The 144,179-nt window shown below is 48.9% G+C and overlaps 1 protein-coding gene and 1 pseudogene across 1 annotated transcript; one reads left to right on the top strand and one right to left on the bottom strand.

The window, feature by feature from the left end:
• Nucleotides 1-613, bottom strand: part of LOC116466546 (FYVE, RhoGEF and PH domain-containing protein 5-like) — a 5,172-nt pseudogene extending 4,559 nt beyond the window's left edge.
• A 51,269-nt stretch (nucleotides 614-51,882) lies between these two features.
• WNT7A (Wnt family member 7A) lies at nucleotides 51,883-113,428 on the top strand. Its single transcript, XM_032149783.2, has 4 exons — nucleotides 51,883-52,113; nucleotides 56,642-56,868; nucleotides 76,689-76,960; nucleotides 112,061-113,428. The coding sequence occupies exons 1-4, from the start codon at nucleotides 52,043-52,045 to the stop codon at nucleotides 112,538-112,540; spliced, it is 1,050 nt and encodes a 349-aa protein (XP_032005674.1). The 5' UTR covers nucleotides 51,883-52,042; the 3' UTR covers nucleotides 112,541-113,428.
• Nucleotides 113,429-144,179: the final 30,751 nt, after the last annotated feature.

The raw sequence follows: 144,179 nt of genomic DNA, 5'->3' as shown, positions 1-144,179 counted from the left end.
TTCCTCCGCTCCCCAAGAGGAAGAATTTTGTTTTTGTTTTCCTTCTGGGTCAGGGATCCAGGGAGGCGAGGGTCGGGGCGTCCCTGCGCACATTTAAAGGGGCCGTGGCCATGGGCACCGCAGGAGGCTCGTGAGGTTTGAGGGACCAGAACTCAGCGAGTTGGGCTTCTGGGATGTTCCTGGCTCCTTCGCCCAGCGGACCATCTATCCCTTTAACTCTGGACATTCGTTCAGTGCCGCGCCAGCCTCTGCGCGGAGCACAGAACAAGACAGCCCCAAATTCTTGCCCTCATGGAGCTTAGACGGGAGGAAGTCGCCGGAGACACCATTTCAAAGCGAGGGAGGGAAACCAGGGCAATGGAGCTGAGCGGTGGCTCTCAGAGGGCGCCACGCATTCTTGGGGCCCTCCCCAGCCTCACTGAATCAGAAACCCCGTGTTTTTATCAAACCTTCCGGTTTGAGAACCACTGGAGTAGAGAATGGGTGGTCAAGGAAGGCCTCCCTGAGGAGGTGACATTGGTAAGGGAGACCCAGTTAATGAGGAGCCTTTCCTTATCCACTCAGCACACACCGCGTAGCCCCTCACAGGTACCTGCCTGGCGCTCGGCGACATAGATGACTCAGACCAAGCCTCCACCTCCCAGGAATTCCCAGTCTGCTTGTCCACACAGACACAGGCAGATAGTTCTGCTACCCCGAGGCTCGTGCTGGGATGGGAACGCACAGGCGCCTGTGGGAACTCAGAGGAGGACCCCAGTGCGGAGGGTTCAACCAGAGGAGAGGCCTTCCCAGTAGGAGGAATTGCTGGGGCAAAGACTTCACCGAGGTGGGAGAAGGTCTGGCCTGCTGGAGGAGTGTCCAGGGCTTTGGCTTGGTAGAGGTGGTGCCTGAGGCAGATCTGATTTCTCCAGCTGTAAAATTAGGCACTGAATTTGATCCTTTCAAAGTCCTTTCCATTTCTAAGCCACCACAGATTCCTTAATCCTCCAGCCTTTTGTGGAGAAATACTTGTGACTCGAGTAGAAAATCTGTGGCTGAATTTGGTGTTACTTAGGCTCTTGATACATTTTATGGGTCCATGCATGGAGGTGTGGCAGGGATGGAGATGGAGGTGATGGTGGAGGTGGCAGAGGTGGCGAAGGTGGCAGTAGCAGAAACAGAGATGGTGGAGGTGGTGTTGGAGGTAAAGGAGGCAGAGGTGGTAGTAGAAACTAGTGATGGTGGAGAGGAGGTCGAGGTGGTGGTGGTGGTGGAGGTCGAAAGGGTAATTGATGTAGTTGTGAAAATTGTGGTGCAGCTGGAGGACATAATATATTTGGTGGAAGAATTGGAAGTGGTGGAATTGATAGATGATGTAGACATGGTGGAACTGGAAGAGGTGAAGGAGATGGTGGACATGGAACAGGTGATGGAGTGGATTGAGTTTATGGAGGTGGTATAGATGACAGAGCCAAGGGAGATGATGGAGGTGGTGGAGATGGTGGAGTTGAGGGAGGTGATGGAGTTGAGGGAGGTGGTGGAGGTGATAGAGGCAGTCGAGTGATGGAGGTGGGACAAGTGATGGAGTGGATTAAGTTGATGGAGGTAGTAGAGGTGATGGAGTCAAGGGAAGTGGTGGAAAGGATTGAGTTGATGGAGGTAGTGTAGGTAATGGAGTCAAGGGAAGTGATGGAGGTCATGGAGCAGGTATATCTGTGTTTAAATGTGGGTACAGATGAATGAGTAGATAAATTGCTTCAATGTTTGATGGAAAAAGAAAAGTATGTTTGTAAAATTTGAGCTTGTTTCTGAGATTAGCAATAAAAGCAAAAAACCCTAGAACCCCCAGGGTGGGAGCAGATGAGGGAGGCTCAGATAATTCAATTCACCACCAGTGTTACTCTGCTGTCGACCCATGCAAAGGAGAAGGGAGGACATGAGGGACAAGGCTTTGCTAAGTCCTTTCCACTACTGTTGAATTTGGGCTTTGATGCTAAGCAAAGTCTACTTAAAAAGATCATAGCACCCAAGGCCAGTTGGGAAAATCACAGGTCTGAGCTTGTGTAGCTGAAGCCATACAATAGTGTGGAGTGATGGGCTATGAAGTTGAAATGCTTATTCCTTTGTTTGCTGTTCCTAATGAGAAAATGGATAGGAAAGATTTTTGGCTTTACAAACACCCACTGCCAATACTGGTGGTTGTATTTATGGGACTGAGCCACAGCCACTCACTGAATTCAGGGGGAGTAACTGTAAATACCCACAAAAGACATGATGTGTGGGGGTGATGACCATCATCGCTACTTTCTTGAGCCTTTAACATATGTATTCATCCCAAGAATTCTATAAAGGAGTTATTATATACCCATTTCACAGATGGAAAAACCTGAGGCCCAGAGAGGGGAAGTGACTTGCCCTTACAGCCCAGCCAGGACTCGCATCCCATTTACCCATTTACTACTCTGTGAATGCTTGCAGTCCATGGCTTTGCCTTTTGGGGGCAAGAGCCTCTCTACACTTTTCTGAAGGAGCCTGGAAGGTGGAGGACAGGAACCTCTAAGGCAGACGCCAGCAGTGTTGACATCTGAGCAGGCTTTCCCTCTCTCCCCCTTTCTTTCTGCTCTTTCCATCCTGCCCTCTATCTACTTTGGACGATCAGAAGGCCAGCAGCTGCCAGCAACCTTGCGGTGAAAACCCAGCAGGAGTGCTGGAAGTGGGTGGGGGTCAAGGGACCATCGCCATCCAAGGACCAGCCAGGTGTCCACCTCAGAGCCTGCTGGGTATGTGACAGAGCTGTGCCCATGCCCAGCTTTGATCCCAGAGGTTAGGATCAAAGGAACCTGGACATCCAGTGCATCAGCCAGGTGAGGAGGCAGGTAGTGGTGCTAATAACAGGCAGTCATAGCAATGACAGTAATAAATGCTGACAGTGGATGCCTGCAGAGCACCTGTTCTGTGCTCCATCCTTTCCATACATCTCATGACATATGGAGGCTGGGCAGGGCCAGCTCAGAGTTTTTATCACTGGGTGGGATTTTTATCACTGGGTGGGATTCAAGGTCTGTGGAGGAAGTGGCCACTGTCTTCTTCCAGGCAGCCATTTTTTTCCTTGCCCTGGCTTGTTTGGCTTTTTCCCAAGGCTGCATTTCAAAACAGCCCCTCCTGGCTGGTGGGGTGTGGGTACAGCCGTCACACACCCAGCAGCAGAGGCAGCTGGCCCTAGGCTTCCTGCCCCTCTCTGGGCACATGGATTAGAGGAAAACCCCTCAAGTCTTCTTCAAAATAGGGAACTGCTCTCCCTGCTTCCTGAAGGACAAGAACTGTTCCCATGGCAACCATGGGATGAAGAGGCCACATTAACCCTTCTGAGGGCAGGCCTGTTTGAGAGCCTCTTCACCAACCCCTCCTGGGTGTGGCACTATACAGGCAACAAGGGAAGTCACATCTCCCAAAGGACATCCCCCAGTCTCACCACCATTCCAAGAGAAAGGCAAGGCTGAGATGTTATACGCATTGGATGAAGGGCAACGTTGAGGTGAACTCAGAGGGGTGGACAGTACAAGGACTTTGGATTTTAGGATTTTATTCTCATAACAATGCAGAGCTGTAGAGGAGATAAAGCAGGTGAGGGACAGATTCTTTTTTAAAAAAATTAATTTATTTTTAAATTACACTTTAAGTTCTGGGGTACATGTGCAGAATGTGCAGGTTTATTACATAGGTACACATGTGCCATACTGGTTTGCTGCACCCATGAACCCATCACCTACATTAGGTATTTCTCCTACTATCCCTCCCCTAACCCCCAACCCCACAACAGGCTCTGGTGTATGATGTTCCTCTTCCTGTGTCCATGCGTTCTCATTGTTCAACTCCCACTTGTAAGTGAGAACCTGCAGTGTTTGGTTTTCTGTTCTTGTGTTAGTTTGCTGAGAATGATGCACTTTTATCCATATCCCTGCAAAGGACATGAACTCATCCTTTTTTATGGCTGCATAGTATTCCATATGTGCCACATTTTCTTTATCCATTCTATCATTGATGAGCATCTGGGTTGGTTCCAAGTCTTTGCTATTGTGAATAGTGCTGAAATAAACATGTGTGCGTTGTCTTTATAGTAGAATGATTTATAATCCTTTGGGTATGTACCCAGTAATGGGTCAAATGGCATTTCTGGTTCTAGATCCTTGAGGAATCGCCACACTGTCTTTCACAATGGTTGAACTAATTTACACTCCCATTAACAGTGTAAAAGCATTCCTATTTCTCCACATCATCCCCAGCATCTGTTATTTTCTGACTTTTTAATGATATTCTCACATTTTAAAAGTTTTCCTTCTGGCTGTGGGCACTGGTGGGATTTAGTGCAGAGTGACAGGGACTTGGGACTCTGAAAGGTGTTTTTTTCTGGGAGACTTTGCCCTGTGAACCCTGGAGAGATCTGAGTCATGGGGAGAGGTAGTCATTTGTTGCTGTGGAGGGCGGAGGAGGATGGAGACTCTGTGAAGCATTGGTGTTAATTCTTCATTAAACATTTCATACAATTTATCAGTGATGAATCCTTCTGGTTTGGGGTTTTCTTTGTGGGAAGTTTTTTGATTACCAAATGCATCTCTTTATTTGTTGTATTTCTGTTCAGACTTTCTATTTTATTAACAGCTTTGCTGGTTTATAAGTGACAAAATGTACATACTTAAAGCACACACATTGTAAATATCAGCATGTGGACCACATGTGAGGCAGAAGCCACAGCCACCCCACAGCCTCCCTGTGCCTTTTTATTATCCCAGCTTGCTGCATCTTCATGGCTCCAAGGTCCATCTTCGGACACTCATTCATCTCTGTTTTATCTTTGGAGTTTGAAACTCAAAGCTCCAGTTTTATGTGTCTGGTTTGAATTAGATCCTTGTGTTATCTCAGTAGTTATAGGGTTAAACTGTCTACTGTATACTTCTTAGTAACATGTTTCAAAGTAAATAGACTTAACAGAAAAAGCATAACCCCATATGATTAAATGAACCTAGAAAGCTTATCCCCTATGATGGGATTAATCATTTTAAAAAGGATATGCTTATCTTAAGAGACATTATGCATTACTGAATAATTAGGGATTTATTGTCCTTCTCCCACATGGATGTTCAGACCTTGATCATTCATTTTTCAGTACTGACTAGCACTGAAGGACTGATGGTGGCGTAGCCATTGTCCACCAGCATCTGGACTCAATGACGGACTGGATCACTGTTCCACACCAGTCCTGAGCAGGAGGCGACAACACAGTCCGAATCATACACAATCACAAAGCAACTCACGAGCAGAAGAATGGTCTGCATGGCCATTTTTTCTGGGGGTGCTTTTGGAGAAAGGTTGGTGCTGTGAAAATGCTGGGACTGCCTGTTCTGCCTGGACAAGAGAATCACCATGTATCCACTGGAGGGGCCCCTGAGCCCTGCAAGGGAGACATCCTGAAGTGTCATCAGTGTGAAAACTGTCTGCCCAAGGAAGCAACTCAGGGTCCCAGCAGAGCAGGATTGAGTGACAAATGTAAGGCTATTTGAGGCAACATTTTTGATGGGAAGAGTGGAGACTAAGAAGCTTTCACTAATGGATATGTGGAAGACCCACAGGAAGAGAAAGCAAAGTGGTTCATGATGTGAGAATCTTTGAATACTGCCAAACAGGAGCTTCTGGGGCTGCAGGTGATGGCCGGGAGGATACTCAGCAGGCAGATGGTGGAAATGGAGAGGCCTCTCATCAACCTGTACCTGTAGATAACTGACTTATGTTTGATGCCATCCCCTGAATCCTGAGACCCGAAAATATCTGTAGCTATGAACCGTGTGGGTAGCAGCAATATGATATGGATTAGAGCCACATGACCAATGATCAAGTCAGTGGGCTTGGTCCTGTGCTTGAGAAGGCACATGAGGACATGGAAGAGAAGGAGCATGGCATTGGCAGAGATCCCAATGCCGACTTCAGAGAAAGCAACATTTCTTTTGGCTACGAAACTGTAAAGTTTGTTGTTTTTATTCATCTTATGGGGAAAATAAGCACATAGTGAATGTCTAAGAAGAAAAGCAAGAAAAATTATTTCTTACAAATATTACCACTTCCTTCAATCTCAGCCAACATTATTGCCATCATCAAAATACATGAATTAATCCTGATCCATCTTTTCCCCCTTCAGTACTGAATCCCCTCTTCACACCCTCCTGGAAGCCATCCCCACCCTCTCTCTTCTCCCATGACTATGCCTTCATGGCTGGACTATGATTCCCATTGCTGGGCTTCACATTACTTGCATAGTACAACTCCCTATTATTGGGAAGGCATTTTCTTATTTTTATCATAGTTCTACTTCTTCGTAGGCAGGAGCAATGAATTGTTTCCATTTGTATTTGCAGAAACCTGGTAAAGTTCCAGGTACAGTACACAGGAAGAGCTCTACTATTTTTGGTGAATTCAATTCAGGAGAATTTCACAGACATGGAAATGAGACCCCCTCATACAATGAGTATCAATGGTATAGCCATGTATACAATTACGTTATCTCAGTGCTATCTTTATTTTGGTTTCTTTATTGCCAGGCAAATACTTTTTTTTTTTTTTTTTGAGACAGGGTCTCACTCACTCTGTTGCCCAGGCTGGAGTGCAGTGCTGTATGTGATCAAGGCTCATTGCAACCTGCAACCTTCTCCTCCTGGGCTCAGGTAATCATTCCACATCAGCCTCCTTAGTATCTAAGTATGATTAAATACTCTTAATCATAAGAGATTAGATGTTGGTAAGTGTGGACTCTGAAGTCAAATGCCTTGAACTAAAACCCCAAACTGACATTTACTAAATGTGTGATCTACAATTTTCACCTATATATCTAAACCCTGATTATCTCACCTATAAATACAAAGGACCATATTACTTGCTTCTAGAGATGTTATGTATTAGTCTGTTCTCATACTGCTATACAGAACTGCCTGAGACTGGGTAATTTATAAAAGAAAGAGGTTCATTTGACTCACAGTTCTGCAGGGCTAGGGATGCCTCAGAAAACTTAGTCATGTCAGAAAGAGAAGCAAACACTTCCTTTCTCATATGGCAGCAGCAAGGAGAAGTGCTGAGCAAAAGGGTGAAAAGCCCCTATAAAACCATCAGATCTCATAAGGATTCACTCACTATCTCAAGAAGAGCATGTGGGTAACTACCCCCATGATTAAATTACCTTCAACTGGGTCCCTTCCATGACATGTGGGGATTATGGGAACTACAATTCAAGGTGAGATTTGGGTGGGGACACAGAGCCAACTCATATCATTCTGCCCCTGGCCCCTCCAAAATCTCATGTGCTCACATTTCAAAACACAATCATGCCCTTCCAACAGTCCCAGCAAGTCTTAACTCATTCCAGCATTAACCCAAAAGTCCAAGTCCAAAGTCACATCTGAGATGAGGCAAGTCCCTTCACCTATGAGCCTGTAAAATCAAAAGCAAGTTAGTCACTTTCTAGATACAATGCAGATACAGGAATTGGGTAAATACACCCATTCCAAATGGGAGAAATTGGCCAAAACAAAAGGGCCAAGGCCCCAAGTAAGTCTGAAATCCAGCAGGGCAGCCAAATCTTAAAGCTCTGAAATGACCTCCTTTGACTCCATGTCTCATATCCAGGGCATGCTGATGTAAGAGATAGGCTCCCATGGTCTTGGGCAGCTCCACTCCTGCAGCTTTGCAGGGTAAAGCCCCCCTCTCAGCTGCTTTCATGGGCTGATGTTGAGTGTCTGCAGCTTTTCCAGGTGCACAGCACAAGCTGTTAGTGGATCTACCATTCTGGGGTCTGGAGGATGGTGGCCCTCTTCTTACAGCTCCACGAGGCAGTGCCCCAGTGGGGCTCCGTATGGGGGCTCCAACCCCACATTTTCCTTTCCCATTGCCCTAGCAGAGGTTCTTCATGTGGGCTCCACCCCTGCAGCAAACTTCTGACTCGACATCCAGGCGTTTCCATACATCCTCTGAAATCTACATGGAGGTTCTGAAACCTCAATTCTAGACTTATGTGCACCTGCAGTCCCAACATCATGTGTAAGCCACCAAAGCTTGGGGCTTGCACCCTCTGAAGCAATAGCCTGAGCTGTATGTTGGCCCCTTTTAGCCATGGCTGGGATGCAGGGCACCAACTCCTGAGACTGCACAAAGCAGCAAGCCCTGGGCTTGGCCCATGAAACCATTATTTCCTGCTAGGCTTCTGGGTCTGTGATGGGAGGGGCTGCTGTGAAGACCTCTGACATGCACTGGAGACATTTCTCCCATTGTCTTGGCAATTAACATTTCACTCCTCATTACTTATGAGGATTTTTGCAGCTGGCTTGAATTTCTCCCCAGAAAATGGGGTTTTCTTTTCTATCATATAATCTGGCTACAAATTTTCCAAACTTTTATGCTCCGCTTCCCTTTTAAATATAAGTTCCAATTCCAAACCATATCTTTGTGAATACATAAAAGTGAATGCTTTTAATAGCACCAAGTCACCTCTCAAACACTTTGCTGCTTTGAAAATTCTTCCACCAGATGTCCTAAATCATCTCTCTCACTTTCAAACTTCCACAGATCTCTAGAACGGGCAAAATGCTGCCAGTCTCTTTGCTAAAATGTAGCAAGAGTCACCTTTACCCCAGTTCCCAACAAGTTCCTCATCTCCATCTGAGACCACTTCAGCCTGGACTTCATTGTCTATGTCACTATCAACATTTTGATCAAAGCCATTCAGTAAATCTCTAGGAAGTTCCAAACTTTCCCACATCTTCCTGTCTTCTTCTGAGCCCTCCAAACTGTTCCAGCCTCTGCCTGTTATCCATTTCCAAAGTTGCTTCTACATTTTTGGGTATCTTTACAGCAGCACCCCACTACCTGGTACCAATTTACTGTGTTAGTGCATTCTCACACTGCTATAAAGAATTGCCCAAGACTGGGTAATTTATAAAGGAAAGAGGTTAATTGACTCACAGTTCCACAGGGCTGGGGAAGCCTCAGGAAACTTACAATCATGGCAGAAGAGGAAGTAAACATGTCCTTCTTCACATGGTGGCAGCAAAGAGAAGTGCTGAGCAAAAGGGCTAAAAGCCCCTTATAAAACCATCAGATCTCATGATGACTCACTCACTATCTTGAGAACAGCATTAGGTAACTGCCCCATGATTAAATTACCTCCCACCAGGTCATTCCCATGACACGTAGGGATTATGGCAACTACAATTCAAGCTGAGATTTGGGTGGGGACACAGAGCCAAACCATATCATGGTATGCGTGCAAAAAAATTAAGTAAATGTATCAAATATAGATAGTTCCTGACAAATAATAATCTCCACTGAAATTGCAACTATTATTTTTATTATTATATAATTCCTCATACATGTGATTGAGAGAATGCAGTTATTTTAATAAATTTTCAGATTTGTTCATGCCTACAAGACCAAGGAGAAATGAATGCCAAAATAGTAAGACTTTCAACAATCTCTGTTCTTAGGACATTGATGGAATTTAAAACTTTTTATCTGAATCCCTGAAGATATTTATATAGTTGGAACTCATGCCAGAAAAACCTAGTCTAAGTGAGTAGAGTCATCAATTATTAGCAGGACCACATTCCAAAATTTCTTCTCTCTTCATTCTTAGGCACATGAAAATAGTGGTAAATATATTCATAATTTAAATAGATTAGAATAATTTTTCCACAGATATAATTGGAAGACATCTCTCCATTTCTACCATAAAAGGTGGTTCTCCATAGGAGTTCAACCTTTCATATCTTCTTTAAGTCAGCAAGGATGTTTTCCCAGTCATGGGGTCCAAGTGTTAAAATTCTACTAAGAAATTTGTTAAGAGCTAGTTGTGGAATATTTCACATGATTAATACAGCTATCTACTTATTTATAAATGTGAGGTACATAACATTGCATAATTGGTTCAGTCACATATTTTCACAGATTTGTCATCAGAAAATCAATAGTGTCAGTCTAAATTAGGGCATGTGGTTCTTTTTTTTGTTTGTTTGTTTTCTGAGACAGAGTCTTGCTCTGTCACCCAGGCTGGAATGCAGTGGTGCGATCTCTGCTCACTGCAACTTCTGCCTCCCAGGTTCAGGCAATTCCCTTGCCTCGGCCTCCCAAGTAGCTGGGATTACAAGCGGGTGCCACCATGCCCAGCTAATTTTTGTATTTTTAGTAGAGACAGGGTTTCACCGTGTTGGCAAGGCTGGTCTTGAACTCCTGACCTCAAATGATCCACCCACTTCAGCTTCCCAAAGTGCTGGGACTACAGGTGTTAGCCACCATGCCTGGGTATATCTTTTTATAGTTGAGTTTAAGAGGTTCTTTTTACAATGTAGATACGAGTCTAAAGCAGGTGAATCCTTTCTGAATATTTTCTCTCAGCATATGCCTCTTATTAATACTTTTAATTGTGACTTTTGATGATTAAATGTGGTTTTTATAAAACCTAATTTATCTTTTTTTTTTTTCCTGTTATGGCTATTGCTTTTGTGTCTTAAGACAGGGGTTCCCAACCCCTGGGCCATGGTTTGTGGCCCGTTAGGAACCAGGCCACACAGCCAGAGGTGAGTGGCAGGCGAGCCAGCAAAGCTGAGCTCTGCCTCCTGTCAGATCAGCAGTGGCATTAGATTCTCAGAAGAACGCGAACACTATTGTGAACTACACACGAAAGGAATGTAGGCTGCGTGCTCCTTATGAGAATCTAATGCCTGATAATCCATCATTGTCTCCCACCACCCCTAGATGGGACCATTGCAGGAAAACAAGCTCAGGGTTCCCAATGATTCTACATTATGGTGAATATGTGTATTAGTCAGAGTTCTCTAAAAGGACAGAACTAATAGATGAATATATGAAGGGGAGTTTATTAGGAGAATTGACTGACATGATCATAAGCTGAAGTCCCACAATAGGCTATCTGCAAGCTGAGGAGCCAGGAAGCCAGTCCGAGTCCCAAAACCTCAAAAGTAGGGAAGCCAATAACGCAGCCTTCGGTCTGTGGCTGAAGGCCCGAGAGCCTGTGGCAAACCACTGGTGTAAGTCCAAGAGTCCAAAAGCTGAAGAACTTGGAGTCTGATATTTGAGGGCAGAAAGCATCCAGTACAGGAGAAAGATGAAGGCCAGAAGACTTAACCAGTCTAATCCCTCCATGTTCCTCTGCCTGCTTTTATCCTAGCCGCACTAGAAACTGATTAATGGTGCTCACCCAGATTGAGTTAGTACCTTTGTCAGAAGTCAATTGACTGTACACACATGGGTATATTTCTTTGGTATCTATTTGATTCCATGAATATATGCGTCTGTCCTGACAATACCACACTGTTGCAATTAGAGCCACTGTGTAACAAGACTGGACGTAAGGTGGTTTAAGTCCTCCAGCTTGATTCTTCTTCAAGATTGTTTGTATAATGAAATCATTTGCATTTCCAATACATTTTATATTAAGCTTATCAAATTCTATAGAAAATTCTGCTGAGATTATGATTGGATTTGCAATGAATGTTTAAACTGATATGGGAGAAATGCAATTCCAGAAATGTGATGCCTTTCTATATATGAACATAGGATACTTCACTATTTATTTAGGTCTTTAAAAAGATCTCTCAGAAGAACTGGAACCAATTTTACTAAAACTATTCCAAAAAATCACAGAGAAGGGGCCTCTTACCTCATTCTACAAAGCCAGCATCATCCTGACACCAAAATCTAGCACAGACAGAAAGAAAAAAGAAAACTTCAGGTCAATATCCCTGATGAACACAGATACAAAAATCTTCAACAAAATATTAGCAAACTGGATCCAAGACCACATCACAAAGTTGATTCACCATGATGGAGGCTTTATTCGTGGAATGCAAGGTTGGTTCAACATATGCAAATCAATAAATGTGATTTACCACATATACAAAATTATAAACAAAAATCATATGGTCATCTCAATAGACACAGAAAAAGCTTTTGGTAAAATCCAACATCCCTTCATGATAAAAACCGTCAACAAACTAAACATCAATGGAAAAACACCTCAAAATAATAAGACCCATCTGTGACAAACCCACAGCCAATATACAGAATGGGCAGAAGCTGAAACTTTTTTCCTTGAGACCTGCAATAAGACAAGTATACCTACTCTCACTTCTATTTAACCATAGGTCTGGAAGTACTATGTCAGAGCAATCAGGCAAGAGAAAGAAATAAAAGGCATCCACGCAAGAACAGCATCAAACTATCTCTCTTTGCTGATGATGTGATTCCATACCCAGAAAACCCCAAAGACTCCACCAAAAGGCCCCCTAGAACCAATAAACTACTTCAGTAAAGTTTTGGGATACAAAATCAATGTACAAAAATCAGTAGCATTTCCATATACCAGTAACATTCTAGCTGCGAGCCAAATCAAGAAAACAATCCTATTTTCAATAGCCACAAAAAAATACGTAGGAGCACAGCTAACCAAGGAGGTGAAAGGTCTCTACAAGGAGAACTACGAAACACTGCTGAACGAAATCAGAGATGACATAAATAGATGGAAAAATATTCTATGCTCATGGATTGGAAGAATCCACATTGTTAAAATGGCCATACTGCCCAAAGCAATCTACAGACTCAACAGTATTTCTATCAAGCTACCAATGTTATTCTTGACAGAACTAGAAAAAACTATTTTAAAATTCATATGGAACCAAAATATAGCCTGAATAGCCAAAGAAATCTTAAGCAAAAAGAGCAAAGTTGGAGACCTCACATTATCTGACTTCAAACTATACTATAAGGCTACAGTAACCAAAAGAGCATCACACTAGTATGAAAACAGATACATAGACCAATGGAACAGAATAAAGAACCCAGAAATAAAGCTGCACCCCTACAACCATCTGATCCTTGACAAACTCGACAAAAATAAGCAACGGTGAAAGGACTCCTTATTCAATAAATGGTGCTGGGATAACTGGCTATTCATATGTAGAAGAATGAAACTGGACCCCTACATATTACATAGAAAAATCAACTCAAGATGGATTAAACACTTACATTTATGACCTCGAACTATAAAAATCCTAGAAGAAAACCTAGGAAGTACCCTAAATATCCCTGTTAATATCAGCTTTAGCAAAGGATGTACAGCTAAATCCTCAAAAGCAATTGCAACAAAAACAAAAATTGACAAATAGAACCTAATTAAAATAAAGCACTTCTGTGGAAAAATAAAAGATCCATTAACAGAGTAAACAGGCAACATACTGAATGGGAGAAAATATTCAAAGCAAGCTGTGCATCTGACAAAATCCTAATATCCAGAATCTGTAAGGAACTTTAACAAATCAACAAGCAAAAAAGCAAATAACCCCATTAAAAATTGGGCAAAGGACATGAACAGACACTTTTCAAAAGAAGTCATAGAAATGGCCCCCAAACATATGAAAAATGCTCATCATCTCTAATCAGAGAAAAGCAAATCAAAACCACAATGAGATATCATCTCACACCAGAATGGTTTTATTAGAAAGTAAAAAAAATAATAATAACAGATGTTGGCAAGGCTGCAGAGAAAAAGGGACATTTATACCCTGTTGGTGGGAGTGTAATTTTAAGACCAGCCACTGGGGAGAGTAATTTGGAGATTTCTCAAAGAAATAAGAGCTGAACTACCATTTGACAAAAACATGGAATCAACCCAGGTGACCATCAATGGTGGACTGGAAAAAGAAAATATGGGACAAATACACCATGGAATATTACACAGCCACAACAAGAAAGAAATCATATCCTTTGCATCAACATGGGTGCAGCTGGAGGCCATTACTCTAAGCAAACTAATGCAGAAACAGAAAACCAAATACCACATACTCTCACGTATAGGTGGGAGATAAACATTGAATACATATGGACATAAAGATGGGAACAATAGACACTGGGGCTACTAGAGGAGGGAGTGAGGGAGAAGGCAAGGGCTGATAAACTACCTTTTGGGTACTATGCTTTCTACCTGGGTTACAGGTTCAGTCATACCCCAAACCTCAGCATCACACAATATACCTTTGTAGTAAACTTGCACATGTACCCTCTGATTCTAAAATAAAAGTTGAAAATAAAATATCTCTCAGTAAACTTGGCAGTTTTCAATCTAAATATCTTACAAGTTTTGTTAAATTGCCCCTAAGTAGTACATGTTTCTTTGATGCCATTTTAAGAGGGTGTGATGTATATTTTTATATATTGGTGGGTTCAGTATCCTAAAATATTCACAGAGTTGTACAACCATCACCACAATCAATTTTAGAACATTTTGATAACCTTAAAAAGAAACCACATATCATTCAGCAACCATTCCCAATTTCCCCTCAACCCTCTAGGCCTCCAAATACTAATCTATTTTACATGTTTATAGATTTTCTTATATGGGACATTTCATATAAATGATATTATACAATAAATGGACTTTTGGGGCTGGCTTCTTTCTCATAACGTTATGTTTGCAGGTCTATCTATGTTGTAGCATGTACTTCACTCATTTTTATTACTGAAAAATAATGATTCAGATAGATATGCCACATTTTATTTCCCTATTCATCAATTATTACTTATTTGGGTTGGTTTCACTTTTTGACTACTATAAATAATGCCACTGTGAATATTCATGTATGCTTTTTTTGAACAAATATTTTCAATTTTCATGAGTATATGCTAGGTGTGAAATTGGTGGAACATCTAGTAACTATTTAATATTTTTGGGGAAATCTCAAGAATATTTTCCACAGCAGTTGCATTGTACATCCTCATATACGAAAGTTCCAATTTGTTCATATCCTTGCCAACACTTGTTATCTTCCATTTATTTTTATTATAGTCATCCTAGTGGTTATGAAGTGGTATCTCATGGTTTTGACTTGAAATTTTCTAATGGCTAATGATATTAAGCATCTCTTTTTGGGCCATTTGTATATATTTTTTGGACAAATGTCTACTCAGATACATTATAGACTGAATGTTTGTGTCCCGCCAAATTTTATATGTTGATATCCTAACCCCTCCTGTGATTGTATTAGGAAGTGGCACCTTTAGTAGGTGGTTAGGTCGTGAGAGTGGAGCCCTCATGAATGGGATTAGTGTCCTTAGTAAAGAGTTCCTAGACAGCTTCCTCACCCCTTCCACTATGTGAAGACACAGTGAGAAGAAAGGGACCAAGAAGTAGACCTTCACCTTTCCCTGAATCTACTGGTGCCTTGATCTTGAACTTCACAGCCTCCAGATCTATGAGAAGTAGATTTCTGTTGTTTATAAGCCACCTAGTTTATTGCATTCTGCTATAGCATCCCAAACAGATTAAGATGAGATCCTTTGCCTATTTTTAAAAAGTAGGTTATTTGTCTTTTTATTATTGACTTGTAAGAGCTCTTTGTATATCTTGGATACAAGTCCCTTATCAGATATATGGTGTGCACATATTTTCAGTTATATCTTTGGTTGTCTTTTCACTTTTTAAAATAATATTCTTTAAAGCACAAAGCTTTTGATTTTTATGAAGTTCAATTTATTTTTCTTTTGTTGTTTATATATTTTATATTGTATTAGAAGGCTTTTTCTAGCCCAAAGCCATGAAGGTTTACTTCAATAGTTTCCGCTACAAGGTTTGTGCTTTTAGATTTAACATATCAATTAACGATCCATTTTGAATTCATTTTGCTTATGGTATGATGAAAGAGTTCAACTTTATTCTGTTGCATGTGAATATCCTATTGTTTCAGAACTATTTATTAAAAATATTTTTTTCCAAATTAACTATGTGGTACACATATTGGATATCCTTAATCATCTCTTAATGATTACAGGATGTCTCCTCTTTTGTTACTGAATGGTGATCTGTGCTTTTCCTTTTTTTCCCTAATCAGTCTAATTAGAGTTTTATGTATTAATTTATTTATTTCAATAGTTTTTGGGGAACAGGTGGTTTTTTGCTTACTTTAGTGGTGATTTCTGAGATTTTGGTCCACCTGCCACCCTAGCAGTGAATATTGTACCCAATGTGTAGTCTTTTATCCCTTACCCACCTTCCACCCTTCCCCCAGTCTCCAAAGTCCATTATATCATTCTTATGCCTTTACATCCTCATAGCTTAGCTCCCACTTATAGGTGAGAACATGATATTTGGTTTCCCATTCCTGAGTTACTTCACTCAGAATAATGTTCTCCAACTCCATCCGGTTTTCTGCAAATGCCGTTACTTCATTCCTTTTTACAGCTGAGTAGTATTCCATGGTGTATATATACCATACTTATTTATCTACTCATTGGTTGATGTGCACTCAGGCTGGTTCCATTTTGTTTGCAGTTGTGAATTGTGCTGCTATAAATATGTGTGGGCAAGTGTCTTTTTCATATAATGACTGCTTTTCCTCTGGTAGATACCCAGCAGTGGGATTGCTGGATCAAATGATAATTCTACTTTTAGTTCTTTAAAGAATCTTTATACTGTTTCCTATAGTGGTTGTACTACCTTACATTTCCACTAGCAATGTAAAAGTGTTCCCTTGGCCAGGTGTGGTGGCTCACACCTGTAATCCCAGTACTTTGGGAGGCTGAGGTGGGCAGATCACGAGGTCGAGAGATCAAGACCATCCTGGCCAACACAGTGAAACCGCATCTGTACCAAAAATACAAAAATTAGCTGGGTGTGGTGGTGCATGCCTGTAGTCCCAGCCACTGGGGAGGCTGAGGCAGAAGAATCATTTGAACCTGGGGGGTGGAGGTTGCAGTGAGCCAAAATTGTGCCACTGCACTCCAGCCTGGTGAGACAGTGAGACTCTGTCTCAAAAAAAAAAAAAAAAAAGTGTTCCTTTTCACCACATCCACACAAACAACTTTTTTTTTTTTAATTTTTAAATTATGGCCATTCTTGCAGGAGTAAGGTGGTATCTCACTGTGATTTTCATTTGCATTTCCCTGATAATTAGTGATGTTGACAGCATTTTTTTCATATGTCTGTTGGCCATTTGTATATCTTCTTTTGAGAATTGTCTATTCATGTACTTTGCCCACTTTTTGATGGGATTATTTCTTTTTCTTGCTGATTTTTTTTGAGTTCCTTGTGGATTCTGAATATTTGTCAGATTTTGTGGATTCTGAATCTTTGTCAGATGCATCGTTTGTGAATATTTTCTCCCACTCTGGGTTGTCTGTTTGCTGATTATTTCTTTTGTTGTGCAGAAGCTTTTTAGTTTAATTGGGTCCCATCTATTTGTCTTTGTTACATTTGCTTTTGGGTTCTTGGTCATGAACTCTGCCTAACCCAATGTCCAGAAGAGTTTTTCCAATATTATCTTCTAGAATTTTTATGATTTCAGGTCTTAGATTGAAGTCCTTCATTAATCTCGAGTAGATTTTTGTGTAAGGTGAGAGATGAGAATCCAGTTTCATTATTCTATGTGTCGCGTGCCAATTATCCAAGCATCATTTGTGGTATAGGGTGTCCTTTCCCCACTTTATGTTTTGTTTGCTTTGTAGAAGATCAGTTGGTTGCAAGTATTTCACTTTATTTCTGGGTTCTCTATTCTGTTCCATTGGTTTACATGCCTATTTTTATACCAGGACCATGCTGTTTTGGAAACTATAGACTTGTAGTATAGTTTGAAATCAGGTAATGTGATTCCCTCAGATTTGTTCTTTTGCTTAGGATTGCTTTGAGTATTTGGGCTCTTTTTTGGTTTCATATGAATTTGTGGATTTTTTTTCTAATTCTGTGAAAAATAATGCTGGTATTTTGATGGGAATTGCATTGAATTTGTAGATTGCTTTGGATAGTATGGCCATTTTCACAATATTGATTCTTCCAATCCATGAGCATGGGATGTGTTTCCATTTGTTTGTGTCATCAATGACTTCTTTCAGCAGTTTTTTGTAGTTTTCCTTGTAGAAATCTTTCACATCATTGGTTAGGTATATTCCTAAATTTGTTTTGTAAAAGGGATTGAGTTCTTGATTTGTTTCTCAGCTTGGTCACGGTTGGTGAATAGCAGTGCTACTGATTTGTGTACATTTATTTTGTATCCTGAAGCTTTACTGAATTCATTTGTCAGATCTAGGGGGTTTTTGGATGAGTCTTTAGGGTTTTCTAGGTATAGGATCACTTTATCTACAGAGATAGTTTGAGTTCCTCTTTACCGATTTGGATGCCCTTTATTTCTTTCTCTTGTCTGATTGCTCTGGCTAGGACTTCCTGTACTATGTTGAATAGAAGTGGTGAAAGTGGGCATCCTTATCTTGTTTCAGTTCTGAAGGGGAATGCTTTCAACTTTTCCCCATTCAGTATAATGTTGGCTGTGAGTCTGAGACAGATAGCTCTTATTACCTTGAGGTATGTCCCTTCTATGCCAATTTTGCTGAGAGTGTTAATCATAAAGTGATGCTGGATTTTGACAAATACTTTTTCTTCATCTATTGAGATGATCATATAATTTTTGTTTTTACTTCTGTTTTTGTGATGTATCACATTTATTTACTTGCATATGTTAAACCATCCCTGCATCCCTGGTATGGAACCCACTTGATCATGGTGTATTATCTTTTTTATATGCTGTTGGATTTGGTTAGCTAGTATTTTGTTAAGGATTTTTGGCATCTATGCTCATCAGGGATATTATCTTTAGTTTTCTTTTCTTGTTATGTCCTTTCCTGGTTTTGGAATTAGGGTGATATTGACTTCACAGAATGATTTAAGGAGGATTCCCTCTTTATCTTTTGGAATAATTTCAGTAAGATTGGTACCAACTCTTCTTTGAATATCTGATGGAATTCCACTGTGAATCCACTTGGTCCTGGACTTTTTTTGTTGGCAACTTATTACTGTTTCAATTTTGCTACTTGTTATCATTTGATTCAGAGTTTCTATTTCTTCTTGATTTAATCTGGGAGGATTGTATATTTCCAGAAATTTACCCATCTCCTCTACATTTACTAGTTTGTGTGCATAAAGGTGTTCATAGTAGCCTTGAATGATCTTTAGTATTTCTGTGGTATTGGTTGTAATATCTCCCATTTCATTTCTTTTCTTCTTTTTTTTTTTGAGAGAGTCTCGCTCTGTCGCACAGGCTGGAGTGCAATGGCATGATCTTGGCTCACTGCAACCTCCACCTCCTGGGTTCAAGTGATTCTCCTGCCTCAGCCTCCTGAGTAGCTGGGACTACAGGCATGTGCCACTATGCCTGGCTAATTTTTTTGTATTTTTAGTAGAGGTGGGCTTTCACCATGTTGGTCAGACTGGTCTTGAACTCCTGACCTCAAATGATCTGCCTGCCTTGGCCTCCGAAAGTGCTGGGATTATAGATGTGAGCCACCGTGCCCCGTCTCCCATTTCATTTCTAGTTGAGCTTATTTAGGTATTCTTCTTTTCTTGGTTAATCTCATTAATGATCTATCAATTTTGCTTATCTTTTCAAAGCACCAGATTCTTGTTTTATTTATCTTTTGTATTTTTTATTGTTATTTAGTTCTGCTCTAATCTGTTTTTTTTAATTTTATTTTTTTTTTGAGACAGAGTCTCGCTGTCGCCCAGGCTGGAGTGCAGTGGCGCGATCTCAGCTCACTGCAGGCTCCGCCCCCCGGGGTTCACACCATTCCCCTGCCTCAGCCTCCCGAGTAGCTGGGACTACAGGCGCCCACCATCTCGCCCGGCTAATTTTTTGTATTTTTAGTAGAGACAGGGTTTCACTGTCCTATATTTTTTTAAATTTATTGAAGTTAATTTTCACCTTTTTTTGGTCTCTCCTTGAGTAGTTTAATAATCAACCTTCTGAATTCTTTATCTGGAAATTCAGAGATTTCTTCTTGGTTTGTACCCCTTACTAGGTAGCTGGTGTGATTTTTGGGGGGTGTTACAGAACTCTGTTTTGTCATATTACCAGAATTACTTTTCTGGTTCCTTCTCATTTGGGTAGGCTATTTCAGCAGAGAGATTTGAAACTCAAGGCCTTCTGTTCAGATTCTCTTGTCCCTTTGGGTGATCTCTTGACGTGGTACTCTCCCCCTTCCCCTAGGAATGGGGCTTCCTGATAGCTGAATGCAATGATTGTTATTTCTCTTCTGGGTCTAGCCACCCAGGGGGGCTACCAGGCTCCAGGCTGGTGCTGGGAGATGTCTGCAGAGTCCTGTGATGTGATCTGTATTCAGGTCTCCCAGCCGTGGATACCAGGTTTCTCAGGTGATGGGCAGGGCCATGAAACTCCCAAGAGTTTCTGTGTTTTGTGTTCGGCTACCAAGGTGGGTAGGGAAATGCCATCAGGTGGGGGCAGGGTCAGGCAGGTCTGGGCTCAGACTCTCCCTGGGCACGGCTTGCCACAACCACTGTAGATAATGGGGTGGGGGGTGGTTATCAGGCCAATGGGGTATGTTCCTGAGGGGATCTTGGCTGCCTCTGCTGTGTCATATAGTTCACCAGGGAAGTTGGGGATAGCCGGTAGCAAGAGGCCTGACACAGCTCCCATGCAGTTGGTGAGGCTGGTGTCATGCCCACAGTGCCCCACTCAGACCTTGCCGCAGGCCATGAGCTACCTTGCTGAGAAAGCAAGCACAACTTTCGGACCTCACCCCTGTCTGCCCACTCTGTTGGCAGCAGCTCCTGCACTCATTCATATCCACAGCAGCTCCTGCTCATCCCCCAGACTCTGTTCAAGAAAACTTGTGCCAGTCAAAATCACTACCAATTTAAGTTGAGAGCTTCTTTTGCCCCTCAACCCCTCCCCAATTCCACTGTCTGCCTTCCCCAAGGGTCTCTGTGAGATATAGTCAGGGATGGCTTCCCTGGGCTTGGTTGCTTCGAAATCTTGGTTATTGTGAATAGTGCTGCAACAAACATGGGAGCACAGATGTCTCTTCAAAATACTGATTTCCTTTATTTCGTGTACATACCTAGCAGTGGGATTGCTGCATCATATAGTAGCTCTATTTTTAGTTTTTTAAGGAACCTCCAAACTGTTCTTCATAATGATTGTGCTAATTTATATAACCACTGACAGTGTACAAGAAGTTAAATCCTTCTCTCATGATCTAGATTTTCAGATTCCCCAATGGGGATGTGTGTTCAGAGGGTGGTTCCCCCCTCTCACACTTTGGGAACCTACAGGTTTTCACCTGTTTCACAGAATTTGCAGTGGCGTGTCACTTCTTTCAAAGGATCTGTGAATCCTTATGGTTTTCCTGGTATGTTCCTGCAATGGTTCTTGGAGCAAAAGATCACAGTGTAAGTCTCCACATGCTGTTCCATCCACCCATTTGGTAGCTGCACATTAGCCCTGTCTCCTACCCATCATCTTCACCTTTGATGTATAATACTTTTCATGTACTGTTGAAACTGTTTGCTAGTATTTCATTGAGGATTTTTGCATCCACATAAATCATGGATATTGGCTTGTAAGTTTTTTTCTTGTGACGTCTTTGGCTGTGGTATCAGGGCAATGGTGGCCTCATAAAATGAGTTTGAAAGGTTCCTGCTTTATTTTTTGAAACAGTTTAAGAAGCATTGGCATTAATTCTTTTTTGAATGTTTGTTAAAATTCAGCTGTGAAGCCATCTGGCCCTGGGCTTTTCTTTGTTGGGAAGTTTTGGGTTGCTAATTTAATCTTGTTTGTTACTGGTCTGTTCAGGATATCTATTTGTTCTTGATTTGGTTTTGGTAGGTTGCATGTTTCCAGGAATTTATCCATTCCTTCTAGGTTATCCAGTTTGTTAGTATATAATTCTTCATAATAGTCAATTATAATATTTTTATTTCTGAGGCATCTGTTGGAATATCTCATTGCTGATTTTTAATAGGATTGTTTGTAACACACAGATAAATGCTTGAGGTGACTGATACTACATTCACCCTGGTGTGACTATTATGTATTGCACGCCTGTATCAAAATATCTCATGTACCCCATATATACTGTAACTATTATGGGTACATAGTATATATATACAAAAACTAAAACTAAAAAGATGGTAAAAGATGAGTTAGTGCATTATATTCAAAATAATTAATCATAGTACACAGGGTATCTCAAGATTTATGTGCCAGGACTGAGAACAAATCACAAAGTCTAATTATAATTCAAAATACTCAATATATGAGAAACCAGGAAAATGTGATCAATTCTTTTTCTTCAAGTTCAAAGGCACATGTTCCAGATGTGCAGGTTTGTTACATAGGTAAATGTGTGCCATGGTGGCTTGCTGCACAGATCATTCCATCACCTAGGTATTAAGCCCAGCATCCATTAGCTATTCTTCCTGATGCTCTCCTTCCCCCGTCCCCACGACAGTCCCTACGTGTCCCCAGTGTGTGTTGTTCCCCACACCCCATGTGTCCATGTATTCTCATAATTCAGCTTCTACTTATAAGTGAGAACATGCAGCATTTGGCTTTCTATTCCTGTGTTAATTTGCTGAGGATAATGGCTTCCAATTTCATCCATGTCCTGATCCTTTTTATGGCTGCATAGTGTCCCATGGTGTATATGTAACACATTTTATTTATCCAGTCTATTATTGATGGGCATTTACGTTGATTCCAAGTCCTTACTATTGTGAATAGTTCTGCAATGAACATACACATGCATGTATCTTTACAATAAAATGATTTATATTCCTTTGGGTATAAACCTAATAATAGGGTTGCTAAGTCAAATGGTATTTCTGCCTCTAGATCTTTGAAGAATCCCCACACTGTCTTCCACAATGGTTGAACTAATTTACACTCCTACTAACAGTGTAAAGGCATTCCTTTTTCTCTGCAACCTCACCAACATCTGTTGTTTTTTGGCTTTTTAGTAATAGCCATTCTGACTAGCATGAGATGGTATCTCATTGTGGTTTTGATGTGCATTTCTCTAACGATCGGTGATGTTCAGCTTCTTTTTCATATGCTTGTTGGCCATGTGTATGTCTTCTTTTGAAAAGTGTCTCTTCATGTCTTTGCCCACTTTTTAATGGGGTTTTCTCTTTCTTATAAATTTAAGTTCCTTGTAGACTCTGGATATTAGAACTTTGTCAGATGGATAGATTGCAAAAATGTTCTCCCATTCTGTAGGTTGTCTATTCACTCTGATGATTATTTCTTCAGCTGTGCAGAAGTTCTTTGGTTTAATTAGATCCCATTTGTCGATTTTTGCTTTTGCTGCTATTAATTTTGGCATTTTCATCATGAAATCTTTGTCTGTGCCTATGTCCTGAATGGTATTGCCTAGATTTTCTTCTAGGGTTTTTATACTTTTGGGTTTTACATCAAGTCTTTAATCCATCTTGAGTTAATTTCTGCATATGGTGTAAGGAAGGGTTCCAGTTTCAACTTTCCACATTTGGAAAGCCAGTTCTCCCAGCATTGCTTATTAAATAGGAAATCTTTCCCCATTGCTTGTTTTTGTCAGATTTGTTGAGGATCAAATCACTGTAGGTGTGTGGTCTTATTTCTGAGTTCTCTATTCTGTTCCATTGGTCTATGTGTCTGCTCTTGTACCAGTACCATGCTGTTTTGGTTACTGTAGCCTTGTAGTATAATCTGAAGTCAGGTAGCATGATACCTCCAGCTTTGTTCTTTTTGCTTAGGATGATTTGGCTATTCAAGCTCTCTTTTACTTCCATACAAATTTTAGAATAGTTTTTTGTAATTCTGTGAAGAGTGTCAATGGTAGTTTAATGGTAATAGCATTGATTCCACAAATTACTTTGGGCAGTATGGCCATTTTCGCTGTATTGATTCTTCCTATCCATGACCATGGAATGTTTTGCCATTTGTTTGTGTCCTCTCTGATTTCCTTGAGCAGTGGTTTGTAGTTCTCCTTGAAGAGGTCCTTCACTTCCCTTGCTAGCTGTATTCCTAGATATTTTTTTCTTTTTGTAGCAATTGTGAATGGGAGTTCATTCATAATTTGGCTCTCTGCTTGCTTGTTGTTGGTGTATAGAAATGCTAGCAATTTTTACACATTGAATTTATATCCCGAGACTTTGCTGAAGTTGCTTATCAGCTTAGAAGCTTTTGGGCCAAGACAATGGAGTTTTCCAGATATAGAATCATGTCATCTGTAAACAAAGACAATTTGACTTCCTCTCTTCCTACTAGAATACTCTTTATTTCTTTATCTTGCCTCATAGCTGTGGCCAGGACTTCCAATACTATGGGAGTAGTGAGAGAGGCCATCCTTGTCTATGCTGGTTTTCAAGGAGAATGCTTCCAGCTTTTGTCCATTCAGTATACTATTGGTTGTAGGTTTGTCAAATATGGCTCTTATTATTTTGATGTATATTCCTTTAATACCTAGTTTATTGAGAGTTTTTAACATGAAGAGAAGTTGAATTTTATCAAAGGCCTTTTCTGCATCTATTGAGATAATCATGTGGTTTTTGTCTTTAATTCTGTTTATATGATGAATCACATTTATGGATTTGCGTATGTTGAATCAACCTTGCATCCTGGGGATGAAGCCTATTTGACTGTGGTGGATAAGCTTTTTGATGTGCTACTGGATTAGATTTGCCAGTATTTTATTGAGGACTTTTGCATCCATGTTCATCATGGATATTGGCCTGACTTTTTTTTTTTTTTTTTTTTTTGTATCTCTGCCAGGTTTTGGTCTCAGGATGATGCTGGCATCATACGAGTTAGGAAGGAGTCCCCCTCCTCAAATTTTTTAGTAGAGATGGTACCAGCTCTTCTTTGTACATCTGGTAGAATTTGACTGTGAATCCTTCTGGTCCTGGGCCTTTTATTGTTTGTAGGCTATTTATTACTTATTCAGTTTTGAAACTCCTTATTGCTATGTTCAAGGATTCAGTTTCTTCCTGACCTAGTCTTGGGAGGGTGTATCTGTCCAGGAATTTATCTATTTCTTCTAGATTTTCTAGTTTATGTGCATAGAGGTGTTCATTATATTCTCCGATAGTTAGTTGTATTTATGTTGGGTCAGTGATAATATCTTCTTTCTCATTTCTAATTGTATTTATTTTTATCTTCTTTATTATTCTAGCTAGTGTTCTATGTATTTTATTATTTTTTTTTAAAAAAAACTATGGATTTGTTGATTTTTTTTGAATTGGCTTTTGTGTTTCAGTGTCCTTTGGTTCAGCTCTAATTTTGGTTATTTCTTGTCTTCTGCTAGCTTTGAGGTTGGTTTTCTTTGGTTCTCTCATTCTTTTAGTTGTGATGTTATGTTGTTAAATTGTGATCTGTTTAACTTTTTAATATGGGCATTTAGTGCTATAAATTTCCCTCTTAATACTGGGACAGTGTCCCAGAGATTCTGGTAAATGCCCCAATCAAATGGCATTTTATCTTTGTTCTCATTTGTTCCAAAGAATTTCTTGATTGGCTGGGTGCAGTGGCTCACGCCTGTAATCCCAGCACTTTGGGAGGCCAAGGCGGGCGGATCACGAGGTCAGGAGATTGAGACCGTCCTGGCTAACACAGTGAAACCCCGTCTCTACTAAAAAGACAAAATTTAGCCAGGTGTGGTGGCGGGTGCATAGTCCTAGCTACTCGGGAGGCTGAGGCAGGAGAATGGCGTGAACCCAGGAGGTGGAGCTTGCAGTGAGCCAAGATAGCGCCACTGCACTCCAGCCTGGGCAACAGAGCGAGACTCTGTCTCAAAAAAAAAAAAACAAAAACAAAGAATTTCTTGATTTCTGCCTTAATTTCATTAGTTACTCAGAAGTCATTCAGGTGAAGGTTATTCGATTTCCATGCAGTTGTGTGGTTTTGAGCAAATTTTCTAGTCTAAATGTGTAATTTGTACAGTGGTTCAAGAGTGGTTGTTATTATTTCAGTTATTTTGCCTTTGCTGAGGAGTGTTTTATTTCTGATTATGTGATCAATTTTAGATTATGTGCCATGTAGCAATGAGGAGAATGTATATTTTGTTGTTTAGGGGTGGAGAGTTCTGTAGATGTCTATCAGATCCATCTGATTCAGTGCTGAGTTCAGGTCCTGAATATCTTTGTTAATTTTCTGCCTTGGTGATCTGCCTAATACTATCACTGGGGTGTTGAAGTCTCCCACTATTATTGTGTGGGAGTCTACATCTCTTTGCAGGTCTCTAAGAACTTGCATTACAAATCTGGATATTCTTGTGTTGGGTGCATACACACTTAGGTTAGGTCTTGAATTGAACCCTTTACAATTATGTAATGCCCTTGTCTTTTTTTATCTTTGTTGGTTTAAACTCTTTTTTCTGAAATTAGGATTGCAAACCCTGCTTCTTTCTGTTTTCCTTTTGCTTCACAGATTTTTCTCCATCCCTTTATTTTGAACCTATGGGTGTCACTGCCTTCGAGATGGGTCTCTTGAAGACACCATACAAATGGGTCCTGGTTATTTGTCCAGGCTGCCACTCTTTGCCATTTAATGGGGGCATTTAGCCAATTTACATACAAGGTTAGTATTTATATGTGTGAATTTGATCCTGTCATTATGATGTTAGATGGCTACTATGCAGACTTGTTTATGTGGTTGCTTTATAGTCACTGGTCTGTGTACTTCAGTGTGTTTTTCTAGTGGCTGGTAATGGTTTTTCCTTTCCATATTTAGTGCTTCCTTCAGGAGCTCTTGCAAGGCAAGCCTGGTGGTGACAAATTCCCTCAGCATTTGCTTGTCTGAAAAGGATCTTGTGTCTCCATTACTTATGAAGCTTAGTTTGGCTGGATATGAAATTCTGGGTTGAAGATTCTTTTCTTTAAGAACGTGGAATATTGGCTCCCAATATTTTCTGACTTGTAGGGTCTCTGCTGAGAGGTCCACTGTTAGTCTGATGGGCTTCCCTTTGTAGGTGACCTGGCCTTTATCTCTGGCTGCCCTTAACATTTCTTCTTTCATTTTGACCTTGGAGAATCTGATTATGTGCTTTGGGGTTGATCTTCTGAGTATCTTACTGGGATTCTTGCATTTCCTGAATTTGAATGTTGGCCTGTCTTGCTAGGTTGGGGAAGTTCTCCTGGATCATATCCTGAAGTATGTTTTCCAACTTGGTTCCATTCTCTCCATCTCTTTCAGGTACCTCAATCAGTTACAGGTTCAGTCTCTACATAAATCCCATATTTCTTGGATGGAGGTACCTCAATCAGTCATAGGCTCAGTCTCTTTACATAAATCCCGTATTTCTTGGAGGTTCTGCTCATTCCTTTTCATTCTTTTTTCTCTATTCTTATCTGCTTTATTTCAGAAAGATAGTCTTCAAGCTCTGAGATTCTTTCCTCCACTTGGCCTATTCTGTATTGATACTTATAATCACATTGTGAATGTCTCATGTTGCATTTTTCAGCTCCATCAGGTTGGTTATGTTTCTCTCTAGGTGTTGTGGTCATTTGGAGGAGAAGACACACTGACTTTTTGAGTTTTCAGTGTTTTTGTGTTGATTTTTTCTCATCTTTGTGGGGTTATCTACCTTCAATCTTTGAGGCTGCTGACTTTTGTGAGATCTTTGTGGATGTTGTTATTTTCTGTTTGTTTTAACAGTTAGGCCACTCTTCAGTAAGGCTGTTGTGGTTTGCTGGGGGTCTGCTCCAGACCCTCGTTGCCTCGGTTTTTCCCATACCTGCAGGTATCACAAGTGATGCCTGCAAAACAGCAAAGAGGGAGGACTGCTCCTTCCTCTGGAAGCTCCAACTCTGGGGCCACTGACCTGTTGCCTGAATGTGGCTGCAGGAGGTGGCTGAAAACCCCTGCTAGGAGGTCTCACCCAGTGGGGAAGGACAGGATCAGGGACCTACCTAAAGAAGCAGTCTGACTGCTCTTTGGTAGAACAGGTAAGCTGAGTTGGAGAGGACCATTCCTCATCTGGACCATTTGTATTCTCCAAAGCCAGCAGGCTGGAACAGCTGAGTCTACCAAATTTCAGAGATGGTAGGCATCCCTCCCCCTGGAGCTTTGTGGGACAAAGCTCTCCCTGGGGGAAGAGATCAGAGCTCTGTCTGTAGAACACTTGCTGGAGTGGCTGAAGCCCCTGCAGGGAGGTCACACCCATTGAGAAGAAATGGATCAGGGTCCTGCTTAAAAAAGCACTCTGGCCACGATCTGGCAAGGCAGCTGTGCTGTCCTGTCGGGATCCCCGCCTTGTTCAGGCCACCTGTATTTTTCAAAGCTGGCAGGCTGAAACAACTGAGTCTACCAAACCACAGAGATGGCAGCCACCCCTACCCCTAGGAACTTGGTCCCAACTCAGGCAGACTCCAGCCTACTGCTGCTGGCTGGCTGGAATTCCAAGCCATTGGGTGTCAACCTGTGAGGTGCCATGGAAATGGGGCCTGCAGAATGATGCCACTTGGCTCCCCGGACTCAGCCCCCTTCCTAGGGACATGCACAGACGAATCTTCTGGCTTGCCACAGATCCTGGGGCAGGAGTACACAAAACTCCTGGGTCTCTGTGTGTGCCTGAGCGGCCACTCTGCCAAGACTCCACACAGGCCATGTATCGAGCCCAAGGCCCTGGTGCTGTGGGCTCATGAGGGGATCTCCTGATCCACAGGTTGCAGAGATCCATGGGATGAGCGTAATTTCTGGGGAAGGGTCACACATTGACTCACCACTTCCCTTGGCTGGGGGTGGGGGTTCCCTTGGCTCGGTGCTGCTCCCAAGTGGGTCATCACCCCACCCTGCTTCTTTTCATTCTCTGTGGGTCAAGCTATTTGCTTAGTCAGTCCCAATGTGAGAACCCAAATATCTCAGTTGAAGGTGCTGAATTCACTTGCTCCTTTCTTTCCTCTCTGTGAGTGCCACAGACTGCAGCTACTTCCAATCAGCCATCCTGGCCCCTCAACAACCAAATGTGATAAATTCTTAGTATACCATCCATACAGATGCTGAAATACCAAAAAGGATTTCTGAAAAGAAGGCAAAATATTACAGAAATAAGTGCAATTACTATTTCAGCACAAGATTTTTGGTAGAGAGGAAAAGATTAGATTTTGTTAATTTGGGCTCAAAGCCAATGCATTTTTCCCTCTACCTAATGAAATATTACTGAATTATCATATGGTTTAGAGATTCCATATGTAGGGTTCACTTATACCCCCACATTTTCAACACCTCTGAATCATGATGCATCTTATAATCAATGAAATACCATAGTCTAGGAGGTTTTTTAAGTCTTAGTGATATACAAAATCATGGCATATCTCACAATTCATTACAAGTTTGATTTGATAAAATATGGTACATGACCCTCATAAATAGGTTTCCCTTCTAACTTGTTGGTTTAAAAAATAAAAGTAAGGTACTATGAGAGTAGGGACTCTGAATCATACCCTATCATATTCCTATTCCTTTCCAGCGTATTTGAATTTTTATTCTGCTACCTGAATTAATTTAAATTATGCAAAAAATTATAAACACTATACTGAAGAATCTTAAAGCTTATAAGTTTTTCTTTTTAGTTTGGTATCTGATAATATCAATTTATTAGAATATGTTTACATGAATTCCAAATTTTCCAAATTAATAGAATAATTCGGTATGTACTCAGGATGAATTTAGTGATTTACAAAGTTTCTTTTCCAAGTGATTTTCCCAAACTGGCTTTTCACCTGTATGAGTTCTCACATGTTGTTTATCCATGTGCATGAGTTTTTACATGCCAAGTAATTAGTGAACTCTTATACATTCTGATGAATGTAATAAATTGATAATGTTTTCTCCAGTGTAAATTATTTGATCTCTAAATGAGGTCTTTACAGCTAAAGGCTCTGTGACATAATCATGAGGTTTCTCTTCAATGTGCATTCTCTGTGGTTAATGAGGTATCTAAAGAATTTAATACATTGACTATATTAATGAGATTTAGGAGTATTAGGAGTTTTTACATAAGTAAAAGAGAAGTTATTTTGAAAAGTTTTTCCACACTAATTACAGTTTGTACTGTATTCTCTCCAGTATGAATTCTCCAATACTAATGAAGGATGATTTATAGTTGAAGAACTGCCCACATTGCTAGCATTCAAAGGAATTCTTACTACTGTTGTACAGAAACTGAGCTACAGGTACAAGGTTTCTCACATTTACTACATTCATGGGGTTTGTAGTGGGTTGAATAGTGTCCACCTCCCCCTCAAAATTCACATCCACCCCGAATCTTGAAATGTAACCTTATCTGGAAATAGGGTTTTTGCAGATGTAACTATTGAAGATAAGGTCATACTGAAATTAGGATATGCCCTAAATATGATGACTGGTTTCCTTACAAGAAGAGTAGAGGAGACAGAGACACACACAGAGAAGAAAGCCATGTGAGGATGGAGACTGGAGTGATATAGCTACACATCAAGCAATGCCAAAAATTACTAGCAACCAGCAGAATCTAGGAGAAGGGCATAGAACAGTTTCTTCTTGAGAGCCTCCAGAAGGAACAAACTTCCCAAATCCCTTTATTTCGGACTTCTGGCCTCCTAAGCTGTGAGAGAATAAACTTCTGTTTTAAGACACCCAATTTGTGCTAATCTGTTTTGGCAGCTATAGGAATCTAATTTCCCCTCCTGTATGATTCTTCTGATATACAATAAAGTATGATCCACTGAAGAAAGCTTTGCCATATTTGTTATATTGATCAGGATTATCATCTCTACAAATTTTGGGTGGCTAAAGAATTTTAACTCCTGGTACTGTAGCTTTTCACTTTAATTAAAGTCATAGAAATTATCTCCAGCATGACTTCTCTAAGCACGATGAAGTGGAATTTTCTAGTGAAGGCCTTCCTACATTTATTACACTTATAGGAACCTCTACACTATGAACCTCTTGATGTCTTATGAAGTTTGTTATAACTGAAAGTTGTCCCACATTATTATATTAAAAAAAGTTTTACACATGCATAGGTTAAGCTAATAATTTCCCACATTTATTATGTTTACAATACTTCTTGCTAGCACAGTTTCTCTCAACTGTATCAAAATTACATTTCAAATGCCCTCAAATAACTATGAGATGCTGCTTTACTTGGAGGAATTAGCTTTGAGCTCAGATAAAAACTGGCTTCCAATTTTACTATACTCATTTCCTTTCTCCACAGTCAATGCTTTATTGAAAAGGAATGTACCTGGCTTCAAGTCTCCCTCTCCTCCTTTTGAAATAAATTGTACAAGGAGCTTTTCCTTGTGAATATTCTTTCAATCAACTTAGGAATAATCTTGTTCAGAATTGTCCTATTGTACGTTTCATGTCTCACCTTCTAGAACTATTGAGAGCTCAATTGCAAATGACTTCTTCCCTAGCTGAAAAAGTACTCATTGTAAGGCAACTGGTGCAGAAATAAACGATTCAGGGAAGATAACATTTGAGTAATTTCAAATATGATCTTGCATTATGCAGAAAGCCAATAAAACAAACAGAAGGAAGATGAAAGGATGAAAGAGAAAGTATATGGAACAGAGAGTAAGCACAAAGAGGACTGGACAGGAAATGGAGTTACTAGAAATAGCTGCTAGAGTGATGTCAGAAGGGAATGGCAGAATAAGGACCTCCAAAACTCCCCTACTCCATAAAAGCAATGGGAACACAGGCAATAATTACTGAAATCAAGCCTTTCGGAACTCTAGAAATTAACCAAAATCTTATAACAATCCAGAGAGCATTTATTCAAGAAAATGGCTGAATATTGGTAAGGACAGCATTTCTTTTGGCATATAAATTGTTCTATTCTTACTCCTTTATCCCACCTGCACAGTATCTTTGAAAATCAAAAATCAGTAATCACAGTTAAAATCTGCAACCTAGCAGCTATTGGAGAGGAAGAACAGGTTGAAACACATCCAACACCCCAATCCTAGAGAACTGTCATTATTTAATCTGTCTGGAGCTTCCTAAGAAAGCTCCACTCAAAGGTCTTCTCTTTATTTTACCTCACTCAGATTTCCTGCAGTGTGAAAGGCCTTTTCTCCAGAGGCATTCATCAAAAATCATCAATGGCAAGTGTTTGATACTACAGCTGCCTGAGGTAGTAATAAGAGTGGATCAAATAACAAGCTAATCAAAAAAGCTTTTAAAAAGTAAAATCCAGGGAGCAAAGTGTCCATGGGGGGCTTTAAGCATGCATAGGAATAGCATGCATACTCAGGACTATAAGTATGCTAGGAAAGACATGACAAGGCCCTAGGCTCTCACCTGAGGCTGTCCAGGAAGCTCTGCACGAGCCAGAAGTAAAGTCTAAGACAGGGGCATGAACTGCCTCTCCAAGTGTTGACAGCATGCCTAGACACACACACACACAAACACACAGCCCCTCAGCAGTCCAAGAGTCTTAGTTCTATACTTTAAAAAAATGCATCTCCAATTCACAGCTGATTTGTGTGGTGGCAAAACAGAGAATTCAGTGGCCACAAATGAGAACAACATACAGACTTTCCTGAATGAGCCTGATCCCATATCTCAGAGCCCACCAGTGTTAATACCCTGGGTGGGTATCCTTTCATCTCATTCTCTTTAGTCATAAAAAAGTATCTATCTATGGTCGTTGCCTCCATTTCCTCAACATCTATTCTCCCAGAACGTATCCAACTGGCTTGTGTTTCCTGCATCTGAAGGACAGGACACTGGTTCCACTGAGAGCCTCAAGTAACCTTCATGGTGCCACATCTAATGGTTCCCTCTTAGTCACTCTCCTGCTCACTTTCTTAGTGGTCTTCAGTGCAAGGTGGCCCCACCTTTCTTCTTGAAATCATCTCTTCTCAGATATCCATCTCATTACATTTACCTCGTTTTCCATCTACCTAACTGGATGTTCTTTTCTGTCTCTGTCATAGACTTCTCCTCTGCTTCATCTCTAAATATTGATGTGCCCCAGGACTCACAGAAAGGCTCTCCATGCTTCTCTATCTGCACCCTCTTCCTGGCATTCAATATTATCCACATGCCTATGCCTCCCAAATGTAGATCTACTTCCCTATCTTCTCCTGTGGCTTGCAGACCTCTCCACATTAATATCTAATAGGCAATTCAAACTTAACAATGGAAAAATAGAACTCCTCACACCAAAAAAAAAAAAAAAAACCCACCAATAATACTTTTCCTGCTCCAAGTCTCTTTTCCTCTCTGTCAAGAATCCGGTGTTACAAACCCCCATGTTGCACATGCCAAAACTCAGGAATCAGATTTGGTTTCTTTTGTCCCTCATCCCCCATGTATATCCGTCAGTAAGCCCTGCCTACTCTACAGCCAAAATAATGTATATCCAAAATTCAACCACTTTTATACCGCCTACTCATGCCATCATGTAATACAATACATATCCTATTGATACGCATGACTATTGTGGCAAGATCTGCTTGATGCTCACAAATCTTCCCCACATAAGAATACTACATTTCCCAGTCTCCTTTGCAGTTACTTTAAGACTATGTGACTGAGTCCTGGCTGTTGGAATATGCAACACTCAGTATATGCTACCTCTAGCTGAGCCCCTAAAATGTCCCACTCAATCTTCCTGTCACAGGTTAGAAGCAAGGGATGAGCATTACTTTGAGCCTAGACCCTGAGACACCTTCTGGAACAGCTGCCCAGAGTCACCTCCCAACCACATCACACCGTGTGTTGAGCAAGAGATAAACTTTTTTGTGTTAAGCAACTGAGATTTGGAAGCTTTTCTGGCACTGCAGCTAGCATGTACACTAATAGACATATAAACCACATGCAGAGATTGATCCACTTAGAACAGCAGATACCTCTGAGGGCTGGATTTCAGCCTAATCTGCAATTATTTTTATTTTTCACAAGGATAAGGAATACGTGTAGTTCAGGTGCAGATAACAAATTTAAAAGACAATTCCTGCATTCCCCTCCTCTTGCAGCTGGAACACCCTGTCTATATACCAACTGCTCTTCCCTCACTCACCCCCAGAGTTCCTTCATCTCCACGGCTTTGGTTCAAGGCTAGGGCAGGAAGGCAATTATGAGACACAGTCAGTAAATCAGTCCACAGTTACTTACTAGCACCCAACAGTCAGGCCCTGGGCATGGTGCAAGCCAGGCACCAAGAGGTGAATGAATCATGCTGTCTGGCCTTGAGCAGCTCCACAGTCTGGCAATTTCTTCCCAGAGTGACCACTCTTCACAAGAAACTGCTGTGTTAACAAGCTCACATGCTGAAGATGGACTTACCTGAGATCCAAGGTCATCCAGTCTCTAGATTTGTTTCTTCATCTTTGTCCAAAACTAGCAGAAGAAGCAGAACAGAAAAGATAATTGCATCATGGCTAGGATAGAGGAGGGTACTCAGATGGAAGAAGAGGAGGGACATAAAAGGAGTAGTTATCAAATGAGATAGACTTGAAGACTTGCTTAAGTGGGTCTTAATGACTGAGTGGGAGTTCACCAAGAGCACCTAGAGTAAGGGAAGGTGCATGCAAGCCAGAGGGACCCACATATGCAAGGGCACAGAGGGGTGAAATGATCTTTTGCTTTCAAAACACTGATGGCTTCAGTTTGGTAGAAACACAGGGTGTGGGAATGGGAGAGGCAGTCAGGGTAGGCTCCTCTGTATGAACTTCGATTTGATCCACAGGGTTGTCACAACCCTGTGCAGACTTCGCCTTAGGGTGCCTGGTTAAACGGGCAAGTGGGACTGAAATCCGGTAAGGCTCAACTCACCAAGTCATGTACCCTGTCACGGGTTTGGATCCACCAGGAGAAAGGGGTGCCATTTCCACAGTGCCCAAAGAGGCTGTGTGGTCTAACAGGAGCCCTGTTTATCCTGTCCCTGGCATCACAGCTTTCAAAGCCTTTTTATACACAAGATATCACTGTGTTCTCGCAACTCCATGAAGAAAGCATTGAGAGCACCATTTTATAGATGCAGAAACTGAGGCTGAGATGTGAAAAGGCAAAACCTACCTAAGACATTCCTAGAGAGGTCCCTTCAGGTTCCAGTGATTCTCCTTTGGCTAGAAGATCCTAGGAAAACCAACAAAGCTCTTGGCATTTGTCCTCTAGCAATCTTTTCATCATGGAAAAACACAGGTTTGATGTATACAACTGACTCATGGTGTACACCACATTACATGGCCACAAATACAAATTTTAAAAAGTGAGGTGAAATACTAACTACTTCTATCATTCTAAGATTTTTCCCCACCCCAGTAGATTGTCTTTGTAGGAAACTCATCTATAAAGGATGCCAGCAGAGACCAGGTCACATCTGTTTTAATTTTGGATGAAATTCCATTTTGTGGCCCCTCCTCAGATGGGGAGGTGCCTGCAATCTCACACATTTCAAATAAATTTTGCTGAGAAACCAGGGCAGGTAATAGCTGATCTTTACCTAATACTAGCTTAGGGAGAAAATGGGACTTTGGGGAAAATTTCCCCAAATTTTTGGTTTACAAAAATCATTCTTGGTTTTAAAAATCAGAGCCCAACCAAGAGAAGGGAATTTCCCCTACCTTGGCCAAGTTCCCTAAAGCATCCTGGCAACAACACTGTAGGAAAAGATTGTGAGTGAATTAGGAACTTAATGAGCTTCTGAGTAAAACGGCCTGGCTTGCTCTCTGAGGAGTAGATGATGGTACTGAAACCCTTAGGGTAGTAAGTTTCATAATACTCCCCTTCCTTTTTATATCTAGAAAATTTATTCAATACACAAAATTCATTGAGAATTATACTAAAAAATATATGGGCTGTCTATAAAACAAATGCTAAGGGGCTTTCTAAAGGTTCCAATAACCAAGGCGGTTAACACGTAGGCCAGTACTCCGCGGCCATTAGAGAAAGCCTTCAGTACAGTTCTGGCGCCATCTCGTGTCTAACATTGAGCTCAGCACTTAGAAGATACACAGCAGAGGAATGTACTGGGAGGAGTGAGTGGCCAGGTGTTCCCGAAAATTTACAGAAGGGATGGGGAGATGCAACTGGAAAAGTAGTCTAGGGCCCGCTCCTGACGGTCTTTATCTCACAGGCGCTGGCAACTAAGCCACATGATCAGATCCGTGTTTTAGAGCAATTCAGCAGTAAGCACACAGGCACGATGGGTGACAACGGATCAGATACCTAAGGGCTCAATGTTTCATGCCCATGTTCACTGCCTGAAGTCTTGTGCCAAACCACTGGATCAGCAGCTCCTATCAGAATGTATGCAGGCATTACTGGTTGATTTGTTCACGTCTATATCCCCACTGCCTAGAACAGTGCCTGGTACCGAAATGTTTTTATTTTAAAATAAAAGGACATTTTTTCCATATATGACTACATGATAACACTGTCAAAATACAGAGCCCCCCACCCCATCCAGCTGCACAGCAGCCTGAGAGGAAGGCGTCGCTTTCCACATTTTACAGATATAAACAGTGGGGCTCAGTGAGGTTGCCCTGGTAAGGGCAGAGGCGCAGCCCCCCGTGTATAATTCCTTCACTGCCAGGCTGCAGGGACCTCCAGCCTGTTGCAGGTAAACGAGCTGGACTTCGGGATCCAGACCAGGCTTCCCCGGCGTCCGCTGCGTCACGCACTGACCCTCTCTAGACCTCAAGTGGCAGCATCTACACAGGAGGTGCCAGGACCGTTCTCCAAAAGCAAAGTCTTTAAAGTGACATTCCCCAGAACCCCCACCCGCTCCCAGGTGAACTGGACCCGAGGGACTTCAGCGGAAGACACCACATCCGATCCTACCCGAATATACGAAAAGCGGGCCCGAGCGGGAGGCCTAAGGCTCCGCACACCGTCTTCGGCCGCCCTCCCCGCTCTCATTTTATAAAATGCCGACGCCGAGGCCGCCAGTGAAAAAGATTCTCGTCGGTGGTTACAACTCGGGCCAGGGGAATCCAGGAGCCCTAGTTTTCCGTTGGGACGGAAACGGCGGAATCCAAAAGTGACAGTATGACAGGATTTCGACAGCCGACAGACCAGCCCTCAACAATTCCCACCACTTCAAGTCCGCCCGACCCGCTCGGCCTCCGGCTTCTCACCCGCTCGGCTCCGCTCGGCTCCACCCGGCTCCGCTCGGCTCCACCCGGCTCCGCTCGGCTCCACCCGGCTCCGCTCGGCTCCACCCTGCCCCGCTCGGCTCCACTCATTTCAGCTTGGCTCCACCCGACTCGCGCCTCGTCTCTGTTCGGCTCCACTCGGCTACTTTCGGCCGCGCCCCACTCCCTCGGCTCGTCCACTCGGCCCCATCCGCTCCGCTTGGCCCCGCCCTCTCGCTCTGCTCCGATCGGCCCGCGCGCTCGCCCTTTTTCGCAGGTGGAACAACGCGGGATGTCCTGTTCGCCCCGCCGGGCTCGGGTGGGGGGTCGTTTGTTCCATCTGGCTTAGCCCCCATTTCGGCCCACAGCGGGTTGCGTCGGGTACAGGTCGGCCCCATCGGGCCTGCTTCGCTCCCCTTCTTCGGTCACCTACGAGGTCAGCTCGTGCACCTGTCTCCCCCTCACCTACCCGACAGCTCTGGGGCAGCTCTGTTCGAAACGACCCAGGAGGGGTGTTGCAAAGTCTTCCATCATCGTGGGCACCGCGCAGGCTGAGGAACGAACTGAACTCCGGGATATCTTGACTTGGCGACGCGTCTGGGGACCTCCACATCACAACTGGATGCCCTGGGGTAGCCCTCTCACATCTGAGTCTCCCCATCTACAAAATGCAGTTGTTGCTAATTCTGCTCTCCCGGGCCCGGCGGGAGGATTAGGGGCCAGTGAGCACTTGTTGAGCGCCCTCTGTGTGTAAGGCGCAGTGTGGACGCAAGGGACACCCAAGTAAGCGGACAGCGAGGTCAGGGCCCTGTGTATGGAGGCGCACACAGAGGATTAAACCAGCATGTTTGCAAAAACGCCTGGCCCTCTGCTTTTTCCCCTGGCTTTGTGGCTTTAAGCACGTGGTCTAGCCTCTCGAGCCGTTTCCCCTCTCTAAGATGGGCAGAGCTCCTTGGCAAGCAAGAACTGTCCGTGTGTGCCTTGCCCTCCAGCCCCAGACATCTCACAGAGGCAGCACAGGTATCTGTCTCCTGCCCCATCCTTCAGGAGGTTGGGTCGCAGGAAGGATGACAGTGACCCTCCGCATGACTACAATTCATTCCACAAACTTCTGAGGGCCTGGAACTCAATGTTGGGGAGACAGGGCAACAGTTGGGTACTTAAGTTGCAAGCTGCAGAAACTGACTTGGCCACTTTAAATAAAAACAATTTGTTGGAAGGATACTGGAGAGGTGGTGGAATACGGGAAGCCTGAAGACAAAGTTCAATAAAGCAGGGGTTGGGCTATGCCAGGTAGTCTTGGTGCCAAAGACCTCTGAACAGTTACCCTTGGACACTGCTGCTATGTGAATACACGCTAACCCTTTCTGCTGTCCCCATTAAGTCTCCAGAGAGCGGGTCTGATTGGCTGGGTGTAGGTGTCAGGAACTTCTTCATGTTGAACTAGGTCTTGAAGGATGAGTAGAAATTTGCTAAAGGGAGAAGGAAAGAACATTCCAGGTAGAAGGACCAGCATGTACATCACTGGAAAGAAATCTCAGGGCCATCTTGGACTTGTGCTTGCCATAGTGTGCCAGGTGCTTTCCTGGTCATGTCATTCAGTGCTCAAGAGAACCCTACAAAATGGATATGAATAATTTTTTGGAAAAAAAGTATTATATTGTCTTTATTAAAATAAGTGCTTTTATAAACCATTCAAGCTATATAGCAAAATGTTGCCAAACTGGAGAGAGGAGGGCAATCACTACAAACCCTAGTGCCCCAAACCCTAGAATTAATATTAGGCAACATCATTCCAGATGTTTTTCTAGGTATATATTTGGAAGGAGGAGTGGGAGTGGAAGAAAGGATGGGAGACGTAAGAGAGGGAGGATGGGTAGCAGGAAGGAAAGAAGAGAGGCAGTGTGCAAGGAAGGAAGGAAAGGAATTTTATTAAAATGAGATTATACTGTATATGTCAATTTAAAAAATAAAATCTATGAAGCATATTTCCATATGAATTTAACCAAAGGAAAGGAAATTTGAGTGAAATAAAAGCAGTTGTTAACTTTACATATTTGATTTGTTAGCAAAATGAATATTTTTTTACAAGATCACTCCAGGTTTGTGGAGAACATTAAGAGATTAGGGGCCATCTCCCCCCTAAATTACATGTTTAAATCCTAGCATTTATTTTTCCCTGTTATGAAGAATGAGAAAGTTAAGTGCTTCACACTTTCTATCATGCTCACACCTAACATAATGCTGTTGGGCTATTGATTCTATTTATTTATTTATTATTTTTTGGAGACAGAGTCTTGCCCTGTCTCCCAGGCTGGAGTGCAGTGGTACAATTTTGGCTCACTGCAACCTCCACCTCCCAGGTTCAAGCGATTCTCCTGCCTCAGCCTCCCAAGTCGCTGGGATTACAGGCATAAGCCACCATGCCCGGCTAATTTTGTATTTTTAGTAGAGACAGGGTTTCTCCATGTTGGTCAGGCTGGTCTCAAACTCCGGACCTCGTGGTCCGCCCGCCTCAGCCTCCCAAAGGGCTGGGATTACAGGTGTAATCCCAACCCAGAGGCCTAAACAATAATAGATTTTTCTTTTTTTTTTTTTCTTTTTTTGAGACGGAGTCTCGCTCTGTCGCCCAGGCTGGAGTGCAGTGGCGCAATCTCGGCTCACTGCAAGCTCCGCCTCCCGGGTTCACGCCATTCTCCTGCCTCAGCCTCTCCGAGTAGCTGGGACTACAGGCGCCCGCCACCAAGCCCAGCTAATTTTTTGTATTTTTAGTAGAGATGGGGTTTCACTGTGGCCTCGATCTCCTGACCTCGTGATCCGCCCGCCTCGGCCTCCCAAAAGATTTTTCTGTCACTTAAAAAAAAAGCCCAGAGGCAGGCTGCAGGGCTGCTATGGCAGCTCAACCATGCCATCGTGTCCCAGGTTCCTTCTTGTTTTCCATTTGGCCATCCTTCTCAAGATGGCTGCCAGAGGAAGGGGAAACTCAAGGAACTGAAAGCCCAGGGGCTTCCACCTATATCTCTTTCAACAGAACAAAGTCATGGCTGCCCCTAGCTGCAAAGGATGCTGGGAGATGTAGTTCCTGAAGGCAGTCACAAGACAGAAAGAAGTTTATCTTCAGGATAATTGAGATTTTTCACTACTTTTTAGTCTACAATAATGAAAACAGCTACACTTAGTCATTTACAGATATTCATTTGAAGTGCCATCTAGGGACTAGGCACACAGCCAGTTGCCTTGTGTAAACTGGTGAACGAAGGGCTTGTCCTTTCCTCACCTGACTTACGTAGGGAATAGTCATTGTGTGCAAAGTACCTAATATCTATTACTTCATTTAATGTTCATAACAGTACTAGGAAGTAATTACTATTATCCCCATCCTACACACAAGTAAACAGAAGCTCTGAGAGGCTAATAATCTATCAAGGCTCCATAATTATGTAACAGAGCCAGAATTCAAATCCATGTTGGTCTAGTCCAGAGCTTCAGCCATTAACTATTCCATACTAGTGGGTTCCATCCCTGGCTGTGTCTTAGAACCTCCCTGAAAGCTTTTTATATGCTCCACAGAGATTCTGATTTAAGTGGTTGGAGGTAGGGTTCAAGCATCAGTGTGTTTGTAATTATCTTATTTAATCCACACAACAACTAGAGTTGGAGGTATTTATCTTTCTATTTAAAAATCAGAGAAACTAAGACCCAGAGATGTGGACTTACTTGCCTAAAGTCACACAGCAATTCCACAGTGAAACTGGGATATATGGTCAGATCTATCTTCTCCAAAAAGCCATCCTTAGCTCCAGAAAAAGGCAGAATCCCTAAAGCTGGGGGATATACTGGCCAACCCCTCTGCTCCAGCCCCAGAAGCCTCTCAGGGAATGTGTGTGCATGAGGGGCAGAGTGCCAGGTGGCAACTAAGTGATAAACAGGCCAGGACATGCCAGGATGTGTGCCGGAAGCCCAGCCCGCTGAAGGCAGAGGTGTGGCTGGGCCAGGGTGGGGGCCGGACGTGGGGATGCACTTTTTCCCCAGCACAACAAGCTGTGGGCTTCCTCCCTCCCAGCTGAGCCCTGCCTGATATGGCAGGCCCAGAATGGGTCGCTAGCTAGAGACTGGAGGGCTGGCAGGAGGGCAGGGGCCCAGGGCCAGTCCCCAGAGGAAGTCACATGGCTGGGGGCACAGGCATGACCCAGGAATGGTGAGGGGAGGGAGATATTTCAGGCCTGAGAGGAAGGGCCCAGCCCATGAGATGAATCACCCCGGCCGGAGATTATCCTGAGGAAGACCTTGGGGGTGGAATGGTGATAACTGCTCTCCTCCCGAGGTGACCAGGAGCCCACAGGCAGCTGGCCAGTGGCCAGTGAGGCAAAGCGTGGCTGGGAGCACACAGATGAGTCTAAGAGGGCCCACCAGCTCCAGGTACTTTCCAGAAGGGACTTCTCAGTGACCCTACAACACCAGGGGAAGCCCTGGAGACCAGCCACTTGCACAAGGTCACAGGGCCAGAGATGGGATTTGGAGTGGGAGTGTGCCTTTCTGTTTCTGCAGCTTGTCTCCCAGGGAGCTAAGACTGCCACTGCCCTCCTGCTCCAGGGGCTTCCTGGGTGGACATGAAACTTCACTGATAAGACACCAGGCTTTAGACTCCGAATGACAAACCAGGTGTCAGAGCTTATGCTTGCTCCTGGATGAGGCACTAGACTTGTCCCAGCTTCTTATTGCAGGCATGGGAAGTAGGGAGTCCAGAGGCTTACCCAGAACAAGGGGCTTACCCAGGATTCCAGAGCAGGCTGGACAGAGGCCAGTGGACCTGAGTCCTGCCTCCCAGCCCACAGATGATGATCTTCTGGATCTCTAAGCATGGCCATCAGCATCACCTGGGAACTTGTTAGAAATGCACATTTTGGGGTGCATTTCATTCAGCCCCAGATGGACTAAATGTGAACCTGGGCAGTGGGCATCCCTCTGAGCATTAACAAGCCCTCCTGCAGGGGATTCTGGTGCCAGCAGAACCTAAAGTACATACACACACACACACACACACACACACACACACACACACACATATTCACCGGGTGGTATTTGGTATAAAATGGCCTCACAATGGTCTTTACCTCAAATTCGATTAAAACAATCCCATCCACCTGATGATCCATCCATGGGCTCACAAAACATGAGAATGCAGAGGTCCTTCAAAATCAACAGGGATTTGTTTCTCAAGCTTGAGGGATATGTGGGCTCCTTGAAAGGGGAAGCCACTTGTACACTACTCCCCCTGGCCAATAAACACACACAATGGTGGTTTAACTAATTTTTATTACACCATTGCTTAGATATGTACTATCATAAAACTAAGCGTAGGCTCTTATGCTATTAAAATCTGCAAGTTCCAGATGAAATATAAACTAATATAAACACTACAAAATCTAACTTTTAAATGAATGATAATTGACATATGCCAGAGAACGTTACTTTGCTGAAGCCAAGTGGCAGCTTGTAGCCTGACCGTGGTGTCAACTGCCACCACGTGGGGCCCATTAAATTTGGCACCATCTATCACCCTCTGTCATGAGATGAATCAAATCTCCCAACCCCTTTCCTCTAGCCCACCTCCTTCTAACCCTTTCTTCACACAGGGCAGGGGCTTCAATGCATTACTGCTTTCTTCTCCTGGGCTCCAAATCACAAAAGTGGTTTTCCTGGGAACATTATGACCATAAGCAAAAATGCAAACTCAAACAGGAAAGTTAATTAGAGGACAGTTCTCAGTTATAATGAGGTCATCCTAATAGTTTGAAATATGGGGATGTTAAATTCATGTTAAAATGAAAAAAAAAGAGGCCATTTTGAAATTCTCACTCTTGGAGCCCTGAGCATGCCTCTCTGGAAACCTGGTAGTCCATAGACCCCTTTTGAAGAGACAGAGACTTAAAGCTGGCAAGCCTTACTCCATTTCTGAGCTGAAGAAGTCAAGGCCCACAGAACAGTGGGGACCCACTGTTCCCTTCTCTGATCCCTCTAACCTCTATCAGCTGATTTCTCACTGGTATGAGGAAGAAGTGTCCCAGCCACCATTGTACCCAAATGCAAGGGGCTCCCATGGGATGAGTGAGCTGCTCTCCCTGAGAGAGGTTTGAGCGCAGTTGGCCACTACTCAGTGGAGATGGAATAGACTTCCCTCCACCTCTGCCAGGAAGTCCAACTTGGGAGGTCTTGAGGGGGACCTGGGCATCTGTTTCATACCCAAGTAATTTGGATGCACATAGAAGTTTGAGAAACAGTGGCCCCGATGATCTTTAAGATTCCTCTGATCCTAGAGGGCTGGATTCCAATACACATCATTATCGCCATAATCATCAACATCAAACAACTATCATGTGTTGAGTGCATGCTATGTGCCAGATGCTCTGCTAAATGTGAATGTGTTATATGTATGATGGTTGTAACCTATGAGATGGCATTATTATTGTTATCATCTCCATACAGATAAGGAAATAGGCTAAGGGAGGTTCACCATTTTCCTAAGGTCACACAGCAAGAGGCTGAGCCGAGACTCAAAGCTGGGTGTGTTGCCCCAGTGCCCTAGCAGTATTTCATATCCAACTCTGCCCCTAGATGGCCATGTGCCTTTGGAGCCTCTTGGGCCTGCACTGGGGCTCAGTCTCCCCACCTGTAGGATGGATTGTCTCTTTGCCACCTCTTCCACAATCTTGGACCCCAGATTCACAAACAGATTGATGGTTCAGCAGGAGAGTCAATAGGACCTTGGCAGCAGGAGGAGGGAGACATCAATTTTCCAGCCCCAAGGCCCATTTTCCAGATCCTCCCAGTCAGGATGCTCTGGCCCTACCCATTCTGCCCCCACCTCCCGCCCCCTTGATAACACTGAATCACTGGCCTGGATGAGGCCCACCTAATGCATAGCAGTGGGGATTAGGAATGCTGGGATGGAGACGAAATCTATGTAGGCGAAATCAGTGCAAAGGACCCTATTCTTGGCAGGAGCGAGGAGATGTGGGAGAAGACAAAAAGGGAATGGCGACATGTGTTAACATAAGTGCCAGACACTCAGCTAGACACTCAGCTAGATGCTGGGTAAGCAACTTAGCCCCTCAACATCTCAATTTTCTCTTCTTCTTACGAAGAGTGCATGAGAATCATCCAATTATTCATGTGTCTAACAATTATTCATCAAGGGCCGCCCATGTGCCAGGCATCATTCTAGGAAATGCAGCTGTTAAGTAACAAATATTCCTACTTGCGGGGCTGACAGCGCAATGAGGAAGACAGACAAACAAAAGTCAACAAATAAACAATGTAAAGTTGGGGGGTGCTGATATATTCTAGGCATATAAATAAAGCCAAAGTAAAAGGTGGTCTAGAGAGTGCCATGAAAGGGCAGGGTACTCACGGGTCACCCCCGTGGGGCACAGATGTAGGAGGTGATATTCTGCTTGAATGAATTAATGGGTGAACCATACAGCCATCTGGGCAAAGTGCTGCCAGCAGCAAAGAAATATAAGGCATCCATCAGACAGCCTGGCACATACTAGGTCCTCAGTAAATCGTGCATGCTATCACAGTGCAAAGAGAGAGGCTGTTTCCTTATTTGAGCAGATGGATGGTCTCTGTGTTCCTGCTGCTCCCAGCTGTAGGAATGTAGTCTTCAGACCCCAGCTTTTTGCCCTGCCTGCTCTAATCCTGGGAGAGAGGACCTGGGGGCCAACAGCTCCAAGGCAGAAGGAGGAAGAAGATATTCCATCGGAGGCAGCACAACCTCCTACCAGCCTGGCGCACAGAGGGGGGCCCCCCAAGCAGACACCATGGTGCCAGTCACAGGAGTTGAATGCTGGATAGCCACAAAATAATAGAGGCTGATCTCACTGGTGAAAACCCACGTGGGACTGGATCACAGCCCTGCTCTGACAATGTGGGTGCCTTCCCATCAACAGGATGAAACCTACAGGCCTTTACAATTGACACCCTAATGGCTTCTGCCACCTCCTTCCCACCTCTCCTTCTTTCCAACTTCTCTGCTCTCCACGGGCTGATTACCCGGGGTCTGGTGATCATCACTGGATGTGCAGCTCTGGGTGCCCTCTGGAGGTGCCCTTGTCAGGGGATGGGGAGCAGACAAACACACAGGTGAGGTTGTGGTGTTTGTGGTGTTTATGGTGGCTGCTTGGACAGGGGCTAGTACAGAGGCTGTGGAGGTCTATATCCTGTTGGAGGAGTTGGCCACGGATGGCTTCTGGAGGAGGCAAAATGAAGCTTCAAGGGTGTTTTTCATTGTTCAGTTCTGAGCTCTTCAGAGAGCCTTCTCTGGTCACACTACCTGAAGTTCTCCACGGAGCTGCTCTGTGTCACAGCTCTGAATTTCATTTTCTTCTGAGAACTTTCCCACAGAAGAGTATTTCTTTCCTTCATCCATTCATTCAACAAAAATGATGCTCGCGCCGGGCGCGGTGGCTCACGCGTGTAATCCCAGCACTTTGGGAGGCCGAGATGGGCGGATCACGAGGTCAGGAGATGGAGACCATCCTGGCTAACACGGTGAAAGCCCGTCTCTACTAAAAATACAAAAAAATTAGCCAGGTGTGGTGGCAGGCGCCTGTAGTCCCAGCTACTCAGGAGGCTGAGGCAGGAGAATGGCGTGAACCCGGGAGGAGGAGCTTGCAGTGAGCCGAGATCGCGCCACTGCACTCCAGCCTGGGCGACAGAGCGAGACTCTCTGTCTCAAACGAAAAGAAAAGAAAAGAAAAGAAAAAGATGCTCCCAGTACAGGGCTCCCAGCAGCTCCAAACACTTTAGTACCGAAAGCTTCGACTATGGTTTGTGCTGCTGAAGTTTTCTTCTAAGCATCAATGAAGAAAACGGAGGGACCAAAACACAGGTGGAAAGTCTCTACAGTCTCACCCTGGGGGACCCGCCGTTGGAGACCGCCTTAAACACAAACACCCTTTCTTGATCCGTGGCAGCACCAATGGTGGCGGTGGCCTCTCTCTTAATTTAATTTACAAGCGTGTACACGGCACTGGCTATGTTCCCGGCAATGTGCTAAGCACTTTACGTGTAGTATCTCAAACCTCAAAACTACCCAAGGAGGTAGAAATCATTACTGTTCCCAGTTTACAGATAAACTGAGGCAACGAGGGATTTAAGTAACTTTTCCAAGGTTACAAAGATAATAAACGGTGGAGCCAGGATGTGGACCCCTCTAGAGCCCTCACTGACAGCAGTGTCTGGTATACAGCAGGACTCCATACCTAAGTGATTATTGCTACGGCCGAGATCTAAGCTGATCTCCTTCTGTATCCAGCAGGGGGCGACAAAGCACCTGGCTGACTGTGCACCTGCCCCAGGTATGGTTGATTTGGCTCAAAGAGGAACAGTACCTGCTGAAGAGGTATCCTTCTCACTTCTTAATCCAGGCAGAGGGAGCTAAATGGGGAGAAAAATTCTGGGCTAGCATGACTCTGCCAAAGAAGAACTTTCTGCAATGGGTCCCATTGAAACAGTCACGAAACCGTTATTCACACTAGGTTCCAGGTTTTCGAATGAATCCTTGGAGGAGCTCCCAGTCAGGTGAAGGATTAAATTACCTGAACATTATTAGGCCCGCAGAAATCCAAACAAGTTAAAAGTAAACCGTTCTGGATCACGAAGCTAGTAGGTCGCAGAGTTGGGATTCAAACTCAGACTTATTTGACCCAAAAGTCTGAACTCTTTTTACCAAACCATGGTCCTCACGTTGATGAACGCCCTGTCCTGGGTGCTAGCGACAGAGATGAAGGATACAGCATCTTTCCCACAAGGAGATTATGTTCTGTTGGAGGAGGGAGGGGAGTGAGGCCATACAACATTTGGGGTGGGAAGGGCTCTGCCAAGATCAGCACAAGAAGGGTGGGAGCACAGAAGAAGAGATGCATTAAAAGGTGGTCCCTTCGAAGATCATGTCTGTTGTGTTTGCTGCTGTACCCCAGGGCCTGGCACAGTTTAATCCTCAACGAATGTTTGATGACTGAATGAATGAGGAAGACATCAAGTGCCTAGGATAGGAGTAATGCAGATTAAGGAAGGCTTTTCAGATGAGTTGACGTTTGGGTGGGATTTGGAGGATAAGTTAGGAGTTTACCAGGTAGAAAAGACAGCTAAAGGCATTCTAGACATATGCAAAGGAGAACAGCCTGCAGTAGTAGTCTCTCAACTTTTTAAAAAATCCTAACCCACAATGTATACAGATACACATCCAATACGCGTGCGCGCGCGCGCACACACACACACACACACACACACACACACACACACACAGAGTTGGAACCTTATGCATAATGCCCTCTGTTATTTTCTGATCTATTTCTTTTTGTAAATGCTAGTGGCAACCCACTAATTTGTTGTGATATGGGCACAAGTGTTTGGGGGAAAGTGGAGGCTGTAAAGATAATTTTGAGCTAGACCATAAAGATCTCTGGATGCTAGGCTGGTAAGATGGAACCCTTTTCAGTTCTGCCTCTCCTTCCTTGCCTGTGAAGCCAGATACTACAAATTCCTTTTCCTTCTCTCACTCTCTGATGAACTCCCTGCCTCTCAGGCTTGTCTTTGTTACCTTTAGTCACTCCATTTCCCCAGCTGGTTCTTTAAATCATGCTGAATTCCTGGGGGCTCTGCACTGGGCCTTCCCCACTCATCCTTCTTGGTCTCCCAGGGCATCCTCTCCTTGCCTTGATTTGAATGTCTGCCCACTTCTAGCTGGGGATATCCAACCTAGAAGTGACAGCCCCAAGCCTCTCCCTGAGCACCAGTCACCCTTCAGTGACCTACAGACACTTCAGACTCAGCATGTCCAAAACGAAGTTTCACTCCCTGAGACCTCCTGCTCCCAGGGTCCCCAGTCTGTATTTTTCTCACCAGCCACACTCTCACAGGACAGGACACTGTCCTGGAGGCCTTCCTCATCCTGTCTATCCTTCCTTCAAACTCAGTCTCAAATCCACCCCCTTCTCTCCCCACCATCTGTCCAGGGTAAGCCTTCTCTCCCACAGGTAACTACTGGGACCTCCTGACTTGCCCTCCTCTCTTGCTCCCTCCTCTGTTGGCTCCCATGACAGCCACCATGAACCTTCCAAAACATAAACCTGATCAGGTAACACCCCTGCCCCACTTAATATGCCCTGTGTCCCTAGACTCCCTATTGGGCCTCTTCCCTGCATATCTCCTTCCACCCTCATTCCCTCTAACGCCCCAATATCCAGGCACCTTGAACCTCCATGGCCCTGTTTCCTCTGGTTTCAAAAACTCTACTTGCTTAATACCAACTCACTCTTTTAGGATCCCACTTTAGGAACACTTCCTCTAGGAAGCCTTCCCTGATCCACTGAGACTGGATAAGGAGCTCCTCTGTCTTCCAACGGCCCTCTGCACACCATACATCTTAGTGCCTAACACCTTCTTTCCTACTGGAGTGTCCCGAGTCCTTCCCCCTCCTCCATTAGATGGGCAGCCTAATGGGGCTGGGGGGTGGGTTAAGAGCAGATGCTGAAATCAGTATTTTCTAGGTTCAAAGCCCAGCTCGGCCATGGACTGGCTATGGGAATTTGATACTTTATTTAATCCCTCCCTGATTCACTTTCCTCATTCTATCAAATAATGATGGCTGTGATAATGATATCAACAAGTGGAGCACCTACCCCTTGGCATTTTCAGGGGATTCAGTGAGTTGATATGCTGAGGCTGTAAATGACAGTGCCTGGCATGCAATAGTGCTACCTATGTGTTTGATCATGAAATCAGTTCTCAGATGGGTTGTTCCAGGAGGGGCAGAGACTGGATTTATTTGATATACTGATCTGTCTTGGCCATATTCTTCCCTCCCATATTCCTCTTCTTCTTCCTCCTCCTCCTCTCTCACTTTCCGATGTACCCAGCACCTGCACAGAGCTGTTGGTATGTGCCTAGCACCTGGCCTGACACTGGGTCACAAGTACACCCCAGCATTCGTGACATGAGTGAAACTTTGGTCTAGGAATGATGGTGAATGCAGAAAATAAAGGTCATATTGAGAGATTCTTTGGAGGTAGACTGCTCAGGGCTTGTGCTGACTGCATCTGAGGGTGGAAGAGGAGGAAGAGGAGGAGGAAGAATGCAGGAGGGAAGAACATGGCCGGGACAGACCTTGTGATTTCCTTTACCAAAGCCTTAGCTCCTCCAACCATCTCCAGATCATTACAAGTTACCTCCATTCACCCAAATACTCCAGCCAACATCGGGGTCACCTACCATTCCTCTTTCTCTTTGTCTACCCTCCCCCCTCTCCCCTGAATCCTTTCAGGTCCTGTCTGTGCAAGACACAGGCCCCGTATCCTGGGTCCTTTTCTCCTCTCTGCACCCCACTTCCACCGTTATTGTCCTAGTTACAACTGCTGTGTAACAAGCATCCCCTCCAAACTTAGTGGTGTAAAACAATCATTATATTCACAAGTTATAGGGCTCAGGAAGTTGGGCAGGGTACACTGGGGATACTACACAGCCACTGTCCACCATGTCTTAGCTTGGCAGACACAAAGCCAGCATGACACCCACATTTCTGGCACCTGGGCAAGGTGACTCCAGTGCTGAACTCACCTGGGACCGTGGGCTGGAGCAAGCACAGGTGGCCTCTGCCTGTGCCTGGGCTTCCTCACAGCATGGTGACCTCTAGGCCTCTTCCATGGTGGCTCAGGGCCCCAGCACTGGTGCTCCAGCCAACAAAACAAAGACTGCATTGTCTTTTATCGTGAAGACTTGTAAGTTTTGAGCATCACTTCTGCTACATCTTATTGGTGGAAGCCATCACAAGCCCACCCAGATTCACGCAGGGAGAGCACAGAGAACCCACTTCTTCATGGGAGGAGTGTCAAATAATTTTGTGGTCATGTTCTAAGGGCACCACCCTAACCCAAACTATTAATGTCTCACCTGGACCCCCACTATCATCTCCTCTCTGGTCTGCTTGATGGCATACTTTACTCACCTGTCCCTATTCCCACAGTGTGTTCCCATAGGACAGCCACGGGGAGCTTTTGAACACACAAATCAGATCAGTCACCTCCTTCATCCCTCCAATGTCCCCAGCTGAACACACCACTGAAATCCAAGCTCCTTGACGTGCCCACACAGCTTTGTGGATCTGTGTAGCCCCATCTCCCTTCAAGCTCAGGCCTTCTCTCTCTTTCTATCGCAGCCCACCATCTCCTCCCTGGGGCTCATGCCTACCTCTGAGCTTTTGCACCTGCTGGTCCCCTTCCTGCAGTGCTGGACCCCGATGCTGTGTCCTTCAGGCCTCAGCTCAAATGCCATCTCCTCAGATCTAAAATTAACCCTCCAACACCCAGTATTCCCTCTCCCATCACCCTGCTTAATGGTCTACTATCTGCAACTCTGTTCTTGTTCACTTATGATCTGTCTCCTTCCTGGACCCAAGAGGAAAGACTCTTGCCTTTCTTCTTCCTTGTGTCCACGGTGCCCACTATCGTGGTTGGCACAGAATATGGAATATGAATGAATGCCTGAATGGTGGCTTTCGTGTGTGTGTGTGTGTGTGTGTGTGTGTGTAATTTAGAAAGGCAATCTTGAAGGATAGGCAGGGCTGCGTGCAGGAGGTTACTACAGTTGGGCATACTTTGTTTCCCATATGGTTCTGCCACTCGCTAGCTGGTGACTCTGGGCAAACACCTTCACCTCCTTGAGCCTCAGTGTCTTCAGCTGAAACCTGAGTTCAGATTTGCCAGACCCGGGCATAGGGACAGCAGGTCCAGCAGGAACACCAAGCTAGGATCACAGCCTCTCCCAGGGAGCTCAGTCCCTGGACCCCGAGAGGAACACTCTCAGGAGGCGCAGGCACAGCCTCTCCTAGAGACTGGGCATTCCCCAGGTGGCAGGCGGGACCAGTCTGTGCAAACAGGGAACAGGTACCCGGAGGAAGGACATTCGCTGGCAAAAACATAAACTGCCCCTCGGAGTCTTGGCACCACCCAATTTCCAGGGACAGTTAGACTCCCCCTAGCTCACTGGATGAGGTGTACACCAAAGAAGGGAGTCAGCCCCCGCCCCCCCGCCCGCCCCGGTCGGCCAGGGCACTCAAAGCATTCTGTTCCCCGGAGCGAGCCCGAGGTGCACCACCCGCCGCGTCCGCCTGGTGTCGCCGCGAGCGCGCTCTGAGCGGCCAGCTGCGCCCCTCACACTCCCGCGGCTCAGGCGCCCCACTGCTGTTACGCGCGGGGCTACTGGGCCTCAGCCCGACTCCGTCTGTCGGCTAACAGCAGGATCCCAGAGGAGGCTGCCCAACCTGGGCATCCCCTGCCGCCACCCTCGAATAGGTGGGGATAGGGAAGAAACACGCTGAGCCAGTCTGCCCTTAGCTCTGCGAAAGGGGGCGCCCTCCCCTGAAGCTGGGGTTGGGGAACTGGGGTGTGCCCTGTCAGCCCCAGCTCCCTGTTCCGGGCTTGAGGGAGCTGGACAGCAGACCAAGGCACTAGGGCTCTCGGCCGAGTCTGGTCCACTCCACCCGAGGGCAGCCTCTGGACGCCCACTCGCCCTGCAATCTGCAAGTTAGTGACGGGTGGGGGGCGAGAGGGCTCCTACCGCCTGCAACCGGGCTGTGCTCCTCAGCCTCCCACCTGCACCCCGGAGCAGGGAGGGGGCCCCCGGGAGCGCGCATGGAAAGGCGCCAGCACGCGCCTACTGCAAGCTGCCCTGTCCCGTGGGCGCAGGGGCGCTGGGCGGGCGCTCCGGGGAGGCGGGCGGGGGAGGGGGAGGGGGCGGGAGAGGGACGGGGGAAAGGAGGGAGGGGCGGGGGCGGGAGGCAGCAGCGCCCCCGCACTCCCCGCGTCTCGCACACTTGCACTGGTCGCTCGCGCGCAGCCCGGCGTCGCCCCACGCCGCGCTCGCTCCTCCCTCCCTCCTCCCGCTCCGTGGCTCCCGCGCTCCTGGCGAGGCTCAGGCGCCGAGCGCGCGGACGGGCGCACCGACAGACGGCCCCGGGGACGCCTCGGCTCGCGCCTCCCGGGCGGGCTATGTTGATTGCCCCGCCGGGGCCGGCCCGCGGGATCAGCACAGCCCGGCCCGCGGCCCCGGCGGCCAACCGGGACTATGAACCGGAAAGCGCGGCGCTGCCTGGGCCACCTCTTTCTCAGCCTGGGCATGGTCTACCTCCGGATCGGGTAAGGGCTGCCTGCGCCCTTTCCGCGCGTGTCTTGGCAAAGTTGGCACGGCCCGGGGAGGGAGGTGTGTCGCCTGCGAGCCTCTGCCGGCCACCAACTTCCACAGCTTCTCTGAGAGGCCGGGTGGGTGCGGTGTGGGAGCGGTGGACACACAAAGGCCCCCCGCAGGCGGACACCCCAGGAGATATAGGCAGGGGAACTGGCCATCCTGAGGACGTCTGAGTCTGGAATCCCCCAGGACCAGAGAGAGCTGGTAGGGACGCTCCAGCCTGAGGGACTCTGGGGGAGGGCTAGCTGCTGCAAAGGTTCAGCCGGTCCCGGGGACCCTTCGGACCCGGGCATAGGGACAGCAGGTCTAGCAGGAACATCAAGCCAGGACCACAGCCGCTCTCGGGGAGCTCAGTCCCCGGAGCCCGAGAGGAACTCTCTCAGGAGGCGCGGCACAGCCGCTCCTAGAGACTGGGCAGTCCCCAGGTGGCTGGCTGGGCCCGTCCGTGCAAACAGGGAACAGGTACCCGGGAGGAAGGACATTCGCTGGCAAAAACATAAACCGCCGCTCGGAGCCTTGGCACCACCCAATTTCCAGGGACCCTTAGATTCCCAGAGCCCCTTCCCGGGCCAAGGGGACAGCACGTCCCACCCCCAACAAACACACACAAAGGTGGGACGAGAGGCGGCCTGAGACACCAAGGGAGACAAGCGCTAGAGAGAGGCGGGACACCCCGCCCCCTGGAACTGGGCAGCAGAGGCGGCCGGGCGCGCGAGCAGCCCTCCGGCTTCACCCAGCGTTTCTGTGGAGGTGGGGCTCGGGGGCGCTCTGGCTGGAAGGTGGGAGAGGGCACCTCGGGACGCATCCTGGAGCTGCTTGTGCAAAGCCGGTCACCCTTTGTACTTAAGACAACGCGTGTGAGGCTCGGAGCGGTGAGGGTGTGGGGGGTCTGGGCATGGATAGAGGTTCTGGCACTGAAGGGCCCGCTTGGTAGGTCTCACACACCCTGCCCCTCCAGCCCCCAGCAGCGAACCCCCTACCATCCCTTTTGAGGAGGGGTGGACCACAGGGGCTGCGGCGACCCTTTGTGTTTTGTCACTGCTACCCCCCTACCCCGTCACTTCCCCAGTCCACGTCTCTGGAGCGGGGATTTCGCAAGTTGTCCGGCCGCGGCCGCTAGCAGGTGCGTGCAGAGCCTACCAGGGGCCGCCAGCCCGACCAGCGGCGGAGAGGCGGCTGCGGGGCTCGCGCCAGTACCGCCAGCCTGCCGGTGTGTTTTAAGTGTTATTGATTCGCCCGCGTCTGGGTGGCTTTTCTTTTTTCCCCCTGCTTTAATCTTCATCTTGGCCCGCGCCCCGCCGCCCCGCGCACATCCAGCATCCAGGAAGCCAGTCGGTCCGATTGGCTCGGGCCGCGTGCGGCTTTATCTCCTTTTTAATTAGAAACGGGGAGGAGGGACCCGGTTGGCGGGGGAGAGAGAAAGGGAAAACAGCAGAAAATAACCTCCCCTGGCCGCCCCGCCCGCCCCCGGGCTGCCCTCCCGCTGGCGCCGCGGCCTCCCCGGATTGGCCCTGCGGGGGCCCAGCTGCCCGAAAGGGAGGGAGGGAGGGAGGGAGTCCTGCAGAGCGCTGGTCTTCCGCCCCAAGCTGCCCTCTGGGGTGGGGAGAGGTCCAGATCGGGGAGGTGAGAGTTGCAGGTGACTTCGGGCCAGGCCCTGCTGCTCCCTGCACCTCGGGCTACTCATCTGTATAGTGGGCATGAGGGGTGAAGTCTCAACGTCCCTAAAAGGTTTTTCCATTTCCCCAGATGTGACTGGGCCCTACCCGCTTCTGGCTGATGGTGGGGCATCTGTGGTATTCTTATTTTACTCGGATAGTTCAGGTGACTCCGCACTAGCCTACTGCAACAATCAGATCCGATAAGAATAATGATAATTACAACACCACCACCACATTTATGGGGCACTCACTATGTGCCTGGCACCTTCTAAGCACTTTCCACGTTCTAGCACATTTGGTTTTCACAGCAGCCAATGAGGTGGGGACTAGTTATCAATACCCTAATTTAGCCGTGGAGAAACTGAAGTGCAGAAGGAAGGAAACTTGCCTAAGATCGCAAAACTAATAAGTGAAGGAAGCTTAGATGAGAACCTAGGCCAGACCCTTAGGGGCTAGTCTATTGCACCTATGAATTTTTGGCCCCAGTATGCCAACCCGTCCACTCTCTGCTGGTGTAGAAATTTCCTGGTGGCCAGCTAGGTGCTCAGAGGGTCCTCCTGACAAATGATGCCAAAACATCTCCACTTAATCTTCTCATGCTGCTTCTTCCTCAGACATTCCCAGCATTCTAGTGTGTGTTAGACTCTGGTTTAGGGCTGAGATGCAGATGCAAAGCCAGGCTGTCCCACCTCCAACACCTGCTAGCTGAGAACCTTCCTCCAGGTCCCAACCTCTGTGAGCCACAGTTTTCAAATATGTGAAACAGATGTGATGATTCTTGCCCCACAGGGCTGTGTGGAAAGGTCACATGAGCTGCTGTTTGTGGCAGCACCCACCATACTGCCTTGGCACAGAGTAGGGAGACTGCCCAAGTTTACTGATGCATTTGATGCATATTTGGGGGCACCTGCCGTGTAATAGGTACTCACCTGGAGCTACATCTTTGAAGTGCCACAATCCATTTATTCAGTAGTCATTTAGTGAACCAGCAGACAGCCTCCCTTCCCTCAGGGAGCTCATCCTCTCAGGAGGAAGACAAGTGATCAAGTGAGCATGCAAATTAAAAACACATACATGAAAACATTTCAGGAGACCATGAGTAATCAAGAATATCCAGTAAACAAAGCAGAGATTGTGATGGGAATTTATTAGGGGTAGGGAGGGGAGGGAGGCTCCCTTAGCTGGGCTGGTCAGGGAGGTGACCCTTGAGGGCATGTGAATAATGGCAAGAAGCCAAGCTTGTGAAGATCAGGGGTGAGAGCGCTTCGGGGGAGAGGAGCCAGCAAGGACAGAGTGCCTACTGCAGGGAGAAGGCTGGCATGTGGCAGGAGCCTAGGGAAACAGCAGGAGTGATCAGTTGTGTGCTTGGAGGGCATGGGTCCATGTCACCTCCTCGAGTTATTGGTACAGGAGAACCTCGCTCTAACAAATCGCAACTCCAGAAAACTGCCCACAGCTGAGCCCCAGGACGAGGCACTTGCCCAGTGGCTCTACCTGCAGCCCTACCACTGCCACCAAGCCAAGCCACCACCAACCCTAACCTGCCTAGTCCCTCTGCTCCTGCTCTGGCACCCCACAGGTCTTTCCTACATGGAGCGGGGACCACCAGGTCATGTCAGTGTCCTGCTTACACCCTTCAGTGCTTCCTGGTGCTGCCTGATGCACCTGAGAAAATGCCAGCTCTCGGCCATCTCCTCTCCCCAGGATCTCCCTGCATCTCAAGCCCTGGTTTTGTAGCAGTTTCCATGGGTTCTTTCTATTCCTTGAAGACCCCGAACTTGTCTCCCAGAACTTTGCATTTTCTGTTCCCTCTGCATAGACTACCCTTCTCCAGATCTTCCCACAGATGCCTCCTGGCAATTCAGATCTCTGTTCTGTTCTAATGTCACGTCCTCAAGGAAGTCCTTCTTGATCACCTCAGCTAAAGTGGCCCTCACTTTCCTCACCACCCCCACACCCCAGTTGCCATCCCAGCATCTTCCTTTACTTTCTTCATAGTACATATTCATTTGTGACATCTGTGTTGTCACCCTCCCTTTTTCCTTGAGGGCAGGGCTTTGCCTGTCAGGTGCACAGCTGTCTCCTAGCATGGCACATGGCACATGATGGGTATCTGATATATATCAGTGAATAGTTGAGGAAGATAGGAATTCTCCTCGTAATAGTCACACACATCCTCTAGGCCAGTCTTTCCTGGAGTGGGATACGTGTACTCCATTGACAGCAGGAAGAAAATGCCAGGACTTCTACTTGCAATTACTTTTTAAGTTTTTTTACCAACAATAAAACATATACATACATGAGAGTATATGTTACATACACATTAAAAAACAGATTTTTTAGATGAACATCTGTGCACCCATCACTCCTTCAGAGGCACCTGCTGCATGAAACTTTGAAGTCATCATTTCCTTGCTTACCTTTACAATTTTACCAAAGAGATTATTCCCTAGCAATATAAGGCTTCTTTTGCATGTTTTTAAACTTCATCTGAATTGCATCCTACCATAAACTCAAAGGCAACTTGCCTTTTTCACTCAACGCAATGTTTATGACATACATCATCTTTTTCTGTTTCTAAAACAAAAATCAAGTGTGTGTGTGTTACACTGATATTGGGTATACGCATTGATACAAGAGCCTATGTAGAAATTATAGGGTTTCTACTCGAAAGGACATGAGTTAGGGGTGCAGGATCAAAAAAGTTGGGAGACCACTGTTGGGGGCCGTGGGGTGGCCAGTGCTGGACACCTGGGAAGGGTTCCCAGGCCATGGCCCCTTGCTGGCCTAATGCTCCATCTCTCTGTGTCTCTCCCTCCAGCGGCTTCTCCTCAGTGGTAGCTCTGGGCGCAAGCATCATCTGTAACAAGATCCCAGGCCTGGCTCCCAGACAGCGGGCGATCTGCCAGAGCCGGCCCGACGCCATCATCGTCATAGGAGAAGGCTCGCAAATGGGCCTGGACGAGTGTCAGTTTCAGTTCCGCAATGGCCGCTGGAACTGCTCTGCACTGGGAGAGCGCACCGTCTTTGGGAAGGAGCTCAAAGTGGGTATGTGCTCACCCAAACACCCCAGCAGAGTCTTACAGGCTATAGGGACACCAGAATACCCTCAGGTGCCCTCTGGAACTCCCTCACCTGCCCCTGCTAGAATGTCCCTCAGTATGGGGTCCTGCAGGTGCATTGACTTGCATTCAGGATTCTCAGTGAGGGTCAGGTCTCTGGTTGAATCCATACCCCCTCAATCGTTTATTGACAGAGATGCAAACCAGCAACCAGTGACCCAAATGTTAACCTCTGATACAGTGCTGATGTTGTGTTTTGAACTGAAGCCCAAATTTTAAAATTTGTTGTTTCACCTAAAACATAGGAATTTCTGATTTCTTTTGAAAAGTTGGCAGATCTACTCATAATTTACATGTGTGCCCATGTGGTTGCAAAGACCTGAAACTGAGGACACAGCTCCCTTTAGTTGCAGCAGTGAATGGGCAACCCATTCACTGCTGCAGTCCCCACCACTCCCTACTGCTGCCCAGCCTGTGCAATCCTGTGACATGATCCGCTTGACCCCTGTGGGCTTTTGACTTTGCAACTGTTTTATGGGAATGGTGCGTGCAGACACATACATACACACAGATTTTTGAGCCACACATTTGACTTCTGAAGCAATTATAACAGAAGTCTGGTGAAAAAGGGTCAGAGAGAGCAATGCTGGTCTCCAGGAGGCCCTGGTCAGTGGCAGGAGACCATGCTGTGTGTCTTCTGGCTTGTGTGCGTGTGCATTTGGGGACCAGAAACTGCCACAGGCTGGCTTCTGCACTGTGAACTTCCCTGAAAGCCAGGTCAGCCTTGGATATCTTTGGGTATCCCTGCCACCTCCTCCTCAGGTCACACTACTGTCACATCTGGGCTCCCAGACTGTCCCATGCTCCCCCATCTCATTGCCCTGTTGCTCCTAGCCATCCTGCAGTCCCTTCTGCACCCAGCAGGCAGGATCATCCTTTTACATGGAAATCAGATCATGTCACTGCGCTGCTTAAACCCCTCTGGAGGCTTTCTTGCATCAGAATGAAATCCCCACTGCTCATCTAGCTGCTGCTGACCTCTGCTACCATCTTCCCCCTTCACCTTGCTCACTCAGCCTTGTCCTTTTTCCCAAACACACCGCACTGGACACCAGCTATTTCTTCTGCCTTAGCTCCTTTCCTCAGTCCTGTGCCCCTGACCCTGTCCGGGTCTTCTACAACTTTTCGACCTTGTCAAAAGTCCCCTCTCACCTCAAAGCTCCATCCCATCAGCCAAGCACTTCACATTGTCTGAATCCATTCTGAACTGGTTTGCAATGTCAGCTTCATGAGGGCAGGGGCCCTACTCCCATGCTTACCACTGAACACTTACTTCCCCTTGCCTTTTGGAAGGAAGCACAGCCTTACCCATCCTTGCAGCGGCCTGGTTTTGTCACCATGTTCTGTGACTTATTTGCACCTTACAGAACTGCAGACAGGATCTCAGTATGCAGTCCTGAATTGCATTCAGGACTCCCAGTGAGGGCCAGGTCTCTGGTTGAATCCATACCATCCCAATAGTTTATTGACAGAGGTGCAAACCAGCAACCAGTGACCCAAATGACACCGGGTGACAAATGTCACCCGGTGTCATTTGGGCCACTGGTGAAGCTGGCAGAGGACCTTTCCAGAGGTAAGCCTTTTCCAGGGTCTTTGTTGTGTAGACTTTTGCGTTGCACCATCTGCCCTGCTTCTCCCTCTTCCCAACCCCAGGGCTCACTTTTTAGGTGGAAACAGAGGTCCAGAGTGAGAATGGGACTGTCCCAGGTCACATAGTGAGTGACATCAACACTGAGACTCCAGTTTAGGTTGCCTAATCTGTCTTGTGACCCTCCCCTTGCTTGTCACTTGTGGTTTTTGTGCTTTCTTCTACTCAGATAACACACACACACACACACACACACACACACACACCCCATTCCTGGGACCCAGGCATGGGCTCCAGCATTGTTTTAAATTTGTGGCTTCTGATATATAAGATCTTATAGATGAGGAAACTGAGGCTCAAAAGGGACTTGCTTGAAGTCAAGTCAAGTGAGTGGCAGGGCCTCTCAGGACTGGGTTCATTCCAGTATAACTTTCAGTCTCAGAACAGTCAGTATATCAGCTGGCATTGGAATAGTCCCCACAGAGGCCTGGAGTGGAGCAGGAGGGCTGCAGTGCAGGGCAGTGCCTGGACAAGGATCCCCTCCTGTTGAGCAGCCCCCAGCTGGCCATGGTTGTAGAAGAGAGGCTGAGGAGGAATACTGCCAGTGCACACCAGCAAGGAGCAGAGGCCAGTGGCAAGAGGCATTCTAGTGGGCTTGGCAGGCAGAGGTGGCTGGGGGAATTCCAGCAAAGAGAGGTGCCCAAGAAAATCCCTGGGACAGCGATGCAGGGCAGTTGGTTGGGGGAGCCTGGAAGGAAATAGGAGCTGGAGCCAGGAGGTATATAGGGTCAATTTAACAAGTTTGAATTTCTGAGTGGGAGCCGTTGGAGGATTTTGAGTGTGGGAGTGACTGCCAGAGGATAGGATGAACTTATGAAATTGCCACTATGAAATGATTTTTGGCCCACAAAAGTGGCAACATAATATATGTTGATATGCATATATTATGCATTGACTTGCATTCAGGACTCCCAATGAGGGTCAGGTCTCTGGTTGAATCCATACCCCCTAATAGGAATAGGAATCCATTCAACCTTATAGGAATTTTAGAAGATTCATGGAAGAGTGGGTATAAGTTCATTCATCATAATACTTGTTGATTTATTCATGCATTCACCAAGTTATTGGGTGTCCACTGTGGCTGGAGGCTCCTGTTCCAGTGTGTGTGTTCAGGGAATGGCTCTGGATTTGTGAGGGAGGTGAGCTATGGGCATGTCTGGGGGAAAAGCATGTCAGGCAAAGGGAACAGTAGGTGCAAAGGCCCTGAGGTGGAACGTGCTTGGGGGTGGCTTAAGGAACAGCGAGGCAGCTAGGGTGGCTGGAGTAGAGTGAGGAAGGCTGAAGGGGAAGGCTCAGGGTGCCAGGAGCTGGGTGGTGCAGTATCCCTCAGGCCAGGGCAGGGGGTCTGGATTTCCCTTCATGGGAATGGAGAGCTTCTGGAGGGGAGACAATAAGGGAGGGACAGCATCCGACTTTGGGTTTAGCAGCATCACTCTGGCTGCTGGGAAAAGCATGAACTGCAGGGTGGGGTGGCAGTGGGAGTCTGGAGTCTTGTTGAGTCTTCCAAGAAGGAGGTGATGGTGGCTCAGCCTCAGTGACAGCCATAGAGACCTGCTTTGAAATCTACCAGCCAGGAAGGAGGGAGAGTGACAAACTAAGGGCCAGCTAGGAGGGAGGGAGGGTGACAAACTAAAGGCCAGCCAGGAGGGAGGGAGGGTGACAACCTAAAGGTCTGCTAGGAAGGAGGGAGTCACTCTGGTCTGGACTTCTAGGGTAATGGCAGTGGGAAGAGGAAGATGAGTCAAGATGAGAGCCCCGAGAGTCTGAAACGCCCCTGAGCTTAGGTTTCCTCATATATAGACAGGTGTCCTGTTCCAAGACATCAAGAAGCAAGCATCACATTTAGGGTCACTGGGCTCCTCCTCAGTGCTCTCACCCCCATGGGGTTGCCACTTTCTGGGAATGACCAGCTAACAAGGACTGTCTTGCAGGGGTAAGGATCTGGCCCGTGGAGCTGTGGCCATTAAGTCCTGACTTTGAGCACCAGGACCCATTGTCTGCCTTTAAAGAGAAACTTCCCAAAGCTCCACCCCATACTTCTGCTTACATATCATTAGCCAGAACTTAGCCACATGGCCACATTTAGCTGCAAGGGAAGCTGGGAAGCGTAATCTTGCATTCAGAGTGGACATGAGACCAGCTGGAGCTCTGTGACTGAAGAGGAAGAGTTCTTCATCCCACGCCTGGCTCCCTTCTAAGTGTTCAGTTTTCCTGCATAGAGCTGAGGGGTGGCAACGGCATGTACCAGGCAAGGTCCCATTGCATGCTAGAAATTGAACCCCAATTCAAGCCACCTCTGGTGAAAGGGGGACTTATGTATGCCTAAGGAACTGGAGAGCCAGGGCGTGGTGCTGACTTTCGAAATGGACTGGACCAGAGGTAGCGCTGGCATCCAGCAACCCCAGGGCCACCTCTTGGGGCAGCAGGATGGCCTTTGCACCAGCAGTGCCACACCTTCCAGGTTCAAGTACCCCCAGAAAGAGCCTTGGCCTTTCTCTAGCAGCACTTGCAGAAGTTCTAAGATTCACTCAGATTGGACCAGCTAATGGGGCTTTACTTTTGGTTGTGTGCCCATCCCAAACTAATCACAGTGGCCAAGGGCAACAGTGCTTTTGCTGGCCCAGCGTGGTAGCCCCACCAGACCATCTCTCAGGGGAGAGGAACTGCTCACGAGTGTACTAGTCTGCTAGGGCTGTCAGAACAAAGCCCTGCAGACCAGGTAGCATAAACAGCAGAAATGAATTGTCCAGTTTCAGAAGCTGGACGTCTGCCATCCAGGTGTCAGCAGGGCTACTTTCCCAGAGGCCTCTCTCTTGGGCTTGCCACCTTCTCCTTGGGTTCTCCCATGGCCTTTCCCCTTGTATATGTGCCCCAGGAATCTCTTGTGTCCTGGTCTCCTTTTTTGTAAGGACACGGGTCATATAGGACTAGGGCCCACACTAACAGTCTCATTTTAACTTAATTATAATACTTCTTTAAAGTTCCTATCTCTAAATGCAGTCACACTCTGAGGTATTGACTCAGTCCATAGCAATGAGTGACCAGAGTGCAGCATGGTTCAGGCTTTAGGGAGAAGGCATAGGGAGTGTGGTGGGCTCTCAGAAGTGAGACCTCAGGATGGAGGGAGGAGTCTGGACAGTGGAGATGGCCCTTGATCTGGGACTTGGAGGGTAGGGAGAAATTTATCAGTGAGTGGGATCCCAGGCAGAGGAAACAACAAAGCAAAGGCATGGTCGTGTGAGAGCTATGGAGGGAGTGAGCAGGGGCTTGCAGCCTCAGGAGACGGTGGCTCAGGGAGTCCCCTGTGAGATGGCAGGCTAGATGTCAAGACCCTTCAATGCCAGGGATTATTTGAGTGGGGTGTGTGGCCCCACATCAGTTTGACCAACTGCTACCTTGGGCGGGGGTGTCTAAGACTTTTCCCTCTAGACTTTTCTTTCTTTCCTTCCTTCCTTCCTTTTTTTCTTTCTTTCTCTCCTTCTCTCTTTCTCTCTCTCTCTCCCTTCCTCACTCCCTCCCTCCCTCCTTCCCTCTTTCTTTCTTTTCTTTCTTTCTTTCTTTTTCTTTCTTTCTTTCTTTCTTTCTTTCTTTCTTTCTTTCTTTCTTTCACTTTTCTTACTGTGTCTTTCTTTCCTTTCTTTCTCTTTCTCTCTTTCTTCCTCCCCTCCTTCCTTCCTTTCTCTCTCTCTTTTCCTTCCTTCCTTCTTTTCTTTCTTTCTTTTTCTTTCTTTCTCTCCTTCTCTCTTTCTCTCTCTCCCTTCCTCCCTCTTTCCCTCCCTTCCCTCGCTTCTTTCTTTCTTTCTTTCTTTTCTTTTCTTTCTTCCTTTCTTTGTTTCTTTCTCTCTCTCTTTTCCTTCCTTCCTTCCTCCCTTCCTTCCTCCCTCCCTCCCTCCATCCCTCTCTCCCTCCCTCCCTCTCTTTCCCTCTTCCTTTCTTTCTTTCTCTCTCTTTCTTTTTCTTTCTCTCTCTTTCTTTTTCTTTCTCTCTCTTTCTTTCTTCCTCTTTCTTTCTTTCTCTCTCTTTCTCTTTTTCTTTCTCTCTCTTTCTCTCTTCCTTCCTTGCTGCCTTCCTTCCATTCTCTCTCTTTTCCTTCCTTCCTTCTTTCCTTCCTTCCTTCTTTCTTTCATTCCTCCCTCCCTCTCTCTCTTTCCCTCTTTCTCTTTCTCTCTCCCTCTTTCTCTCTTTCTCCCTTTCTCTCTCTCTCTCTCTCACTTTCTCTCTCTCTCTCTCTTTCTCTTTCTCTCATTCTCTTTTTCTTTCTCTCTTTCTCCCTTCCTTGCTTCCTTCCTTCCATTGTTTCTCTTTTCCTTCCTTCCTTCTTTCCTTCCTTCCTCCCTCCCTCTCTTTTTTCCCTCTTTCTCTTTCTCTCTCTTTCTTTCTCTCTCTCCCCCTCTCCCTTCCTCCCTCCCTCTGTACCTCCTTTCCTTCCTCCCTTCCTTCCCTTCCCTTTCCTCCCTCCCTCCCTTCTTTCCTTCCTTCCTTCCTTTCTCTTTCTTTCTTTCTTTCTTTCTTTCTTTCTTTCTTTCTTTCTTCCTTTCTCTCTCTTCTTTCTTTCTCTTCTTTCTTTCTTTCTCTTCTTTCTTTCTTTCTTTCTTTCTTTCTTTCTTTCTTTCTTTCTTTCTTTCTTTCTCTCCCTTCCCCCTTTCCCTTCCCTTCCCTTCCATCCCTTCCTCCTTTCTTTCTTTCATTCTTTCATTCTTTCCTTTTCTGACAGGGTCTCGCTCTGTCACCCAGGCTGTAGTGCAGCACTGCAAGTTTAGCTCACTGCAGCCTCCACCTCCTGGGCTCAAGCGATCCTTCCACTGGGATTACAGGCACACACCACCTCACCTGGCTAATTCTTTTCTGTTGTTTTGTAGAGACAGGGGTCTCACTGTGTTGCCCAGGTTGGTCTCAAATTCCCAGCTTCAAGCAATCCTGCCTTGGTCTCCCAAAGCAATGGGATTACAGGTGTGAGCCACTGCACCTGGCCATTTTTTTTCTTAAATAATACTGTGACCTCCCTCAAATTCACCCCCCAACACAACTTGTCATCCACGTCCTTGAGCCTCCCTCGTGTCTCTCCTGCCTCTCCCTCCCTGGCTACGCTTTCCCTATCTTGAATCTTGAGTTTCCCATTCCCTTGCTTATTCATGTTTAATGTATCATATGGAGATCTTCTCCAGAAGTAAATGACTTCATTTTGGTTGGATTCAATTGCTATTGTGCCAAGCTCCTCCCCCACTGGCGGCACAGCTCCAACACTGGGACTGGCCAGCTGCATGTCTGCCCAGTGAGTGGGTGAGAAAGACAATTTCAACAGCATCCTGATTTACACTTCCCTGAGAAGTGATGAGGTTGAAATTTCTTCCTGTATTTACTGGCTGTGCATGCTCGCTCTTCCATGAGTTACCTCTTCATGCTTTTTCCCCATTTTTCTGTTGGGTTGTAGGTTCTCCCATTGGGTTTGGCCAGCGTGGTTGTAGTCACAGTGCAGGGAAACCAGGGTTAGACCAGGCAATGCCTCGGGATGAGTGGGTTCCTCGGGGTGAGTGGGTTCCTCAGGGTGAGTGGGCTGTGGGAGGCTTCACTCTATCTTGTATCTTTTCACTGAGGATCAGTGTGGACCAGGAGCCAAGACAGCCCTTTCTCATCCATCACTTCATTGGGTCCTTGGCACCCCTGAAAGAAAGTGTGTCCACCTCCGTCTCGTTCCTGGGAGACAGGCTTAGAGTCAGGCAGAGGCTGACCAAGATCATGTGGCTGTTTTGTGGCAGAGCTGAAATCAGTTGTGAGTCCCCCCTTGCTAGGGGGATTCTTCTGTTTGTGTGATCCTGCCAGAGAGTCTCAAGTCTGCCATGTATTTGAGAACCCCTTGTCTTGCTGCAGGTGTGGGGCTGCCAAGTGAGTACTGAAATCAGAGTCACATGGCTGGGTTTGCATCCCAGCCCCACCCTTACCTTGCAGGTGACTTTAAGTGAGTACTTCATCTTTCTGACAGTCTGCAGAATGGGGGAGCCACGCACCCACCTTGCTAAGTGGTAGTGGCATTACATGATATGGGATGTAAGAGCCTGGCACATTGTTATCCATTGGATGACATCCCCTGCCCGCTTCCAGGAGGCCTGTGTGCCCGTGTCATATGAACACAAGCTCAAGGAACCCGGGACCCATGCTCTAGATTTTCTTAGTGTTTACCAGCCTAAGCTGACCATTTTGACTCTACCTCCAAACTATATCCCCCAATCTGTCCAGTTTTCACCACCTTCACCACCACCTCCTGATTCAAACTGCCATCTTCAGATACTTGTTGCCTGGACAAAGACATCAACCTCCAAATGCACTCCACCTCCTCCCTTTCATCCTGCAACTCATGCAGCCATCCAGGATGACATCTTCTCCGTGTTGCTCTGAGCGTGGCATCCTGCTGTGTAAAACCCTCCCGCGGTTTCCTGTTGTTCTGAGAATAAAATGCACACCCATCCCCTGCTCCTTTATGGACCTCTGCCAAAGTCCCTCCCACCTCAGGGCCTTTCCCTCACTGTTCCCTCTGCCTGGATGTTCTTTGCCAGCTTGGCTCGCTCCCTCTGTCTTTCTATCCTCTGCTCACCTGTCAGCCCCTCGGAGAAGCCTTCGTTACCCCCTCTCTAGTGTACACCGCCTGTCCTTGTCCGCTCTCACTGTGTAGCATTTTCTTTATGTCACTTTGTTACTCCAGGATGTATTCTCTCTAACTTGCTCATCTGTGCAGCGCTGTGTCGTGGTTCAGCCCTGAAGCTTCCTGCTTGGTCATTTACCAACAGTGGGCCTTGACCAAACGGGAGTGAGAATGGCACCATTCTCACAGGTGGCAGGAGGATGAGGTTACTTACTGCACTCAGAACTGTGCCTGGCACACAGGAAGTGCCCCATACATCGTAGCTGTGTTGTTATTATCGTCTGTCTCTCTGGCCAGAAGGCAGCTCTGTGATGGAGCAGGGGCCTCTGACCCAGTGCCTGGTACATGGAGGGCACAGTCCCTGCGGAGGTGCTCAGTGGATGTAGGGACATCACAGGTACCAGAGCAGCCCCCTGCCCCAACTCCTGTCTGCAGCAGGAGATGGCACAGAGGGTGCTTGGGAGAAGCAGCTGAGCGATGGTGGGCAACCTGTCCTCTCCTGCATTATGCAGGTCTCCACTCAAAGGCCACCTCCTCCAGGAGGTCTTCCTGGACCATCCTGCCCAAGACAGCACCCTCCACCCTTCCCCGACAGGGCACCCTGCACTGTTGTCTTTACAGCACTTACCACTTTTGGAATTGAATTTGTTTACTTTTGCAAGAACCCGTCTGACATTAGTCTTCTCTGCCATCATGAGGCTCCATGGGGCCCAGATCTGCTGATCCTCTTCTCCCCAGACCGCCAGCATCTGTCCTGGGGCCTGGCACACAGTGGGTCCTCATGGAACACGTGAAGAAGTGTATGGCCCCCAGGCAGGCCAGCTCCTTTCTGCCTTGTGTGGCCCCAGCTGCTCTGAGCCCTTGAGGACAGGCCTGGCCTTGTTTATCTTCTGAATGCCGGGTCTGGGGAGCACCTCATGCACAGCAGGTGCTCCATTTTCTCTGTTGTGTGAGTGACGGCTGTTCACTTCTCACCCCAAATACAAAACTGCACGTTCATGTCTGCACATTTTCACTGAGCTCCATTCTAGCTGGGCAGTCTCACTCATCAAGATCTTTTTAATGTCAATTTGATCAATCATCCTGTTAGCTATCCTGTCCATCTCTGAATTGGCTCAAAATGGGATAAAAATGTTGACTAGGTCTAGTGCCTAGGAAAGACCCCTATGGCATGATTCAAGAGGAGCTGTGCCCAGGGTCTGCTCAGCAAATCACCAGTTCCCAGGCTCCACCCGCCGCCTACTGCCAGCTGCCCTGGGGAGAAAAGGACATTCCCATGGACAATAAAATGGGGGAACTCAGCATGTTATACTACTCCCTGCTCCTGGAGAGTCAGGGTGCCTGCCGGCATATTAAAGGTACTGAAACGGCCTGTAGACAAGACAGCAGCTTGAGGTGACTCAATCTGGAAGGTCCACTCATTTCCATCCTTGGACTCACTGACTGTCCAGTGGAGCTGCTCTTAGGGGCACACACACTGGGGAATATCACCCTGGAGACCCTCACAGATTGACCATACTCAGAATGTGGTTTATAGGTCAACATGGAATCTACCAAAAAGTACATCCACCCACCACCAATTTCCATATCTTTCCCCAAGGGTACAGAAGAGGCATATCCTCGCTTCGGACATTGCCATGGGCAGTGAAATCCATTCTAATCCACATTACCATTGGAAGTCCCTTCAATCATGCATAAAATTCAGAATGCCTGAGTTTCCATACAAGTGCAGGAAAGCATGTACATACATGTAAAATGTATATATGGCAACATGGTGTATATAGAATGAAGAGTATATATCCACAATATAAGTATATAATATTTTAATTTTTTTCTGGTACATTTGGTTCAATTTATGCAAGTTAAATGTTCATGGGATAAGACTCCCCCGCCTTGTATGTCCACTCATTTATTCACGTCCTCATCCCACAGATATTTACTAGAATCTCTGCAGTACATGCTGGGGTGCAGGCTGTGTCTAGGGCACTTGCTCTCTGGTGGGGACAAACTGGGGAGTCAAGGCTGAAAAGTGCTCCGAGGATCTAGTGGAAGAGAAACAGGCACTGGGAGATGAGCAGAGAAGCTGCCTGCACGGGTCACCTGAAGTAGGGGCCGTCCACAGCCCAGGAGGGGAAGGGGAGTGGCAGCAGGAAGGGCTTGGCTGGGCGACGCAGACAGGAGCCCTGGGATCCAGAGTGGCTTGGCACGAGGGACTGCAGGGCGTAGGGTAGGGAGGGTAGAAGAGGCTGGGGAAAGAGGTGGGACCAGGCATCCTGCAGGGTTTTGGGACCAGACTCAGGGGGTTTGCTTGGGAGGGAAGTTGTCAGAGGTATTTAATCAGAGGAGAGACAGGATGTAGGAAGATAATCAAATTCTTTGCACACACAGAACGTTGCTATGTCTCCAGCATTATCATCGGCAAAGAAATGGTGATTTCCCACCATGTGCTCCTGGGGATGGGTGCATTCTTTTCCACATGCTCACGACCTCCTGTTTGGTACCCCCCTGCCGGAATTTTTCCAGGGATGGGCACAAATGACCTAGGAGTCAACCCCTGAAGTCCACCCTCCTCTGTCTACAATCTGGGAAACTCTGATGCATTTCTGGGCTTCTGCCTCTGTAGAATTTGTCACCACTTCTCTTGGGCAGTCACTTGAGCAGCTCTCTCCTCTCCCCAAGGTGACTGCCTGGGCTGAGGGTCCCATGTCTGGGGATCCCCACACTCTGCAAAAAGGACTCCATCATTTTACCCATCTAGGGCTGTGAGAGTGCAACACATGTCTGGTGAGCTGGTGAATGCTTAGAAGGATGGATTTGAAGACCTTTCCAGTGAGAGAGACAGAAGCAAGGGGCGGGCCAGCTCCATTTTCTCTCTGCCATTTCTTAACAATGCGCCATCTTGCCCAAGCAAAAGACCTATTCTTTCCTTATTCTTGCTTAGAATGCAGCTAACAAAGGACGTTTTGTCTCGTTTGCATTTTTTTTTTTGCAAGCCTCAGTTCATCCTGGGTTTTAGCTCTCCTGACACTATTCTCTGAGATGAGTCTTTTGTTATAATGTTCTCTTCCCAGCTTTCATATGGTAGACAGGCAGGCAGGCAGGCGTGCGTGTGCATGCAACATGCAGACACACACACACACACACACACACACTTGCTTTCACACGCACATTCATTCATTCATTCAACTGTTGAGGCTTCACAGATAAATAATCCAGGTCCCCACAGCCTAGCGAAGACAGACTGATCATTCAATTCAATACAAAGTAAGGATGGACAGGGTGCTGGGCCACAAATGGAGGGAGGGGACATCTTGGAGGCCCCTCAGAGTAGGGAACTTGGGAGCCATGGCTTGATGGATATGGTGCTAACCAATAATGCATCTAGTAAAAGCTACTGTTTATTGATCCCTTACCAAGCACGGGCTGAGCTTGTCATGTGCATTGGCTAATTTAATCCTCCCAACAACCCTGGGAGGTAGAAATTTTGTTATTCCCACTTTACAAATGAGGAAACTGAGGCCTTGAGAGGTGAGTTAACTCATTTAAGGTCCCGCTGCCAGGAAGAGGGAGCCAGGATGTGAACCCAGATTTATCCACCTCCAGGGCTCTGCTTTAAAACCTCCTGGGCTACATTCACTGCCCCTTAGCAGGCAGATGGAATAAGAAAGACAACTGCAGCCTGGGGGAACAGCATGTGCAAAGGCGTGAAGCCAGGAAGGGGCAGATGCTGACCGTTGGCAAGTGGTCAGCGGTGTGCTCTGGCCTTGCTCAGTGGGAAGAGAGACCCTTGGATGGAGAAAGACAGAGGCTGGGGCTTGCACACACCCCTCCCCAGTTTCCCTAGCTGTGGGCCTGTTACCTTACCAAGCTCTGCCCAGACATAGCTCCCTGCACCCCCAAATCTTCCAGTTATTCATTGAGAGGCTCCCTGGTTCCTCTTGATGAGACAGCCCCATGTGGCATTCTGAGCCCAGAGGGGCTATGAACTGCCATGCCACGGGGCTGGCAAGTGCAACCTTTTTCCATCTGTATATTTTCCAAATCATATATTTCAGCTTGTGTCACTGCAGATTGCTTGCTCTCTGACCCATTGGCTTTAAATAGCAAAAGAAAAAAAATACAATGCACTTTGTGGTTTCCAGTAAGATACCGTAAATACACCCAGATAATATTCCGGTGCAAACCATTTACAGTGGCTGCACAGGGCGGTGGAATGGAATCTTTTGGGCAGGCTTGGACATCAGTTTATTTCCTCTGTACCCGCCGGGATCGTTATGGAGCTGGAACCACAGAGGGCGTCAGCTGGGCTCCCCATTTTCATCTCAGTGATAATATGTATCGTTCTTTATCCAGCACCTTCTGGGAGCTCCATAGAGGCTTCATTCCACAGAGGTCTCATTTAATTTTCACAACTTGGCAATGTCCTCCTAAGGGTTCCCACTTCACAGATGGGGAAGCTGATACCCGGAGAGGCAGAGTCCTTGCTTGGAGCTCCCCCAGTGAATGAGAAGTAGACAGGAGGGACTGACGGATTTCGTCTTATCTGAGTTCTGAGCTGAAGTCACCTGGGATATCCCAGGAGGGAAGGTCTCTGGGCTTCTGGATGAAAACTTTACCTGGAGATGTGGGTGGATTGAGAGGTAAGGAGGGCATGGGGGAGGTGAGGGAGCCAGGGGATCTTCTGGTCTTGCTGAGTCACTGGTGACCTTGAACAAGTCTCCCATTCTCCTTGAAGCTGTCATTCCAGTAGGAGCCCCCTGGCTTTGTTTCTGTGGCTCTGGAAATCTCTTCTCTGATTCTGGGGAGAGGAAGGCCTGGCAGAATCCACACCCGCCCACAGCCTCACCTCCTCCGGTGCCGCCCTGGCTCACCTGCCCCCACCACTAGCTGACCACACCACATCAGGGCCATCACTCAGGCTACCCCTTGGCCTGATGCCTTCTTTGCCCCTAGAGAGCCTCATGACCTCCCCACTCAAGGCACCACCCCAGATGTCCCCCACTCCCATCACTGCCCTGTGTCACCTTCTTCAAAGTCCTCAGCTGCCACGGAGTGGCATGATCCTACTGCCTGTCCTTCTACGAAGGCAAAGCCATGTCTGAACTCCTCATCTGAGTTTCCTCATGCCCTAGAACAGTGCCTGGCACATAGTAGATGCTCAAGAAATACCTGATGAGTGAAGGAACAGATGGCAGAGACAGGTCCTTCACAGCAGGCTGTCCCCACTGCCAGGGGTGGAGGATCTGATCCTGGAGGGCACACAGGCCATGGTGGCCAAGCCCAGGGTTCACTCACAGGCTCCACATGGATGATCTGGGCAAGAATGTAGGCCTGGAGTCAGTAGGACTGGAATGGTTATCAAGACCTTAAGGCAAGGGAGTGGGTCAAACTCTGGGGCTGGCTGTACGAGTTTGAATCCTTACAGGTTGTATCACATGGGCCTCAGTTTCCGCATCTGTAAAATGGAGATAATAGCAGCCCCCACCTCACATGTTGTTGCCATATATTGTAGATCTATATTCAGTGCTTAGAACAGAGCCTGGTGAATAAGAAACATTTTGTATGTCTTTGCTCAGCTTTTTATGTACTATATGTCATTGGACATATGATCTCATCCCATTTCCACAGCAATAGAACAGACCACCCTTGCAGGTATCTCCTAAGATAAATGAGATGGCATTCGGGAAATTACCCACCTGAATGAAGGGGCTTCCCCATACAGCTGAGAGAAGGGCTGTTCTCGGAGCAGTGAGTATGACCAGGGTCCAAGGGAGTTCTCTGGAGTGGTTAGGCACAGCAGGTGACCTCCAGATTTGCATCCTAATTCTTCCTGGGCAAGCCACCTCATCTCCCCAAGCCTCAGTTTCCCTACCTTACCTAGGATGAGTAAAGGAGGCAGACATGGATGGAGTCTGAGATTTATTTTAAGATTCCAGGAGACTTTTCTACTTTCTACCATCAAACCCTGTTCTCAGCTCAGCAAGCCATCTGATTTGAATGGTTTTGATAAATTATTTATTGATAAGTCTTGTTTTAGAAGTAAGTGCATTCTGACAAGAGTTGATGTCTTAAGCCAGAATAATCTCTAACCATGGGTTTTCCATGCACTGGTGGGCCAGGAAGGGAGCTGGGGTGGGGGGTTGAGGAAGGACACTGCCCAACTTGGGCCTTGAATCCCAGTTCTGGCCAGTTTCTAGCTGGGTGACCTCAGCAAATCACTCTAACTCAGAGCCTCCATTTTCTAAACTGTAAAACCATGGGGAATGACATCTACACGGGGGAATGTGGTGAAACACTTCACAGAGGACCAAGCATGGGTCCGGAACCTAGTAGGTGCCCAACAAATGTTACCTTCTCTCTACTCTTTCCCTTCTTCCTTAAAAAAAAAAAACCAAGTGTCTGGCTAACTCTGTGCTGATGCCTTGGGGCAGTCTTGTTTTGATGAATGGGCTAGGAGATGGCCTATAAGGGGCTGGAGTTTATCACAGGCTCCACACCTGCCTGGTTAGATCCTCTTGGAGCCTCAGTTCCCCCATCTGTAAAACAGAGAGGCTGTTATTACCTCCCTTGAGGGTTGTTTTCCTAGGGAATAGATAGGTATCCTCTTCTAACATGCTGAGCATGGAGTCTGGCAAACAAAAAGCACCCAAGAAAGACCATGTGGTTGAAGGCACACAGTCTGTGGAGACCAAGTCAGAGCTTTCTTTCATTCATTTATTCATTCCACTGCTATTTACTGGGTACCTACTGTGTGCCAGGCCCCGAGGACACAGCAAGGGCCATGACGAAGTGCTTATCTTCAAAGCAATTATATCCTAGAGGGGCAGGGGTCATGGTGGTAGGGCTGGTACGGGGAATAGATAATCAGCAGCTAAGTCTAAAATGGCAGGGAGCAATAAGGGCCATGGATAAAACAGATACAGGGCAAGTTCTTCTCTGTACCACCCAGTGGCACCCATAATTTCATCAATTATTATAATTATAACGCTCACTACTATTTGTTTAAGTACCTGCTAGGTGCCAGGTGATGCCTACCTCTTCCTACAGGGTAGGTGCTAATAACAGATGAGGAAATGGAGGCTCAGAGAGGTTAAGTGACTTGCCCAGGGTCACACAGCTTTTGGCAGGGTTGAAATTGGGACTCAGGTCTGTCTCACCCCTCACACATTTTGGAGGAGGTTGGAGACAGTGGGAGTGACAGACATGGTCCCTGTCATCTTGTAAACCTTAAATTTGGCTGGGCAGACAAACACTGGATCAGCCTCACATACTTGCCTCTCTGTTGTGACCTTCAGGACATGGTGAAATGGGACTCGGTGATAGTAAAAACAACAAAACTACAATGCAACAGCTGATGTTTACTGAGCACTCACGACATGCCAGACACTGTGCTCAGCACCGCTCAGCACCCCTTGTTTTGTAATTCAGTTCACTTAGACACATAGGTGCTGTGTAATTGTACCCATTTCACAGAGGAAGCAGTGAAGGGTCAAAGAGGTTAACAGCCCTGACGTTAGTCACACAGCCAGCTGGATGCCCAGGGTAGTTTCCTCCATGGTAGTGTGGGGTGGAGTGGGACTGGATCATCCCAGTCTAATGTGGGCGGGTAAGGCCAACATCAAAGTTAATGGCAAGAGTCAAAAGTGACTCTTCCACATCCAGAAGGATTGGACTTTACCAGCCAGTACCTGGGTCCCTGAGAGCTCTGAAGCCAAGAATGACTGGCCCTCATCGGCGCCTTGACTACAGTCTTCACTTCTCAGGGGCAGTGGGTGCTGAGGAAGTCCAGCTTGGTGGGGAGAGGAAGGCCATGGCACTTGATGAGACCTCGCTCTGGGCTGTGGGGAAGAAAGCTCTCCATCTGGAGCTCCGGGGGATGAAATGCGCCCCAAGGGGCAGCTGCCCTTCCCTACCTCAGGGGTGGGATGGAAATGGTGAGTGGGTGGAAGCCATCTGCGGCTAGCTGTCCATTTCTCACCATCTGCACCATCATGCACTGCTCCAGAGACTGAGAGACCCAGGGACGGTCACCACTGGGCTGTAGAGCAGAGGACACACGAAATTACCACAGGAGTCTTGGGCTGGCAGCCCCCTCCTCTGCCACCTGCCCTTCCCCCAGGGAGAACCCAAGGGAGAGGGGCCAGTCTTTGAGGATAGGCCAGGCTCTCTGCCCCGCCTCGATTCGCACACTCCATTCTTGGTCTGATAAAGAGGACACAGTCTCCGGTCAACGGCTGGAGCCTGCCCACTGCACCTGGGAATCATTTCATCCCTGGAGGCAGTTCTTGGTCTATATGGAGTGCCCAGAGGCCGGGTCTGCAGCTCAGCTCTGCTGCCCACATGTTGGGTGTCTCAGGCAAGCCAAAAGCCTTTGTGTCTTCAGTTGTAAATGAAAAGCCCTACTCCTTACCTCTCAGCCCTCTTGTACTTGTAGAGACTTGTTACCTCCATCATAGACAAGAATTGTTATAATTGGAGCATTTGGGGCCACTTTCTCATGCCAACCTCTGTGCTAAGTGCTCTACCATTGTTAATTTTTATCATCACATTTTACAGTGGGGGAACTGGAGCACAGAGAGGTTAGGTGACTCACCCAAGGTCACACAGCTAGAAAGCAGTGGAACAGATTTCTTCCCTGCCCTCCATCTGATTGTCCTTTTCTCTCATGTCCTTGAGTGTCTATTCTTGATATTGACTGTCTCCCTGAGGGTTTGGTTTTCTTGTGAGTTTGATACTCTCGAGTGTGAGCTGGTGCCTGGGGTTGGAGAGCTTTCTCTTTGCTCCTCTAGGCTCCCGGGGAACCACTGGACCAGGGGTGAGTCTTCCCACTTGCCTTGGAGCCCTTGGAGCATGCAGGGGGATATATTTGAGCCTCAAATCTATGCAAATGCAGGAAGCAGCAATCAATTTCCAGGAGATTCTGGCTTCCTCCAACCCCACCTGCCCACCTCCTGCGCTGGCTGGGGTGGACCTGCGTGCCTGTCTAGCCTTGCTGGAGGGTGGGGACAGGTGCAGACTTTTCCTGTCTGTCTGCCCTTTCTTTGCCTGAGGATCTATCCATGAGGCTCTATCTCTTTTCCAAGGCCGTGCCTCAGCAGCACTCAAAGCCTGGTCTCCTGACATGTCGTGGGCTTAATCCCAAAGCTCCCTCCTTGGCAGAGCTTAGCAACATGTGTCTATTCCCACCTATCTTGCTGGCAGTTCTGTCTTCAACCTGTGGCTGAGACAGCTTCCCTTGTCCTCCTGTGGCCCAGTCCAGCATGCAGATCTTACACAGCAATTCTTGATTTCATGCAGCAAAAGCATTGTTGGGTTTTATTGCTGGACCAGAAGTCGAGCCTGTGCCTGTGCCCCATGGCTCCCCTGTCCTTGCTGCCCTGTCTAGTCCCTCTGATGGGCATGTGTTACTCAGAGATGTTTTCTTTCTTCTTCTCCTTCTCCTTCTTCTTCTCCTTCATGGAGTTTCGCTCTGTCGCCCAGGCTGGAGTGCAGTGGCACAGTCTTGGTTCACTGCAACCTCCACCACCCAGGTTCAAGCAATTCTCCTGCCTCAGTCCCCCAAGTAGCTGGGATTACAAGCACGTGTCACTATGCCCAGCTAATTTTTGTATTTTTAGCAAAGACAGAGTTTCCCCATGTTGGCCAGGCCGGTCTTGAACTCCTGACCTAAAGTGATCTGCCCACCTCAGCCTCCCAAAGTGCTGGGATTACAGGCGTAAGCCACCATGCCTGGCCCCCTCAGAGATGTTTTCTATACTAAGAAAATGACAAATGCAGAGAGCTGTGAGCCCAGTAGCTGCTAAAATAATATCCTTTCCCGGCCCCCAAAGTTAAGCTGAGTTCCCCAGGGGCTCCATTCCCCTTGGTGCCAAGTTTCATGTTTGTGGAGCCAGGCACTGGCTATGCATTTCTGCATTTGACATGCCCCCTTCTCCTGTACCTTCTCAGCAGCTCCTGTCAGGTAGGCGCTGGCACTCTCCAGACTGATGTGTGGAGAGGAGAAGGAGCTCGCCCAAGTCCCAGTCAGTAAGTGGCAGAGCTGGGACTTGAGCCCAAGCATTCTGGCTCCAGAGCCTCTGTGTTAGGAGGGACGCCATGGGTGGGCTGGCATGGCACACCACGGCGAAGCCAGCCCTGGCATAGGGAAGCTGTCCAGTCCGGCAGGTGGACAGGCCTACCTTCTGCAGGGTGGGAGGGCAGCGATGGGGTGGGGGGACAAGTTGTTTGTGTCTGTCTCCCTCCTGGGGAGGGAGATCCCAAGGCAAATGAGAAGGTGGGTGGGGAAAGGACCTCCCTGAGCATGGAACAGAGTGACCTGAGGCTGGAAGCAACTTGGAGCAAGTCATCCACCTCCTCACTCACTGCTTAAGCCATCTCCATCCTGGCAATTCTGAAACACCTTCTCTGGCCCCTGTTTGCCTGCTCTGGGTTCCAGGGCCTCTTCTTCCAGGTGCCTTCCCTGAAACCCACCCAGGCTACATGAGAGTGAACTTGCCCAGTGCTCCTCAGGGCTTATACCACACACAGGGCTTCCCATAGGTTGCTTTGGTCAGTCTTCACCCTGTAAAGCAGATGTAGCCCTTGAACCCATTTTGCAGGTGAGGAGACTGAAGCTCAGAGAGGCTAAGAGGCTAAGCGGCAGCACCATATTTACACCAGCTCTGAGCGACTGCCTGTCCCACGCTGTCTCCTGCACCCCAGCTGCTCAGGACCCTGCCCTGAGATACTCACAGTCCAGTGAGGAGGCCACAGAAGAAGGGAGGGGATGGACATCTGAAATAGCAGGTGACACACAGAAGGAGTAGTAGTGGCCACGAAAACAAGAGGTAGGGTGCAGTCAGGTTCCATGAACGAAACGTGGGGCCAAGAGCTTTCCATGGACAAACTCTTGTTCTCCCTCATTGCCATGAGAAGGGTACCAATGATATGTCCCCATTTTACAGCCAGAGAGACTGAGGTGCAGGGAGGGGTAGTCCTTGGCCAATAGTCACAGAGCCAGGGATTGATATTCCTGGGATTTAAACTCAGGCCTTCTGGCCCCAGAGCCAGTGCCCTCTGTGGGTGTTGGGGAAATGCTACTTTACGATGCTGTGAGCTTTATGCCTGTGTGCAGGTTACATGGTTACGTCAAGTGTGCTTGGGAGTGGGGAGTGGGGACTGATGGGCTAGAGGAATCCCCCACATCTGGCCTTCCAGACCCTGGGCAACCAGCCCACATACCTTCCTCCTTTACTGCCCAGTTGACTCCCCAGGTTCTGGGGTTGAATGGATGTGTGTGTAATGGGAGGTGCTCAGCTCATCACCCTAAGAGGGAGCTTTGTTGGAAGTTAGGAACGGGTACTCAGTCGAGCTTTGAAGAGCCATTGCATTGAGCTCAGCCTCACTCTTTAGTCAGGCCCAGCCTCCTCTCAGATGCCTGGGACCTGACCCTAACTTGTCTCCTCTTCTCTCCTCTTCGCAGGGAGCCGGGAGGCTGCATTCACCTACGCCATCATTGCCGCCGGCGTGGCCCACGCCATCACAGCTGCCTGTACCCAGGGCAACCTGAGCGACTGTGGCTGCGACAAAGAGAAGCAAGGCCAGTACCACCGGGACGAGGGCTGGAAGTGGGGTGGCTGCTCTGCCGACATCCGCTACGGCATCGGCTTCGCCAAGGTCTTTGTGGATGCCCGGGAGATCAAGCAGAATGCCCGGACTCTCATGAACTTGCACAATAACGAGGCAGGCCGAAAGGTAGGAAGCCAGGGAGGGCAGCTGGGCGGCGCTCCCGGAGACGCCGCAAAATGGCTTGTTTGTAACATCTGGTGCTGGGTGTCTGCTGAGGAGCCACAGGGCTCTGCCCTCAGCCTCATTCTGCTTGGTGCTGGCATCAGCTTGTGGCTGGTCAGGATTTGTGTATGGCACAAAGCTTGTCAGTTACTGAAGAGGTTGGATAATTGAGTCTCCCTTAAGATGAATTGAATGTTACTCAGCAAGATGGAAAGAGGGACGGATGTGAACTCCTATCCTTGGGAGGGACCAAATTAGCCTTTCTCCCTTGCTCCCTTCCTGCCTCTCTCCCTCCTTTTTTCTCTCCCTCCCTCCCTCCTTCCCTTCCTCCCTCTTCTCAGGCTTCTGGCCACATCCTGTGTGTCAGAGCCTCCCAGGTGGCCTTGGTGAGTCACACAGGGGAATTGCTCACCTGGTCTGCCCCAGGATGGTGTCCTGGGGGAAATTACCAGGCCCTGCTGTCTAGTCTCATGGCTGGGAGCTCCTGCCCAGGGTGGTACATCCCTGCAGTGGTCCCAGCTGCTCCCTCCTCCCTGTTTTTGTGGTCAGATCACCCTGCAGGTCCCAGGTCCCAGGCTCCCTCCTGCCTTGAAGCCCCCACTTCCTCGAGGCAGACAGGAGGAGGACACGTGGCTTCCCTCTCCCAGCCTCGATTTCCTCACCCACGGCTCCCTGGCTGGGCCATGGTAAGAATTAAAGGAGAGAATAGCACGTGGCCCGCAGCAAGTCAGGGTCAGGGTGGATCCCGTGGGAGTGTGTTCTGTGAGCCATACAGCTCCACTGGGCATGAGGCTTGTGGCTGTTGCTCTGTCATATTGCCATGAGCCCGTGGGCAACACAGACACTGGGAACTGTCAGAGGCTATGAGACCAATCTCAGTGGGCTTCCTGGAGGAGACAGGCCCCAAGAGATGAGTAAGGTTTGGCTAGGCAGGGAAAGGAGGTGGAAGCAGCCAAGATCTGGTGAGTGGGGGAAGAATGGACACAGGCCCAGAGGTAGGGACAGGGGGCCAGTTAGGGACCACACTGGCTAGTCTGTGAGCCCCTGAAAAGGGAACCCCTGAAGGATGGGGCTGAAGAATGCAGCCTTGTGTTCTGCCCCCAGATCTGCCTGTGGCTGCCATGGTGTCCTTGTCCTTCAGGTTTCAGCCATGATGTCCTCTCCCCAGAGAGGTTTCCCTTTACATTCCTTCCTAGCCTTTTCTCCGAGGTTGCCTTGTTCTGTGGCTTTCTCCCGTCTCTAGACTGTAAGCATACTGAGGACAGAGGCCTGGGCTGTCTCAGACACAGCAGCACTCCAGAGCGTGGCACACAGTAGGCACTCTACCAATATGTATGGAGTAAATAGATGAGTGCCTTGTGGTTGCTGGGGAGCCTCTGATAGTTCTGGGGCAGGAGAGGGGCAGAAGTCATAGACCCTTGGGAGGCAGAGGGCTACCTTGAGTGGGGTCAGGAGCTGGGTGTGAGTGGAGTGCAGGCCGGGCCTGACCTGATGTTCTTGAGCAGGAACAGCCCTCCCAGCTCAGGAAAGCCGAGTGGAGGGCCATACATCCTCCTGCCTGCCCAGCGCTCTCTGGTTAGGGAGGACCCTTGGGGATGGCTTTCTAGAAAAGCACTTCTACAGACACTATGTATTTCCTGAGCGAAGAGGTGGGACTGTGGACTCCCTGGTGTATGCAGAGAAAGGCCTGAGTCACACCCACCCCACCCCTTTGTGCTATAGGGATGGAAATGGAGGCTCAGAGAGGGTACCAACTGACCCGTGGGGACTTAGGTCGGTGACCACAGACACCATTCAGCCAGAGCACGCGAGGTGGTCTTCTGGCCTAGCCCCAAGTGGCCAGACCCTCATTTGCTGCCATGGGACACCTCAAGGGCCCCGACGAGGGCAGGAACAAAGACAGCCGCCAGCTGCTGTGGGTTCCAGCCCCTCTTGCGACCTCAGTTTCCACATCTGTCGATTGGGACTATGACCCACTCCTTGTTCTGACCGGTGCCAGTCAGTTCCCCAGGATTTTGCAACACGCCATTTACTCGAAGGCATGGGACCCCACCCCAGAAGTCCCCCCCTCCCAACAGGCTGCCATGGGCCCCACACATGGCAGGGCTGGGGAACCGACAGGAGCAAAGGGGCCAGCCCACTGCTGCTCCTGGCTGAGCGCCTCGGAAAGGCTCGCAGATGTGTTTATCACCCACTCCCTCACTCCTGCCGTGAGGAAACAAGACTCAACCTGACCACGGGCTCTGGGGCTTGCTGGCAGCTGGTGCGAGAGAAGGGGAAGCGGGGAGGCCGGGGTGGGGGGTGCACCATGTGGCTTCTGCAGACCTGATGAGGGGCTGCCCCAGGGCTGGAGGGGAGCCCCCGACTCCCCTGGCAGATGAGGGAAAGTAAATGCTGCAGGGGCATCCTGCAGGTCCCCAGTTTGAGTCTGAGCCCAGCAGGGTGTGGGCCATGGGGCAGGGGCAGCACTGCAAGGAAGCTTCGGGGCATCCCCCCCTTTCCCTCACTGTCTCGTCAATTGTGTGGTCTGCAGGCCGAATCAGAATGGTTAGGTGCCAATATCTTTTGGCAAGGTGATTTTAGAATTATAGTTTCCCCTGTTGGCATTTCGGGGCCTTTGTACTTTGGATTGAAATCAGTGGCCCCTCAGGTCGGCGTCCTAGAATACGAAGTTCACGTCCTAGTGTGTGATGTGTGGAATCATAGGTTCCTCAGTAGGGAGGAAGGGAAGAGTCAGAAGCATCGTGCTGAAATCTTTGGATGGTAGAATCTTTGTGGCTTTGAATAATTTCTTTCCAGCCTTTTGGGCAGCAAGGAAATTAACTACCCACAGTTTTTGCCCTCAAGACTAGATGCTCAGTCTAGTGAGAGAATCAGGTACAAGAAGCAAAAATTGTGATTCAGGGTTACACACTGTAGGAGAAACGTGATATAGAAAGTGAAGAAAAGAGGTCAGAGGAAGAGTGGTTTGTTTCCTCTTGAAGTCTGAAGAGTGCTAGGCAGAAGAGGGAATTCTTAGCAGGGCTTTGAAGGATAAGGAGTCCAGGTGGACGAGGCATCAGGAAGGAAGAGGGCAGTTCAGGCAGCACAGGCATGTTCAAAAGCATGAAGTCCTAACAAAGCATGCTGTGGGGGCTCCGTGCGGCCGAGGGTGGGGAGGACAAGTGACGAGGCTGCAGAGGGGGCTAGATCCTAACACACAGCCTTGAATGCCAGAACAAGGAGTGGGACTTTGTCTTAGGCCAGAGGTGCGCAGAAGAGGCTTTGGTGGGGCAGTGCTTGGGCAGGTTTCTGGCCCTGTCTGAGATAGAGTGGAGTACACAGTGAAGGGGCTGTGGCCACGGTTGGTGCCTAAACCCAGCAGGAGCCTCGGGGCTCATGGCTCGGGAGGCTGTTTAGGAAGCATAATAGGTAGGAGCTGTGTCAGGTGTGTTTGGCGTGGAGGAGCAGGGTCGTAACGGAAGCCCTGGTGTTTGTAGGATTGCCCGATGGGAGGGTTAAAGGGGGAAAGCAGGGGAGAGCCTGGGCCACAGCCTGGGCAAATGGGTACTGGGACAGGAGGGCTATGGGAAGGGAAGGACAGTCAGGGAGGTTGGAGGAGAACCAGGAGAACCTGGGCCTTCTGGGTGCATTTGTGAGTGCGTGCAGACATCCCCCTGCAGGAGTGCAGAGAAGCCTGGGCAGCTGCGAAACCCAGCCAAGGGCCAGGGGTCTCCGAGCCTCCATGATAATATTGTACCTGGCAGGCCAGGTTTTCGAGGCCTTACCGTACGGAGAGAGAAGTGCACCAGAGAGCTCCGGGGGCCTGGGGCAGGGTGGAGGCCCTCAGCAACCCTTTCATGAGAGTGTGGTAACTGAGCCCAGGAGAGGCAGCCCCGGGGATGGGGGCCCAGCTGGGATGGGGCTGGCCCCTGCTGGAATGCGCCGCTTGCTCCAAGGGAGGTGAGCTCAGGGGGATGGAATTCCACCGAAGTGAAAAGTCACCTCCCAGTCCCTGCCCAGCCTCTTGCACACGGAGGGGTGTCGGTCTTGTCCCTTCCTGCCCTGCCCCGTCTGGTCCGGGTGCTCCTGGGAGCTGGATTCCCACCCCTGCCCTGGCCGCAGGCAGGCCTGTGAGTCAGGGGACACCAGGGACCAGCCCCTGGCAGCTGGGGCGGAGCGCAGATAAGGCCTGCTCAGCTATGCTCCTCTCTGCTCTCCCGAGGGCCACTTGCATATTTGACCAGATAGAGTGGCCAGTGGTGGCATGTCGAGGGCCTGAGGAGCCAGGCCCCGCCCAGCCCGAAGCTGACTGGCCAGGCCAGGCTGGGAGGAGGCATCCTCAGTCTGCCGTGCCCTCCATTCCTGCCCCGCCCCTGGGCACAGGTGTGGGTTCTCACCCTGGTGAATGGAAAGGCTTGCAGCCAGGACTCAGGGGACTTGGAGCAGGAATGGTCCTGGACACATCTCAGCCCTTCAGGGCCTTGGTTTCTTCCACGGCAGGAGCTTCTTTCCTTTACTCCCAGGACAGTCTCCAGGTCTGACATGTGGGCTGGGGAATGACATGGGGTTCTTGGGACCATTGTACCCCAACCCTGTCTCCAGCTTCTCTCCCACACACACCACCTTCCAACCACACACTCCTGCAGTCAACCAAGCTTGTTTGCACCTCAGGGCCATTGCACAGGCCACTTCCTCTGTCTGGAAAGCTCTTTCCTTGAATCGTTGCAGAACTAGCTCCTTGTATTCCTTCAATTCCCGGCTCAGATGTCACCTTAACAGGGAAGTCCTCCCTAACTTCCCTCCCCCGCTGTCTGTCTCATCTCTCTCCATCATCCTACTTTACTTGCATGTGAAACCACTGCACAGAATGATCTCATTTGCACAGCTCTTTGTGTCTTTATTGCTTGTTGCCTCCCACTGCAGGATCAGCACCACAGGGTAGTGATGGCCTAAGTTCACCCCTAAACCTAGAACAGTGCCTAGCACATAGTAAGTGCTCAAGAAATATTTGTTGAGTGAACAAATGATATGACAAGTGCTTGCTCTTTCTTGGGGGGATTTCCAGGAGCAGGGTTGCAAGGTATAATACAGGACTCCCACTTAGAGTTGAATTTGAGAGAAATAAAAGTACGTCCCAACTATTGCACAAGACATACTAAAAAATGATTCGCCATTTATCTCAAATTCAGATTTAACTGAGTTTGTGTTTTTGAATTGAGCTGATATTGAGATAATTGTAGATTCACATGCAATTGTAGAATATGAAGAGATCTTGTGTAGCCTTTGCCCAGTTTCCCCCAATGGTGACAGCTTGCAAAACTGTAGGACAATGTCACAACTAGGATGCTGATGCTAGGACAGTCAAGATGCAGAACACACAATGGTCCTCAGGTTGCCCTTGTATAGCCACTTCTACTTCCCTTCCCCTTCCGAATCCCCAGCAAGCACTAATTTACTCTCCACTTGTATACTTTCATTATTTTAACAATGTTACGTAGGTGGGTCTTACAGTATAACCTCTCGAGACGAGCTTCTTTTCATTCAGCATGATTCCCTCAAGCCTTCTTCAAGTGTTGTATCAGTGTGTGTATCAGTAGCTGGTTCCTTTACCTTGCTGTATAGTATTCCAGGGCACAGAGGCTCCACAGTTTGTTTTGTCATTCACCTGTTGAAGGATGTCTGGGTTGTTTGCAGGTTTTGACTATTACAAATAAAGCTGCTGTGTACATGTGTGTACAGGTTTTTTTGTGTGTGTGAATGTAAGGTTCTATTTCCCTAGAATAAATGTCCAGGAGCACAAATGTATGGTGGCTGTATGTTTAGCTTTATAAGAAAGTGCCAAACCATTTTCCATTTTGTGGGAGAGTGGTTGTGTCATTTTATATTCCCACTAGCAATGTGTGAGTGGTACAGTTGCTCCACATCCTCACCAGCATTTGATGACATCACTGTTTTTAAAACTTTTTTGCCATTCTGATAGATGTATGTTATACCTCATTGTGGTATTGATTGGCATTTCCTGAATGGCTAATGATGTTGAATATCTTTTCATGTGCTTATTTGCCATCTGGATAGCCTCTTCAGTGTAGCATCTGTTAATGTCTTTTTGCCTATTTTCTAAGTAGGTAGTTTACTTTTTTAACTGGTGAGTTTGGATATTTCTTTATATATTCTAGCAGCCAGTATTTGGTCAGACATGTGGTTGGCAAATATATTTTCCCAGTCTGTAGCTTGTCTTTTTTATCATCTTTACAGGGTCTCTCACAGAGCAAAAGTGTTTAACTTTGATAAGTTTTAATTGATAAGGTCCAATGTATCTATTTTTCCTTGAATGGACAGTACCTTTAGTATCATCTAAAAACTCTTTGCTCAGCCCTAGATCCCAAAGATTTTGCCGTATTTTTTTTTCCTAAAAGTTTTATGTTTAGCATTTAACTCTGTGACCTGTTTTTCTTTAAATTCATTAATTTAAAAAAATCAACAAAAATTTCTTTTTTAAATAGTATGTTACATTTTTATTTATTTTTAATTGTGATAAAATATACTTAGCTTGAAACTTGCCATGTTAGGCATTCTTAGGTGTGCACCCCAGTGGCATTAAGCACACTCGCACTGTTGTGCTGCCATCCCCACCTTCCATCTCCAGAACTTTACCATCTTCCCAAACGAAGACTCTGTCCCTGTTAAACAACCACCTCCCATGTCCCCCCGCCCCACCCCAGCCCCTGGCACCCACCTTTCCACTTTCTGTCTCTTTGAATCTGACTGCTCTAGGCACCCCACATAAGAGGCATCATATAGTTTTTGTCCTTTTGTGTCTGGCTTATTTCAGTTAGCGTAATGTCTGAAAGGTTCTGTGATTGCTTGGAATTAACTTTTCTATGAGGTGTAAGTTTAGGTCGGAGTTCATTTTTCAGCCTATTTATGTGCTACATCCGGGAACCCTCCCTAGCCTCCACGGTCAAGGACGGTGGCCTCGGGACAGTACCAAGGAAAGCTATAGGGTTGTTTTAGAGCTGGAGATTCTCTCTTCTGTGGGCGTTTAATCAATGAGAGACTGAGACCCTGACCTGGAGGGGCCCAACCAAGGCCGCACACCAAGGGAGTGGAGAAGCAAGAGCCGCACCTAGGGCCTGGCTCCGGGCTCAGACCTCCCTTCGGCCCCCTGGAGCTGGCCATGGCCGGGGAGCTGAGCTGGATGAGAGGCTGAGGTAGGGGCCAGGAGGTCCGTCGTGGGCTTGAGAAAAGCTTAGTGGGATGACCAGGTCAGGGTGTCTGGGCCCAGAGAAAGGAGCCCAGACGAGACCAGAGAGGAAGCTACCAAGGACGGGTTGGAGGGGGACCAGCCCAGGCTGGGGCGGAGGGTGCCCACGAGGCCTGAGGTTTTGCCAGTTTTCTCCGATGACACAGCAAGGGCAGGGCCCAGCCAGGTCTTGTCAGTGATGCCACAGTGATAGCAGTGAACAGTACCCGGGGAGGAAGGGGATGAGATAAGAGAGGCCACACGGGTAGGGTCAGGGGCAGCCCTTCCCATGGAGACTGGAAACGTCTGTGACCCCAGCTTCATGCGGTCTGGTCCCTAGCATCCCACTTTGCTCTGGGCTGGTAAGACCACCCCACCCCCAACCTGGATGGATGTGGGCAGCCGGGGCAGGCCCTGAGGAGGCGCTGAACACCCAGTCCTGGGAGGAGTCAGGTGGCTCAGCCGTGAGTGGAGCAGCCTCAGGAAGGTGTCACCATCCTGCAGTCCCTGAGGACTGGGGGTGGTGTGGTTGGGAGGGTGGCAGGCAGGACCAGGACCCATGGGATGGAAGAATATGGGGAAAAGGCAGCTCAAGCGAGAAGGACCTTACTATCAGGAAGCGGGATACAGTCCCTGTCAGAGCAGGTGGTACAGGTGGAGGGAAGGTTTTCATTTGCTGGGAGAATATGGACATGATTCTAATATCAGCACTTGAAATATATGTACTAATTTAATCCCCATGGTAGTCTTATGAGATTAGCATTCTCTGTTCTCTCCATTTGACAAATAAGAAAACGGAAGCACAGAGAGGTTAAGAAAGTCGCTTAATGCCACACAGCTGGCAGGTGCAGCGCTGGGATCTAAACCCAAGCAGCCCTAGCTCCAGATCCAGGTCTTAACCTCAAACTATGCTACCAGCCCCAGGAGTCTTGGACTCAGATGCTTTTATCCTCACAGTCTCCTGATCCTGAAACCCTGTGATTCCAAGATGTTACCCTAAGATTCACAGATGCTCTGATTTGAGGAATTTGGAGACTACAGTCCTCAGCCCCCAGAAGGCCCCGCTATATGGTCATTTGGGTTGTGGGTTATCCAGGCAAGCACACGTGCATCCTCTCCTACTCTGGTCACTGTGGCCTTGGGGCAGTCCTTGAGCCACCACCTTCTGCCTGGGAGAGGACACATCAGGGCGAGGGAGGAACCCTGTTGTGAGTGAGAAGAGGGGATTCTGTGTGCCACCTTGGCAGGTGAAGGGCCCCAGGCTGTCATGGGGGTTCAGGATGAGACTGGACAAGGAGATGGCCAGACAGAGACCCACACCTGGTGCAGGGACCAGGGCACCTCCTGTTTTAGCAGAGTTTCTGGACTTGCTCAGCCTGATGAACGGCAGTGGGAGAGACTTCTCCCCCGATCCTTCCAGGCAGTTGTGAGACTCGCCTCGGTGTCTCCCAGAGCCCAGCCTGGGCCTGGCATACTCTTGGTGACATAAAGTGGCACACATCCTAGGCCATGTCACAAACAGCCACCAGAGCACCGCAGGCAGTAGGGCTGGGTGCATCTGTCCCTGCCTTCTCATTCCCAGGCGTGCACAGAGGGCAGGCGAGAGGCAGGTGCTCCCTGTGCTGTGAGGTGGGCTCTGGAGTCCACTCCTGGCTTTGCTGCTTGCTAACTATGTGGCCTTAGCCATGTTACTCTGCCTCTCTGTGCCTCAGTTTCTCCAGGGACACTTAATAGCGCTATAGAGTATTATGAAGATTACATGATTAAAAGAATTTAAACTGCTTATAGCTGCACAGTCCAATATGATCACAAGCAACATGGGGCTACTTAAATTTAAATGAATTACAAATAAATAAGATTAAAAATTGTTTCACAGTCCATGTTTCAAGTGCTTGATAGCCACCTGTGGCTCGTGGCTTCCTACTAGACCATTCTGTGGTGGCAGGAAGGTCTGTTGGACATCGCTGTCTTAGAGTGGCGGGCAAGGAGTAAGGGCTGAGACGTTGGTACTACTACTAAGGGGCCTGAAAAGGTCTCAGCTGTGGCGGAAGCTCATCCTGTCACCTCCCTGGCCTCCCGCCAGCCCAAGGGGGCCTCAGATGCTGGCCATCTAATCTGATTTATCTGGGAAGGAATTCCCAGTGTGGCTCCTGGCCCTGCAGCTGGGAACTCATTTGAAACCCACCTGAGATGGGGAGGGGGCAGCATGGCGAGGCCCTGAGAGCCCCCTAAGTGAGGTAGAGTCAGGGGCTCAGTTACACCACGGTGAGACCAAGTCAAAAGGCACCCACCGGGGACAATTGCTGCCTTTGTCCTCGGGACGGGGACTGGGACTCCTGGGTGTTATCAAATCTGCCGGGAAGAGGGAGGGAGGGGAGCCAAGTGATGGGAGGAAGGTGGGTGAGGAGAGGGGCAGGAGTGGTCCTAGAGGGAAGGAGAAATGAGGTGTTCTGGAGGGTCTGGCACCAGGAGCTGGCAGCTGTCACTTTTCCTAATCCTCAACACTTGTGTCTTTTGAAGAGAAATCCAGGTGCAACTGTATCCCTAGGAAGGACTCCTTGCCTGACAAAGGCACTTCTTTAAATTACCTCCTTTCAGTGTGCATTGAGACGCTGTCAAGGCTGCTCACAGTGGCAAGCACTTGCTCTCGCTCTGTCCCAGGTGGGGTTCTAGGTGCTTTCCCGGGGTTACTCCATTTGATTGGCCCAACATCCTTGGGGACCCTTGGTAACTCCATTTCTCAGATGGGCAGCTGAGGTCCGGGCAGTGAATGTGAGCAGCATCCCAGGCTCCTGGGCAGGAGAGCTGGACTCAGGGTCTCAGGGCCTCCCCAGGCCATGGTGGGAAAGGGACAGATTCCCGGCCAGCTGGGCATGGGCAGTGAGGCCAGCACTCAGCTGCTCACTGCAAGGCACTGTGTGCCCCTCTCAAGGCCTGCCCTTCCATGTGCTGGTCCTATCTCAAATGCTCTTTGTAAATGATCTCACAGGGAAGGGCCTATTGTCATTCCTACTTAACAGATGAAGAAAACTGAAGGCACAGAGCAGTTCAGTGGTGTGCTTGAGGTTGCCCAGGTAAAAAGCATCTGAGCCAGGGTTCCCTCCAGCCATCCCAACTCTGCAACCCAAGTTCTGTTCATCCTTGGTACAGCCTCTTGTTAACTCTCAATTGTGTGTGTGTGCGGGTATATGTGTATTTTTGGACCTGGTTGGATTGGTAGCATTTTGAAATAATAAAGAGTCCAACAAGGCCAGGCACAGTGGCTCCTGCCTATAATCCCAGCACTTTGGGAGGCCAAGGGTGGGTGGATCACCTGAGTTCAGGAGTTTGAGACCAGCCTGGCCAACATGGAGAAACCCATCTCTACTAAAAATACAAAAATTAGCTGGACAAGGTGGCGGGCACCTGTAATCCCATCTACTTGGGAGGCTGAGGTGGAAGAATCAATTGAACCCAGGAGGCAGAGGTTGCAGTGAGCTGAGATTGCACCACTGCACTCCAGCCTGGGAGACAGAGTGAGACTCCATCTCAAAAATATATATATATATATTCCAACATGACATTGGTAAAACACTTTATGATTTGCAAGACCTTTTTTTTTTTTCAACATCTTTTCTTGGCCAAGTCTCACAGCTGTCCTCCAGGTGAGCAGTGTGATTGTGTCCATTTTGCAGGTGAGGCAGCTGAGGCTCTGGTTGGGTACTGCTCAGTCCCCCGGAGGTGTTCTCTGCTGGGCTGAGAGTTTTGCATGCGAGGCAGGTCAGGAGCTCCTGGCCAGACCATGCGGGGAGGTGTGAATGACCTGGATGTGGAAAGAGCTCCGATCAGAGCCCTGACCGTGCCACTTGTTTGCTGTGTGCCCTTGGGCAGTCACCCTTCTCAAGCCTCAGTTTCCTCATGGAAAAAAGGCAGTGAGGATTTGTACTTGTCAGAGCTGTTGTGCAGATTGCATAAGATAATGCCCCTGGAGTGCCTCATCCTACACTCTCAGGCACGATGAGTGCTTGGAAAGCAGTCATTGCTGTTATGAATATCATTGTTAGTATCAGTAGTAGTCGTGATTTTAAAGCCACGGTCAAGTTTTAATTCTTACATCTTATTCCTAAGGACTGTTCTAGCTCTAAAACTCTGTTTTGTCCATTTGCTGGCTATAGAGTGTGCTAGCAGACTCAAGAGAAGGAGCGGTCCAGGTTGCCATTGAGATTTTTTGCTGCACGGAGCAGGGAGGGCCACAGGACACTAAGCCATGGCAAGGCCACGCTGGTCCTCCTTTATCCAAAATAGGTGATGTCCACCTAGGTCTTTCAGTCCTTGTGAGCAGCCACCTCCAGAGGGGTCCTCTGCCCTTGTCCTTTCAGCCCCATGCCACACATACCCAAGTACACACCACATTCCAAGACCTTTAAAGTTGTCCATAAAGTCCAGTCTCCAGCCCAGACCTGCCTCCCAAGCACAAGTCCTGTGCATCCAGCTGCCACCCTGCCTCCCTGCTCCAGGATGTCCACTGGCCCATGAGCACGCATCTACCCCAACCTAACTCCTGATCTTTCTCCCACAAACTTGCTGGTGACTTTGTCTCCATCCCCTGGTTCAGTAAATAGCATCTGCATCCTTCCAGTTGTGTAAGCCAAACCCTGGCCCTGGCCTTGGCCATGACACTTTTCTTTCTTTCACACCCCACATCCAACATGTCAGTTCCACCTACAACATCTGTCCAGAGTCTGTCACCTAATAACTTATACCCCCGAGCTTATGATCCAAGCCACCAGCATCTCTTCCCTACAGTGACACAACAATCCCCTACCCCAGAGTCCTATTCACCAGCATCTCTTCCTTTCAGTGGCACAACAGTCCCCTTACCCCAGGGTTCTACCCACCAGCATCTCTTCCCTGCAGTAGCAAAACAATTCCCTTACCCCAGAGTCCTATCCACCAGCATCTCTTCCCTGCAGTGGCATGACAGTCCCCTTACCGCAGGGTCTTATCCATCAGCGTCTCTTCCCTGTAGGAACACACCAGCCTACTAACGTGGGCCCCTGCAGGCTTTTCGAATGTGGGTTAAACCCTGCCTCCCTCACTTATAATCTCACCATGGCTCCCATCTCACCCAGAGTAGACGCAGAAGCCTTCACGGTGGCTCACAGGCCCCTCCCTCACTCCATCTCCTTCCCCTTCGCTCTCTCTGTCCCCCTGCAGCACTCTCCCTGCAGCTCCTCACACACATTGGGTATGTCCCTGCCCCAGGTCCCTTGCGCTTACTGTTCCCTCTGCCTGGAACGCTCTCCCTGCAGACACTCACCCTCTTACCTCCTCAAGTCTTTGCTCAAATATCACCTCTCAAGGAGGCCTTTCCTGACCACCATATTTGAACTCGCCCTCAAATCTGTCTCGCTGCTTCCTGTTCCCTTCCACGTTTTGTTTTTCTGTGTAGCACTCATGGCCACCTGACATAATATTGGTACTTTGCCAAGTGATCCCAGTGTGGCTGGGAAAAGTTAGAGTGCCTGCTTAGAAGGCCTCCTGTGGGAACAGCACAGGCCCAGACAGAAGCTTCCCTCCCACCTTTTTCCCTCTGTGCCTTCGATATTTGTTCCAGTGGGCCAGCAGCACATGAATAGTTTATACCTGTACAGCTTTTGTCTTACTCCAGGCACCGTTCTAATTACTTCATACGCATGAATTCCTAAAATTCTCATAAGAACTCTGTGAGATCAACCTGGCATTGTCTCCCTTTTACAAATGACGAAACTGAGGCACAAAGAGGTTCAGTGACTCGCCCAAGGTCATACAGTTGATAAGCAAAGAGCCAGGATATGAACTCAGGCAGTCCAGCTCCAGAGGCTGCACTCTTGCTCTACTTCCTCTCTTTTGTGTATTCATCCACTTATTCATTCATTAAGAATTTATAGAGTGTCTTCTTTGCCTTAGGTGCAAGGTTTTAGAGACCAACAGATGACTAAAAACTGGTTCCTGCCATCAGGAAGCTCAGTCTAGTTGGAAACGCTGAACAAGTAAATAAGGGAAAAGGAAAAACATATTCATTCAGCAACGATTCACTGATGCCTGAGATTATTTTCCAGCCTTTAAAAAGTTAGAGGGGGGCAGCCCCTGGTGTATTCCCTGATCGTGTTCATTTCTAAGCCAGAGAGCCGAATCCCTATATGCCAGCTCTGTTTTAGGCACTGAGGTCTGAGATAAATAATATACCATTTCTGAATTTGAGGGGGATTACATTCTAATGACAGAGGGAGAAGAGTGAATTACTGCATGTAAATATGACAACATGAACTGGATTTAGTAGAGGAGTGTGTAGGGGACTATGGGACCCCAGGATAGGAGCTCTAACCATTTGGGGATTGGTTTGGATGAGTGCATGGCTGAGTGGTAGGATGAATGGATGGATATATAGATGGATGGATGGATGGATGGATGGATGGATGGATGGATGGATGCATGCATGCACGAATGGATAGATGGATGGATGGATATTTGCTAGATAGATAGTAATGGGAAGGCTGGTTGAATGAATGGAATATGAATGAATAGATGGATGGATGGTTAAACGGACAGATCTTAGCAGGTGGTTGGATGGATGTTTGGGTAGTAGGATAGATGGATGGCTGAATGGGTGAATGGATGGATGGATGGATGGATGGATGGATGGATGGATGGGTGGATGGATGGATGGATGGATAGCTATTTGGAAGGATGGTTGGGTGAATGGATGAGTAAAAAGCTGAGTTCACTGCTGGAAAGTTGGACATTTTCCCAGTGAGATCACCAGACCAGCTGAAAGAAAGGATGGAAATCCATGCATTCATTCATTCATTCATTCAACAAATATTTATTAAGCACCTATTTATGCATCTGGTACTGTTTTGGGCTCTGGGATTAGACATGGTACTTGCCTTTATGGAGCTGACATTCCGGGGGAAGGGAGACAACAAACAAATAATAGAATATATATATGGAATCTATTGTCAGAGAGTTATAAATGCTATGATGAACAAACAAAGCAGGATGAGAGGGCACAGATGGCAGGAGCAGGGGCATTTTATGTTAGGCAATCAGGAGAGACCTCCTGGAGAAGGTAAGTTCTGAACAGGAAGTGAGGAAATGAGCCATCTGGGGAATTGCATTTGAGTCAGAGGGAATTGCAAAGTCAGAGCCCAGAGGCAAAGAGGCCAGTGTGGCTCTCAGGGAGGAGAGGAGGTCACAGAGAGATGTGTTAGAGACTGGGGAGTGCAGGGCCCTGCTTCCCTGTGAGAGAAGGGTCTGCCTGTGTCTTGGAAGCCTGCGGAGGACATTGAACCTGGGCTGATCAGCATTAGGAAGGGCACCACCCTCCCTGCACCCCTGCTTGCTGGTTCCCAGCCCTGCTGCCTCCTGGCTGCTTGGCAGTTGGGAGGCTGTCAGCATTTTAATTACAGCTCCACGCTCTCAATGGTTTACAACTCAACCGTAAAACAGGCCCTGGGCAACATGTGGCACCTCTGAGTGATTTACTTGCTCACCATTTCTATATTTAGTGCCATTTAATGCTTGTTGGCCAAGTTTTCAGAGAGAAAAAGAAGGAGGAATTTGGTGGTGGAGTGGGGAAGGGGTCGGTTAAGTTTTGTTTGTTTGTTTTTAAAACACGCAGATGTATTTTTCGGTTGTTTTCTGAGATTATTTCCCAGGCTTTAAAAAGTCACAAGGGGATCAGCTCCTGGTGTATTCCCTGATAGCGTTCATTGCTAAGCCAGAGAGCCGAATCCCTTGCAAAGTTGCCCCCTTCTCCTTAAAAGCTGTGTGCACTTCCTGGTGAGGGTTAGGTTTAAAGGACGCCACAGGCTGAGGGTATGACTAAGGGCCAAAGGCATCAGTGACTTGATATTTCACCTGATACGGGCTGGGCTTCGGGCCATGTGCTCCCACCCCCTATCTGGGCTCCCCTCTGAGACCCCCAGCCCCAGGCTCTTCAGAGCTTCTCAAAATTCACCTGGGGACTGTGTGGAAATGCAGCTCCCGATTCCATGTGTGGGTCTGAGGCGGGGCCTGAGATTCTGCATTTCCAACAAGTTTCCAGATGATGTGGATGGTGCTGGTCCAGGAACCACACTTTGAGCAGCAAGGATTTCACCCAGCACCGTCCAGTAGAAATATAATACCAAACACATGGGTCATATGACATTTGCTAGTTGCTACATCGAAAAGATAAAAGGAGGTGACATTAAATTTAATAAGATATTTTATTTCATCTAAGATATCCCAAATATCTATCTGATATTGATTACATATCATTTCAATATGTAATCAATATGCAAATACTGAGATACTTTTTAATTTTTCTGTAATAAGTCTTTGAAGTCTGGCATTTTTTTACACTCATAGCACATCTCAATTCAGACTAGCCACAGTTCAAGCACCCGCATGGCTCGTGGCTCCCGTTTTGGAGGATGCAGATCTAAATCCAGCTTGAATACCCTGGTGATAGGGAGCTTGCTACCTTCTGGAAGGTCTACTCCATACCTACAGAAACTGAGCTGAGAGTTGCCCTTTGAGACCAGCTCGGGAGACCCAGCTTTACTCTCTGGGTCCCTAAGCCAGTTGGCATTCTTGGCCCAGAGCAGTCCTGCAAAACTTTGGAGGCTCCAACCAGGTCCCCTTGAAGCCCTCTCCCAGCTCCCTCCTGTGAGTCAGGTACCTCCCGTTCTCTGCCTGAGCCAGCCCCAACAGCAGCCCTGAGATGGTTTTTTAGGTAGTTCATAATCTCTGATTTTCCTGTTGAAGAACCAGGCTCAGAGAGGTTAAGTGGTATCCTGAGGGTGACCCAGCCAACAGGTGGCAGAGCTGGGGCTTGAAGAAAGGACTTTAAAACCTCTTCGTCTGCTGTGGGAGGCTTTAGTTCCTTCCGCACACCGTGGTTTCAGACCTTTCAGGTCCACTGTTGCTCCTGCACATGCACCAGCCAGCAGGCCTAGATGGTGCTAACAGAACCTCAGGGACAGCAGGAGGGTGAGGACCCGAAGCCACACAGCTGAGACAGAAACCCACGTCCCTCTGGGCCCTGGGTCTCCACTCCTGCAGCAGCTCCTTGTAGCTCAGAGCACTGAGAAATTTGTTATTTCTCAACCATGCCCCCCACCTGCTCTGCCCAGGGGAAGAGGCCCTACTGCACCCTCAGCTGGGAACTGCAGATGCATAGAGACAACCGGGGTGTATTTCCATTTGCCAGGCTGGAAAACCTCTACCCCACCAGAGGCAGGAACAGAATATCTCAGAGGAGGTGTCTTTTCACACACATCGTGGGGCTGTTGCAGGGCGGCGTGGAAACTTGGTTCAGGCCAGTCCAACCTGCTGGACACCAGCTCCCGCATGCTGGATGCCAACACAAGTCTGGAGAGGCCAGAGCTGCTCCTCATGTCTCAGGGAGCTCCTGTCTGGGATGGGAAGTTCATAGGGCTTCTTTGGTAGCTGGCCACCTGGGCAGGGCCTTGCTGGGGCCCAGGCGGCTCAGATGGAGGTGGTTAAGGGCACAGAGGATGTTCAGCCAGGTGTGACCCGGCTCCTGGGTCCTTCCTCCATGTTCTGGAGCATTGTCGCCTGTGTCCCTGCCCCAGAGACTCTCCGGGATGCTTCAGCCTTGATCTTCTGTGGACTAAGTCAGGGCCTCTTCTACAAGAACCCGTCATGAAAGAATGGCTATCTAGACTCCTTTGCAAGGGTGAATTCATTCATTCATTCATTCATTCATTCATTCATTCATTCATTCATTCAGAAAATGCTTGCTGGGTGTCTCCTGAGAGGCAGACCTCCTCTAGGTGCTCCTGAATACAGCAGATGGGGGCTCTGTGTTTCTGGAGCTGACATTCGGGAGGGGAGGGGAGAGCAAGCAAGTCATCCCAAAGTACCCTGAGTGGCCGGGGCGATGTGAGACGGGGGGATGTGAGACAAGTGGATGTGAGAGGGGCTGACGCAGGGCACTGTGGAGAGGGGGCCATCCAGGATGGCTTTACGTTGCTGAGCCAGAGCTGAGAAACTGGAGGAAGGGTGTCACAGGCAGAAGGATCAGCCGCTGTGGAATCCTGGGGCAGGAATGGGCTTGGTGTGGTCCTGGAATACCTGACATTAAGTGTTCACAGAAGGGTTTTGGTGGGGCTGAAAGGCAGTGGGTGCCCTGGGGCCTCAGGGGACAGGGCAGAGGATGGCGTTCTCATCAGAGGCTACCACTTGGCCTCCAGTTACTGCCCACACTCCCACAACCAGACACCCCCAGTAACTCCCTGCAGTGTGCTGGGCTCCAGCCAGGAGGAGCAAGGCCCCTGGCTCTCAGCACTCAGTTTCATGGCAGTTCCATCCAGGCCTCCCTTCAGGTCCCAACTTGCCTTCCTTTCCTACCTGGGGCTGTCACTGCTGCACCAAGCTTCTCTTCTGCACCCACACCCGCTCCCTTGGTTTTTCCAGCCCCAGGGTATTGCACTCCTGCTCAGGCACAGGTGACACCCTTCCCTCGAATTTCTGGTGGTGAACTCCTCTTCATCCTTCAAATCCCACAGGTCACCTCCTCCAGCTGCTCGTGGGCCCCATGGCAGTACATACAGGCCTTTATTTTGGACCAGTCTTCCTTCTACCGGTCTGGTTGTCTCCCTGACTACCTGGGTTTTTCTTGAAGACAGAGACTTTGTCCAACCACCCTCACTTTACTGGCACCCAGCACAGGCCCTGCAGTGGGAGGTTCCGCTGGAGGGTTCAGGACTGCCAGGTGGATGGAGGACATGACCAGGGCTCTCCACCCCTGGTCACATGTGAGAATCCTGAGAAGCTTTTTAAAATAGCAGACACCTGGCCACACCTGAGACCAGTGAAATCCTAACCTCTGGGGGTGGGGTCCAGGCATCAGCAGATTCTAAAAGCCTGGGACTCTGCAGGTGACTCTGAAGCAGAGCCTGGGGAGAGCGTACGGATGCTGCTGTGCCTATTTGGAGACCAGGGCTGAGCCCTGCATGCCCACACGAGGGCTGACGCCCCTGTCATTGCATGAGCAGCTGTGCTCCATGGCCCAAGTCCCTAGGGACACTGGCCCAACGGGGTCTCCAGTCTTTTTTTTTTTTTTTTTTAAAAAAAAAACAGCTTTACTGAGATATAATTCTCATGCCATACAATCCATCCTCTTAGAGTGTACAAGTCCAAGGCTTTTGGTGTATCCACAGTTGTGCAACTGTCACCACAATCAATTTTGAAACTTCTCAGCACCCCTCAAAGAAACCCTGTACCCACTAGTAGTCACTCCTCATTCCCTCTCTCCCAGCCCCTGGCAGCCACTCCTCTGCTCTCTGTCTCTGTGGATTTCCTGTTCTGGACATTGCATACACCTGGAAGCATACATGCTGTGGTCTTTTGTGTCCAGCGTCTTTCACTCAGCATAAAGTATTCAAGGTTCATCCATGTTGCAGCATGTGTCAGTACTTCATTCCTTTTTATGGCTGAATAATATTCCATTGTATGGAAAGACGGCATTGTGTTTACGCATTCATCCATTGATGGACGTTTGAGTTGTTTCACCTTTTGGTTATTATGAATAATGCTGTTATTGACATTCGTGGACAAGTTTGTGTGTGAGTGTGTTTCTGGTGTTACTGTTCCCCCAGCCTCGTGGGGAGGTCCCATCCCTCTTTGAAGTCCACCACCTTTAGGGTTGTCCCTGACAGAGCCCAGGTCTCTGGCCAAGAGAGGAGGGTCTGGACTGATGTAGGGGGCCCGTGATCTGGGTCCTCTAGCTCTGTGTCCCATTGCTCTGCATCCTCATGGGGCTGGTCAGAGTCAGGCAGGTCAGCAGGAGCTGTGGATGCTGGCTCAGCCCTCATCAGATGCACAGTTTGTAGCTGATTTACCACCAAAGGGGTTCACGGCAGTCTTGCCCTGAGAGCTGGCCAGGCGGGCGGTCCTCTGGTTTCTGTGTGCTTCCCCATTCTGTCTCTGGTTCTGCCTGACTGAGCCCCCACCCTGCGTCTTCCTGCGTCGCAGGACCTTTCTGCTCAGGTCTCTAGTCTGTCCTCTGCATGGATGCCTGAGACAGCTTCTCCAATGCCATTCCACATGTGCTCCTCTGACCCCAGGGAGAACCATCAGGACAAAGACCCCGCCGGCCCTCCAGCCTGGCCCACTGCCCTCCTTCCTGTTTCCTCACTGCTCCCTGCTTCCTTCTGCCCTCGGCCTTTGCCCATGCTCTTCCCTCTGCCTGGCCTGCCCTTTCCTCCCTTTTTGTCTCATCGACTCCTCTTCAATATCTGGTTCTCAGCTCAAGGTCACTTCCTCACTTGATCACTCCAGTCGCTTTCCTTCTTACTGCTCTCAGTCGTTCATTTGCAACTATTTACTGAGCACCAGCTATGTTCCTGGTCTAGCTGCTGGGGACACCGCAGGGGATGGACAGACCAAGTCCTTGCCCCTGGGCAGTTTACATTCTGGAGGGAGACATGATAAACACGACAACTAAAATGTGTGCTGTGTCACATTTGACGCAAGCTAGGGAGCCAAACAAGCCAGGGCAGGGGTAGGAAAGACCAGGGCAAAAGTCAGGGAGAGCCTCACAGGGAAGGTGAGATTTGAGCAAAGGCTAGAAGCACTGAGGAAGGGAGCCATGTGGAGAGTGGGGAAGAGTACCCCAAGGCAGAGGGGCAGCAGGTGCAAAGGCTCAGAGGCAGGAGCATGCCTGGGGTGCTGGAGGAACAGCAAGGAACCCACTGTGACCAGCATGGAGTGAATGAGGGCATAGGAGATGAAGTCAAAGAGGCAGCAGGGGATGCCTGGAGGACAGATGGAAAGAACAGTAAAAGGAGCCCCATGCACCTGACTCCCAGCATGCACCCAACCCACAGCGTGCACCTGACCCACAGCGTGCCCCTGACCCCCAGTGTGCACCTGACCCCCAGCATCAGCAACCCCAGCTTGTGGTCCAAGTCTTCTACCTCGTTTTCTCTCCTCAGCTCCCCACAACTGGAAGGGTTTAAGGAGAACCCTAGACAACTTGTTATTTCACCCACACATGACTGTGTATCTCAAATCAATAGGGACTTCTAAAAAAAATAACCACGGTGCCATTATCACCCTGAGCGAAATAAACAATTGCTCAATGCTAATACCTTGCCTGATTCAGATTTCTCAAATTGTTTTAAAAACATTTTCCAGCCAGGCTGTGGGGGAAACTTCTGGGAGATGTGACCACAGGAACGGGAGCAAGTTTGCGCTTTCCTTCAGGGCCAACGTTGGTGGAAGCTGGTATCAGCCTCACACCCGTGTGACAGTTGACAGCACAGCCACCTCCCCCTCCAGAGCTTAAGCTTCAAGGGAGTCGGGGGCTTGCCTCTTTCTGCCCACCTGGCCACCAACCTCAGCGCCTGGCCAGGGAAGGGATTAAGTTAGCATGTAGTGGAAAGGTGAATGAGTGAATGAATGAATAAGTGAATGAATGACTGATTGCCAAGGCCATTTCAGGGTGCTCCAGCAGTTGGGAGAAGCAAATAGGTTCAGTGGCTTCATGTGCCCGCTGTCAGCCTCCCTGCCCCTCATGCTGTGGTTGGGATCACCCAGTTGCCTCACCCCAGGTCACAGGCCACAATCCCCACTAACCTAGACTCTGGGACAGGCCTGCCCAAGGCAACCCCTGCCCCGTAGTCAACCTAGCAGCGTGCAGGGAAGTCACTTATGAGAGAGAGGCACCCAGAATGCATCTAGGAGAGGCTGCACTGTGTGGGGCTGCACCGTGTGGGGCTCGACTATTCCACCTCTAAATGGGTTTGCTACTTTAAATGCCACAGTTTATAGGTGAGCGAAGCTGAGGCCTGGCCCCAGGCCCCCCGTGCCAGTGTGCAGTGGGTCCATCTGCTAGCCACCACCATATGGGCTCCCTTCATGTTTGAGGGTGTGTGTGTGTGAGCTTGTGTGCCAGGAAGTATGTGGGCAGGAGTGTGTGTGAAGGGCTATCTGTGCATATGTTGTGTAGGGATGGACAGCATGAGAAGCACCTGTGTGTGAGCATATGGGTCATGCATACCTGTGAGGGAGTGTGTGAGTGTGTGCACAGGCATAAGAGTGTGTGCTTTGAGTGTGCTGATGAGTGTGAGGGTGTAAGCCTGTGGGGGATTGCATGGGGCCGTGCCTGGGGAGGTTGTGTGTGTGTAAGCACATGGTGGGGGTGACTGTGTGCAGGCCGCACAGGTTAATGGCGGGGGGTAGGAGCCTAGAAAGAGATGAGTCCGGGGTTAGGGGCTGTGTGTCCACAGTTCTCGGGCTCCTACAATACCCCAAAGTTGGGCAGAGACCAGTTCATGGAGGGCCTTGAAAGCCAGGCAGAGGAATCTGGGCTTTAACCTTAGGAGCTATAGACAGCATCTGAGCAGTTGTAACCTGGCAAACACTGAATTTCAGAAGGCCCCCAGTACAGACCAGAAAACCTGTCTCTGGCTTAAGTGGAAATCTCTCTTCCTGCACCTCCCAGGCTGCATTCCAGGGGCCCTGTCTTATGGGGTGCACCTTTTCCCTGCCATCCCCTCCATGTCAGGCAGGAGTATTTGCTTGAAGTCAGTGCATCCAGAATGACTTAAAGAATGCACCAAAAAGAAAATACCTCAAATGTTTACAGAAAAAAAGCCATTTTTTCTGCTCTTTCATCTGAGTCGCCCAGAGGTATACAGCTGCAGCTGGCTGAAATGCAGCTTTCTGCTAAGATGGATCGACATGGGGAGGGAGAGGAGGAGAAGGAGGAGACTGAGAAGGAGGAGGAGGAGCGGGAGAAAGAGTAGAAGGAGCCTGAGGAGGAGGAGGAGGAGGAAGAGCAGGAGAAGCTTGGGAAGAAGGAGAAGCTTGAGAAGGAGGAGGAGCCTGTGAGGAGGAGGAGTGGGAGGAGACTGTGGAGGATGAGGAGCAGAAGGAGGAAGAGCAGGAGAAGCTTGGGAAGAAGGAGAAGCCTGTGGAGGAGGAGAAGCCTGTGGAGGAGGAGAAGCCTGCAGAGGAAGAGAAGGGGCAGGAGGAGGGGAGCAAGAGGAGGAGGAAGGGGAGAAGGAGGAGCATGAAGAGCTTGAGAAGAAGAAGGAGGAGCAGGAGGAAGAGCAGGAGGATCCTGAGGAGGAGGAGGGGAAGCCGGAGGAGCCTAAGGAGGAGGAAGAGGGGGAGGAGGAGGAACATCATAAGGAGCAGGAGAAGCAGGAGCAGGAACAGGAGGGGAGCAGGTGGTGGCAGCTCTGGATGGGAGCCTGTAGCACCTATCCTGGTGTGGGTATCCACACTCATTGTCTCCTGGGGTGGGGGGTCCAAGGCTGCCTGCCCACTGACCTCCACATTGTCTTCATTCAGTGCCTTGGAAAAGGTCCCTGGTTTGGACATTTGCAAGCAGGACGGGTCCTGGGCAGGACTCTGGGGAGATACACCTGTAAGGCAGTGAGGAAGGCAGCCCTGGGCATCGAGAGAAGTTGGCCAGTGATGCAGCAGCCACAGGGACTTATGCTGGTCCCGTGAGAAACCTGGAGCTGGGTTAGCCCCATGGAGGCAGGGAGATGGGCCTTTGTACCCAGCACCAACAAGTCTTTGGCTGGGGGGCTGCCCAGGGAGGGGGAGTGGCCTTGGGTGAGACAGCTCCCATCAGGGGAGGGCAGTGCCTAGGGAGGAACTCAGCTGCTAGCCATCAGCAGCAACACTCCCAGCAGCTGCAGAGGGAGTGTCTGGTCTTGAAGGACAGATCCCGGTGGCATGTGGCAGTGTCCATTACACAAGCCAGCCCAGGTGAACATCACCGAGGGGGCAAGGCCATCCTAGCCCACCCACCTTCCTTCTGTTTGGCCGCATCACAGCTCTAGAGCCAGACTGCTGGATTCTGATACCAGTTCCAAGCTTCCTGACTGTGTGATTGTGGCCCGTACTGCCACCCCTTGGCTCCTCAGTCTGCTCATCTGTGAAATAGGCTGATGATGGTCAACCTGCCTCATAAGGTTTCTGTGTGCATTCATGTCAGGCACTGGACACTGCAGCTACCTCGGAGGCAGCGGCTTTTATTACAGGTGGGCATGGATCCTGCCCTTGTGCCGCTCAGTCTGCTGAGAAGTTCAGGCATACACATAGGAAGAAATGGCACTGAGCAGCTTGGGCTTGAGGCCAGCATTGAACCCTAGGCCGAGAAATTGTCCTCACTCTGATCCTGACACCAACACCAACATTTCCTGCAGAGCCTTGAACAATGGCACAATCCTACATAATCACAGCAGTGATTGTGAGTGCCTCCTTCCCCTGGAACTCCACCTTCGGTCATTTAACCCAGATGCTGCCTCACCAGGTGTGTTCCATTGAGCCCATGTCATCAGGAGACAAAGCTGGGACTCAAGGAGGGACTCACTCACCCAGTGTGCCTGCCAGAGTCTGGGAGATGGTGTAGTCAGGGGTAACAGAGGAAAGTTTAGGTAAAGGATGACTACAGGGATGTGGGCAGGATTTAGGGAATTCTAAAAAAGCCTTAGGGCTGGCAACGGTGGGGAGCTCTGACTGCCCTGGAGGGCAGTGTTAGCAGAGAAAGTGTGGCTTGGGGAAAGGGGCCTCCTGGCAGGTGCTGTGGTTCTAGGTAGAGGGAGACAGTCACAGCTGCCATGTGGTCCATGGACAGGGAGTCCAGGGTGTAAAAGTTTAGCCTGTATCTTCTCCTGCCCTCCAGTCCCTGTGGGATCCCCCATTGGGAAGCTGGAGGGCAAGGAGGGACACAGCTCAGCCTCCCGGGGCAGAGCAGGGGTGAGCAGCAGCCAGGGACACCTTCCACCACACACAGAGGATGACGGACCCATGTTTCACTTGGTTGGTGCAGGGTGGGTGCTTGGAGACAAGAAACATGAACAGATGGGGGCATGGGGCAAAGGAGAGGAAGCCAGAGGAACTTGGTGACCATCTCCTGCCTCAAGTCTCTGGAGTCTGACCCAGGTATGGCCTTCTGTGAAAACTAAGCCATCAGCCCTCCAGCCTGAGGGTGAGGGGCCTCCACATCCAGCAAAGCTCCCACCTGCTTTCTATGCATCTTTTTGACCGGGGCCCACCTTTACCATGTGATCCAGCTGGCTTGGACCTTTTTGGAGAAGGTTCAGGAATGAGCCTCTTGCTTAGGGGAGGGTGGCTGGGGTCTGAGCATGGGAGATAGCAGTACCAGCAATGTGGATGGGAGAAGACGCTGTGGGGACCAGGAGCGCATCGTGTGAGGGGAGAACAAAGGCAGCCGTTGCAGGGGCTGCTTAAAGATGCCCTGGGGTTGCCATGCCAGGCGGCAGCAGCACAGACACGCTTCTGGCGCTGGGGGGGTGTTTGCAATAGGACAGGGGTTCTGGGGTGAGTTGACCTGGGTGTGGGAGAAGGCAGGAGAAAGGACGAAGGGCTGGGGCTTCAACAGCAGGGCTCCCAGGAACTCCTAATGACCTCCGGGGGAAATGGTCACTTCCTCTCATCTCTGCAGCTGCTACACTGCACAGAAATGGGCTTTCACTCCAGGGACATCTGGGAGAGTGTGGACAACTTCAGCCAACCTGCTTCTCTCCTCCCCCTGCCCTCCTTGTCTCCCTCTGTCCCCGTCTTTTCTCTCCAAGATCCCCCTGTGGTGCCTTCATTGGTAGGGAAAACTGAGACTCAGAGAAGGAAAGGGACTTGCCTGTAGGCACACAGCAGTGTACAGACAGAAGCGGGACCTCCATCCGACGGCTCCTTCCGCCCCACAGCGCCACTGTCCCTGCCCTGCCCTTCCAGCCCTGTGCACACTCATCCCAGCATCCACTGCTCAAAATGAGAAAAGTTCCCACAGGCTGGGTGCCAGTTCTGTGAGATACATGGTGCCAGGCCCCAAAGAGCCTTCTCCTATTTAATCCCCACTGTTCCCTTTGAGAGGACCTGTCCCTACTTTACAGCAAGGAACAAATCTCTTAGGATGCATTTGGTTGCAAGTAACAGAATGCCTTACTATTACCAAAAGTGGTTTTGATGATAGGAGTTTGTTTTTTTCCTGCAAAATGAAAACCTGGATATGGTTTCTTTCAGAGGCTCAACCGTCTTTTCTTGGGCCCCAGCTCTTTTCATCCTTCCATTCTGCCATTGTCACCTTGTCAGCCTCATAGGTCTTGCCTAATGGTCACAAGATGACTGCCTAAGCTCCAGGAATCACATTCTTACACCACAGCATCCAAAGATAGAAAGGGAGAAGTTGCTCTTCCGAGTCTCTGTTTTTTTCAGGCGATGTGTTGTGTTTTCGGCCTCCGTGGTCAGAGGTAGGCCAGCAGCAATGAGGAAATGGAGAGCCAGAGAGTGTGCCATGTTCCCTTGGGCCATTTCTGCCATCACCAGCATGTGGTGGCAGGGATGGGATTTGAACTGAGCTTCTTGGGTGACCTGACTCTGCCACAGTGCCTGCTCTTCTGCTTCGGGCTGCCTTTGGCCACATCATGCTTACATGGAGACTGATTCTGGTTGCCCAGATCACTGCTTGTAACCTGAGGTACAAGTAGTCCAGAACAGACCACTCCCTGCAGAGAAGCCAGGCTGGCCAAACTCAGAGGGGTTCCAGAGGGGAGGAAGCAGCAGATACTCAACGAATCCAGAGTCTCGAGCTCCAGCCCTCGAGGTCCTGGCCTTCCAAAGCCTTTTTAGGCAAACCAGTCCTTGGCTCCCCAGACCTGTGCCATGCCATGTGTGGCTTAAAACCCATCAACTAGGGGCTGGCTATCTGCTTTACAAAGGGCACCTCCACCACCCAGATGAAAGGATTTCTATTCCAGTTAGGGTACTTTAAGCTGTAATGGATAGAAACCCAACTCAAGCTTGCTTAAGAGCAAAGGGTATTCATTAGTTCCTGGAGCACAGTGGTCTTGGGTTAATGAATTCAGGTCTGGCTTGATCCAGGGTGCAAATGATATTCCCAGGACCCAGCCGCATGCACCCCTTCCTTGCCCCCTCTCTATTTCTCAGCTTTGCTTTCCTAGTTGATGCCATTCTCTGCCCCACGTGGTTGCACGATGCCTGTCCACAGCTCTGGCCCCTGCATTCCCTCCTGTTCATGTCTGGTGGGAGATAATCAACAGCTCTTGTCTTCTGTGTGCACAGAATCCCCAGGACTCAATTCAGTTTGGCCCTGACTGGTCTGAGTCACCCATCCTTAGCAATGACCAGTGGGGCTACTTCAGTTTCGGGGGCTAGGGAAGGCCTCATTGAGGAGTCACTGTTTGCAAAGCTCCAAGGTCTCACTGGGCTTGCTAGAAAACAAGGCACCAAGATAAGGACTGGGGTCGGGTGGGGCTGGGACAGGTGGCTCTGCGGAGGAGGTGGCACTGTGGAGGCCTGTAGAGGGCTGGGTTGGGCTGGGCCTGTGGAGATGAATGGGGACACATTCCTGGAGTAGGGCAGTGCAGGATCGATCCTGGAGCACCCAGTGCTTCAGAGTGCCTGTCGTGGGTGCTGGGGGCAGGGATGACAGCGAGCAGTGTGTTCAATGCTGGGAAGCCTTTGGTTTTTAAAATTAGATGCCCCTCAGAATGCTATGGAGGGTGGCAGACACTTCCAGTCATAGGAGCAGCATGTGGCATGGACCCTGTGGGAGCCAGAGGTTGCTGTCTGACGTCCCCTCCCAAGGATCCTTCCTTCTTCCAGGAAGTTCACCCCCAGGTCCCCTGGGCAGCCCGAGGGTCTGGGACAGGCCCAGAAGCGCCAAATTCGATAGTATCTATTTGGCATTATGAATCAAGGAATTTTCTGGAGCCAAGTTTCTCCCCAGTCCCCTCCCAGGCCTGAGAACCTCACCCTGAGTAATTCCGGGCTCTGGGCAGCACCTGGTACATTGTTGGCACTTCCTGGGGGACCTGTCAAAAAGAGATTGATTTTTCTCCCTCCAGTGGTGCAGAAAATCCTTCCTGCTGCTCCAGACAGGTTTGGGGCATGGCTGGGAGGCAGAGAAGGCTCTGGATTGCAGCCCCACCCAACCTGGTGCAGGAGTCCCCTTTACAGACCCCAGCTTCTGCTTGCACACATTCCAGGACAGGGAGCTCATTACCTCACTGGCAACCCACTTGAGCCCTGGTGAGCTTTGTTGGGGAGGTTGGCCTCTCACTGAGCAGGAATCTACTGCTCTGTGACTCCCACCATCAACTGGGGTCCCAGCTCTGCACTCTGGATACACAGTCCTTCCTGCTCACTCTGTCCTGGGTCAGGCCTGCAGACCCTGTGGAGTAGTGACTAGGGATCCCAGAAACTACCTTTCTCCAGGCTGAGCAGCTCCAGCTCATTCACTGTGGGTCCTCCAGCCCTCTCCTCTAGACATGCTCTGTTTCTTTCCATCTGCTGAGGCACAGTCCAGTTCTGAAAACTGTATAGGAAGACCATCCCCTCCTTTACTGTGGGCATTAGGCCCTAGAGTGTTGGCTTTGCAGTAGCCTCTTAGCTCATATTGAACTTGTGGTCAATTTCAGTCTTTCTCAGTCTCTCCCATACTGTGATTTTCCAATCAATTTTTTAGATATCAAAAATTGTAGATGTTTAGCCCTCTTCTGGCTGGTTTCAGCCACTGTTTTATTCTGTGGAGGGGACTGAAGTCTGCCTGGCACTTGACTCACATTATCCTCTGTAGATGCCTGAGCTGACTGGAGTCTGATTTCGGTAGCACCAAAAGACCCTTTTACTCCCCAGATGCCCCTCTTTCTGGCCACTCACCATGCCTGAAATGTCCTCATTATGTGCTCAACATGTGCTCTTCCTTAAGCCTGCTCCCTCTTCCAGTTCTCTGTCTCTGTTTCCCGATCCGAAATGCCTTTTCCCCATCTCCCTGGGTTTGGCCGATTCTAATTTATCCCTCCTGTTATCTGACTCCAGCTCAGCCCTGGCCTTCTTGGGGGAGGCTTCCTTGAGATGCACACAGGAGCATCTCACGGGTTCAAGTTTCCTTCTCTGTTGTCTTCACTCCTTCATAGCACTTACCAATGTATGATTAGATTCAGGGGAATTATTAATTCCACAGCTACTTCTGGTTTGGAATCACAAGCTCAGAGGTGGCAAGGACTGCAAACTCAGGGAAGGTAGGGACCGGAAGCTCAGAGAAAACCAGAGCAGCACCTGCTTGTATCACAGTCTTCCTAGGAACTCCCCAGCAGGGGTGATGCCAAAATCACACAGTAGGTCCTCACTGTAAAACAGGTGCATGAGTGAATGCATACGTGGACAGACACGCCCTAGGTCCTGTTCCCCTTGCAAACACCAGGCAGCACCACTTGCACGCAAGGCTCTTCATCAGAGGCTGGGGATTTCAAGGTGAATGACCTGGCCTGAGGAGTGTGGCCCGTGGGGTTCTCTGGAAGCAGAGGCTGAGATGGAGTTTCAGGTCCCAGCTGTTTACTGGGGATCTGTATAAAGGAATAAAGGGGAAGAGGAGGAGCAGGCTTGGGCAGATGGAGGACTCACACTTGGATGCTGGCTCAGCAAAGCCTTGATGGGGAGCGCTGGACTCGGTCCTGCCCATTACATTGGACTGCCTCTGGCTAAAATGGCCAGACCTTTATACCCCTGCCTCACTTGGTCCCTAGATGCAGGGCCCCACACCCTGAAGGATCTGACAGCTGGAGGCTATGTGCTAATCACACTCCCAGGCCAGTGGTGTGTTGGAACCCACTCCTATGAGCTGGAAGACCCACTACTAAATATTCAGTATTTGTCAATTGTTGGTAGCTTAAAGTTTTAAGCTAGCTGTTGGTAGCTTAAAGTCAGCCATGGTGAGAATGTTTAATTTATTCCTCAGAAATTGGGAAACACTACGTAACAGGGCTTTTTTTTTTTTTTTTTTTTTTTTCCGAGAGCCAGTTTGAGCAACATACCACTACTTGTAGCTATGAAGCAAGTCCTCCCTTGGAGGGCAATTGGCCTGGGGGAATGCTGACATATAGGCAGGTCATCACAGTGCTAAGGAGACAAGGACTCTAACAGCACAGGCCAGCCATGGAAACCATGAGGGAGTCACTGTCTATCCTGACATCCTGACAATCAGGGAAGGCTTTGTGAGGAGGTGACTTTTTTCCTGACATGGCAGAATATTCAAACACTACAAAAGACAATCCCATGAAAAGTAAGACTCCTGTTTGTCCACGTGGTCCCCTGGCACTGGTGTCCTCCCCAGAGACAGCTGCTCTTACCAATTCCCCTCATATAATTCCAGAAATACCCTGTGCTCTTACAAGCATACACGTTTGAGTCTTCTTTCTCATACATACAAGCTCCCACGCTGCAAGCCTTTCTACACCTTGCTTTGCTCTCTTAACCATAGACCTTGCAGTGTCCTTGGTTAGTGAGTAAGAGCCATCTCATTCTCTTTAGCAGCTATAGGGCATTCCAACTCATAGATGTGCCGTAATTTACATAACCAGTCCCCACTGGTGGATCTTCAGATTCTTTTGGCCTTTGGATATTTCAGATAAGGTCTCTGTGAGGCTCTTTGACATTTTGCACAAGCACAAGCCTCCCCGCAGGGTACGTATTCAGTAGTGGAATTGTTGGGCCATCGTCTGTAATGGTGATAAAGATTGGCCTTCCAGATAAGGAACAGCATGTGCAGGGCCAAGAGGCATGGAAGGGGTGAGCTTGCTCAAGCGGAGGCAGCTGCTGTGGAGAGGGCACGGGCCTAGGGGCCAGGAGGGTGGGGCTCGGCTCGGCCCTGCCGCAGAGGAGCCAGGTGTATCCACTGTGGTCGTGGCTGGATGCCACAGGCACATTCAGACTGGGAAATTAAGGGAGTTTAGAAAGAGACCACTGTCCAATGACCGATGGATGCGTGGATAAAATGTGGCATACCTGTACCATGGAATGTTATTCAGCCATGAAAAGGAAAAGAATTCTAACACATGCTACAACATGCACAGACCCTGAAAACTTTATGCTGAGTGAAGGAAGCTAGAGACACAAAATGCCACATACTGTGTGATTCCATTTATAGAATAGATCTGTCTAGAACAGACAGATCTACAAAGACAGCAGGTAGATTAGTGGCTGCCTGGGACTGGGAAAGGGGGAAATGGGGAATGACCGCAATGGGTATGGAGTTTCTTTGGGAGGTGACTAAAATGTTCCAGAATTAGATTGTAATGATAGTTGTACAATTCTGAATATACTAAAAACCATTGAATTGTACACTTTTGATGGGAGAATTGTATGGTATGTGAATTGTACTGCAGTAAAGCTGTTTTAAAAAAGAAAGAGTTTGCTAATCAAAGAGCACAAAAGTAAAGGAACTCAAAGAGTTGGTGCAGCACCCTGGGGCTGGCTACACTGGGGAGCGGTTACTCCTTACACCTGAAGACAGGGGAGGCTGAGCTGCTAGAATCCAGGGGCTGTATAGAGAGGACTTCCCAGCAGGAGCTGTGACCTTTGATAGGGGTGTGCAGACGTCCTGAAGGGCCCAGCAGGGAGCAACCAGGGGGAATAACTCCCAGAACTTTTCTCCTGCCCTCTGATTTCCTGCCAGTACCTTCCACTGGCCAAACCATCTGGAAGGGCCTACTGAGTCCAGACCCCAGATTCACAGATTTATTTCCTCATTTATTTTTCTCATATATTGTGAAATCTCAGCGTCACAAGATGGCAAAATGGCAAACTCTAGCAGTTTCATGCAGTTGGTCTTTAACCTGCAACCCAATGATGCAGCCACTAATATAAAATACTGACATTCTGCCAGCTGCTCCAAGCCCCTCAATTGTTCCCCACTTTTGCCATGGCTTTTCCTTGAATCCTCTCGACTTCACCTATATCCAGCAATGGAGGGTTGATGCCTGGCTAGCTTGGGAGGGCCTGTGGGACCCTGAACATTCAACTGACAATTGCTCGGGCCTAGGGCATACTGCTTGTGGAGTGATTTGAATGCACCCCCTTGGTGAATTACCTTCGGGCGTTTTCTGTGCACCTGCTATGTGCCAGGCACTAGGAAGCTGCATGGAGCCATGTCATCTTAGAGCCTGAGCCTGAAAGCCCTCAGACCTCCTGACACTGAAGCACAGAGCCCAGGCTCTTCAAGTGGGGAAGTGAGCTCAGAAGTCCCCTCGGGCAGCTCGGAAGCCTGGCCTCAAGCAGTAGGGTGCAGAGTGCAGCTTTGTCCCTCACACACTTCCTTTGCTGTTGTCCCCTGCCTCAGGGAGAGGGCTGGGTGCGTGTCTGGTGACCAGCCCTGGCCAGGCAGCTGTGATTATGCCTGGCTTAATGTGGACATAATGCAGTCACTGCAGCTCTCAAAATGCAGAGTGTGCAGGGCTAGCAGGCTGGATGTCACCTGATTGGGGCCCATTCAATACCACCATGGCGTCAGGCCATCAATGGCCTCAGAGGAACAGGGAGGCCACATTCAGGGGTCCAAGAGGGGCAGAAGGAGCAGTGACCCCCATCCAAGACACAGGAGCCATTTTCTGCACTAGGGCCATTGCTTAGGGCCCACCACAATAGTAGCCCTCAGTATCACAGACATGGAAATACATGCAAGCCTTGGTATTGCTTTCCCACGAAAACCTTCCAGGGGCTTCCCATTGCCTTTTTTAAGAAAACAATTTTACTGAGGTATAATTCACATGCCATACAGTGTCACCACTTAAAGTATGCAATTCAATGGCTTTTAATATATATTTGCAGATATGTGCAACCATCACCACAATGAATTTTACGTTATTTTCGTCACCTCAAAAAGAAACCTGTACCCATTAGCCACCACTCCCCATTTCCCTTCTTCTCTGCAACCACTAATCTCCCATGTGTCATCATGGATCTGCCTATTCTAGGCATTGCATGTAAGTGGAATCACATGATATGTGGCCTTTTGCATCTGGCTACTTTCACTTAGCATATAATGTTTTCGAGGCTCATCCACGTTGTAGCATGTGTCGGTACTTCATTCCTTTTCATGGCTGAATAACATTCCATTGTATACCTAATTTTGTTTATCCATTAATAGTTGAGGGAGTTATTCCCCTCACTTTTTAGCTGTTGTGAATAATGCTGCTATGAGCAATCATGTACTCACTTTATTGTGGACATGTTTTCATTTCTCTTGGGCATACCCCAGAATACCCAGACAACAGAATTGTTGAGTCACACATTCTGTGTCTAACATTCTGAGGAGATGCCAGATTGTTTTCCAGAGTGGCTGCCTCGTTTCAGATGCCCACCAGCAGTGCAGGAGGGTTCTGATGGCTCCACACCCTCGCTGACACTTGTTATTGTCTTAGCCTCCTAGTGAGTGTAAAGGAGCATGTGGTTGTGGTTTCGATTTGCCTTTCCCTGGGGACCAGTGCTGCTGAACATCTTCTCATGTGCTTGTTGGCCATTGGTTGTATCCATTGCACTTTTATAAATTGAGATATTACTTATGTGAAAAAGGCACACAAAGCATCCCTGTTCACTTAAAAGAATAGTTACAAAGCATGATCCATGTAAACATAACCCATATCAAGGAGTGGAATATTGCCAGGACCCCCAGAAGACAGCTGGGTGCCCCTGGCCAACCACAGCCCCTCCCTGCCCCGGGAATAACCTTGTCTTGATATTGGTGGATGGGCTCCTAAACAATACTATCCAGTTTTGCCTGCCTTTGACCTTGATCCAAATGAAATCACTCTGTGGAAATCATTTCTGGCTTGCTTCTGTCCCTCCACACTATGTTTCTGAGTTAGTCCCTGTCAGTGTGGCTTGCTAGAGCTGTTCATTGTCATTGCCCTATTGTGTTCCATTGAAATGCACACGCTGTGGTTTATCCACTCACTGTGGATGGTCATCTGGATGGTGCCCAGGTCAGAGCAATTATGAACATTGCTGTGTGGACATTCTTGAACCTGTTTCCTTTGCACACACAGTGTGATTCTCTAGGGTATGTGTCTTGGAAATGGAAGGTCTGAGTCATAGGCATGTGCATCCTCAGCCTTAGTAGATACTGGAAAATGGGTTTCTAATATACGTGTACCACGTTTGCATGCCTCCAGCAGTGTCTGAGGGCTCCAGGTGCTCCGTATGCTCGCCAACACTCAGTAATGTCAGAATCCATTTTGAGCACCCCCCAGGTATCTCTGTGTCAAAGCCTCCAGCTCAACTGGGCCTGAGTGCATCAGAAACACCTGCCTCACTCTGCCCCCAATTGTGTCATCACACCTCCAAGCCTTTGCTCTTTGTCCTACTTCTTAAGCCAAGGCAGAAAGGCAGGCTGGAGATTTGGGAACTATCCCCTCACTGACAACCAAAAGGGGTATCTGTGTTGTTTTGGGGACACAGATTTGTGGGACGCAGCCTGCATTTGAAGGGGTTGCTCATCCAGCATGGGCTGCATGTGGAGGGGTCCTGGGAGACTGCTGCCTACAGGAGGTACTCTGTGATGCCAGGTGTTCTGGAACCAGAGCCTTCAACCAGCCAGTCCTGTTCCTGAACACTTTGGATGCCTGTGGCATCACTGGCTCATTTGATTGCAGATACTGAGGTTGAAATATGGTGGCTCTCCCTCCCTGGTGGTTCTGTTGACCAAACACTGGTCACCTCTCCTGGAAGCAGAGCTCTTAGGGCTAGGAGGACCCTGAACATAGACCCAGTTCTCAGAGACAGGGACTTAATCTTGTCACCTCAGTATCCCCAGCATCCTGAACAGGCCCAGGGCCAGAGGCAATACTAGTGAGTTTTTTGAATGTCTGATTCTCTTCCAGCACCCTGATTTTCTCAGAAAAGATGGAATGGTCTTCACTATATGTTAGAGTTAAGGAAACTGAGACCCGGAGAAGAAGCATCACATGGGAACTAAGTGGACAGCAGGCACTCAGTTCGCCCCTCAGCTCCAAGCCCCTTGCCTCAGAATGTCTCACAGACCAGCTCTGAGACTTAGTTTAGCCTCAAGGCTTTTTTTCTGTAAAAAGGAGCCAATCATACTAGCTTCATGGAATTAATAAGATGCCATACGTAAAAGCATGGGCCCAGTGTGTGTGCAGGGGGTTAATAAATGTCCACTCACTTACCCCTTCCTCCATTCATTCTTTCATGATATAACAGGCAAAAGCAATTTGACAATCTGAATGAAGCTTAATAAAAATGCTCACACACGGTGATCCAGCAACTGTGCTCACCGGGAAATCCATCTCTGTGCCTGGTACACAGTAAGAGCTCAATTCGTGTCTTAGGATGGTGGAGGAAGGAAGAGAAGCTTTAGACCCAAAGATATTTCTTTATAGTTAAAAAAGGAAGAAAGGGGTGGAGGGAGGAAGGAAGGAAGAAAAGTGAAAGAAATAAAAATGATTTTTTAAAGTACACTGAAAATAACCTGAATATGCTGCACTCTGGGTGTTGGGTAAAATGTTGCCTTCTCTTATTGCTGGGCTATTCTTAATATGGCTCATGGCCCAACTCTAGTCCACTGTCTTTGTAGGTGAATAAAGTTTAAATGAAAAACATCTGCTATTCAATTCTTGAACTTCATATAAATGGAACCATAAAGTATGTCCTCTTTGGTGTCCAACTTCTTTCACTCAACATTACCTCTTAAAGATCCATTCTTTGTGCATGTGTGAGCAATTCATTCTTTCTCCTTGCTGTGTAGTATTTCATTGTATGAGTACAGTTAGGACTATCGTTATCCCCGTTATACATATGGGGAAACTGCTGTACAGAGGGCTGAAGTGGCTTGCACAGAACAAAAGCTGGAGTGAGAGGGCCTGGAATGCAGGTGTGAGTTTCCTACACCAGAAAGAAAAAACTAAAGCCAGACCCAGATAGGTGGGGCAGGGGTGGGGGGGAGCTGGGGGCTGCACTTGGCCTTGGAGTGCAGTGACCTGTGCTGTGCTCTTCCCCGCCCTCCCCTGCAGATCCTGGAGGAGAACATGAAGCTGGAATGTAAGTGCCACGGCGTGTCAGGCTCGTGCACCACCAAGACGTGCTGGACCACACTGCCACAGTTTCGGGAGCTAGGCTACGTGCTCAAGGACAAGTACAACGAGGCCGTTCACGTGGAGCCTGTGCGTGCCAGCCGCAACAAGCGGCCCACCTTCCTGAAGATCAAGAAGCCACTGTCGTACCGCAAGCCCATGGACACGGACCTGGTGTACATCGAGAAGTCGCCCAACTACTGCGAGGAGGACCCGGTGACCGGCAGTGTGGGCACCCAGGGCCGCGCCTGCAACAAGACGGCTCCCCAGGCCAGCGGCTGTGACCTCATGTGCTGTGGGCGTGGCTACAACACCCACCAGTACGCCCGCGTGTGGCAGTGCAACTGTAAGTTCCACTGGTGCTGCTATGTCAAGTGCAACACGTGCAGCGAGCGCACGGAGATGTACACGTGCAAGTGAGCCCCGTGTGCACACCACCCTCCCGCTGCAAGTCGGATTGCTGGGAGGACCGGACCGTTTCCAAGCTGCGGGCTCCCTGGCAGATCACTGCCTGGATCTTCACAGGGAACCGCAGGAATGCTGAGCTTGTCTTTTCTGCTGAGGAGGGTACTTCTCCTGGGTTTCCTGCAGGCATCTGTGGGGGAAAAAAAAAAACTCTCTCAGAGCCCTCAACTATTCTGTTCCACACCCAATGCTGCTCCACCCTCCCCCAGACACAGCCCAGGTCCCTCGGCGGCTGGAGCGAAGCCTTTTGCAGCAGGAACTCTGGACCCCTGGGCCTCATCATAGCAATATTTAACAATTTATTCTGATAAAAATAATATTAATTTATTTAATTAAAAAGAATTCTTCCACCTCGTCGGGATCCGTTTTCTGCAATCAAAGTGGACTGCTTGCTTTCCTAGCAGGATGATTTTGTTGCTAGGACAAGGAGCCATGTAGAAGTGTACATAACTATTCCTTATGCAGAATTTCTACTAGTTGATTTTGCAAGTACCCCCCTTGCAGCGCTAGATGTTTAAGTACAAGAGCAGACATCTTTTATACATATATAGATATATATACACACACACATTTATATTTTTTTTTGCTGTTTGCTGCTACTTATCCAGAAATTTAAGCTGGTCCAGATTTGGAGACATTTTTTCCAGAGTATGTTTCCCATCCTTTTGCCCTCCCCAGTTCAAACTTCACCATTAGAAAAATCCAGTTTGGAATATATAGAAAGAGGAAAAATAATAATAAATTCCCAGCAGTTTCCATCTTTCAGAAAGTGAGCCACCGGATAAGAGAGAATATTTTGTAAGAGACTATTTTTATATGAATATTTTATTTATATCGAGTCTGCTGTATCATTCCACGGCCTGTGCTTCTTCTTAATTCTGGTACTCACTTTGGGGTAAGGAGGGGCGATGCCTGGTTGTGGGGTCAGGCCCCACAGGGCCCCTTGCACAGCTGGATTCTTGAGTTCTGTGTGCCAAGTGGGCACAAGCTGCCCCTGGATGCCTGGGATTGAGGCATCATCTCATCCATGTTAGCCGGGAAAGAAATCAAATCCCCAGCCTCAGCCTGTTAAGCTCAGGCCTTTCAAGCAGGGCCACTGAGTGGTGGCCTCGAAATGAGTCACAGTGGTGGGTGGTCATCATGCCCTTCACAGGGACTTGACCGTCATCATGCAGCAGAGGCCAGTTCAGGGAGCCCCACACCTCACCAAAACACTAGCCATTGCCTGCATGTCCTGGAAGGTGAGATGCAGTCCTCAGATGATGGGACCCAAAGCAGGTGGGGTGAGGGGCCGATGAACAGCCGGGCCCAGCGAGGCTTCCTGGATATCCTACTCCCAAGGCCAAGCAGCAGGGAGAGGTTCGGGCGAGGCCACTCTTTGCTTTGGGTCCAGCTACACCCAGAGCCTCAGCCTAGAAAGCTGTCCTCCAGCAGGCTGGGGGTGTTCTAATATGTGTCCGTTTGCATTTCCGGTGTGTGTGTGTGTGTGTGTGTGTGTGTGTGTGTGTGTGTGTGTGTGCTGTATCTCCTTAGGGACTTGGGGGTAGTCACGTGACTTTGCGCCTTGCAGCGCCTCCGCCATACTCGTGTGTGTATGTGTCTTTGTGTTTCAGTGCTACCCAAGCATCTGTTTCTCTCCATGTGCCTGGGAGATCAGGTCTCAGGCATGGAGCTGCGTGCCTTTGCATCTGCTGCTCCCCAGGGTCTCTGCTTGCATGTGAGGGCTGGTGGTGTGAGGCAGACAGCAGAGATTGTGTGTGATTGTGTTGAACCACCAAGAGATGGCACCTCTGAACTCTGTCCCCACACCCATGGGTGAAAACCAGACACTTCTGAGACCACAGCACAGCCCCATGGCCCCACCTGCTGGGAGCCCGTCAGTATCTAGGCTGTGTCTGACTCCTCAATGTCCACACTGAGCCTGGATCACAGCATGGGCAAATAAAAGTGACTGGATGGTTGCATGGTTTCTTCCCTTGGACCTTTTTTTCCATTTTTCTTTTACTTGGGTGTCTGGAGGAGTGGGCATGTGAAGGGGCCATGGAGTGAATGGATGGAGGGATGGATGAATGTGTGAGTAGGTAGGTAGGTGAATGGGTAGATGTGTGGATGGATAAGTAGGTGGGTGGGTGGATGGATAAATGGATGGATGGGTAGATGGATGGATGAAGGGATAAACAGATGGGTGGATGGATAGATAAGTGAGTGGATGAATGGATGAATAGATAGGAAAGTGGGTGGGTGGATGAGGTAGGTACACCTACAGATAGGTAAGCGAGGAGTTTCTTGGGAGTCCGCAGGTCACATTTTATCTTTGCTTCGGAAAACCTACGAGATCTGCCATGAGCAGGATGGCTTCCCAACCTTGCAACCCTTCTGCTTCTGGCCTCCTTGGCACCTGGGAACGGGGGAGATTCTGACCAGCCTCCCCAGATGAGTGTTCAATGATAGTTATGTAAACACAGTCTCAGAAGAGTCGTCCCCGTGTCCTCCCTCACTGTGGGTTCCCAGCTCTGGGGCCTGCCCTCTCTCTGGTGCCCTGTTCAGCTGTGCTCTGAGCCCCAGTTTCTCCACCTGTGAAATCAGAATAATAACACCTACCTCACAGGGCTGTTGTGAGGATCCTCCCGGTAATGACTGTATGGCACTTTGAGTTGCAAAGCAATGGATGAATGCTAAATATTATTATTAATTATTATTATCACTATTCTCTCCACAACTATGGGATTCTTCAAACATGGCTTATGGTAATAAATATTTGGTTCTGCGTTGGGCAGAGGTATCCACCAGCCCCTTTGGTCTATTCCTAAAGTGGCTTTTCAACAAAACTGACATTACAAAGGCCAAAATCGTTAGAGGCTGAAACAAAAACATCAGAAAGCCCAGGACTATAGTGATGAGAAACCAGATGCCTGGGATCTTGGCAGGAACCCAGTCTCAGAAAGTAAGCTGCTCAACACAAGGGCATTTTTGCCACATGGGAATGGGGGCCTCTTCATAGTCAGATCCTCTGATTTTTCAAGAAAGGACAAACACCCAGGTTTTTAAGTAAAATATCCCACTTTTTCAGTACGTTGACAAACACCATGAGGATGAAGCAAAACATGACTGTGGGCTGAACTTGGCCTTCATGCCACCAGCGTACAGTCTCTGACTTGGACCCATCTCTTGTTTTAGAACTGGAGAAACTGGGGCCCAGAGAGGGCCAGGGCTTTACTCAAGGCCACACAGCAAATTTGGCAGAGAGAAAACCAAGTCCAGGACATGTGTTTCCCGGGGATGGCCTTGCACCAACATAGTGCACCAATGGAGGCAGCAAAATAATTTGAGGGAAAGGGTTAAGAGGGATAAAGTTCCTACACACACACACACACACACACACAGCCTCTGGACTTGAGTTTAAAACTAGCTCATGGCTTCACGGAGCAGGAACTGGACTTTCCCAAAGGCCATGAGGAGATGAACCAGTGCCTGAACCTCTCTGCAGAGGGTGCCCTGCCAATTGGCAAGGGAGCCCCTCAGCAAGACCTGAGTCAGAACAGACCTGGGGAGGCTTTTTTCACCCAAGGTCAGGACTGTCCTGGGGAGGCTTTACCACCCAAAGGCAGGACAGTCCTGAGGAGGCTTTTCCCACCCAAGGTCAGGACAGTCCTGGGGACTCTTCTGAAGACTCCTCTGAAAAGTGTGTTCATGCTGCTGCAGGGAGGATGAGACCCAGGGCCACCTGAGGTCAGGACAGTCCTGGGGAAGCTTTTTCCTACTGGAGGTCAGGACGGTCCTGGGGAGGTTTTTCTGCCCAAGTTCAGGACAGTCCCCTCGGGGAAGCTTTTCCCACCTGAGGTCAGGACAGTCCTGTGGAGGCTTTTCCCACCTGAGGTGGGGCTGTCCCCTGTACACTTCAAGGCAAGTCTAAGACATGTTTCCTGAGACCCTAGGAAGCCTCTTGCTCCCACTTTGCAGATGACAACCAGTCTCAGGGAAGACAAATTACCTCTTCAAGGCTCCACCACCCAGAAGAAAGGGAAGGAAGGCTATAGTTTGGGCTGTCACACATCATCTGAGCCATCATCACCTGAGCCTTCCACCACCTCAAACAGAGACTTGAGGAAGATGGAGATAAAAGGTTCAGGCTGTGGACCACACAGGCTGTCCATGCCAGACGCAGATTGCCGTTGTCAACTTCCTCTCCATCACTAGGCACATTCAACAGGCTGCCAAGCTCTGGCAGTTTCTCCCTGGGGCATCTCATGAGTTTTCTCACTGCCCATCACCTTCTTTGGCCACCATTGTCTCTTTCAGGTGAGAATCTGAAAGAATGCCAAGGCCTCCTCCAGGTCTCCCTGCTTCCACTCATACCCCATCAAGCCAGCCTCCAAGCTCTGGCCAGACCAACTCACACCATACCTACCACCAGCCATGGCTCCCCATTGTCCTGTAGGTAAAGTCCAAGTTCCTTATCCCACAGTGACCTTGCACCTGCCATGCTGGCAGCCTTTTGCACAGCAGTAGCAATGGTGCCACTTAGGAGATAAGCACTCTGCCAGACGAGGTTCTAGCAGTTCTCATGCCCTCTCTTTCATCACCACGCCCTATTTGTCTCCAGCACAGAATTATTGTGGTCCCATTTCTCTGTACATCTTGTCCTTTGCTGTCTCCTTTGCCCAGAGCACTCACCTTTCTTTCCCCCACCTGACAAACTCTTCTGAAGACTCCTCTGAAAAGTCTGTTCATGCTGCTGCAGGGAGGATGAGACCCAGGGCCACCCACAGGCAGCCCTTGCCCACATTCTCTTCCTGGCCTGCTGGAATCAGAACCACACTCCCTGATGGTGCTCCAGAGCCTGCTACAGGGCCCACCCACATGAAAATTCACTGACAGGCACAGGACTGGAACTCATGTCCCAGGCTCGATGACCAGGCTCCTTTCCTGCTTGGGGAATTGTGTCAGTGAGCTATGGCTGAATAACAAACTACCCCCAAACTAACTGCCTCCAGACACTATGGGTTGAACTTTGTTCATGAGTCCATGGGTGCACCGGGCACTTCTGGTCTCAACTGGGCTCTCTCACACACCTATGGTCAGCTGTGGCTCAAGTAGGTGGCGCTGCTGAGCTTAGCAGAATCTTCCACATATTTTAGGGTCAGCTGTCTATAGGCTGCTCTAGGGTGGCTTCTGCTAGGACAACCAGGGCCTCTTCCACATGGTCTCATCCTCCAGCAGGCTGGCCCAAGCTAGTGTCCATCAGAGGGGAAGGACTCCAAAAGTGGGAGCAGATGCTGCAAGGCTTCTTGAGGCCCCGGCTCAGTACCATCACTACATTAGTTCTCCATGTCCTACTGGCAAAAGCAAGTCCAGGCCAGCCCAGATTCAAGGTGTAGGGAAGCAGATGCCACCTCTTACCAGCAGGACCTGCCCAGCTACATAGAAAAGGGTGTGGGGACAGGGAGGGGAATGATTTCCCAGAACTCAACCACGGGACAGAAGGTGAGCTCCTTAGCACTGATGCTGTGGTGGGGACACAGCCACTCTGCTGTGTGGAGCCCTTGAGCCTCAGCTGCTCACCCTGCCAGTTGTACAGTCCTGGAGTCAGTCATGGGTCTTGTCTTCCTCTACTCCATCCATCAACAGGTCCCACTGATTCAACCTCAAACTGTACCCAAATCTGAGCTCTCTCTGTCTGCACAACAACCAGCCATTTATGGGGCTGAGTCTGGCTGGCTTTCTGCCACTCCCAGATCCTCTTGTTCTGGGCCATGTGACTGGGTTCTGGATGATGGAGTAGAGGCGATGCACTCCACTTCCTGGCCCATCAACACCCCCAACACTCCTTACCTATGTGGGCCATGGGATGCCAGCTGTGAAGCCACAGAAGGAAGGGCTCTGGGTCCCTGACTCGCCACCTGGAGGAAAGTCAACCTGCTGGTCAGGAATATCCACAGGCAAGAAGTACACGGCTGTGGGATCCGGCAGTTCATTTGGTACAGCACTGAGCCCCTTTCTATCCAGAATCTAGCCTATCCCTCCTCCTTCTGTTCCTCTAACAAGCCAGCTTCCACCCTGCCTCTGGGCCTGTGCACAGGCCGCTCCCTCTGGTCATCACATGGCTGGCTCTTTCTTGTTAATAGGGCTCATGTCAAATGCCAGCACTTCAGGATATACTCACAACCAACCTGGCTCCCAGCATCCCCTCACCCACTATTTTTGTTTCTTTGTGGCTCTTACCACTATCTGAAATGACTCTTCTCGTTTGTTAGAGGCTATACAGTATAGTGATTAACAGCATGGACCCTGGAGCCAGATGCCCTGGATTCACTCCTGGCTGTATTTACTGGCTGTGTGGTTTGGGGCAAATAACTTAACATCTCTGTGCCTGTACTTCATCATTAGTAAAATGGGAAGAGTAATGGGATTATCACAGTGACTAAATGAGTTAATATATGTAAGTTGCTAAACATAGTGTCTGGCATGCCGTGAGGGTGTGGAAGTGTGAGCTTTGCGTATTAATATGGTCATTAAGTTTCATGAGAGCAGGACTTTGTCTGTCTTTGTGGCTGCTGGGTTCCCAGTGCCAGCACACAGTTGGGGTTAATAAATATTTGTTGAATGAGAATGAATGAGATTGGAGCCTGTTCCCAGACTCGCCAGGCCCCCTGCCTGGGCCCAGCCAGGCTTAGAGGAGGTGGGCTTGGGCAGGCGTCTGAGTGGAGGAGCTGGAGGACAAGCGGAGGGTCTGTCCTGAGGGCCGCCTGCTTGCCCAGGGGCCAGTGGGGGAGTGGACACAGATCAAGCCCCCTCGACGTGGTCACAGGCACATCTGCCCCATTGACAGGGCAGCCACCAGTTGCCACAACAACGCTTCTGGCCCTAGAAGAATGTGCTGGAGACAAAGGGAGAGCTCTGCAGCCACTCCTCAGCTTAGCCCCCGAAATGGCAAGCTGCCCTGACCCAGAGAAAGTGTCACACCACGCATGTGCAGTGCACACACATACACACACACACAGAGAGAGAGAGAGACAGAGAGAGAGTCACCGAGCAAGAGACCCAGAAGGAGCCACACAGCCCCGGGAGTGAGCAGACGCTCACAAAAGGAGGGACAAAGCTCTGACAGACCCCGCAAGAGGCTTCAGAGACACACGGGCCACCCCCAGGGGTAGAGGTCACATGCACATAATGCACAGCCGTCCAGACCCAGGCCACAGACCAGGGCTCAGGGAGACCTGGGCAAACCTGTCTCACCCAGGCACCCGTGGCTTGACCTTCATCATTCACCTGCAGTCCCTGCACCTGCCTGGCAGCAGGCCCCAGTGTGTGGATTGTAGGGGGCTGATGGGCAGGCAGGTGAGGGTGTGTTGGGTGCGGGGTGATAGGGTGGACTTGGGGATGTGTAGGTTGGAGACAGACCCAATGCCAACTCCCCTAAGAGGCCATATGAGGCAAGAGGTACTTGAGCATGAAGAGAGACAACCTCTGAGGCCAAAGAGAGCACCCTTCTGAGGCTCCCTCCTGCCTCACGCAGAGCAGCATGCCCCCTGCACAGCCCCCACTCTTGGCCCTTCCACCATCTGAGCCAGAGTGTCCTCACTGTAAAGTGCAGGGAAGTCCCACACATGCCTCCACAGTGCTACTGGATCAGAGAGCAGCTGCAAATGCACACCATCAACTAACCACACCGCCACCACTAGATTCTGCAAGCCTGGACTCAGCCCCGGGCCTAGCAGGTGCCAGGAGGGCATCAGGGGCTGGAGAGGCCCCTGCCTTTAATAGACCTTAGACAGTGATTCTCAAAGTGAGGTCCTAAGATGTCTCTCAGAGGATCAGGAGAGCAAAAGGCCAAAACTATTTTCATAGCAATAGGAAGATATTTGCCTTCTCACACTCATGCTCTCACAGGTGTACAGTGGAGTTTCCCAGGGCTACACGTGGTGTGATATTGTAGCAGAATGAAGGCAACAGCGGATGTGAGAGTCCAGCTGACTTCTATTAAGCCAGGCAGTGAAGAGATCTGCAAAAATGTAAAATGAGGTCACTTCTCATTTTCATATTATTTTATTGGTTTTAAAACATAGAGCTATTTTTCATGAAAAATGTATTATTTATGTAAGCAAAATAGATTCATTAACATTTTCAAGTGAATTAATACATAATTTTTTCACAGCTTTAATTTCTACTATTGTAAATACGGATAGATACGACAGACCCATACACAAGAGCTCAAGGCCTGCATAATTTTTCTAAACGTTAAAGGGTCCTGAGATCCAAAAGCTTGAGAATTGCTGCCTTAGACACACTGGTAGAAAGTAATTATAGTTCCCTGATCACCCTAATTTAGTAAATAATAAAAATAAGGAGCACATCCTCAGGTCTTCCCCGTGCATCAGGCCCTGTTCTGAGGGCATTAGAAGAGTTACTGCATGGAATCCAGCCATGCAAAGTAGGTGCTATTAAGATAGCTGCACACACATGTGTATAGCAGCACAATTCACAAGTGCAAAAATATGGAACCAGTCCAAGCCCAGCAATCAACGAATGGATAAAGAAAATGTAATATAGATATATACACCATGGAATACTACTCAGCCATAAAAAGGAATGAAATAATGGCATTTGCAGCAACCTGGATGGAATTGGAGACCATTATTCTAAGTGAAGTAACTCAGAAATGGAAAACGAAACATTTTATGTTCTCATTAATAAGTTGGAGTTAAGCTATCAGGGCACAAATGCATAAGAATGATACAATGGACTCTGGGGGGCTCAGGGGAAAGGGTGGGAGTGGGGTGAGAGATAAAAGACTGCACATTGGGTACAGTGTACACTGCTCGGTTGGTGGGTGCACCAAAATCTCAGAAATCACCGCTAAAGAACTTATTCATGAAATCAAACACCACCTGTTCCCCAAAAACCTATTGAAATACTAAATAAATAAATAGAAACTATTAAATTTATTATTTAAAAAAAATATGGAAGAAGAAACCAAGGCTGAGTTTCCAGCAACTTGAGGAGGTCATGGTCTTGGAAGTGGCAGAGTCAGGACTCAAACCAAGGCAGTCTGAAGTGAGGCCATCCCCTCCCACCCCACCTCAAACCCCACCAGCTCTTGTCTCTCCCTGTGCCTAGGAGTGCCCAGTTATATTAGAATTTCTCATAAGCAACAATAACAAACTATAGCATAAATATGTTCCAAATATTACACAGGACATACCTATACTAAAAATCGTTCATTTGAATTTCATCTGAACTTCCCATTTTCACTGGTGTCTTATATTTTTGTTTGCTAAATCTGGCAACCTTAACTGTGCCAGGCTCCTCTGGATGCTGAATAAGATAGGCAGGCCCCTGTCTCCTAGACTTCTGGTCCAGGCAGGACTGCCCAGCTGTTTCCAGCTGTGCACCCTGAAGCCAGTGCCTCCACCACTCTGAGCGGCAGAGGGAGGCATTCTGGCTCCTCTCTCTAGGGTGGAGATGGGGGCAGCGTGGGCAGCTTAGATGTTGTGGTGATTCTGGGCACCTTTTTTTCTGGCAACATTTTCCCCTAAATTCAGGCTCCCCTCATAGCCAGTGACGCCTGCTTTGAGAGGTTGTCCCTAGAGCTGTGGAATCTGCATACCCCACCTCCTTCCCCTCTGCCATCCCCCAAAAGTGACCTCTGTCTTCCTTCTGCCTCCCCACCCTGGGCGACCAAGGAGAGCTGTGTGCTCTGCAGCCCAGCTCTGACCCTCTCTGGGCACAAGTGTTCTCCAGGAGGACTGAGCTGTGGAGATTCCACCTGACAACAGGATCTGGAACATCTGCAGGTCCCAGGGTTTCCCCATCTGTAAAATAGTGACACCCATTTTACAGCTGAGGAAACTGAGGCTCAGCTCCCAGGATGTGTCCTTTAGCATTTAATTAGGTGCCAGGTGGGCCCTTCTCTCCATAAGGACATCTGCTGGTCCCCACCTGCAGGCCAGCACACCTGGACAGCGGCAGAGTCCACGTGGCAGACGCTCTGACATAGCTGTTGCCCTTGGAAGGCAGCCAGGGCCACACATCCATCAGGGATGCGGGGGGAGAATCAGTGAGCACTCAGGTGGACTTTTTCACTTAATATGTAATTACTTCCTTGAGTAACATCCTTTTCCCGCCAGCCTGGGCCTCTCTCTGCTATTTCATTTTTTCCTTTGATCTCTGAAAGGATGTTCAGTTAACATGGTTGAGCACCAACCAAGGGCACGGAGGGCACAGGTGGCAGGGATCCTGGCAAAGTGTCCTCAGGAGAGAGCCGGGACTACAGTCTAGACAGGGCAGCAGAGTGGCCAGGAGCACAGTATCAGGGCTCACACACTGCGTGCGGTGTGATCCACACACTGCCGCTCAGCCTCCCTGGACTTCAGCCCCCTCATCCTTGATTGCATGCTAGGGTGTGCCAGGCCTTACCCCAACCATTTTGCACATATGCACTGCTGTAATCCTCACAGTAACACCGCGGGGGAGGCACTACTGTCAGCCTTGGTGCATTTGTTTGCTAGGGCTGCCGTAATGAAGTACTGCACACTGGGTGGCTTCAACAATGGAAATTTATTTCCTCACCGTTCCAAATCAAGGTTGGGCAGGGTTGGTTTTTCTGAGGGCCGTGAGGGAGAACCCTTGGCTTGCAGAAGGCTTCCTTCTCCCTGTGTCTTCATCTCTTCACATTGTCTTCCCTCTGTGTGCATTTCTATGTCCACATTTCCTCTTTTATGAGGATAGCAGTCATATTGAACTATGACTGATATCCTTATAAATGACCTGATTTTAACTTGATTAACTCTAAAATTAATTTTAACTAGATTAACTCTCAATAACTTGATTAACTCTATCTCCAAATAAGGACACTTCCTGAAGTACCAGGAGTTAGGACCTTAACTTGGGAATTTTCTGCAGGGGGCACAATTCACCCCATAACACCTGGGTGTGCTGAGGAATCTGAGGCAGAGAAGTCAACGTGGTGGCTTCAAGGTCATCCACATCAGGGAGCTAGAGGCAGGATTCAAACCCAGGCCACTCTCAATCACTCTGCAGTATTGCCTGCTCAAAACTGAGCCAGGCAGTCATACTTAGCAGGGCTGTGCTGGGCATTAAATGCCATAAGCCCTATGAAGTATTTGGAACAGTACCTGTTAGCTGTTAATATGAGGGTCTGCCAGACCTGGGTTCAAATGCAGCCCTGATCTCTCATGGCTCTGTGGCCTGGGGGTTGGAGACTTCATTCCTCTCTCAGATTGGATAATAATCTTTCCCCAGATGTCTGCTGCCAGGCTCCGATGGGCTCCCAGATGTCCCCCTAAGCATATGCCACTGGGCATTGGGACAGCACTGCCATATGAGTCATTCCTCTTTCTTCCCAGTTGCTGGGACCCTTGATGTCCAAGGCTCTCCAAACCTTGTGATTCCGCCTTCCTGTGGCCTCCCTTGAGGCGCAGTGGAGGGCCTGAACCAGGGGACCTATCAGCCTCAGTTTGCCGAAGGGAAGAGGGAGGAGAGGAGAATAATTGAATTGAATTCAGGTGAACAAGGCACAGAATCACTGGGGAAGATGGAGTCATGGCAGCCAAAATTAGGCTCTTACGTCAAACAAACAAGCAAAGCAGACAAAATCCCTGAGACAGTGATTTTAAAGGAACTGGATTTCAGGCAACAAAGAATGTAATGGTCACACAGTTATGGCCTTGAGAGCTTCCAGGTGGTGGCCCGGGGAGGTGGGGCTACACAAAGCCCAGAGAACTCCTGGGAGTCCAGGAAGACGGGGGCAGCTGTGGTTCAGAGAGCAAAGTGCCAGCGAGGAGAGAGGGAGCTCTGGAGACCTGCAGAGGGTCCCCCTGAGTATTTGGCAGAGCACTGGTCAGGGCGTGTATGTGAGGAAACTAGTTGAGGCCAGTGAAGAATCATCTGAAAGGATTAGAGAGAAGGTTGCCTGTAGTGTTCCGGGGCTGGGGATAGTACATGTTCCCACCAGTCAGACTGAGAAATCTCACAATTGCCAGGGCAGCAGGTAGACTGTTCAGGAAGGTCTTGCCTCAGTAGTGGGGAATGATTAGTCCTAGCCTGGGCACCTGAAGAGGTTTCAGACTTCTCTGAAAGAGAAGACCCCAAAGCTCAAGGAGATTCACAAGAACTTAAAAATATCCAGCACCCAACAAGGAAAAACTCACAATGTCTGACATTCAATCAAAGATTACCAGGCATGCATAGGAAAACACCATGATAAGAAAAATCAAAACCAACCCAGGGCCGGGCTCAGTGGTTCATGCCTATAATCCCAACACTTTGGGAGGCCAAGGTGGGCAAACTGCTTGAACCCAGGAGCTTGAGACCAGCTTGTGCAACATGGCAAAACCCTGTCTTTACAAAATATACAAAAATTAGCCAAGGATGGTGGCTTGCACCTGTAGTCTCAGCTACTGGGGAGGTTGAAGTGGAAGGATCTCTTGAACCCAGGAGGTCAAGGCTGCAGTAAGCTATGACCATATCACTGCCCTCCAGCCTGGATGACAGAAAGAGACCTTGTCTCCCCTCTCCCCCCACCAAAAAAACCCCAAACAATCCAGAACTGCCACAGACAGTAGAATTAGCAGGGAAGGACATTAACAGTTGTCATATGTTCAGAATGTTAAGCTGTGATACTTATAATATGAAAAAAGCTTTCTAGAGATGAAATTTCTAAAGATGAAAACTACAAGTTCTGAGATGAAGAAATATACTAGACAGGGCTACCAGCAGATTAGACATTGTAGAAGAAAAGATTAGCAATCTGAAGACAGAGCAATAGAAACCATCCAACATGAAACACACAGAGAAAGTGTAACTTTTAAACAAAAGAGTGCATCAGTGATCTGTGGGACAACTTCAGGCAGCCTAACATGCAAGGAATTGGGATCTGGGAAGGAGAAGGGGCTAGGGGAACAGAAAAAGTATTTAAAAAATTAATAGCCAAAAATGTTCCAAATCTAAGGAAAACTATAAACCCACAGAGCCCAGAGCTCCACAAACCCCAAGCACAGAAACATGAAAGAAACCACACCAAGGCACATCATAATCAAATTGCTCAAAACCCAGCGAAAGAGAGAAAATCTTAAAAGCAGCCAGAGGAAAACAAGATGTTACTTCTATAGACACACAAAAGGTGACCAGCAGACCTACACTACCTACAAGAAATTCTAAAGAATGTCCTTCAGGCAAAAGGAAAATGACACCAGTTGGAAACCTGGATTTATGCAAAGGAACAAAGAGCATTGGAAATGGTAATTCCATGGGGAGACATAAAAGATGATTTTTATATTATTTAAATATCTTTCAAGAATTGACTTTTTAAAAAAAATGTAGTTTTAGAGATAGGGTCTCACTATTTTGGCCAGGCTGGTCTTGAACTCCTGAGCTCAAGGGATCCTCCTATCTCAGCCTCCCAAGTAGCTGGATTATAGGCACGCCCCACCACATCTGACTGTTTAAACAAAAATACCAGCCTATTGCAGAGGTTATCATTTAAATGTGGAGAACGAGAGACAGAAAGGGTAAATCGCCTGCTGCACAGTGTGGTGGATGTGAATCCAGGCTTGAAGAGTTTCATTTCATTTTTGGTGGAAATAAAAATATAATAGTTATAAGTACAGTTGACCTTGGAACAATGTGGGAGTTGGGGGCACAGGCCCCTCTTGCAGTTGAAAATCTATGTATAATTTTTGACTCCCCAAAAACTTAACTACTAATAGCCTACTGTTAACCAGAAGCCTTACTGATAATATCAACAGTCAGTTAATGCATATTTCGTATGTTGCATGTATTACATACTGTATTCTTACAGTAAAGTAAGCTTGAAAATATAAAATGCTAGTAAGAAAATCACAGGGAAGAGAAAATATATTTACTATTCATTAAATGCAAGTAGATCATCATAAAGGTCTCCATCCTCATTCAGTTAACGCATATTTTGTATGCTGTATGTATTATATACTGTATTCTTACAGTAAAGTAAGCTTGAAAATATAAAATGTCAGTAAGAAAATCACAAGAAAGAGAAAACATATTTACTATTCATTAAGTGTAAGTGGATCGTCATAAAGGTCTCCATCCTCATCTTCCCATTGAGTAAGCTGAGGAGGAGAAAGAGGAGGGGTTGGTCTTGCTGTCTCAGAGGTGGCAAAGGCAGAAGAAACTCTGAGGATAATTGGCCCCAAGGAGTTCAAACCCGTGTTGCTCAAAGGTCAGCTGTGAGTGGATATACTTACATACACACACACATACACACACATATATATGTATATGTGTATGTGTGTGTGTGCATATATATACTTGCCTAGGTAATGAATCTATTTACATGAAATTTGCCTGGAATGGTGTATACAGTGGTTTTTCCAGGTGGTGGGCCTATGAGTTTTGTGGGTTTTTTGCTTATCTGTATTTCATAATTATTATTATTATTATTATTTTGGAGACAAGTCTCACTCGTGACCCAGGCTGGAGTACAGTGGTGCAATCTTTGCTCACTGCAACCTCTGCCTCCCGGGTTCAAGCAATTCTCCTGCCTCAGCCTCCCAAGTAGCTGGAATTACGGGCGTGCACCACCCACCATATTGGCCAGGCTGGTCTCGAACTCCTGACCTGAGGTTATCCACCCACCTCGGCCTCCCAAAGTGCTAGGATTACAGGCGTGAGTCACTGCGCCTGGCCTGTATTTTGTAATTTTACTTCATCCTGATTTGGGGCAAAAATTTAAATTACCTAGAGAAGAATAAAATCCCTAGTTTCACAGGGTTGTGGAAACTGTTTTCACAATCTATTTCCTTTCTTACCCATTTTTGAGCAGGTGTCCACAGGGCCCCCTTCTCAAGAAGCCCCAAGGCAGCGTGACTCCCACTTGGCAATGTTGTGGCCCACGTGGCGGGAGACCAGGGGTCTGCAGCCACCAGCAAGACCTCACTCCAGAGCTAGCTCTCTACTTGACTCCTAGATGTTGCCATCTGAATAATAGTACAAGAAATAGTTGCATCAAAAATAAAAATAAAAAAGCAGCTCCACCGATCAGGCTCACTGGGTGCACCAGGCACAGCAGATGCCACAGCGGCCCCTGACATTGGCTGCACACCAGCATCGCAGTGGAGCTTGGGGAAGACAGATACGCGGAACCCAGCCCCATCCCAGAACTGGGATTGAATTGGGCCTGGGAGCAGCCGGGGCTGGTGACCACAGATGTAGCACTTACTTGACCTCCCTAGAACTGCCCTCTCCCCCAGCACTCTGCAAGGCAGATATTCGTCATTCCCCAGTCACAGATGATAGAGTAAGACCCAGAACGGGATTGAGTTCTGACTTGTCCCAGATCACATAGCCAGGCAAGGGCAGACCTAGGTTTGAACCCCGTTCCCTGCTATAATGCAGCACACTCTCCCACCAGACTCCTCACTCCCCACATGGCCGAGTCTGGACTCAGCATTTTCTACCAGAATTGTTCTGCATTCCCTATTTGTGATCCCAGAGAATGGCCCCTTCTCCAGATTTTCAGAACTTAAGGTGGGATCTCCCCCTCTCAAAGTCAATCTTGGTTCCCCCTTCTCTTCCCAGCACGCACATCCAATCAGTCACCAAGTCCAGCTGATCCCATCTCCCAAATGTCCCGACTCTAACCCCACTGTCGTCACCTACTCAGGCCTCCCCAGTCTTTCCCCAAAATGTGGCCAGGTCTCCCAGCTCTCCAAGACACAGTCCCTCTCCGGGCTCCTCTGACCGCTGTGCCCCTCTCTGTCTCCATTGGCTAGTAGCTGCCTACCTATTCCTGCCTCCCCCAAACAGACTGGGGGCTCCTCAAGGACATGGACCATATCTGATCCTTCAACAAGGCCCCAGCACCCCATACAGGGAGGGCACACTGTGGATACCAATAAATGCTTAGTGAATGAGTCAATGAATTCAATGAATGAGGGAATTAATAAATGACAAATTCATTAATGATCAGATCTTTTTCTTCTTCCCTATTGGGCTCCAAGGATTCAAAGTGAAAGATTCTTTTATTCTGCTCTGTGTGCCAAGCTCTCAGCACTGGCCTTGCCTGGGCAGACCCTAATAAATGTTTGCTGATTGAATAACATAATGGGCCTTCTGTTTGGAATGCTCTTCCCCCAAACATCCCCATGGCTCTCCCTTTTGCCTCCTGCAAGTGTTTGCTCAAATGTCACCTTGTCAAGGAGGTGCGACCACCCTATTTGGAACTGAAAGTAACTGCTTCCTTCCAGGACTCCAACCTCCCCTCCCTGCCGCTTTGTTGTTCTCACCTTCCCACTTATGATCCCTTTCACTTGCTTATTATGTTTATCACTTATCGTCTGTGTCCCACCTGCCACCAGCATAACAATTGTCTTAAACACAGATCTTTGTTTTGTGTAATTTCCCCAGTGCCTAAAACAGTTTGTGTTTAACATGAGTGTCTAATAAATACTTATTGAATGAGAAAAATGGCTCTTGCTCTGTGCTGACTGCTCTGTGGTCTGGGGCCAACTCCTCAATCCCTCTGAGCTCCTGCATACTCATCCTTAGAACAACAATAGCAACAACAATAATGTAATAAAGGAGGTTGGGCGGTGTGGCAGTCATTGGAACTGCTCACAGATAGTCTGTCTGTCCAACTTCCAGGCATATAATTGAGCTGTGCCTCCTGCCCCACTGGGGTTCATCATGTGACACACCTCGGCCAGTTTGAACGGAAGGGGAAGTGATGAGACACCATCACTTAACTGGCTGTTAAGCCAGTGTGTGACTCACCATTCTCTTCTCCCCTCTGCCCAAAGATTGGCGGTGTTCCCAATGGTGGCTGCTCCATCAGCCTGCTCCCTGAGTGAGGATGGCACAAAGCAAAGCTGCTGCTAGCCCATTTGGACATGTGGCATGCATGAGAAATAAGCTTTTGTTGTATTAAGCCACTGGGATTTGGGTCCTTTTGTCACTACAGCATAGCCTCGCCTCTCCTGACTGATGCCAACAGAATAAGCTCTTTGGTCCTGATAGATCTGAATCTGCAATTTTTGTCTATGTGTTACCCTGAGAGCTTGCTGCCCCCACCGCCCACCCCTGGCACTGGGGAGGGTGGCCTCGCAGGTGTCACAGTAACAGTGGCTTATCTGTGTTGTGTGTAGACCACCCTGCAACTGCACCACTTCATCTTCAGCACAATCCAGTGAGCAGTTACTGCTATTGTCCCCTTGGAGGTGCACAGGGCGCAAGAGGACTTGCCCAGGTGCATAGCTGTGAGATGGCAGGGCCAGGACTTACCCCAGGCAGGCTAGCTCCAGGGCCTGGACTCTTTTAAGTGAGCCCCACATCAGGTGGCTCTGTGTTTCTGCCTCTCTCACGATTCAGGTTCTCGCCATTCCCATCCCAGCTTCCAGCCTGCTATCCAAGGAAGGCTTGCAGCTCAGTGCCAGGCTTCCCTGTTGGATATATTTGGGCCCGGGTGGAGGGCAGGGCATGCTAGGCTCCAGCTGGCTTTGCTAGGGGGTTATGTGGGAGAGGGGCTCCGGGTCAGAGCAGGGCTGGAGGTGTAGCAGGCACCAGGATGCAGCCTCTGGGCTGCCTGGAACCCTTCAACATGTCCCACATGAGTCAATGTGTAGATCATCCCACGCTTCTTTGAGATTCCCCTCTTCCCCACTCTGGGCAATTTCTTCAAGAGCATCCAGTGCTCCTGGTCCCTGACCAAGTAGCATTGGTTGGGTTACAGAGTATCTACTCACCTGGACCAGCTGGTCCAGCCCCTGCATTTAACAGTGAGTGGGCTGGAGGCCCCGAGATGGATGGGCACTTAGCAGAGGTTGCACGGCAGGCACAAGCACTCAGTTTGCCCAGATTTCATTTTTGCAAAACTGGCTTCCATGATTAGACACACCCCATCTGAGAAGTCTTCCTCATTTAAATGTGGGGCAGTGATGGCTGATTTCCCCCTGAACTTGAGAAGTGGGGAGAAGGGAAAGAAACATATTTCTTATGCCAGAAGCTTGGTATAAGAAACCTCACCAAAGCCTCTGAGGCAGGTCTCATGAGGGCCCACTTCACAGGTGGGAAGCCTGAGCCTGCCAAGCACTGGCTGCTGAGTGGCAGAGCCAGGATTCAGACTTGGGCTCCCAAAAATAGCCAGGGTGTGTGCTGCAAGACCACATTCCACTCAAACTTACAGCCTCCATCTCTGCAGGACCTGCCCCCTTAATGGGGAGCATAGTAAAACCACTGAGGACAGGGCTCCTCTGGGGCCTTGGCTGCCTTTGATGAGGTAGAGTCACACACCTTAGCCACTGACTCTCTGCATGACTTGGGCCACGGCTTCTACCTGCCAAGGAGTCTGTCTCCTCAGCAGTCAAATGGGGATTAATAAGGGATTCTTTCTTCAATGAAGGAATGAGGTCATGTGCCTTGCCCTGCACCCAGCAAGTGATGGTTGGTGAGAACAGGTCCGTCTGCACCTGAGTTCTGGGCACCCAGGTGCCTGCAGGGCACATCCTCACACACTGCATGTGGCCTAAGGGACCTGAGAGAATGTCTCAGGAGAAATATCTTCTTCAGTGTGTGACTTCATGTGCATAAGAACCGGGAGATTAGGAGATGGCTTTCTCTATTGGTTCCACTGGTGACCACTCCCACTCAGGACACCAGAGGTTCTTTATGCCACACCCATGCCAGCACTTGGCATAACCCAGCTTTCTAATTCCTGCCAGTCTAATCAATGTAAGGTGATAGCTCATTGTTATTTTAATTTGCATTTCTCTGGTTACTAATGAGTTTGCCCATCTCTTTCTGAGCTGTTTGGCCTTTTCTGTTTCCACTTCTATAAATTGCTGGTTTATACATTTGGTGCATTTTTCCACTGGGTCCACTGTCTGAAAAACCTCCTCTGAGCTTCCCATCTGGCCAGCCTCCTTGGCTCCTTCAGAAGCCTGCACCAACCCACCGCGTCCTGAGCTCTCTGCACTCCCATAGTTCCCTGGGTATTACCTCCCCAGCCGGAGGCAGGGACTGCGTTGCATCCTCACCCCTGCTCACCTGTCTGCCTCACTCATTCACCCACTGGGTTCCCTTCACAACTGGGATAAAATTCAAACTCCTTACCACGGCCAGAGGGTCCACTCTGGCCCAGCTGACTCTGAGCACTCTTGATGTCCCTGCTCACTTGTTTAAGCCCCTTGGGCTTCCTGGCTGGGTCTGACCTGCCATGCTCCTCCCCACCCTCCCTTCCTCCAGGCAGGCCCTCATTTAGAAGTTACCTCCTCCCAGCCGCGCGTGGTGGCTCACGCCTGTAATCCCAGCACTTTAGGAGGGTGAGGCGGGTGGATCACAAGGTCAGGAGTTCTAGACCAGCCATGGCCAATATGGTGAAACCCCATCTCTACTAAAAATACAAAAATTAGCCGGGCGTGGTGGTGGGCCTCTGTAGTCTCAGCTACACAGGAGGCTGAGGCGGGAGAATCACTTGAACCTGGGAGGCAGAGGTTGCAGTGAGCCAAGATCGTGCCACTGCACTCCAACCTGGGTGACAGAGCAAAACTCTGTCACACAAAAAAAAAAAAGTCACAAGTCACCTCCTCCCAGAGGCCTTCCCTGACCTCCCTGCCTGAAGTACCAGTGCAAGGATACCTGCCTCCACTCCACCCCCTGAGCTAGCTTTGTCTTTTCCTGGCCCTTACCAATCTGGTCATTAGGTCGTGCATGTTCTGTGGGTTTTTGGAGGTGAGGCAGCTGATGAATGCCAAGTCCATAATAAAAAGTGTAGCCTCCATACAGGAGCCCAGGCCCCCGGGTGCATTCCCCACCCTGCCCTGATGTAGTGCCCAGGGCTGTTTAAACTATGGCATTTATGAGATTCCACCTAATACCTCTCCACTGGCTGCTCCTAAGGCCTGGCGGCTTAATCAGCACCAGAAAAGATGTTGGCAGTGGAGGCAGACAGGCCAAGTGCATTTGTACTTGCACCTCCTCAGAGCACAGCCACTTCCTGTAGGCCCCAGCATGGATCTCCCACCCACCCCCAGCCCCGTGCACCTAGACAATGGTTCTGTAGGACGGCTTCTTTTCAGGGAACTGCGAGCAGGAGTGGAGACACACCACAGCCAGACCTGGGTGGAGAGAAGCCGGTGGACCTAGCCCACCTCTATTCTGGACAGTCACCTTAATAGAGGAGCCACAGGTGGCAGGAGGCTGGGACCCACCTTGCCCATGGGGACCCCCTTCCTGCATGCCCTCCTGGGCTGCTGAAACACAAGAAACCAACCTCCATGGTGTTAGGCCACCAGGATACCTCGGTTTAGCCGCAACTGGAATAACCAACTAAAACGTGGATTGAGGCAGGTCCATCACATTCGCTGGAGGAGGAAACCAGAGTAGGCCAGTGCCCAATCGATCTCAGTGAGTGAACCCATAGATGGGATGAACTGAGCCAGCCCTTGCCTCTCTGTGCTCCCTCCAGTGTAAAGAAGTAATATCCATATATGTGTGTGTGTGTGTGTGTGTGTGTGTGTGTGTATAGAGAGAGAGAGTTATTATTGTTGTTGTTGTTACACAGGGTCTCACTCTGTTGCCCAGGCTGGAATGCAGTGGCACAATCTCGGCTCACTGCAATGGCTGCCTCCTGGGTTCAAGTGATTCTCCTGCCTCAGTCTCCTGAGTAGCTGGGAGTACAGGCACGCACCACCACACCCGGCTATTTTTTATATTTTTAGCAGAGATGGGATTTCACCATGTTCGAACCAGGCTGGTCTCAAACTCCTGGCTTCAAGTGATCCACCTGCCTCAGCCCCACAAAGCGCTGGGATTACAGGGATGAGCCACCGCACCCAGCCATATCCTTTATATTTTTATTAACAAAAGTAATACATGTTCCATAGTTTAAAAACCTGCAGAAGTATCTAAAGTGAAGGGTTAAAATATACTCATCTCCTTCAAAATCCTGCTCCCCAGAAGTAACCACTATGACCAGTTTTGCCTATGTGAATCATAAACATATACATACATATTCCCATTATATGACTGTTTTACAAGTTGTTTTCTGAACGTCAGAAGAAGCACAAGTAAACACACCTCATTCTCTTTAATGGTCAGAGTATTTCACAGCCTGAAGGTATCCAAATGTATTTCATCAGTCTCCTATTTATGGACATTGAATAAGGTTCCATGTGTTTGCCACCATCACAAACGACGTCGTAGCAAAGATCCTTGAACATATCTTTTGCACAAGTGTTGCTGTAAGATTCGCTCCTAGAAGTGGGGTCTTGGGGCCAGAGAGTGGTGGTTTTTACATTTTTGTTAGATTCCCTGTCAAAAGAGATGCCCCCCTCTGACTCTACTCAACAGAGGGTGTCAGCACCTGGGGGCTGGAGCATCGTGCATTCTATACCATGGCCCTGGATAAACTCCATAGAGCCAGGGAGGTAGTGAGCTTTCCTGTGCTGGAGGGATGCAAGGGGCTTCAGACAACCACCCACGAGGATGCTGCAGGCAGGGTTTCTCCATCGAATGCTGGGTGCCCAGGATGACCTGTCATTTGTTCCCACTAGCAGATTTTATTTTCATACAAACTTTTAGGGGCCGATCCTGGCTGAGAGCTGCGTGAGGTTCCTTCGCAGCTGAAGTTCCCTCTCCCAGAGCCTGCTTGGGGGAACTAGAGCAACCCTGAGCCAAACAAACAGCTTGAAGATGAAATTTCCCCATCCATCTCAGAGACGGCCCTGTGAAATCCATACAAGAAATACACAGCCTTTTAGAATCAGTGCCACTGTTTGTCACCAGATGTTCAGAGGCTGGGGTGCTAATTTATGCAGGCAAGTAGGAAGAGGAGAGATGAGCAGAGGGGGCTGGAAGATGGAAGGGGGGCTGTGGAGGAGGCAGGAAGACAATTCTAACCACAGTGCTATAGGATGGGCGGGCTGGGGGAGCCCTGTGCTGGGGGTTGCAAGGAAATGCATTGGCAAAGGGGCGGAGAAGGAGGGGTGACCATAGAACATTTAGGGTCTCTTTTGACAATGAAATGTGATGAGCCAGAGAATCTAAGAATCTGATTTCATTACAAGATCCTGTAATACTGTTGAGAATTTCCATAATCAGATTCCTGGATTCTGTGATTCTGTTTTTCAGTGCTCTGATCTGGTGATTCTGAGCCTCTCATTCTATGTTAAAGCTTCAGGGCGGCCTCACAGGGCAGGAGTTTTCGGAGCGAGGCTACTGAAGACCAAGTCTAACTCTGAGTAGTTTGTAGAACCTGGCACATTGCCTGCCAGTTCCATGCCTCGGTTTCCTGGGTTGCAAATGGGGAGAGAATGTCTGGGCTCGTGGTGTCGTGAGAGCATTCAGGGACCACTGAAGCGGGGTCCAGCACACAGTGGGTGTGCAGCTCATGCTGGCTTTGGTGGCTTTGTCCTGAGCTTCAACTGCGATGAGTCCAAGAGTCAATCCTGGGAGCAGAGGCCCAGGACAGAGCTGTTGTTCTGGGTGCTTCTCCAGGTTTGGAAGCATCTGGGGCCCCAGGGCCCATGTCCACCGGGCGGCTAGCCCTCCACAGCAGGCAGCCGCAAGAAAGCAAAGCAAACACGCAGAGGGAAGGAAGCTCCTAGGGTTGCGGGAAAGCAAACAAGGGCCACTTCCTCCAACCGCACGCTGCAGACAGCCAGCCTTTCCCAGGGCTGATCCTCGGGAGTCCTCCTTGGGTGCCTGGCTGGTGTTTGCACAGCTTGAGGGGTGCAGGGGCAGAAAAAGTGAAGTCGCCGAGAGCCAGGCCTGGCCAGGCCCAGCCCAGCCCCCTCCTGCCCTGCTCCTCTTCAGGGCATTGCTGGGTAGCCCTCCTGGCCACGTGCCCAACCCTGAACCTCGGGCCCTTCTGTCAAAGGAACAGGCCTGTGCGGGGCCTCAGCATGGGGTACTGGAGCTGGGAATAAAATGACACCAGTGATAATCAGTGTTGACAAAATGCCTACCAGAGGCCAGGCGCTATTCTTAGTGCCACGTGCAGATTATTTCATTTGGTGATCATTATATCCTCTGTTATTACCCTAATTTAAAGAAACTGAGGCAGGGTGGAGTAATTTTACAGCCCAGATAGTCTGGCTCTGGGCATTCTACGCTCAATAAACCAAGAGATAGCAATACTGAGGCCAGCAGGGAGCGTTTTCGGAACAATCCACTTGGTTTATTTCCTTCAAGTCCCATAATGACCCTATTAGGTGAGTATCATTATGTTCCCCTGTTCTTAGATAAGGTAAACTGAGGAGCAGAGAGATGAAGCCACTTGCTCAAGATTATCCCATTAGAAAAGGGAGTAGCTGGGATTCAAACCTGTTTCTATCTCTTGCCAAAACCCACGATTGTCACCTCTGTGCTAGTGCATGACTTCCCTCTCGCTCCTGAAGCAAATGACCACACACTCACTGGCTTAAAACAACACAAATGTATTCTCTTACAGTTCTGGAGGCCAGAAGTCTGTCATCAGTTTCACCGGGCTGAAGTCAAGGTGTGGGCAGGGTCAACTCCTCTGAGGCTCCGAGGGGAGAAGCTGTGTCCTTGCCTTGTTCAGCTCCTGGACGCCTTGGCTTGAGGGTCCTTCCCCACCTGCAGAGCACATGGCTCCACTCTGTGTTTGCATCATCACTGCCCCTTCTTCACTGACTCTGACCTCCCACGTCCTTCTTGTAACGACCTTCATGACTATGCCATGACTATGCCTGGCTCCATGCATAATCCAGGGTGATCTTTCCATCTGAAGAGCTTTCATTCCTTCACATAATTAAAGACCCTTTTGCCATATAAGGTAACATAGTCCCAGGTCCCAGAGACTAGGCCATGGACATATTTGGGGCCGATTATCCTGCCCACCACAGCTGAGCCAGGTTGCATTTTGCTGAAGCAGAGGTAATGATCTCCTCCTTCCGGGATGTCTATAGGCACATTTTGGGGCCACTGGAAACCCTGGTAGTGAAGCTCCTGGATGCTTAACTCAGAACTTGAAGACCTGGGAACTCATCTGCATCCCGTCTGGAAACACCGAAGCATCCCTGGCCCTACCTAGGGTTACTTCTCCTCCACGGGGCCCCCAGCACTTGGCCTGCACATGCAGGTTTGTATGACTGGGATGCTTGCCTGCGAGCTTGCTGAGGGCAGAGCTCAGCACCCCTCCCTCTAGCGCCAGCCCACCCCACCATCATGTTTAATAAACGAGCATGGAAGGAGCAAGCCATGGAAGCTCAGAGGGCTCCTGTGACTGTCACGTTCATGTGACATGTCATATTGGAGGCGCTCGGCAGTTTGTGTTGAATTAATCCCCCACAGCCTGCAGAGTGGCACAGTCCAAGTGAACTTTCTATGGTGATGAAAATATCGTATTCTGCACCACCAAGTGTGGCAGCCACTGGCCACGAGTGGCTACTGAGTACTTGAAACATGGCTGATGCAACTGAGGATCTGGATTTTACATTTTTCTTTTTATAAATTTAAATAGCCAGCTGTGGCTAGTGGCTACAGCATTGGACAGAGCAGCTCTAGCATCTTCCCAGGACCTGGGCTCTCTACAGACTCAGACTCAGTTCCAAGGGCAGGTCTTAGCTTAGAATGATCTCTCCAGAACCCCAAATCCCTGGAGCCTCTTCAAGTTACCTCCCCACGACACTCCACCACCCCGCCTGAGAAGTGTATTTGTAAAGGTCTCAATCCCAGTTTTAGGACCTGGGCCCAGTCCTTCTCCCCATCCCTGCATAGATATCCTCATCCCTGACAGTCCCACTCTTGTTCCTGTCTGTTGGCCATGGCCAGCATTAACTGAGGGACTGCTAGGAGCCAGGTGTGCACAGGAATCATTATTAGCCCATTTTGCTTCTCCAGGTTCCCCAGGAAAGCAGAGGCCAGACGAGATGACAAACCCAGACCTCCCGTGTGCTGCTGCAGAGAAACTTCTAGAGCCAAGGAGCCCAGCATCTTGCCACAGAGACCAACCAGGGTTATCTGGGGCAATAGCACCCCCGTCACCCTGCTCACCACCCCCAACCTGATTCCCTGCCTGGAGCTGGTGTTCCACCAAGAGTGGGTCAGGGCAGACGGCTACACTGGCAGAGCCCCCCGAGGTACCAGGTTCAGTTTCGTCCAGGGCCGAGGAACAAAGGGCTTTCACGGGGTGTAATCCAGGCCGAGGGGAGAAGAATGGTCAGGTGTATCGAGAGCAGGTTCACATGGAGGGAGAGAGCGAGCCTTGCGGGCCTGGCTGGCACAGGGGCCTGGGTTCCGGCTCACACTCCCAGGGCGGCAGACGGTCGCTGGCAGCGAGTAAAGGCCCTATTTGTGTGCTATGTCAGCAGGGAGGGCAGGCCTTTTAAGGGGCAAGATCATGTGGCCCGATAGCATGCCGGGGCCTCTCCGTGGGGGGGCCCCGAGCCCCCTGTGAGGACTGTCGGCCATTGTTAACCGCGCCGTGTGTGAAGGAAAACGGGACACAGGCGGTCAGCTGATACCTGTGCGATCTGGCCACTGGGGGACTCAGTTCCAGTGCCTGCAGCTCCAGTTACACGGCCGGCCGGGCAAGGGGGGTGCGCCAGCCCTGGGAAGGGCCCACGGAGCTGCTGGCCCGGCTGACGTGCCCCCATCTGCCGCATGCCCAGGGCAGGCGACAGGGAGCCAGCCAGCGGAGCGAGAAGGTGAGAAGCTGAGACAAACGAGGCTGGGAGGTGATGTGAGGTGTGAAGAGGGCACGGCCCTGTGAGCCTTCCCCCAGGTGTGAGCTCACCTCGGAAGGAGGGGCTGGGAGCACACTTTCGGGACTGCTTGACTGTGTCCAACTTCCGAAAGGAAGGGGAAGTTGAGGAGAACATGGGGAAATAAAACTGTGAGTGGAGAGTGGAGATGAGCGGGCAGGAGGTTTCCAGCCGCGTTGGGAACCAGCTCTCGCCTTTGCCATCCCTGCCGATCTCCAAAGGGTAAATCTCAGAGGTACTGGCTGCAGCACGCCGCTGAGACTCCACTTCTAACCAGCACACGTGGGGACTGTGAGTCCGCCAGGTGACAGTGGTGGACTAAGTGCTTATTTAAGGTTTACTGAGTGGGTGCCAGCGCTTGCTGTTAACGTGTTTAGTGATGTTAAAGTGTTTAATCCTCACAACAGCCCCGTGTGCTGAGTGTTATGGTAACTCCCACGGGGGAGGCACACAGAGGTTGAGCAACTTGCCCAGGGTCACACAGCCAGGATGCGGCAGAGCTGGGATTTGAACCCATCTGGCTCTAGAATCCATGGTTTATAACCTCTACCCTACCCTGCCCTCCACGGCACGGTTAGTAACAGCCATTTACTGAGCACTAGCAATGAGCCAGTTGGACTCCTGGGTGGATTCTCTCACTTAACTTGCTAAACCGCCCTTTAAGGTGGTTACTCCTGGTGAATCAGGAAGGGCCCTGGCAGGAAGCAGCACAAATGGGTGATGAGAAAAGGGACCTGTCACAGAGGCGCATGAAGGGTTAAGGGAAATGGTGAGGCGCCCTGGGGCTGGTGGCAGTAGGGAGCATTCCCTCCCAAGGCCTGAGACACAGGAATAGAGCCGTTCCTGGAACCCGCTCAGGGAGCTGAGGCTAGAGAAGCAGGCAGCCGCCCACAGCTGCAGCTTCGGTGGACGCAGCCCCAGCCACCTGCAACCCTGCGGTGCGGGAGCTCTGCTCACCCTCCAGCCCCGTTTCAGGCCCACAGAAGCCAGCAGGCTGGGAGCCTGCGGACACAGCCCCAGGGTCAGCCCCCAGGGCACGGAGAAGGGTGAAGGACTAAGAAGGGATCTGGAGGGGCTGACAGGGAAGAGCCAGCCAGCTGTCTCCACAAAACTGGAGCCGGGCTCCTACAGAGCACATGCACCTACCCATTTGCAGGCTTCCATCTGTCCACCAGCTCGCCTGGGACCAGCCCCAGTCCTCAGACCTGACCTTGGCCACAGAGATGATGCCAAGTCACAAGAATAAAGTGCCTCCATCCAGGAAGCGCTTATCCATCCCTTTACTAAACGCTCTTCATGCTGAGTAGGCTAGAGGCTTCAGGCTAGATGCTTTGCAGATACAGGGTGAACCAGACAACTCTGGAGGCTGCTGAAGGCATTCTCTCCTCCATCCACTGCAAGTGCACATTATCCAATCAGCACCTGCAGGATGGCCAGAGCGTCTAGATATATACTTACATGACATTTTTAGATGGTTTTACAAGCCACAGATGTCTTAGACAACATTAACTATATTCATATATGTATAATATGTGTAACAGCCATGTACATCATAATATATGCACATATATGCACATACACACACACACACACACACACACATATCCATCTGTGTTTCCAGACTTCGTGGATGTCCTGGATTATTACTTCACTTAGTCATTGAACAAAATGCCCTGAGGTCAGCCGAGTCCCAGGCCCCAGGAAAAAGGAGGTGGAGAGAAGAACTGGGCACAGAACAATGGTGTCTGAGAAGCCCTTTGCACCAAAGACCCCGGCATCAAGCCATGGTGTTCCCAGAGCTGTGGAGAAAACCAGGACCCCCTCCTCAGGCCTTCAAAGCCTGTGAGGAAGCCAAGACTCACGGGAGCTGGCCATGCTCAGAGGCAAGACATGCTGCACACCAGACAGAAAGGTGGTTTCAGGGCCCTGGAGACTGGGAGGGGAAGCCACTGCTGACTCTACCAGGAGGGAGAACCGAATTCCAGGCCACGAACGGCAGTGGGTGGATTAAGATGGGACCAGACAGGCAGCACACGGCTCCTTCAGGAGGGGTGGCTGAAGAGCCCTGTGGGGAGTGCCATTTAGAGGGGTGTGGGCCAGGCTCAGGGATCCCACGCAGAAAGGAGCAGGGCCAGCACAGTAGGGAGTGAGGAGCAGTGGAGAGTGAGGAGCAGTGGGGAGTGAGGAGCAGTGGGGAGTGAGGAGCAGTGGGGAGTGAGGAGCAGTGGGGAATGAGGAGCAGTAGGGAGTGAGGAGCAGTGGGGAGCCACCACCACCCTGGGCCTGAAGGGGGAGGGGAGGGAAGGTTCCAAAACCCAGCAAGAGCTGGGACCCTGGGAGGCTCAACCCAATGGGAAGCAGGAGGGCAGGAGGCCTTGATGGTTCGGGAGGTCAGCCTCCTGGGTGCAGGGCAGGCAGTGTGGAGGGCGGGGCTGGAGGTGGGTAGGTAAAAAGTAGCCAGCCCAGCTGGCTCTGTGGAGCCATTTTGACTAGGTCTGGGTGACAGCTCCACACTAAGGTGGGCTGTGGCCCTGCTGCTTCCCCTTGGCAACTGTGGCCTCAGAGACTTTGGGCCAAGCATGATTGGCAGGCCAGTGTGCTACCGAAACTGCAATGAAGTTGCATAGGTGCGGGGCTCAGCCACCATCACTCTACCTGTGGGCAGAATGGCAGGTGGGACCTGAATGTTAGATCCAAGCACAGGATGAAATTAAGCTGGAGTTTCAGGGTGCCGTGACCAGCTTGGTTCTCACCCTGGTGGGGCTTACCACCTTCTGACACCCCAGACTCCTGGAGAACACTGGCTGCCACTACTAACCTGGGTGCCTGTAGCAGGAGCTGAGCCCACTGCCACCCCCAGCTTTGAAATTGCCAGGTCTCTTCCTTACACCATATTGCTGTCCAGTTTATTTTCTAGACTAGAGCACCTGCCACAATCCAGAGCTGTGTGCCTTTGGGCAAGCCACTCGCCTTCTCTGAGCCTCCTTTTTCTTACCTGTCAAATAAAAATACTCACAGAATGCACTTCTCAGGGTTTGTCAGGATGAAATGAGTCACCGCACTCTGTCAACAGTAGCTGCTACTGTCCTTGCAACCCTGTATGCATTCTCAAATGTTAGTTTAATGCCATTGCCAATAGAAATAAAATACAGGTCACATAGGTAATTTGAAATTGTCTACAAAGCAAAAAACATACAGGTGTAATTAATCTTAATAATATTAGTATGTTATTTAATCCAATATGCCCCAAATAGTATTTCAATACCCAGCAGCAGCCACATTTCAAGTGCTCGGTGGCCACACATGGCTGGCAGCTACCATATGAGATAGTGCAGGTTCATGAATGCATGCAACCATGAATGAATGATTGAGAGTTTGCTTCAGGCTGGGGAAATCAAGAGGCTTTCTAGAGGAGGAATTACTGGCATTGGATAGCCAAGGGTGAGCTGTATTTGAACATGTGGGGATAGATAGGGTCACCCAGGCTCATGCCCTCCTTGTTCTACAGATGGGGAAACTGAGGCCCAGATAAGTGAGCAAGAAGCCTTGGCATAAGTTACAAGGAGAAAGTACAGGATTGGAAAGGTGAGCAGGAAATATGTGATTCCTAATGCCAAGCACAGAGAGGGTGAGTAATCATGGGCGAATAAGGGCGTGAGTCAACAGTGTTAAGGAGGCAGGGAGGGGAAGGGGACAGGGCGGATGAAGAAGCCTGAAGAGCTTTAAAATATCCACTTGCATCCTGCTGCTGCTTAAGATGCTAGACCAGCTGTCACCATGGTAACAGGAGAAAATCACAGAGCAATTTGTAATCAGCCATGGTTCTTGCTGCTCCCTGGGAACATTGCTCCCAGTCTGCATCTCTGAACAGGAGGAGCCCTGCAGATCCCAGAGTCCAGCCCCAATCCGATGCTTGAGACCCTTTGCATCCCCCTCCATGCAGAGCTGTCCATCCACAGCTCACACAGCTCCCTGAATAGGAAGCTACCTCCTTTTGGGCCAGCCTGCCCCAGCCCTGTGGGGCCTGCCTGGGAGCAAGCTTTCCCTCCCGACAACCTGGAACCTACCTCTCTTGCTCTGGCCACTGGAGCCCAACTCCACCCTCTCTACCCACAACCCTACTTCCTCCCCTGCCCTAGGACAGCCTTCAGTGACTGCCAGCAACCCCTTCTCCATTCAGAGTACATTCTCCGAATGGAGAAGCCAAATGTTTGGTTTCTCTCAACCAGCCCCGAGGACAAAATCCAGGAAAAGTCCAAGCAGCGTAAAGCACAGAATTCACCTCCCTCACTTTTGGCATAGACCTTGATTAATTGGACCTGAGTTCAAGTTGGCCCAGCCATGGGCTTACTGCCTTGTTGTCTCCATTGTCCTGTCCACTGAGGGTCTCACATGCATGTGCAACATAATGAGGCTGATACGAAGCTCCTGATTATCCTCTGGGATCTTCCTGCATCTCCTGAATGTCCAAGGTAATTCTCACACTGTCCCTGACTACTCTGTGACCCAGGGATCCCACAGAGGCCCTACCAGGGTGCCTGTCTCCAGTTTATGGGTGAGAAAACTGAGACTCAGTGAGAAGTGACCTGGCCAAAGCCACAACACATAAAGGTTGGAAGCAGCAGGACCAGCATCCTAGGGCAGGCAGAGCCAATCCAAGGCAGGGAAAGAACAGATTTGGGAGCCTCAGGCGGGACCCCTTAGCACTGGAGTGGGTGGAGAGACGGCCCATGGCTTGGGCTGCTGGGACCTCCAGACCAGGGGGAGAAGGGCCTTGGACTCCAGATTCACTTACGATGTGACCTTGGACAAGCTCCTTCTTCCTCCAGGCCTCAGTTCCCAATTCTGGACAATGGAGCCATCAAGCTAACCTAGGAGGGCTGGAGAGAGGCTTAGCTGAGGCACAGGACTGGGCGCAGGGGAGGAGCTGGGGGCTGAGGGAGTAAGGACAGGTGGGGCACCACCCCTTAGCTGCATGGGGGCCCTGGGACTGTGTCCTTTGCAACCCAGTCCCCATTACCTCTGAGGTCGCCTTGCACGGCTCCATAACTCACTCTGTGGTCCATTACCGCCTATCCCAACTCCGGCCCTGGAAGTTGTCCAGTCACAAATAGAAAGGCGCCAGGGGTTGGCAGAGCAGGCGAGTCTGTGGTTCTGAGGATGGGAGCCTCCTCTGATCAGTGGGGTCTGGGGAGAATGCTGTTGCGGGAGAGGAAAGAGCCACATCTTGCCCCTGTCTTGGCCTCCAACCCCTGACCTGGAACCCACCCTTGGTGGCCGGCAAACACTGACCAACCCCCCTTCCGCCCTCCCCCCGCAGGGACCCTGGACCTGCCCACGCAAAAACTGGGGTAGAGAGAGGAAACGATCCACTGGAAGTTGCTCAGCAGCTAGACCCAGCCGGAGCGGAGGTGGGGCAGCCTCAATTCCCAGTGGAAAATTCTTCCCTGGTTTTCATCCAGGGGAGGAGCATTTCCGTTTGTCAGTGGGAGAATCTCATGGAGCCCTGAGGGACCTGAGGACAGGGAAACGCTCCTAGCTAAAGTTTTGACAAGAGGCAGGAGAAAGTCCTGCTCAGCCACTCCCTCCCTATGTGTCTTTAGGTGAAGAGGCCTTTGTTTCCACCGCTGCAAAATGGGTTAATTGTGGGGAGGCTTAACATAGGGAAACAATCTTTTGGGGACCCCCTCCCTGACTTAGGACCTATCTAGGTCACCCCTGACCCCCATCCCAGGACAAAACGTACTGAAGGTGCCTGGGCTCTGCTGGTGCCTGAATGGAAGAGAGATCACCCCAGCCATGGTCTGGGAGGAAAACCCCTGTGGGTAGAGGGGCTGAAGAATGACCCAGGGGCCTCAGAGAGCCCCTTTCAGGGT

The sequence above is a fragment of the Hylobates moloch genome, unplaced genomic scaffold (assembly GCF_009828535.3).
Source record: "Hylobates moloch isolate HMO894 unplaced genomic scaffold, HMol_V3 SCAFFOLD_4, whole genome shotgun sequence".
Classification (NCBI taxonomy): domain Eukaryota; kingdom Metazoa; phylum Chordata; class Mammalia; order Primates; family Hylobatidae; genus Hylobates; species Hylobates moloch.
This window is presented reverse-complemented; position numbering and strand designations above follow the sequence as displayed.

Coding starts and splice junctions, on each gene's coding strand:
- WNT7A (XM_032149783.2), top strand. CDS start 52,043: ATGAACCGGAAAGCGCGGCGCTGCCTGGGCCACCTCTTTCTCAGCCTG. Junction 52,114..56,641: donor ATGGTCTACCTCCGGATCGG/GTAAGGGCTGCC, acceptor CTCTCCCTCCAG/CGGCTTCTCCTCAGTGGTAG. Junction 76,961..112,060: donor ATAACGAGGCAGGCCGAAAG/GTAGGAAGCCAG, acceptor CCTCCCCTGCAG/ATCCTGGAGGAGAACATGAA.